At 43.2% G+C, this 144179-nt stretch overlaps 1 protein-coding gene across 1 annotated transcript; it reads left to right on the top strand.

The window, feature by feature from the left end:
* The first annotated feature begins 23299 nt into the window (after positions 1-23299).
* HDAC2 (histone deacetylase 2) lies at positions 23300-80917 on the top strand. Its single transcript, XM_084623420.1, has 14 exons — positions 23300-23439; positions 41191-41303; positions 41933-42050; positions 43776-43850; positions 44272-44410; positions 48701-48842; positions 57528-57620; positions 57710-57818; positions 60602-60742; positions 68974-69082; positions 70498-70628; positions 71857-72012; positions 80299-80356; positions 80623-80917. Exons 1-14 carry the CDS (start codon positions 23388-23390, stop codon positions 80651-80653), a joined length of 1467 nt encoding a protein of 488 aa, XP_084479546.1. The 5' UTR covers positions 23300-23387; the 3' UTR covers positions 80654-80917.
* Positions 80918-144179: the final 63262 nt, after the last annotated feature.

Below are 144179 nucleotides of genomic sequence, written 5' to 3'. Positions count from 1 at the left end.
CTGTGAGGGCTGCTCTCATCTTGGTACTCATGCGCTTCAGGGCAGGGGAAAGCAAGTCACAAAGTTCCATGAAAGTGCCCTTATGCATGCGAAAGTTTCGCAGCCACTGGGAATCGTCCCAGAGCTGCAACACTATGCGGTCCCACCAGTCTGTGCTTGTTTCCCGGACCCAGAATTGGCGTTTCTCTGCATGAACCTGCCTCATTAACACCATGATGCCTGCATTGCCAGGGCCCGTGCTTTGAGAGAAGTCTGTGTCCATGTCTTAATCACTCTCATCACCGCGCTGACGTTGCCTACTTGCCTGGTTTCACTTTGCCAGGTTCTGGTGCTGCATATACTGCTGGATAATGCGTGTGGTGTTTAATGTGCTCCTAATTGCCAAAGTGAGCTGAGCGGGCTCCATGCTTGCTGTGGTATGGTGTCTGCACAGAAAAAAGGCGCAGAACGCTGTCTGCTGTTGCTCTGACGGAGGGAGGGGCGACTGACAACATGGCTTACAGAGAATTAAAATCAACAAAGGGGGTGGCTTTACATCAAGGAGAAACAAAAACAACTGTCACACAGAATGGCCCTCTCAAGGATTGAACTCAAAACCCTGGGTTTAGCAGGCCAATGCTCAACCACCTAAGATATCCCTCCCTCTGGTATTTCAAACAGGACTGAATCCCCATTAAACGTTTTCAAGGTGCCCTTGACAGACCTCACCAAAACGATTGTTGGCCGTTGATTTCACGGAGGGAGGGAGGGAGGGCAGGAGGAAATGAATACAAAGCAAGTCTGGTCTATTTCTTGTTTTGATCCACTCCATCTATATTTTACATCTTTGGCTGGCAGCAGACGGCGCCGTAGGACTGCAAGCCATCCACATCTCCTGGCTGCTCGGCAGAAGATGGTGCAATAAGACCGCTAGCCATCTTCGTCTCCTGCCTGCTCACCATAAGATGGTACAATAGGACAGCCTGCAGGACTAAAGAGAATGACCTGGTCGAGTCACTCCTAATTTAGTTTTTGCACCCATATCTGCCCAGGCGCTCCTGACCTACCTTACTGAGGCGGCCAAGAGCACTTAGGACATGATGACGAAGGTTATCAGGCCTATTGCATCGTCTGCTGCCAAAAGGCAATGGGTTGCTGCTGCAGTGTAGCAATGCAGTACCACGTCTGCCAGCACCCAGGAGACATATGGTGACAGTGAGCTGAGCGGGTTGCATGCTTGCCATGGTATGGCGTCTGCACAGGTAACTCAGGAAAAAAGGCGCAAAACGATTGTCTGCCGTTGCTTTCACGGAGGGAAGGAGGGAGGGCCTGATGACATGTACCCAGAACCACCCGCGACAATGTTTTTTGCCCCATCAGGCATTGGGATCTCAACTCAGAATTCCAATGGGCAGTGGAGACTGCGGGAACTGTGGGATAGCTGCCTACAGTGCAACACTCCGGAAGTCAACGCTAGCCTCAGTACTGTGGAAGCACTCCGCCGAGTTAATGCGCTTAATGCACTTAGAGCATTTTGTGTGGGGACACACACACTCGAATATATAAAAACGATTTCTAAAAAACTGACTTCTATAAAGTCGACCTAATTTCATAGTGTAGACATACCCTTAGAAATTATATACCCACACCCATGCACTCTTTCTAAGATTGCAACATAACACATCTATATTTAAGATCGGGGGGGGGAAGGGCAGGGGAGAGAGAGAGGGAGAAAAACAAACAAACAAACAAACACAAACTCCACCCCCCTTGCTCCAGACTCCGTCTTTTGCAGACTGACTACTGAAGGACCCAGATCACTTCCCTACAGAGCCCCCAAGCAAGACCAGGAAACCTGTTGCCACTTAAAGTGATAGCTTGTAATTTTAACAGTTTTCAGTACACTACATCATTAGGTCTAACAGGGCTTGGCTACATGCAGTACTTCAGTTCAGAAGCTGTGACACTTAAACAGCCTTTCTAAAACAAAGTATTGTTTAAGCATAACAGTAGAAACACAGCATAGCATCAGAGAAAAGGAGTTCTAAAAGCACTAAACAGTCCATATGTGTATCCATCTGACCTGAAGGCTTAGCTATGCCTATCTTACCGCAGGGTCCCAACCGCCAGTCTGGGAGTCAGATTATCCCCAACATTCTCTGCCTCCATCTTCTCCTGGCCTCCTTGAAAGAGTGCCTCTGTCTTCAAACCCTTCTGGGGCTTTGCTCTTCCTCTCCCTTCTCCCTTCACAAGGCTGAGCTGTTCCTGAAGAAACCTATTTAGCAAGTCCAAAAGAAGGTCTAGGCAGCACCTCACAACCCATGGCTCCAGCATTGTGCTTCAAGTGTTGGGGGAGAGGAGCAAATCAGGGTTCACCTCCTCCTCATGGAGTATGTATACTTACAATATTGGTAATAAATCATCACAGTATCTGCAAATGGTACACAATACAATAACCCAATCAAGATACAGTGTTCATAAATTATTACCCGCAGCTGCTCAGCTCAGAAGGCCAAAGAGGTTAACTAGGCATCTCATTTGCATGCTGTACCTCTCCTGGGACACATCCGTTCTCTGCCCACTCTCCTCTTTTACCTTGCTCTAATACAATTAAATTAGAGGGCAGCGGTCTTGCCCTCCCCACTATGCACTGCCTACAGACTCAAGGGATTCACGTATTTTAGTTTACCTTGTAGTGGCAATTTACTGAATCACAGGAAATTTGAACTGATATACTTAAATTGGCTACATGAGTGAGCTGAATCAGTTTAATTTAAACCAGTTTTACAATTGATGCAAATGATTTTGTGGACAGTCTCTTATTTCAGTTTAGCTTAAGTCGCTTGAGAATCTGTTCAAATTAAAGCTAAATATGCCACTCTCTGACATTAAGCCAGAAAGGGTTAAGCAACTAGCAGGTTAAATGACCAAATTCAATCTTTAGAGACATGTTAGGAAATGGTAGTTAGGGCAGTTTCATGTTAGATAGGCTAGAGCTTTGAAATGTAAACTTGTATTGTTAGAGAATTGGAATAAGGCAGTGATTGTATTGGTCTGTGTTTACCTATAGTTTGTTAGAAATTAACAATGTAACCAGATGGTTCCTGTCTATATCTATTGATTCAGAGACCAAATGGAATATTAACATGTAGATGAAACTTAGGTGTAATAGTATCATTGTTTATATTTCTCTTTGAAGATTGTAGTAAACTCTCTATGAACTTCTTATGCTAATGAATGCAACTAGTTACCTGTGTATACATAGGAAATAGGTAATTCTACTTCAAAGCCACTATTCTTCACCCAAGGAATGCCTGCTGTCAAGAGGCTATCAGAGCCTGCCAGTGATCTATAAAAGAAACTCTTGGGCCCTGATCCTGTTACCTTACCTGTTGCTTACGCTTCATCAGGGGAAGTTTGAGCCACAAGTCCAGTTTCATTCTGGATCGCCCTGATATTGGATATTGGACATTGGACTATAACCTAATGGACTAATTCTGAAAGGACTCTGCAACTCTGAAGCTCATCATCACTACTATGAAACTGACCTAAGAACTTTATTCATATCTGTCTGTATAATGATCTTTTAACCAATACTTTTTTATTTTTTAATACATTTTTGTTTGGTTAATAAGAATTGACTGTAAGGGTGTATTTGGGTAAGATCTAAAATATTCATTAACCAGGTGGGTAATGTGTCTGATCCTTTGGGATTGGTAGAACGTTTTATATGATGAACAAGATTTTCAGTAATCCTCATCATATTTGACTTGGCTGTCTGGGTGGGAGCTCAAGGCTGGGTTGCTTTAAGAAAGCTGTGTTTTGTTTTTTCTGAGTAACCAGGAAGGTATTGTAGAAGCTGTTTTGTTGCTGTATTGGTGAATCTAAATATTAGAATAACCACCAGTTTGGGGGATTGTCTGTGCCATTCTTTGCAGTTTGTCCTGATTGAGCAATCTCAATGTGGCCCCCCTGGGATTCTGGTCACACGCTCTTAAATGGAAATAAGTGTCCACACTGGGGTTTGCACCAATTTCATTACATTGATTTAAAAACTGATAAGTTAAACTTGCAACTTCCTTGTGTAGAAAAGGCCTTATTTTAATAATGACGTGCATGAAAGGCCAGCTTTTCAAAAGATATACTTGGTATTTGAGCACACCAATGGCCAATGAGTTTCTGATTTTATTTAATTTTACATTTAACCCATTGTTGATTGCTCAAGGAACCAACAGTTGATCAGGAATGAGGAGGAAAAGTGGCTTTCTTAAGATCATGCAGTCAGTCAACCACAAAGTCAGGCCCATAGTGTTGCCTGTGCTAAGATTTACTCAGTGCAAGAGCAGAGGGCAGGCCATACGGCTATCTGATCCTCTGGGCTCATCTGTTAGTCCCAGCCCTTATAAAGATTAGAGCAGCTGTTACCACTGGCAATGTTCCCCAAAGGACTATCCTCCAGCTGAGAATTGCTGGAGAGTGGTGTTCTGGCTATTCTCCCCTCATATCTCTGGCATGGCCCTTACACAGGAGCCTGGAGTGTGTGGGGCATGGGAACACATACACTAGCTTTATGCCCACTGGTTGCTTTCTGTCACTGGGAAAGTTCCCTGCTACAACAGTGGTTCTCAAAATTGAGTGCCCCCCACCACTGCTTTGTGTCTGTAGTCATCTATCCCCCCTCCACCCAAGTACATGTACCACCACCCAGCTCTGAAGGCAAAGTGGATAGCAGAAGATACTGGCCAGATGCCCAGCTCTGAAGGCAGCACCGTGCCAGCAGCAGCGCGGAAGTCAGGGTGGCAATGTGAAAAGTGATATTTGCCAATATCACTTTTCACAGCAGACTTAGTGCCCCGTTGCCACCCTGACTTCTGTGCTGCTGCTGCCACCCCAAGGCTGACAGCCAGAACCCTGTCGCCTCCAGGTGAAGGACTGGAGGGCGGAAAAGACAGCCCAAGCCTGGGCTGCCTCCTGGAGAGGCATTGGGGCAGGGAGAGGAAAGCATGAGTGGCGGGGCTCTGGTTGTCAGCCCTGGTGAAGCAGGGCTCCAGCTGTCCCCTTTATGCCTGCCTTGCAGGTGTGCATGAGTCCCAGCCACCAGGACTGACAGCACACAGCTCATGCCTCCCCTGGACACATTCCTGCACCTCCCTTGGGAGGCACGCCCCACCGTTTGAGAACCGCTGCGCTGGACAGATACAGCCAGTGTCTAGCAGCTTTGCGTAAAGGGGTCTGATCTGGGGAGAGAATCTGGTCCTCAGTCTCATAGTGGTTTAAAATCGGGTTATTTCTAATTCCTGGGCTTTTACATCTATGGGTATGTCTACACTACAAACTTAAGTAGACTTCAGTTAAGTCAATATTCAACCGCTGAAGTAATTAAGTTGGTAAGTCATGTCCACAGCACGCTCTTCCTGTCGGTGGAGCGTGTCCTCACTAGCAACACTTGCATTGATGAAGACAGTAGTGCACCATGGGTAGATATGCCACAGTGCAACTCACTCCAGGGGGTTTTGGGAAGGGCTTGCAATGCCTCGTGGAACCAAAACATTCTCGCAGGGGGGAATGGGAACATGACTTCAACGTCCCATGATGCAGTTTTCTCCCTCCCTTTCCTGCTTTCAGCTGCTGCAACCCATAATCTTTTGGGCCTTTTTTCAAAAGGCTGGCATAGCTGCACATATGCCATACCCTGAGAAGCATGGACCCTGCTAAACTGTGTATTATTGGTGTGAACATTACAAACACCACACACCTTATCTGGCAGTATTTCCAGAGCCACGAGAGGAGCTGCCATGCGTAACATGTCAGTGTCCTTCAGACAGCACTGCTGGAAGCTATAGAATGAAACAATTTCTGGTTGCTGCTGGCAGTCGTGCAGCAGCTGAACACTGGGGAGCGCCATTTCTGGTCCCAAGAAACAAGCACCAACTGCTGGGATCACATCTTTATTCAGGTATGGGATGACGATCAGCGATTGCAGAACTTCCAGATATGCAAGGCCACTTTCCAGGAACTGTGTGCAGAGCTCTCCCCAGCCCTGCAGCACAGTGACACTAAAATGAGACCTGCTTTGACAGTGGAGAAGCGAGTGGCGATCGCTCTGTGGAAACTTGCAGTGCTAGACTTCTACCAGTCAGTATGGGATCAATTTGGAGTTGGTAAATCCACCATGGGGGCTGCTGTGATCCAAGTATGCAGGGCCATTAATTGCCTTTCACTAAGAAGGGCTGTCACTCTGGGCAAGCTGAGGGACATAGTGGATGGTTTTGCCAAAATGGGATTCCCTAATTGTGGTGGGAAGATAGGGATATACATGCTATCTATCTTGGCACCAGACCACCTTGCCAAAGAGTACAGAAAAGGATGGTTTTCAATGGTGATGCAAGCACTGGTGGATCACTGGGGCTGTTTTACTGACATCAGTGTGGGATGACGCAGGAAGGTGCATGACGCCTGCATCTTTAAGAACACAGGTCTGTGCAGAAAGCTTCAAGTGGGGACTTTCTTTCTAGAATGCAAAATAACTATTGGTGATGTTGAAATGCCACTAGTGATCCCAGGAGACGCAGCCTACCCCTTACTCCCATGGCTCATGAAGCCATACAGCAGCTGCCTGGACAGCAGCAGGGAGCAGTTCAACAATAGGCTCAACAAGTGGAGAAGAGTGGTTAAATGTCCTTTTGGCCATTTGAATGGTCGCTGGCGCAGTTTGCTCACTATGTTAGACCGTAGTGAAAGCAATATCCCCATTGTTATCACTGCCTCTCTGTGCTCCAAAATATCTGTGAGGGAAAAGGAGAGACGTTTCCACTGGGTTGAGGCATGGAGGCGGATAGGCTGTCTGCTAATTTTGAGCAACGAGATACCATGGCTATTATAAGAGCTCAGCATGGAGCAGTGCATCTCAGGGAGGCTTTGAAAACCTGTTTTAGTAATGACCCATAGTAAAGTGTGCTGCTTCTTTGTATTATTCCTTCCCATCCTGTGCACCTTGCTGTGCCCACTGGGTTTTAGTCTCCAGGACATCCCCTTTGTTGCCTCAGTTTCCATGTCCCTCCTCTCCCTCCTCTGCTCTCATTTTAAATTAATAAAGATTTAATTCTCAAGAAAATGGATTTTTATCACACAAACATACTGAAATTTAAAAAGCACACATAAAATTTAACCTTGGACATGGTGGAATAACATTGGGAGGGGAAAAACGCATTCATCTTGTCTTTAAAAGCACAGTGGCCTTGCCTGTCACACATCATCATAGTGTGGCTTTTATTCTTCGGACCCTCCCCTGGTGTTGAGTGAAAGAGACATTGCATTCCCCCTCCCACACCTCACCTCCTGGAACGTTTGGGAGAGGGGGAATACAGCAATGTTGGAATGCTGTTCTGCAGGGGCTGCAGAGGGAGCCAAGCCTAAAGATGTTTCTCCTGAAGGTCAACCATCCACCTCAATATGTCTGTTTTTTCCTTCAGAATGCCCTGCTGCATGCCAGACTCATGCTCCTGGGCTGCTCTCCTGCTCACAATGTCCATAACCAATTTTTCAGCAGAGAAGTCCTCCATGCTGTTTGCTCAATGTCCACTGCCCCAGAGTTGTTCATAATCTCACTAAATTTATCTTGATATGCTCTCTCTCACTTTCTTTTAATCTAGGACAGCCTCTCCACTGGTGTGGAGGAAGAGCTGAAGGCCACACTTTCAGCTGTAAGCCATAGAAATCACAAAGCAGCCATTGTCAGTGCAGACCCAGGGTCTGGTGCAGAGTTGCTATATAAAAATCAGTTCCCTTGTTTCACAGAAGTACAAGGCAGAACATTTTAATTTACACAAGATACTCATTGAACTGGTTTGCTGTACCAGGTCCGGTAAGTATGGCCCTGGAGGATGGGTGCCAGATCATGAGCAACATTGGGTGGGCAACCCACGGCGGGACCAGAGGTGGGCAGAGGGCCCTGCCACCTCCCTTTTGTAACATGGACATTGTCTGGAGGTCAGGGACCAGCGTTGACCCTCCCAAACTGCAAGCCTTGGCAGAGGCTGCACCGGAGAGGTGGGGTTGCTTGCAGCAGCAAGAGGGCACCACAAAATTTCCTTTCCCCCCCCCACAACCCCAGTGCCACTGCTGCTAGCTGTCACCTGAGGCTTGCAGTTACAAAGGTCAATGATGACCCCCTCCCACACAAACTACAGCCATATTTTGGAAACCATGGGTGAAGGGACAGAAAATCACAATGGCACTATTGTTTGAGATCTGAGCAGTTGAAATGAAAACTACCATCGTCTCCCCTAGGTGACCCTAACTGATATCACTCTCCTGAGGGTAACAGAGGGGGAAAGGGAACAGATGCTGCGAGAATCCAGGTACAGACCAAGTTGTTATGCTGTGTACTGCAATGATGCCAGCTGAATTAATATGGGAGTGGCATGGGAAAGTGTCCTACCACAGTGGAAGAAATAAGACAACCCTCCCCAGATACTCTCTGCAATAGATTCCAGAGTACCTCCAGGAACGTTTCCTGAAGATCTCTCTGGACAATTCCTGGGCCATCCCTGTGTACATAAAAACTCTTTTTCGTGGGGCACCCTCTGCCTAGCTGGTGTGGCCACTGCGAAGCAAATAGCCACACCACCTGACCCTGTTAATTTAATTTAAAAATAGAATATAAGAACATGTGACCCCAAAATATTACTTGGAATTGCATACTCATAAGATGTTCCTTCCCCAGAATCATGCTCAGCCGTGTGGCTGTTCTGCAACTGGGTGGACTGCTCCAAGGTTACAAACAGATCCTGGTTCTGTGGAACAATGGATCTCCCACTCACCTGTCTCCCAGTCTCCTTCTCCTCTTCCTTGTCCAAGACCACCTCCTCAGCATTGCTTGCTCTAGTCCAGGGCTCCTAATCCACAGAGATATCTACCCTGCTGTTGGGGATTGTGGTGGGGTCGCCACTGAGAATTGCATGCAACTCCTTGTAGGGCTGTTCGCCTCCCTTGCCTTCTGGTAAGCTGCCAAAGTTCCTTGAATTTTCACGCAGCACTACTGCATGTCCCTGGTGTAGATGTCTGTTTCTACAGCTGGATTGGAGCTGTGCCTGCCCAGCCTCTTCTCCCCACAGACCAATGAGATTCACCACCTCCTGTGTACTCCAGGTTGGAGCACATTTGGAGCATGGAGCCGCCATGATCAACTGGGCAGGCAAGCTCTCCATGATGAAAAATCAGGAAATGGAAATTCAAAAGTTCATGGTCCTTTAACAGGAGAGGGGCTGTTTCTTGTGTATCTGGCTGCTGTGCAGCAGAGTTGAAAACATTTACCCAAACAGTCACAGTGAAGCATTGTGGGACACCTCATGGAGGCCAGTAAAGTTGAAGTAATCAATGTAGTGTCTATGCTGCCTCTATGTTGACTTAACAACATCAAATTAAGCACTATGCCTCTCGTGGGGGTGCAGTAACTCTTTCAACATAGCAGGTGAGTTATGTTGGTGGATGGACATGGTAGTGTAGACACATTCATTATTAGGTCAATGTAAGGCAGTTTATGTCAACCTAACTGTGTAGACCAGGCCTCAGTAATAACACCTAAAATGAGAGGGAAATAACAGGACAGAATTTTAGTCCATGGGCCAGAGCTTGGGTTCAGCAAAGCCATGCATGGCACAGCACCCAAGGTCTTAGGGTCACCTTTATATTCCCCCAATCCTGAAGGTTGGTTCATCTGCTAGTACAAGTTCAGCACTCTAAGGGCTGCTCTAACTTTTACCAGCTGTAATGACCCCTTGGGGCTGCTAATCAACTGGAGATTCCTGAAGCACAACATGCTCCAACCAGTTACAAGCCTCTTTCACTGTGGTGCTGAGAACAGGGGCTGTAGAGCTGACATATCCCCAGCTGCCTTGTTAGGGCAGTATTGTGGCCCCTTTGTATTGCGGTCAGAGCAGACGCCAAGGTTCTGTCTTTGTGTTCATAAATCCGGTGGGATTTAGAAGGCAGGGTGGAAATCAATAAAAGTATTGTCTGCTCACAATGGACTTCTGTCCTTCATGATGGTTATTAGTAAGGAGTTGATCTTGTATGTCTTTTCTTAGGGCCAAATCTGACTCCATTTAGTTAGAAACAGGAACTCCAAATACAAATCCAGACAAACTGGATGGAGATAGTTAATGATTCAAAACATTTCCTCCCATCAAAACTTCCAATATCTAGTCTTACTTGCCTGCCTTTCAACCTCTTTCAGAAAGTTAGTTTACTGAGCAGCCAGCTATCTTCTAACACTAGTGATTGTCAGGTAGTGGGTTTTTAGAAATTTGTTTTTTACATTGAGATGATCAGTCTGGCCATTTTCCCACAAGTTCATGTGCGTCAGTCTATTTTCCCCCAAATATAGCTTGAGAATGGATAAAACAAAGTGAAAACAGAAATAATAGAAAATATAACAAGCTTTACATTATCTCAGGCTCTGGGAAAGAGATGTTATCTGATGGATAGTTACTCTTTGTAGATCTTTCATATCACACCCATCTGCAAGGCTTTCTAATTTAAAAACATGCCTACTTTTTCCCTGAGGCATCGTCAGACATAATATCATCCATTCATCTTGTTGAACACCAGCATAATTTATAGCCATCTTCTTTTGCAATCAAATAAACTATTTTGGAAGATTAAAAATATGGGACACTCAGATAGTTATTTTCAACTCCAAAGGCCAGCAAGACCCATATAAGTCCTTATGAAGGTGAATGTGCCCCATTTCCTAATGGACTGCTGAAGTTTTCTAAGGTCATTTGAGGAGACAAATTACAATACCCTGATCATTATTATATTGTAACTTTACCATCTTGGTTTTTCAAATCCCACCTACCTGTTGGAGCTCTTGTCTATTCCCTTTAATATCAATTTAACAATGGTATTTATTAGTGATCATTATACTTTTAAAAACACTTATGCCAAAAAAGCAAAAAAAGAGATGCATCAGGGCTTTTGCAAATTATTTCACTGCTCTGCATAAACACAATCTCTGAACTGTGCTGTACACTGCACACAGACTTTCCTAGGCCATCAGGCTGTCAGACACACAAATGTACAGGGAACTGGCTTCAGGAAATTACAGGAGCAACTCAAGGGGCAAATATTGTGGCCCCTAGCAAAATATACTGTTGATGTATCATGTTGCCATACATAAGCAAGAACCACCAGGAAATATTAGATATGTAAGGGAATATATTAGCCTACCCTCAAAGAGAAATAATTGAAATCCTCACCATTGACACAAGAATTATGTGTTCTGTTAGCGCCTGCATTTGCACTAAGATATTGTTACAGTATTAAAATAACATAAGACATACTTTCAGATTGTGACTAAAGTTTATGGCCCAACAGACTAGTCCTTTATTAATCCAGTAAAGAATGGTAGAAAGTACTGTATTTACAGAAAAGACAAAATTAACGTGCAGGACTTTATCCTTTATAATTTTTCTAATGACTGTTCCTGTGACTTTTGATATTCAATATGTAAAGACTTCATTGGGGAAATGGCTGTACAATGAAGGCCTCACTTCCTCTTCATGGGACCAGTTTCTGTTATCACTGACCCCTTAGTCCCATTAAGAGAGGGCCATTTTGTTTTCCAGTGCTCTCCTACAGTCCAGTCTACCCATTGTTACTTCCCATTTCCTTTGCTGCAGTCTGTCCCCTGCCCTGGGAGAAGGTTGCCAACACTGTGGTCTCAGGCCCTGTCTACACTACAAACTTTGTTCCATGCAAGCGGCATCTGCATAAAACTGCTGCAGTTAGTATATCACTTGTGCATGAGCATACTTGGCTTCTGGTGTTGGCGGTGCACATACTCACCAGGAGTGCATGTATCAATACACAGTGCAGTTCATGACGGGTAGGTATTCCAGTGTGCAACCTGCCACCATCCAGTGCACTGTCTTTTTGGGAAGCTTTGGTAGTGAATGGTGGGGCCAAAATGAATCAAGCAGGGATGACTGGGAGCAAGGGGTCATCTTCCCAGTGTGCAACAATCTCCATCCCATAACGTCATCTCTAGCACATAATTTTTTGCACCTTTTTTTCAAAATCCCACAAACCCACGTGGCCCTCCTCGCTGCCCTCCTCTGATAGAAGTGTGGCACCTGCAGAACTCTGCACTATTTGTCATAAGTGTTGCAAGCACAGGATGCACGATCCTCTGGTATTTGCAGAGCTTCAAGAAGAACCGAATCAGCAAGGGAACATGATTTCTTGGAAGACGGAATGCTGTGGGACATAGCAAGTACCAATTCAAGGTGGCTTACACAGAACAGCTGCAGATGGTGGAGCACTAATTCTGGTCCCAAGGAAGGAGTACTGACTGGTGGGATTGCATCATAATGCAGGCTTAGGATGATGAGCAGTTGCTGCAGAACATCCAGGTGTGCAAGGCCACATTCCTGGATTTGTGCATTGAGCTCACCCCAGCTCTCCAGTGCAGGGATGTCAAAATCAGAGCTGCACTTACAGTGAAGAAGTGAGTGGTGATCGCACTGTGGAAAGGTGGAACCCCAGATTGCTACCGAGCAGTGGAAAATCATTTTGGAGTTTGAAAATCCACTGTGGGTACTGTTGTCATGCAAGTATGCAGGGCTCTTAATTGTCTTCTGCTACACAGGACTGTGACTTTCAGCAATGTGCAGGACATAATGGATGGACTTTCAGCAGTAGGGTTCCTGAACTGTGGAGAAGCAATAGATGGCACATACATTCCTATTTTGGCATCAGACCACCTTGCCACAGAGTATGTCAACAAAAAGGGCTATTTTTCTGTGGTTAGCAAATATTGGTGGATCACTGGGGATGCTTCACCAATATCAATGTGAGCTGGTCAGGGAAGATGAATGATGCTCACATCATTAAGAATCCAGGACTTTCCAGAAAGCTACATGTAGAGAGTTTCTTTCCTGACTGGTACATTACCATTGGGAATATTGAAATGCCAGTAGTGATCCTGGGGGACCCAGCCTATCCCTTGCTCCCATTGCTCTTGAAGCCAGACACCTCGATGGCACCAAGGAGAGATTCATCTGCCAACTCAGCAGGTGAAGAATGACCATTTAACATGCTTTTTGTGATTTGAAGGGATGCTGAAATTGTTCACTCACAAGACTGGATCTCAGTGAGAAAAATATTCCAACTGTTATAGCTGCCTGCTGTATCCTGCATAATATCTGTGAAACAAAGGGAGAAAAGTTGCTGCCAGGATGGAGGTGGAGAGGTGGTCTGAGTTTGAACAGCCAGATACAAGAGCTCAACATGGAGCAATACAGCTCAGGGAAGCTTTGAAAGAGCACTTTAACAGTCACAGTAATGCATCGTGGTGTACTGTGCTCTGTCTAGCCCTGCTGTTTTGAGGCCTGTTAGGAACTGTGTAATGTTTGGTGTACATGTATGACTATAACACTGTCAATGTGGCTATTAATTTTGTGGAGCTTGCTATACATTTATGATTATTACTCTCACTGATCCAATGAGTTGTCACACTGTACAGTAACAAGTAAAGTGGGCGCTTTCAGAATGGCTAGGCACTCTACAGCATATGTTGTGAACTAATAAAGATGAATTATGTTCCAAATAATAGAATTTTATTCTGTAACAAAATCAGTGAAAAGAAAAATTCATATAATTTTAAAGCTAATAATTTACAAATTCAATAAATTAATAGAACAGAACTTATGAAAGGAAAAGGACATTCATGTCCATTTTAGCTACACATACACTGACATGTGAAAACCATGGTTGATGTCTGTGAAGCTGTGGTTGTCTTTAATGTCCCCTGGGTTGTAAGGGTAGTTCAGTGGCCCCTGATGCCATGTGGAATGTTGAGCAGGAATATAGGGAGGTCCCGCAATGGAGTTCTCCATGGACTGCTGAGGGAGTTGAATCCTGGATTGTTCAACCACTAGGTCCACAAGAGTCTGTAGCATCTCTTGGCTGCTGGAAAAGTCACATTATGTTCTGGTGCATCTCCATCTCACCCAGATCACAGCAAAAGAGCTTTCAAGCAAGTGGAAAGAAGATATAAAAGGGGGAAAATGACATCCTGATGGGACCTTACTCTCCCTACAACAACACACCTAGAAACACCTGAGGAATAAAGACTGAACAGGGGGGAAGTGATAGTCCCAGGCTAAGGGACTGCTAGCCTGTGTATGAAAACCTGGGAAACCCAAGCTGCAAAGCCAAGGCAGCTTGTGTGTTAAGAATCTGCCAGCCTGTTTATCACTCAGTGTGAGAATTTCTAATTCATATCCTACCTATCTAGTGTGTTAAACTCAGTTTGCGGTTTTGTTTATTTACTAAGTAATCTGCTTTGATCTGTTTGCTATCACTTATAATCACTTTATAACCTATCCTTTTGTAGTTAATAAACTTATTTTATGTTTTAATCCCAATCAGTGTGTGTTTGACTAAGGGGTCTAGGGAAAATCTCAGCTTGGTTACCACAAGTGTGCATGGTCCTCTTCACATTGAGGGAGAGGCAGACCAGGGCAGAATGGTATTGCTCTGGGCTCCTAGGCTGGGAGGTTAGTGGTTAGAGACCCTGCATGTGACTGCGGCTGGGTGTGTTCCTACCTGTGTGAATGCTGGTGAAAGTGCAAACTTGGAGGGCTTTGCAACTTGTCACAGCAGCACAGCGTTAGAGGGAGCACAGGCTGGTGGGTCAAAGGGCTCAGTGGTACCCAAGTTCCAGGTGGTACCCCGGGGCGAACCATCACAGTGAGGTCTCCACCAGGTATACATGCAGTTCTTTTAAAAGGGGCACTGGATCAACTGTTGGTCTGCCTGGTCTTCTGGTATGTCTGACATAGTCCTTCAATTTCACTCAGCTCTGCTACTGGTCCCCATTATACCCCTTTTTCTGCATCCCCTGTGGAATCTGTTTGTAGATGTCCACATTTCTATGACTGGTCAGTAGCTGTGCTTGTAAAGCCTCTTCTCCCCACAGGCTCAGGACATCCAATACCTTCTGTCTATTCCAAGCCAGAGTGCATGTGAAGCATGTAGCCAGCATGGTAAACTGGGCAGTTGAACACAATGATGGAGAGCTGCTAGGCTTGCCAAGCTGGGCAATCAGGAAAAGGCATTTCAAAAACTCCTGGGGCCCCTGGAATGTCAAGGTGACAATTATGACCAGCGTGGTCAGTATCAGGTATTAGGGTCAGTATAGGTAACACAGTGTCTGTAGTCCTGCTGTGTGGACATCAGTACATTAAGCATGTCTGAATGGTGCTTGGGAAGGTGGTGTTACTGCATCACTTTAACAGGGTACTTACATTTGTGGGAGACAAATTTAACTGTAGACACATGCAGAACTAAGTTGACACAAGGTGGCTTACATTGACCTACCTGCTGTAGACCAGGCCTAAGGGGGTCATTTCAGTACTCTTTCTTTAACTTCCCTTGTTTTCGGTGTTTACAGTATGTGGGTGTGAGTGAGCCTGTTAGGTAGCACCTAAGAGAGGTGATATCCACCCCCACTACAAAGGGGATCTGTGGGAAAAGCTAGGATTAGTGGAGGAGGTAAGAGGCATTTAGGGACCCTTTAAAACCATTCCCCCTACCACACTCCCCCAAAACAGCCAGCATGTAGCAGATGTAGATAAAATGGTTTCTATATAACAGGGGAAGTTTGGTGGGCAAATCAGGGAAGAGGTTTGGAGTTTGATTATGGATTAGTTCTATTTTAAAAGTAATTCCACTATGGCCTGGGAATAGGTCAACAGGCTCACTCTGGCTCCTGCTGGTTTGTGAATTGTTATCCTTAACAGCTACAGTGGACAGCTCTGTTTACAGGTGCAGGAGGGTGTTATATTGATTTAGCTTAATTTGGTCAGCTACTGAATTCAGCTACATTGATTTAAAGCAGCTTTAAACAGATTTAGGTGTCTATCCAGGGGTTTACATCATTTAAGTAAAGGGTTGGCTAACTAATGGCTGGCTTTCTGGATGTTTTTCCACTACTGTAATAGGTTGAGGGGAAGAAGAAGATCTGCCTATAGCATATACATGAAGTCTGACTTTGTGGCATATATTCTTTGCATTCTTCTCTGATGTAATTGGGCCTAAATCCAACAATTTATCCACAATGTTTTCAATTTTCTACTTCTGGTTATTGTCGGGGCTGACCTCTGATTATTTTTGTTTGAACAAAATCAGAATTTGTTTCTCATCAAGGAAAGAAAAAGCTTGAAAAGCCCAGTGTTTCTGGAAGGTTTTTTTGCCGGTTTACTTGGAGCATTCATGATCAGTGTGCCTTAGGTGAAACATTTCATGTCCCTCCAGCACTCCCCGTTGTGAAACTGACTAGAAGCAGCGTGAAGCTGGAAGCCAGGAATACATTTATTTTTGCCAATAAATATAGGTTTAAAACTAATGTAAAATCTGTTACTATAAACATCCTGGCACAATGAAACACTCTGGAAACATTTATAGTGTTAATACCAAAATATGATGAAATGAGTAAAACGTAAGAGACTTTGTTCATAATAACTGCTAACCAGTTAACAGGTAGTAGACTAGTGTTAGAGCATAAAATTAAAACCTACTGTATGCTATTGTATCCACATATAATCACATACTGACATAACAGAATGGCCACCTTACCCACTTAATTGCACAGAGTACAATTTTCCTGTTAGAATTGCAGAGTGGATCTCAGATACCACAGCTGAAACTGTGACTTGTCTGTGTTTCTAACGGGGGAAAAAAGGGGACCCTTCTCCATCTTTCATGTAATCAGTTTGACTTTATGGCAGCTTCACTACACATAACATAACATGTTGGGACAAAAGCTTCAGGAGAAGAAGGTATGATGTCTCAAAAGTAGGTAAATTTTACCAAATGATTCCCCACATCTTAATATTTCAGACCTGGCTGAAATGAAGATAATATCCAGCACCAAGGCTGTCCTTTCTATAAAGTAGAATAATTGATGAGCAAAAAGTCAACGGGAAGCCCCTACGGAGATACAGATGTATTAAAATTATATTAAAGTAGAAGAGTAACATTTTATACCAACACTCACTCACTTTTCTAAGATGTAAATAACCTACGCAGGTTGCAAAGCAACAAAAAATTGGGCCCAAAGAGGTATTGCCATGAAACAGGGAGACTCATTCTATCTGAGGGCTTGTGTATATGGGAATATAGTGGTGTAAGGTACAGTGTGAATTTAAACTATAACTCTCAATGTGGACACTCTTATGTCACTTTGGAAGGGGGTTACAACTAAATCAAAAGAGGCCACTCTTATTATGGAGGAAGACTGCCCACACAGGGAATTACATTGGTCTGTGTAGCTAAGCCTGTTTTGACTGCATACAGCTTGGGGTGTACCAGAATGCCCCACATAGTGGAGGTAAAAGTACTTCTTACAACAAACCATTGATTCAGCAACAGTCAGCTACTGTGCACTATTGTTACATTCATGATTGCTGATAGAAACACAGTGTGTATATCAGGCAATTATTGAACCAAATAATTGTCTCCAAGACTCATTCATGTATGCTTCTGACATGGGACTTTAAAGGGATCTGTGAACAAATGCATGTTAATAATGTGGTCTGTGCTGTGTTTTTAGGTGACACGAGGCACAGTCCGTCCACATAGGCATCCAGGACTATTCCCTAATGGCTTGTGCTGGTATGAATGGACCGTAAACTGGAATGAGAGAAGCAGAGCAGTGGGAATTACAAATGATCACAGGCTTCAGTTTCTCATTGTCATTTTACAATGTGGCACCACTGCAATACCTGTGAAGTGGCTGAAACAATTATCTTCCATTACAGTGATTCCCAATTTTACTTCCTTCACACCATGCATGAGGAAAATCTTTAAGAGTATTCTCTACCCAGACCACATTTAAATAGATATAGGGCCATGCATTGTTTATATGGCAAATATGTAGCATACAACATTTGACCATGGAATGACACATTGTGTTTCCTTTTTCTACAGCATGAAGTAAAAACATCCAGGCCCCACTCCAGTGTGCCTTAGGTTTATATTTAACATATATCTACAGTGAGGGACTTTTGTTAGAAAATGCTGTTTATATAACATGTCTGGTGGTTCATAATATTTTTATGTTGAATCTGGTTCACATACATGGTGGACAGCTGTCTTTTAGTGAACAAGACCTAACTAGGCCTCTGTATGGATAAATGAGATTTAACTAGGGTAACACTAAGACCTTATTTCTATTTGAAAAGCTATATGTTTTGGTGGGTGATATGTGTCATCTAACTATCCATGCAGGTGCCTTTTAAGGTACTGTTGGCCTCTGAGAATTACACTGTGTTCATTTGGATTACAGAATATTTCTGGTACCTGTTCTGTGTCTAATAAATAAATCAAGAAACCCTGAAAAATAACTTTAAAACTGGATACCTAAATTTAGGATCTTAAATCCTTATTTAGGCTCTATGGCCAAATTTTCAAAAGCACTGAACACTCAGCAGCTCCTATTGACATCAATGGGTGTTCAGCACTACTGAAATTCAGGCTCCTCATTTTGGTGACTAATATGAACTCTTAAGTTTGGATTCTTAAATTTAGTCACCAATGCTCAGATCCACAAAGGGACTCAGTGTCACAACACCTAACTTTTAGGTATCCAGAAGAGGGATTTGGGCTTGGGCCTGAGTCTGGCTTACATTATAGTATAGATAAACCTTTAGGAGCCGATCTCTGAGAGAGGGACAGAGCTTCAGACATGCCTTGTTATTATCTCCTATGGGCTTAGGCAGAAAATGGCTTTTATGGCTCTCATTCTATTAGGCACCTATCTCTCCCCATTCATTGTATAGGAAGCCTGGGTGCCTAATTCAGGCTTTGTGAATCACTGTGATCCACAAAGTGGAGTATCTTAAATCCAGTCCCGCTCCTGGAGATAGGCTCCTAAGGGTATGCCTACATAGAATCATAGAATATCAGGGTTGGAAGGGACCTCAGGAGGTCATCTAGTCCAACCCCCTGCTCAAAAGCAGGACCAATCCCCAATTAAATCATCCCAGCCAGGGCTTTGTCAAGCCTGACCTTAAAAACTTCTAAGGAAGGAGATTCCACCACCTCCCTAGGCAACGCATTCCAGTGTTTCACCACCCTCCTAGTGAAAAAGTTTTTCCTAATATCCAACCTAAACCTCCCCCACTGCAACTTGAGACCATTACTCCTTGTCCTGTCCTCTTCTACCACTGAGAATAGTCTAGAACCATCCTCTCTGGAACCACCTCTCAGGTAGTTGAAAGCAGCTATCAAATCCCCCCTCATTCTTCTCTTCTGCAGACTAAACAATCCCAGTTGCCTCAGCCTCTCCTCATAACTCATGTGTTCCAGACACCTAATCATTTTTGTTGCCCTTCGCTGGACTCTTTCCAATTTATCCACATCCTTCTTGTAGTATGGGGCCCAAAACTGGACACAGTACTCCAGATGAGGCCTCACCAATGTCGAATAGAGGGGGACGATCACGTCCCTCGATCTGCTCGCTATGCCCCTACTTATACATCCCAAAATGCCATTGGCCTTCTTGGCAACAAGGGCACATTGTTGACTCATATCCAGCTTCTCGTCCACTGTCACCCCAGGTCCTTTTCCGCAGAACTGCTGCCTAGCCATTCGGTCCCTAGTCTGTAGCTGTGCATTGGGGTCTTCCGTCCTAAGTGCAGGACCCTGCACTTATCCTTATTGAACCTCATCAGATTTCTTTTGGCCCAATCCTCAATTTGTCCAGGTCCCTCTGTAGCCTATCCCTGCCCTCCAGCGTATCTACCACTCCTCCCAGTTTAGTGTCATCCGCAAATTTGCTGAGAGTGCAATCCACACCATCCTCCAGATCATTTATGAAGATATTGAACAAAACTGATTTAGTTATAACCCCCTTCCAAAGTGACATAAGAGTGTCCACATTGAGTCTGTATTGTCCTGTGTGTTTGTTTGTGGTCCATAGGTAGATATAGTCTGAGCAGGTGGTATCATAAGCCAGTGGTCTCCAGACTGGGGTGTGCACCCCCTAGGGGGTGTGCGAGATGATCCCAGGGGATGTGCAGCACCAGGAGAGCCGACGGACAGCACTCCGCCGTTTTTTTTCTTCGGCGGCAGCTCTGCACGTCCAAAGCTGGTGTTCCCCTCTGGTGGCCTGCCTGCTGTAAGTCTTCCATTCTTCTTCCATTGGTGGCGCACCTGCGGCTGGTCTTCCAGTCTTCTTCTGTCGGCGGCGCGTCTCTGGCAGGTCTTACAGTCTTCACCTTGGGGTGCGCAAGCCAAAAAGTTTGGAGACCATTGTCATAAGCCATACCTGCACCCGGGTAACTGCATGAACGCAGAGAGTCTTCAGCCGCTTACAGGGAGGCAGTAAGCCATGTGGATGCTAGCACAACACCTTGTTAATCCTCCCATGAATTTTGACCCAATGCTGGGTTCTGATAGCTGCAAACCTTTTCCCAGAGTAGGCATTTCAGATGGGTAGTAACATTTTGGGGAAAGGCATATCTTCCAGGCCTCCATCTGTAAGTCGACAGCCCATTACAATTGCAGATGTGTTGTTCAGTTACCATAAGCTTGAAAACATCTTTGGTATACATGGGTGGGTTCCCCATGTCCCTTTGCAGTCAGGAACCTCCAGGATTGTTATGTCCTCCAGAATGTGGAATGCCTGAAAAGATTGAGAAACCATGGATAGTAAACCACAGCAACTGGATCCCCCCAAGCTAAAATGGTCTGCAATTTTTAAATAATATCACTTATAAATTTCATCTTAGCATTATGTGCGAAGGCTGTACACTCTGCTTAACTCTCAGTCCAGGAAATGAGTCCTATATCCATGGCCCTGATACAGGTAAGAAACTCCATTCACTCAAAACCATTAGTTATTTCAGGGACATTGTCTATACTCACCACCTTTGGGTAAATCACATTCCTGAACACCTCAGAAACCTCCACCACCACAGCCCCCACCCTCAACTTGCCAACACCAAGCTGGTTAGCAACAGACCTGTAGCGCTTAGGAGTGGTAAGCTTCTAGATGGCTATAGCAACCCGCTTCTGGACCTCTATGGCCACCCTACTGTGTGTCCTGTCACTGGAGGGTTGGGGCAAGTTGATCACAAAGCTCCAGAAATGGAAAATGTGGCCCTGTTTCGATCTTGGCTGTGCAACATGTTTTACTTTGTAAAATCATGCCTACTGTGCATACAACAAGTAGGCATTGTATTTTTCCTAGGTATAGGAGACATTTATATGCTCTTACATAGGAATAACAGCATTGTCAAAAATTATAATTATCATATCATACAGCCTTTGTGATAGTGTTAAATGCACTATGAATGGAAAAGCATAAAAAACCCCTCTGCCTATGTGCAGTTAGCATACCTGGAAAAATGTTAGCTAATACACTACTCTGAATAAAAGAACGCCTTAATGCTTTCTTATGTAAAATTATCACATGTAATTTCATGTGGCATGGTATAAGTACGGCCTCATGAGTAATTATTCTTGCTGGAAAACATGTAAAATAGTGACATGCATGAAAATGAAAAATATTCACATGTTGAAATTGAACTGTTTTGAACTATACTGACAGGTTTCAGAGTAGCAGCCGTGTTAGTCTGTATTCGCAAAAAGGAGTACTTGTGGCACCTTAGAGACTAACCAATTTATTTGAGAATAAGCTTTTGTGAGCTGTAGCTCACGAAAGCTTATGCTCAGATAAATTGGTTAGTCTCTAAGGTGCCACAAATACTCCTTTTCTTTGAACTATACTGTTATTCTGAATTCATGAAAAGAACCACTCATGCCTTTTGGAAAAGGACACTGCTTGCGACAGTCACTGAAGTAAAACCTATACTGAGTTTTTTATTTTATTTTAGTTAATTTCCTATCCTTTGCCACTTGTGTGTATATATATATATATATATATATATATATATATATATATATGTCTATTGATGGCTGATATTACACACTAAGGCAATGTGAGTAAAGTTGAGCATAGATCATAGGTGCCAACTCTGTGCATGCTCCAGCCCTGTAGCACCCACGGGGAACCCCTGTTATCAACTCGCCTCTTCCCACTGATCAGTGCTTCCCAGTCTCACAGGCCGCAATCAGCTGTTCTGTGGCATGCTGGAGGCTCTGGGGGGAAAAGGGGGAGGAGCGAGGATGTGGTGTGGTTGGGGGTAGAAAGAAGGGGGGGCTGGGGAGAAGAGGTGGGGTGGAGCTGGGGGTGGAAAAGGTGGGGGTCAAGCACCCCCAAACACATTGGAAAGTCGGTGCCTGTGGCACAGCTGTAAACCTTTTGCCAGACTTAATGACCAATCTGTACAACACATCACTCTGAAGTAAATGCAGTGGTGCATGTACAGCTGTTTTGGAGATAGCAAGCGTTGGGTATCCCTAGTGCAGCCGTTCTCAAACCGTGGCTTACGACCCCACAGTGGATCATGACCCCATTTGAATGGGGTCACCAGGCTGGCATTAGACTTGCTGGGGCCTAGGCCTGAAGCCCAAGCCCCACAGCCCAGATCCAAAGCCGATGCCCGAAGACTTCAGCTCTGGGAGGTGGAGCTCAGGCTACAGGCCCCCTGCCCAGGGCTGAAATCTTTGGCGTTTGGCCTTGACACACCCGTCCCGGGACTGTGTTTTGCTGCCAGCCCAGATCTCAAGGGGTGGCCAGCGCGGGCTAGGCAGGGAGCTGGACCCCAGCCCGTGCAGCACATTGTTCCAGCAGCTCTGTCTCGCGGGGCCACCTGCACCCCGGGGGGTGGCTGGGGCCCAGCCCCCAAGGGCCGCTGGCTGCAGAGCTCTGAGCGCGGCGGCAGCTGGCTGGCGTCTTCCCGCGGGGACGGGGAGCCGGCGGCGGATGCGCAGCCCCTGTCCCCCGCCTCCTCCTGGAGCACGCGACGCGATACAGGCCGACGGGCGGGGGGGGGAGGATGCTCCGCGCATGCGCCGGAGCAGAGGCTGTCCTCATTGTGGGGAGGGGGAGAGCGCGCACCACCCCCTACCTCGCGCGGGCGGGCGGGCGGTACCACTGTGTAACGCTGAGGGTTGGGCCCCCCACCCATTTCCTTTGTCACGGGGGCGCCTTCCACCGCTTCCCGCTCGGGCCAGAGTGGGGGGTGGGAGGGTGTCGCTCCGCGTCCAGCGCTGGAGGGCGGCGGGCGAATGGAGCGAGGGACGCGGGGCTGAGGCACGCGTACGTCGCCCCCTCCCCCCGGCTCGGCCGCAGAGTGGGCGCGTCCCCCTTCCCCGCTGTTGATGGTCGGGTCGTTGCGTGGCTGCCGCCGCTGCCCCCGGCGTCGCGAGTTCACGCTCGCTCGGCTCCCGCCCGCCCGCCCCGGCTTCAGCCTCGGCCTCCCGGCGGCCCCATGGCGTACAGTCAGGGCGGCGGCAAGAAGAAAGTCTGTTATTACTATGACGGTGAGCGGCGGGGGCGGGCAGCGGCGGGGCCACGAGCTGAGGGACGCGGAACTCGAGTTCCCCGGTTCCCCGCGCCCGGGCTTCTGCGTCTCGATCGCAGCCCCTGGGAGCTCTCCGGCGCCGCCGCCCCGGCCCCGGCAGCGGGGTGTCTGGTTCCAGGCACGGCTGGGGCTGGGCGGCTGGGGGCGGCCCCGCCTAGGGGCGGCGGCGGGCTGCTGGGGCCGATCGCAGCCCCCGTTATCAAGGCGACGCTCTTAGCGCCTGGCGTAGCAGCTGGGGAGCCTCCGTGTCTCTGGCGGAGAAGCGGGTGGCCGAGGGCGATGAACCGCCGCGGCTGCCCCTTGTGTTTTGGCAGCCTCCCGGCCGGGGCAACGCACACTGGCGTGCACGACAGTTTGCTGGCCGTGTCTGCGCATCTTGGCTCGGGGATGCTCCTCAAATGCGCAAACTACGTCTTGTGACTTATCTGACCAATACCACATAGCTAAGCCATGTTTGAAATTTGGGTTGCTTTGCATTGCGTTTCATGTATTTGCAGCACACCGTAAGGTGGAAACTTCCCTGTCTCCCATCCCGCCCCCCGAAAAACACTCTACACAAAGCAGGAAAGTTCCCTTTGCTCGCTGACTTTCTGCTCGCAGCGTGAGGCTAAAGTTATTGGTCAGATTACTTGTTTGAGGCTAAGTTTCTGCATAAATAAAGATGCATGGGATAAGTCTTACTCTTGACAGTTGAGAATGGGTGGCATGGATGGGGGATTTTGCTATTAGAGGTAGTGAAGAAAGGTGATGAGACTGCTTTGCGTTCCTATTACATGTATTGTCATAATTTGAGATCTGGAGAGCAGAGTCTCCAGCCTAGGATGATGCCAGAGGTGCTGCTGCTGTGGTAGATGGGCTGATCAGAAATCCCAGACCTGAAGAAGGTTTCAGAGTAACAGCCGTTCTCTGTGTGGCTCAAAAGCTCTCTCTCACTAGTAGAAGTTGGTCCAGTAAAAGACATTGCCTCACCTACCTTGTCTATTCAGAAAAATGGCAGATTTGTTGGGGCCTAGTCAGGGTTTCTAACATGCTGCCAAGACAGGCAGAGTTGTGTGGTTACCGCCCCCTTCTCTTTGTCCTTCACTCTGCTTCTTTGTTCAGCATAAGGGGGAAAAGAGGCCCCTGTTAAGGAGAATTTTGCTGAAACTGGCATCTGACTTTTCTCTGGAAGAAGAGTAGGCACTGTTAGTCTTACTGAAGGGAAGATTGCACTGATATTTCTGTTTATATTTGCCTGTCTTGAAACTAAAAATGTAGGTATATGGTTGTGCAGTGTATCAGAAAAAGCAAAATCTGCTTGGTTAGTAGACCATTTCACTAGAGTGCAATACTGTGGCATTTTAATAGTAGCCTAAGAATTGTAAGCTCCATTGCTTGGATTCCTACACAGCTGAAAAACTACATGGGGAAGGAGAATGAAAAAAGCACTGGGTTAAGGAACAGTTCTGTGTTGGCAGGGTGATGAACTAGTGATCAAATTGGTCTCAACCACCTCAGATTTCCTTGAAAATGGATGTTCTTATGGTCAGTTGGAGACTCAGTATTTTCCTCCATGACTGTTCAGACTCCTAATTATTTAACATTTCTCCTGCTGTGTGAGAGCATCTTTCCCATTGTCTGCTGTGCTCATCAATATTCATAGTTTCAGAGTAACAGCCGTGTTAGTCTGTATTCGCAAAAAGAAAAGCAGTACTTGTGGCACCTTAGAGACTTGGTTAGTCTCTAAGGTGCCACAAGTACTCCTTTTCTTTTTGCGAATATTCCTAGTATTCATCTGGGTTAGAATGTTTCAGAAGACTTTTTTTTAAAACCTGAAACCAGCATTGAATGAAGTGCCAAAGTCAATGGTTATTTTACATTCTTTCCAAATGTAATAGATCAAAACTGCGTACTTAGAAATTAGCAAAGCTTATCAGAGAAAATTTCAAAACTAATTTCTGATATAGCTGGGAAAAGTTCCTAACCCACTTACAGTTCATTCAGCATTTCTTCTAATTTCCATGCTGTGTTGTACCCACAGAGGTTTGTAAATGTTCCTCCTACTGTATGTAAAGGGAAAAGGGCTCACGACCTTAAATGATATGAAAGTTGTAATATGGAAATACTACAACAGATATGGAAGTACATCTGTGGGTGGATGCAAACTTACACCTAGCTGATGACATCAAGCTGGAGTTTATTAAAGATTTCTTTGCTGTTTGTTGTGTCAAAGACTTTTGTAGAGAAACATGACTCCTTCATTCAAGTTTTGATTCCAATTTTCACTTTGTTTCTTTGGAAATATGTAGAAGTCAAGAAGTGTACACTAAAAATTGTAAACGTGTAAAAGAGGCACACTAATTCAATGTAGTGTGTTTTAAGATGTAATTTAGTACTTTCCCTACTTTGTAGTAATTTTAGTATGGTTATTGGCAGAGAGAAGTTACTCTATCAAATCAGCATTTCACTTTGCAAATCTGCTTACTGCATGTATTGAGATTAACATCTGCTTGTCTTATTGACTGTTTTGGTACCTTTAAGTCTTGTTAGTACCGCAAAACTCAGCAATGGGAGAACTAGCTTGATTTTACTCATGCTTATGCTTGTAACAGAGTTGTTAATGAAGTCCATGTTGCAGAATTTTTATTGCTGGTGGTGATGTGTTGAGCTAGAAAGAACCCTAGCTTCACTTTCAAATCATAAGCTAACTGCAGTGAAGGGAGCATTATTTTACTTGAACTGAGCAAGTATGATATAGAAATGCTGAGATAAACACATGAACCCATGAGGTTATTTTTAGATTAAATGCATTCTATTGCCAGCCTTCAGAATTGGAATGTGTCGGCTTTAAGGGTATATTCACACTGCATTGTAAACTCAGGACTGTGGGACTTATTTTTGTTCAATGTTCCCAAGCCTGTGTTTAGGTATATCCATTATATTGTAAACCTGGACTGACAGTTGCTGGACCTGGATCTCACGGCCATGCTAACGTGTCTATACTGCCCTATGCAGACCTTCAGACTTGGTTCTGAGGCTTCAGCTACATTCACACTGAAAACACTCTGACACTTGGGCTCTGACTCACTCCAGCATGGTCCTGAGTGCTTGCTGACCTGAGTCAGACTGATTTGTGTGTGGAGGGAAGGGAGGTGTAGGGCTCAAACCTGAGTCAGAGCCTGGGCTTAGTGTGTGATGTAGACATATAGTATATTAAAGTAGTATTTTGGTTTACAAATGTCTCTTAGGTCCTTCCTTGTTCACGTTGACTAGAATAGTGCTTAGATACAATGAGCTATTAAAGTGGTTAAGCACAGTTTTGTAGAACCATACTGTACAGTTTTCGAACAATACTGTAACTAGCCCAGTTGCAGCTGATGAGTAGATTCATAGACTACAAGGTAAGAAGGGACCATGGTGATCATGCTGTCTGACCTGAATAATCCAGGTCCTAGAACTTCCCCAAAATAATTCCTAGAGAATAGTTTAGAAAAACATCCAGTTTTGATCAGCGTGAATTTGATTTAAATCACTAGTCAGGAAGACTCAATTTAATCATGGATTTCTACCTAGAAGTGTATTCTTGTTGGTTTTTATAACCTTAATACATTATATTCTTCATAACTCGGATATAGGTTTCATTTTTAGAAGGTACACGCTATACATTTTTGAAGTGATTTATTTTGAAAACTTTTCAGATTACTTTTACAGCTCTATCAGAAAATGAATGATTGGTAATTTTATTTACTTATTTATTTCAAAGGTAATTGAAGAAGATATTTATGAAGTCATTGGGAGGTGAACTATCTCAAATTCAACAGGTTAATCATTAATATTTGGAGGATTTTCTTGCCATGCTGTATTAGGAGGAGATCATCACCAGACAGACATTTAAATTGTTTTATTTAACTAAACATTATGTATTCTGGATTTCTTTCTTCAACAGTAAACATATAATATTATAACAAAGCATATGAATTTTTGAATTTAGTTAAAGATTCAATGTTTTTAAAATCAAACCTGATTTTTATTTTGTTTTTAACTAAAATATTAGCAAAACAAAAATTAAATCCACTATGTCAGTCAGGTCAACATGAGAAACTTAAAATATTGGCCTCTGCAGCTAACTCAGTCGTCTTCACTTTCATTTTCCTGTTTGTTCATAATCTGGAAAAGAAAAACCAGCTTTCCTGTTTTTTCAGGTCCCAAACGATTTCTCAATTTGGCATGAATTAGTCCAAAGGAAGAAAATATTGTTTCTACCCTGGCAGAAGAAGCTACTGCTGTTAAAAGTGAGATTATCACTTCAACAGTCTCTGAATCCAAGTGCTTAAGTGACTTCCACCAGTTCACTGGTGTGACTTGCTTTAAAACATCATCAGCAGACATATATTTCTTGAATGGTTAATTACCCTTACTGTTAAAAATTCACATCTTACTTTTTTTTTTTTTTTTAATTTATCTAACTTCAACTTCCAGCCATTGGATCTTGTTATATCTTTGCTAGATTGAAGAGCCATTTAGCATATTTGTTCCCCATGTAGGTACCTATAGACTATAATGAAGTCAACCTTTAACCTTCTCTTTGTTAACCTAGATAAATTGAGCTAATTGAGTCTCTTACTGTAGGTATGGTATGTTTTCTAATCCTACAATGATGGCTCTGCTCTGAACCCTCTCCAATTTATTAACATCCTTCCTGAAAAGTAGACATCAGAACTGGATGCAGTACTCCAGCTGTCACACCAGTGCCAAATAGAAGAGTAAAATAAGCTTTCTAATCCTACTTGTGTTAGCCCTTTTGGCCATAGAGTTGCACTAGGAGTGCACATTCAGCTGAGTATTCCCACAAAATGTTCAGAGTCACTGCTTCCCAAAATAGTCGCCCATCTTGTATACGCTCAGGAACAAGGAATATATGCCATACTTAGATTTACATTTATCCATATTAAAACATACATTATTGGCTTGCCTCCCAATCCAATGTCTCTGTCAGTGACCTGTCCTCTTTACTGTTTACCACCCTCCTCAATTCTTGTGTCAGTTTCAAACTTTATCAGAGATGATTTTGTTTTCTTACAGGTCATTGATATATTGTAGGCAAACATATTGCAAGTATTTTTAGATTTTCTTATATGTATCCTGCACAATTTAATATGGATGTTTAAAAGGTCCCTTCTGCACTGATATTGTAGAGATCTAGGCAGGAACATGTTCCATGTCGGCAAGACTAAACCCGTTTGAATTATGGGCAGGGCACTACTGTGCTCAAATGCCGTTTAAATACGGTAACATTTGTAATATAAATCAGCCACAGTTCAGCATGTTATGTGTGTATGTAAAGTATTCTAAAACTGAAAACTATTTCATATGTGTTTCCAAGCCCTGTGCCTAATAGTCTGGAAACCCCATACATCAGCCTCCATGCTGTGTTCCTGTAATGGTGTTAGGCTGGTCTTCGAATGTAGTTGTGACTATGCTGACAAGCTTAAGACAAGCTAAGAAAAATCTTTGGAGACACAACTAATAGAAAAAACTGAAGTGAATGTGCAGGGGGGCAGCGGTAGCTCAGTGGTTTGAGCATTGGCCTGCTAAACCCAGGATTGTGAGTTTAATCCTTGAGGGGGCCATTTAGGGATCGGGGGCAAAAATTGGGGATTGGCCCTGCTTTGAGCAGGGGGTTGGACGAGATGACCTCCTGAGGTCCCTTCCAACTCTGATATTCTATGATTCTGTGATCCTACGATTGGCTGACTACCTTTCCAAACATTCTGCATCATGAATTTGTCCACTGCTTTGTAGATACATTTGTAATGACTTTACTAGAAAGCATAGAATTTTCACATAGAATTGAATGTGTGGGAGTAAATTATCACTTGGAAAAAACAGACTAGAAATAGATACACAGTTACTTCAAGTGTAAAGCTTTTGAAGTATGTTATAGTAATGTGGTGGCCAAGCTGTCATGTGCATACGTAACTTTTTTTATATATAGCTTAATTTACAAAATGTGGTATACTCTTTGGCTCTGATCCTACTAGTGTAAGACTGACTTCTTAATTGTACTTGTTACTGAACTGACTTGAGAAACTTTATGCTACTTTTGTAAAAGCGCTTACTAAAGATGCAGCCTATTGAAGTGCTTCTACAGGCATTTGGCTGCCTTGTAAGCTTGCTTGTAGCTACTGAATACGCAAGCTAAATTTTTTAAAGCTTAATTTTTTTTATAGTTAACAATAGTAGATCCCATTGAATTTAATGGGGAGCTGTGGGTATTTAACCCTTTCTTTCGCTGTAAGTGCTAATCTAAAAAAGCCTCCAAAACCTGTGCACACCTGTTAGTTCTTGCTAACTGTTCTTTTAAATTCAGGACCATCTCTACTGCAAAGAGAACGTTGTAGAAGACGAGTGTAATATGCAGTTTAAAGTAAATACTTCAGAGATCAGAATGTGGCAATATACATATAGTAACTTTGTAAGTTTGAAATATTTTAATTTCAGTTAATGCTGGGAGATAAAGTGGGAGAAGCCAAAAAAACCCCAAACATTGCTAGGACATCTGATCTCCATTTGTATTCCATTTTTATAGCATAACATGAGCACAATGCAGGGGCAGAAAACAAACCTTAATTTTGAATTTCTATTTGGTTTGTCACAGTTTATGCTTAGAAGAACTCTTGTGCACAACAGCATCTCAGCGTTGGTGCAGTTATTAGTGCCTGACAATCACATAATTGATATTGGACAGACTACAGAGCAATTGCTTCCAGTCTTTCTTTGCTGAAACCCTCTTGTGACAAACTGGTAGATTTTCCCCTTGAGCCCCTTATGCTTTGTCCCAGAAATTGCTATCTTATTTTTTGTCTATTCTCTCATTTTACTGTCTCCGTAATTTTTTTTCACTTATCTTTTTTTCTCCTCTTGATTTTCTTACTCTCTTTCCTTCGCCTCTGTAGTTTTCTCCATATTACCGGAGACTCACCTACACTGGCAAAAATCAAATGTTCATAATTCACCGGAGTAGCTGTGATAGAATATGCAGTCTTAGGGTAGTCATCAAGGTATGTGTACATTTACAGCAGCATGTAGCGTACAGACACTTCACGCCCAGCTATCATGGATATAAATAGCAATGAAGATTGTGTGGCCTGCCTTAGGTGAGTAAAGTGCCTGCATGTCTAAAGGCTAAGGTAAATACCTTACACTCTCTCTACGCACCTAAGCAGTGGCTCCCATTTCTACACTGCTATTTTCATCAGCATAGCGTCCTGCTGCCTGCCCCTGCCAGAGCAGTTCGTCGCTGCTCTGGAGCCTTTCCACACTGCCTTCCACATTGCTGCCACATGTAGCCACGCTTGTCACTGAAATGTGTACATGCAGCTGGCTTTTACTGCAGGCATGGAGCTATACATGTAATGCCTGTGTTCTAGATGCCATGGTAAGGCCTCAGGTATTTGTCCTCTTACAGTTTTTAATGCTGTTCTTTTACCTCTAAAAGGAAAATGCCATTCTATTCCTATTAGCCAAACATGCAAACTGCTTCCATTTCACATATAAGTGCTTAAACTGACTTTATAATATTTATTATAAATAGTTCCCTGGAAAGGAAGACTTCCTTACAAATTAAAGTAAAGGTTGATAGATGTGATGAATACATCTATGGAGGATACCAGGACAAGCTTTTAAAATGAAAACTTATATACTTATCTGGACAAAGGGTTTGGCAACACTTGCAGATGTAGAGCGCTGTGAGTTAAACCAGCCCTGGGAAAGCACTACAGTGTGTTCACACTGTCAGCTGCAAGCGCACTGGCGTGGCCACATTTTCGGCACTTGCAGCGGCACTGGGAATGGTGCATTATGGACAGCTATCCCACAGAGCACCTCTTCCCATTCTGGCTCTGTGGCTTGTGGGAAGGGGACAGGGGGTGCGGGGCAGTCTGGGTCCTGTCCCAACGCTCCGCGTTGCATTGCTTTGCATCCAGCAATCCCTGTACTTCCGTCTGGATTTGGCGCCATTTTTCAGCATTTTTTGTACTGCGCGCTCTGTCTTCCCTTTCAGTCTGCGGGAATGGATCCCGAACTTCTGAGGAATATGCTGATGGGTCTCACCAGCATGTCACAAATGGCAGTCGAGTTACTCCTTAAGTTACAAACAGACAGAGAGGAGTCCGACGATGATGTCAACTCGCATAACACATATGACACGAGTTTGCTTGTGGCATTCACGGACATGCTCACCACCGTGGAATGCCACTTTTGGGCTCGGGAAACAAGCACTGAGTGGTGGGATCACATCGTCATGCAAGTCTGGGATGACTAGCAGTGGCGGCAGAACTTTCGGATGAGAAAAGCCACTTTCATGGGACTGTGATGAGCTCGCCCCCACTCTGCAGCGCAAGGACACAAGATTGAGAGCTGCCCTGCCGGTGGAGAAGCAGGTGGCTATTGCAATCTGGAAGCTGGCAACTCCAGACAGCTACCGATTGGTCACTAACCAGTTTGGAGTGGGAAAGTTTACCGTTGGAATCGTGTTGATGCAAGTTTGCAGGGTCATTAATTGCATCCTTCTCAGAAGAACTGTGACTCTGGGTAAGGTGCATGACATTGTCGCTGGCTTTGCACAAATGAGTTTCTCTAACTGTGGAGGGGTGATAGATGGGACGCATATTCCAATTCTGGCACCAGCCCACCAGGCCTCCAAGAACGTTAATCGGAAGGGCTATTTCTCTGTGGTTCTCCAGGCGCTTGTGGATCACCGTGGGCGTTTCACTGATGCAGGCTGGTCCAGAAAGATGCATGACGCACACATTTTTTGGAACACAGACCTGTTCAGGAAGCTGTAAATTGGGTCTTTCTTCCCAGACCAGAAGATCACCATGGGGAAAGTCGAAATGCCCATTGTGATCCTTGGAGACCCTGCTTACCCTTTCATGCCGTGGGTCATGAAACCCTACACGGGGAGCCTTGACCATTGAAAGAGCTCCTTGCGCTATCTGTAGGGGAAGCTGGACCTAGCCAGTGACAACATCCCCACGGTTATATCCGCGTGCTGTACGCTCCGTAACATTTGTGAAGGGAAGGGTGAAAGATTCACTCAGGCGTGGACCTCTGAGGTTGAATACCTGGAGGATGAATTTGAACAGCCAGAGAGCAAGGCTCTTAGGTGGGTCCAGTGCGGTGCTGCAAGGATTAGGGATGCCTTGTGGGAGCAATTTGAGGTTGAAAGCCACCAATAATGCCTGGTGCCCTGCACAGGAGTGAAGTGCAGTGGTTCCAATGTTAGTAGGAATCTGTGTTTGCTACACTGACATGCAGTGTCTGTTTCTTTCCTGGGCTAAGGTATTTTTTACTTAATGCAATAATAAAGAATGTTTTCAAAGCCAAAAAAATCCATTTATTGAAAAGAAACACAACTGCTTTGGAAACAGAAGGGCAAGGGGGTGGGGAGGGGAACAGTACAATCACAGATTTGCATATGTCCTGTTATCATACTCCGCCTTCCTGTTTGGAGTTCTGTGCAATAAGTGCTGCACTTCTGGCTAGCTAAAATGCATGGTGATGGGGATTGAGTGCAGTGGGTAAGGATCGTAGTTTGCAGGGTTGGGTGGTGAAGCCACAGGTGTTGGCAGCTGGTTGTGATAAGAACACGGATGTTGAGGAAAGTGGGTTGGAGATGACATGGAGGCACAAGGGAAAGAGTTTTGGGACAAGGGCTGCGGGGGGGCACGGTAGTGCTCCACCTGCATTGCTACGAGCGCCTGTCTCGAGTCCGTTTGGCGCTCCGTAATGCTTAGCAGCCTCTCTGTGCTTTGGTGCTGGCAATCTGCATTCTGCTGGCGGACTCTCCTTTCACTTTCCTGCCACTCCTGCGCTTTTTGATTTTCATTAAGGGACTGCTGCATGACTTCATGCCGCATGTCCTCTTTGCTTCTATGTGGCTGCTTCTTAATTCTTTGGAGTCTTTCGACCGGTGATAACAAGGATGGCTGAGATCTCAAGTTTGCATCTGTAAAGACAAAATGCAACACTTAACAGAGGCAGCATTGTTCACACTAGACGGAGCAATGATTCCGCCGTACTTAAAGTAGACAAGCACAATCTACACAATAGCAGAATTTGCCCATCCCAGAGCAAGCGCACATAATTCACAGGAGCCCCAAAATGGTGAGTAAGCACAGGAGCAAGGGGGACTGATTGTTTTACGGCCGTACTGTCCTCTAGGGTTCTGTGCCTTGGGGAGAACCAACAGCTGCAGGGGGCCCTTATACTGAACACTGTCCCCACATTTTCCACAGGAGTTTGTTCTGGAAGATATCTCGCTGCTGAGGGTGTCCTGGGAAGGAAGGGAGGGTCTTCTACTACAATGCGGCTTCCGCCCTGGTTCATATGTAGCTTGCCTGTGTGCAGCAGTGGTCCCACTGCCTCATGGCACTGTGACACAGACATGTTAGCCTTTCAAGGACAAGGAGCACAGTAGCTCTGCCAAGAAACCCGCGCAAGCAGATTGCACAGCTTCTGCATGAGACATTTGAAGAGATCACTGAGGCCGATTACCGTCATGGGAGAGAGCACATCAATGCCCTATTCCGTATCTAGGCATGCATGCAGCCCTAACCCTCTTCACCTCAAGAGCCCACACCGAACAACTTCCTTCCCAAAATAAAAGCCACTTACCGGGCACCTCCTCCGGTGTTTATTCTCCCCGAAGCACCGGCTGCTGCAACTAGCTACCTTCCTCCTAGCTTGAGTACAGCTCCTGGCTACATGCATCTAGATATGTCAGGCTGTCGCCCTCCTCCTCAACACCCTCGCTTCTGCTTTCCTCCTTCTCCTGCCTTGTTGAACTGGGCTCTGAAGTGTCCATGGTGGTACTCAGAGTGGAGGTGGGGTCGGCCCCAAGTATTGCGTCCAGCTCTTTGTAGAAATGGCAAGTCGCGGGGGCAGCACTGGAGCGGCAGTTTGCCGTGTGGGTTTTATGGTAGGCATTCCGCAGCTCCTTCACTTTAACCCTGCACTGCTGTGCGTCCCGGTCATGGCTCCTTTCCGTCGTGTCCCTTGATATCTACCCAAAGGTATCGTAATTCCTATGGCTGGAGCACAGCTGGGACTGGACAACTTCCTCCTCACTAACGCTGAGGTCCAGCATCTCGCCATTGCTCCATACTGAGGATCGCCTGGCGCGTGGAGGCATGGTCACCTGGAAAGATTCGCTGAGAGCACTCCATGCCTGGCTGAGAAAACAGGAAGTGGATTTTCAAAATTTCCAGAGAATTTAAAGGGCGGGTCTGACAGTTGATCACCTGACGGCAGGGCAATAGACTTCAAAGTGATGACCAGAGTTGCTAGAACAGGCATTGTGGGACACTTCTGGAGGCTGATCAGAGATCATTAACAGAGCAGGGCATCCACACTGGCGCCGCGGCGCTCCAGCCAGGCCACATCAAGCGTTATGCTTCTCATCAAGGTGGATTACCAGGAGCGCTCCAGCTGCGGAGTCCGGGCTCTCTCTGTGCCTTGCCAGTGTGGATGCGTTATGAGTTAGGGCGCCTGGGACCGCTTTAATGCGCTTTAACTCGCAAGTGTAGCCAAGCCCTAAGTTTCATGAAGGGAGATGTGTGCTCAAAAAGGTATTTCTGCTTGCCGTGGTGTTGTGCATTTCTGAAATATCTCCGCTTTCTTAAACACATCCTTCTCAGAAGGACTTGAACACTGAAAATATATTTAAAAGTTGTTTGTTACAGAGGCTTTTAAAAAAAATTAGGTGGACTGAGTAAAAATACTTAATTTTACTCAATGACATGGAATGCTTTTAATTCTGTTTGTCTCTCTATCCATTAACCTTTTGAGGAGAAAAATCAGTAATTCAGTCTCTATTTTAAACAATACCCTACTCATTTCCGAAATTATGATGTTAAGTTAGAAGATTGGTAGGAAATGTAAACTCTTTTTATTAAGCATAAATAACATTCCAAAATGCATTTCTTTTAACACCTGGAGAAAATATACTATTCAAAGGCTTTATTGTGCAATTATTTGGCTCCTTAAGTACCAGACTGTATTCCTGGCGCAAAGCCTTATGATTTAGTGGTTCAGCAGTAGTTTCATAAAACTAAATGCTTACCAGCGTGGGTCTTCCACCTATACTTTCGGCAGCATATATTGCTCTGGAGCACACTTGCCTAATTACCAAATATGGTAACATTTGGTAAGGTGTGTTAGCCAACTCCGGCAACATATTACTGTCTAAAGTATCTTATAACCCAGTCAAGCTTCAGGCCTGGATATCATTGCAGTGGTTGATCTCTTACCATTGGAATAATTATAGTTACTAACTTTTTATTAAAATCATATTGCATTGTTGTTGGTAGACTTTGACACTAATTATGATATGCTGCTTAGTTGTAGGACCTAGTATAAGTGGAATGGTTTACTTTAAGTTGATTGTGTTCAGTCTTCTCAGACAACCTATAGCAGGGATCGGCACCGTTGGCACGCGGCCCGTCAGGGAAATACACTGGCGGGCCGGGGCGGTTTGTTTACCTGCAGCATCCGCAGGTTCGGCCGATTACAGCTCCTACTGGCCACGGTTCACCGTTCCAGACCAGTGGGGGCTACGGGAAGCGGCAGCCAGCACATCCCTCAGCCCACGCTGCTTCTCACAGCCCCCATTGGCCTGGAACAGTGAACCGCGGCCAGTGGGAGCTGCGATCGGCCGAACCACCGGACACTGCAGGTAAGCAAATCCTCACGGCCTGCCAGAGGATTTCCCTGATGGGCCGTGTGCCAAAGTTTGCCAATCTCCGACCTATAGGGTTGTGATGTGCAACTGTTTGTTTTCCCTGGGGGCTCTTGTTAGCGTAATCCTATGGTACATGCTTGTGTGGTCAATATGGTAGTAACACACTTAGGCAGTTCATCTAGCCATCCCAATATCTGTGTACTTGTCTGTATGTACATCAACACATACAGTGGCATGTAGAGTACAGACAGTGCACGCTCAGTTAGTTCATGTATAAATATCAGTGTAGACAATGAGACATGACTTAATCAAGTAGAGTGCTCTACATGTTTGAACCCTAGGGTATATGTCGTACACGACTCTCTACGTGCAGAAATAGTGTCTACGCTGCTATTTTTAATAGTGTAGTGTTCTGCTGCCTTCCCCTGCCAGAGCCTTTCCTTATTGCAGTGAAAGATTTCATTGAGCTGCCAGTGTCTTTCCCTGCTGCCTCCAAGCTGCTGGAGCCTTTCACTGCCACGTGTAAATATGTGTATCCTACACACCACCGCAAGTGTAGACAAGGTTAGAGTGCCCTCTTCATCAGGCCCAGACAGAATAGATTCTTGTTCACTTAATGTATGCCTACATTGCAATCAAAAACCTGTAGCATGGAGTCTCGGAGCCGGGGTCAGTTGATTCAGGCTCATGGGACTATAAAATTGCTGTGTAGATGGTCATGCTCAGACTAGAGCGTGGGCTGTGGGACCCTTCCCTCTTTCAAGATCTCAGACCCCAGGCTCCAGCCGAAGCCTGAACATCTACACTGCAGTTTTATGGCCCTGTAGTCAAAGCCCATGAGCCCAAGTCAGCTGACCCAGGATAGCCCTGGCCATTCTGCCAGTCTTTTATTGTAGTGTAGAATGTACCCTTATGGGTTGAGCCAACTCCCGCAGAAGTCAGTGAGTCTTTCTATTGATTTCAGAGTGTTGGGTTGGGTCTTTAATATTAGAATATTAGGACTTGAGCAAAAACAACCTGGGTCAAGCTATATCAGAGTAAAACCGAAATGATGCACTTTTTTCAGAGTAGATAAATTTGGCTCATTAAAATGCTTGTCTGTTCAAGTTAGTTTAATCTGAGGTTTTTACTCTATTCATCTTTGCTCATGGACACCAAGAAAGTAATGCCAGTTTGGTACAATTTCCTGAAAACTATTCCTGTCTCCAATACGGACCTAACCACAATAATATCTGAGTTTGTAACCTATCAACTGTGGGGATGTTCTTTACCTGGGGGCTGGCTGGGAGCCACTGGAGCACTGACCTGGCACAGAACGTGCCTTAGTGGGTTAGTCAGAGCTTGTTATTTTGGTACTCCTTAGTTGCAGTGGCTCTTTTCTTTGGTAAAAATTCAAAGTCTTGGCTGTCACCTGGTATGCAATATATGGTTTATAATGCAGTTACGTCCAAGATTAGAATTTTCTCTATGCCCTGCCATGGTCTGTAGTCTGCAAGTGCTCAAACTGCCATTGGAAGCAAGCTATTCTCCACTGTGGATTGTTATTGCTTTTGCAGTTGCTCCTACTGGTTACTTTCTAAGGTTCACAACTGGCAACAGTTTCACAAGAGACAAGCCAACTCTTTTTCAGGTTAAGTGTGAATAGTTTTCCACCCAGTCTTCACCTACTCTTGCCAAAAAAAAAAAAAAAAAAAATGCCTGTGGACCGTCAAATAGGTTTCTTGTCCCTGATAATGAAGTGGCATACCTTTTTTTTGTGCTAAATGACAACATATGAGAACTAAAAATACACGTAATAGAGTGCCTACTAATAACAATTACATTTGAATTTAGTCAGTGGTCTAAAAATGGTTGACGAATCGATGGTCCACAGTACAGAAAGTTTTGAGAGGGGAGACGGGTCCATGGGATTCTTTCTTACAAAGTGGCCTGTGAAATATGAAAGTGGGAAAATTACTAATCTTAACCTCTGTCCAGTGTTAGTCTGATATGCTGTCAGAACGAAGGTGGTGACCTTCATATAACGATCTAGATAGATAATTCTCTTAAGGACTAAAGAGATTATGTAACTTTTCTTTATCCACTAAACTTGAATAAAAACTCTGTTAATTTTATGTAATGCCCTAGTTGCCTGAGTAGAAATAGTATGCTTATATTATCAAAAGCTGATCTGTGTATTGAAATAAAGGAAGGTGGTAACACAAAGGGTAGTCCTATCCAGTCAGTGAGCTGCTAATATTAAGGCAAAAGTTTGTACAGCTGAGAAGTCTAAAGGAAGCTTGATTCTGAAGATGAAATAAGACATTAGAGAGAATAAAAACATTCGTTTTACTTTTTTTTTTAAAGAAATAAGATTCTGAAAAAATGAGCAATGTGCAGGGGAATGTTTCTGAATGAAACGAACCATATGTAAAATATGCATCCTAATGGGCACTTTGTGACCAACTTTTTTTCTCAAATACCTCTATCTCTTGTCTTTTCAGGAATGATTTTTAGGATGCACTCTGAAACTTCTAATTGGCACCCTAAGGCTATTCACTTAAGGTTGTCTTAAATATTTGACAAAGGGACTCCCTAGACATAAGGACTGAATAAATTAGATCAAAACTAGTTTATAACATTTGTAACATTTGCTCTATGTTCTGTTTCAGAGTAACAGCCGTGTTAGTCTGTATTCGCAAAAAGAAAAGGAATACTTGTGGCACCTTAGAGACTAACCAATTTATTTGAGCATGAGCTTTTGTGAGCTACAGCTCACTTCATCGGATGCATACCGTGGAAACTGCAGCAGACTTTATATACACACAGAGATCATGAAACAATACCTCCTCCCACCCCACTGTCCTGCTGGTAATAGCTTATCTAAAGTGATCATCAAGTTGGGCCATTTCCAGCACAAATCCAGGTTTTCTCACCCTCCACCCCCCCACACACAAACTCACTCTCCTGCTGGTAATATGTTCTGTCACTGAGAATCAAAAGCCTCAAAATAAAATGGAATCCAAGGTTATAGGCATTGCATTTATTTTACACAATGGACCGGGCAAAAATATTCTAGAAAACATGAAACAAAAATAGGTTATACAGAAAATTAGTTACTGCAGAACTGTCAGGTTTATTGCCTTCTGCTAGCAAGAAGCTTGGTTGAAAAGAAAACAACTTTAACAAAGCTTAAATTTGGAGTTCTCAGGAACTGCGAGTCATCTGGCAATTAAAAGGGTGCCTTTTAGATCCACCTCCCTTCTTGTTTCAGACAGTAACATAATAGGAAGAAGAAAAGGAGTACTTGTGGCACCTTAGAGACTAACCAATTTATTTGAGCATAAGCTTTCGTGAGCTACAGCTCACTTCATCAGATGATCTGTAGCTCATGAAAGCTTATGCTCAAATAAATTGGTTAGTCTCTAAGGTGCCACAAGTACTCCTTTTCTTTTTGCGAATACAGACTAACACGGCTGTTACTCTGAAACCTGTCATAATAGGAAGACTAAATCACCAGTGGAGTCCACTTCTTAGTCCTCTTCAAGGTTTTCTGTCTCCCGTTATCTTATTCCTCCGTTTAGGCCTGTTAGTGTCTTCCCATTCTGCTTCAGTCCCCAGCTGTAGCCACCTTCTCTTCCGACACACCTCTGTCACTTGAGGGTTTCTGGCTCCAGCTTCCTTTCTCCTTCTGCTTCTGAAGTAGTTTCCTTGGTTCTTTTTGGGGTGGATTGATTTAAATCACCAAGTAGAAATCCTAGGTTTAAGTAATTGATTTTAATCAACTTTTCCATTTGTTTTTCAGTATTGTCTAAAGAAATGTATGTTCTTATTGATTGGTATGACCATTAAAACATGTTCATTTACAGCGAAATAGAGCCTTTACACTAGATTTTGGTACATCTTTTTGCTACCCAAGAGGGTACACTACTGCAATATACATTTATTTAAGCAATTATATATCTTTAATATTTTCAGATTCATATTGTACATTTTAGTATGTTAGAACATGGTGAATGATGTATTGCTTGTTTATGAAATAATTTTTTGCTCATAATTTGTGTCAAGCTGCATTGGATGTTAACTGGAATTCAGTTAAACACACAAAACAACATAGAAATGTTATTAAACATAACAAGCCCTTAATACAGTACATGGCCTATTATGCCATATTTATAAAGCTTGAGCTCAAAAGTTAGTTTCCCCTGATTCCTTCTTTATATAGAAAAGCAACCTTTAACTCAAAAGTTTTTGATAGGCTTGTGGATTCAGTATGTTTAAGAGATTATATGATAAAGCCTTAATATATTTTGTATTAAATTCAGATTTAAATTTAAGCAGGCTTATTTTTTAAAGAAAAACTTAATTTAAACAGAATAAAAAATGTCGGCCCCCCCCCCCCCCCAATCTGATTTTTATCTACCTGGTTGCCTTTGACTGCCTCCAATGGCTGGTTCTCTGAGGGTTCCTCTGGCTGCTGGCCTTGGCAGTATTGGTGGTGGTCTCTTCACTAGCAGTTTCTTTGACAGCACGAGTAGCTACTAGATAGTTGCCACCATAGAAGCCTATTTGGAGAGGTGGTGGGTCTCTCAAGTGGCAGCTGCCTTTGATGGGTTTCCTTGGCAGTTGTTTTGGGAGTAGCTGCTTCTGGGAGGAGGCAGACCCTTTAATGGAACAATGCCCCTGATGAAAGCTCCATATCCATTTTCTGGTGCCCCCCAGTGGACCCAGTAACATCATGTGGCTACCCAGCTGTTCTGCATGTCATGCTGTGAAACCTCTGTGTTAAACAGTAGTTTTGACAATATAATTAAAGATCCTGATCACACCTCATAAACAGTGACTCCTCCCAAACCTGGCTGGAGAAATTTTAAAAATTAACCCTTTTATGTCTATCCCTGTATGCAGGTCTGCAACTAGAAGAAATAATTAACAAATAAATATGGGGGATGGGAATGCTGTGAAAAGTTGTATCTTATAATATTAAATATAATTGTTTATCATTTATAGGTGATATTGGAAACTATTATTATGGGCAGGGCCATCCCATGAAACCCCATAGGATCCGTATGACTCACAACTTGTTGCTAAATTATGGCTTGTACAGAAAAATGGAAATTTATGTGAGTATAAGCAGCAGTCTGGACACTGAAAATGTTTAAATTACTTTTAAAAGATACAGCAATTTTAAACCTTTTTTTTCCCCCCATTACATGTGAGGAATTATTTCTAGAAGCTGATATTTTCCTCTTCTATTTGGGAAACGTTAATTAATCTTCGTTCTTTCCCCCCAGTCTTTGACAACTTAAAATGAAGCAGAACTTTTCAACTTACACAGGAGCCACTGCTTGCTACCCATATGTGGCAGAAAAGCAGGGTTAGGCCCCTGTGGGGAGGGTGGGTTGTTTTTTTTTGTTTTGGGGTTTTTTTTAACATTTTTGTTTCAGGGTAATATATAATATTTCTGCCATCATTAATTATGTCAGCACAATTGGCAAAACATAATGGAGGCTGCACTATAAAAATATTTTGCATGTTAAATTTTATTAATGGAGTTGTAGCTACTTTTACTCTCTATCCAAATATGCTTAGGGTACAGAGTTTTTCCAGTGTCTGTTTATAATACCTTTAAGGTAGTTCAGATTGGTTGCATGAATTTTATCTCTGGTTTAATCTGATTTGTTAAAAACTAACATTTGTTGCAATATTATTTTTTGTTAGAGTAAAATTAATTTTACTTTCTTGTTTACAGCGACCCCATAAAGCTACAGCTGAAGAAATGACCAAGTACCACAGTGACGAATACATCAAATTTCTTCGATCAATAAGGCCAGACAATATGTCTGAATATAGCAAGCAGATGCAGAGATGTAAGTCTCCAAATTGGACTACGTCTACATTATTTATTCATGTACTGGATTGTTAAGTACTTCATATATATAAAGTGTGAACATGCATTGGTTGTCTAAATATTTAACAATGGGTTCATGGCATTGTTTCTCCTTTACGTCAGTCTATAAAGAGCTTCTAGTTTTTGTCTCAAGATTACTCAGAACACCAAATGCTCTTCGAGTATACAGTTATTAGTATGGGGTCAAATTCTCCCCAATACAATACACCCCATTCTGAGAACTTAAGTGGGAGGTAGGTGCTATGTGTAGGTTCATTGTACTTGGTCAAATTTCACTTCTAACAGTTGTCGGTTCTTAGTTGCTTGTAAAAATTAAAACACATTCTAAGATAAGAGCTTTATAAATAGAGCAGAGGTTCTCAAACTATGGTCCACAAGCTCCATTCAGGTGGCCTGCGGATAGTTGCCTCTAAAGTGCACACCTGGGTGGCTGCACACAAGAGAATGAAGCTCCGCCTATCTAATTAGTGGAGCCGCGCAGGTGTGGCTCCACTAATTAGGTGCCTGGACACTGGAGAAGATGCACATGTAAGGTGAGGTGGTGGCCTTGGGGGGATTAGGGGGTAGGTGGAAGGGGGCAGTGGGGTGAGAACGGGGCGGGGGGAGGAATTTGGGACATGCAGGGCTGCGGCGGCCAGAGAAAGAGGCAATTTTCCCCAGCTCCAGGGCTGTGGCTGCCGGGGAGAGACTGACTGCTTTCCCAGCCTCAGCTCTGTGGCTGCTGTGGCAGGGGAGAGAGGGAGAGATCCCCCTCCTTCCCAGCCCCAGCTCAGGGGCTGCCGTGGCCTGGGAGAGAGGGAACATCCATCGCAACAAAGGTAAGACTAGTGATACTAAAATATGAGTTGTGTGCTTTTATTTGTAGAACAAAAAAACCTAGTTTATTATTAAGGGTTTTTTTTAATATATAGCGCTTTTATCCAAAGTGTTTTACAATAGTTAGCTAACAGTACAAACAACATTTGGAAAGATCATTAAGTGGTCCACCAAGACCCTCAGCAATTTTCAAGTGGTCTGTGGGGGGAAAAAAGTTTGAGAACCACTGGAATAGAGAAGTGTTACTTCCCCTGCCTTCGAAGAAGCATCACAGAAATGAGTGGGAAAAGTAAAAAGTACTGGGTGAAAAGAAGAGTGAGCTGAATATTAGAATTGGCCTTTATTAGCTGGAGGGAAGTTAGCTAAGATTAAGAATTAATTTGAGGGAAATAATAGGCACATCACATAAGTGCCTATAAAATTGTTCAAAAAATAAACTACAATATTTGAAGGTGTCATTTATGATTCTGTGCAAAGAGGGTATATTACATTGGATTGCAAAACTGTTGTAATTGTACATATATTTAGTCAAAGCTCTTCCTAGTTGTAAAAAAGATTACTCCGTCTGACTTGTGTGGAAAATTTTAAATACCTTAAGCAACAGTTCAGGTTCATTCATCTACAAGCTCCTATGGTCCCTAAACGTATATCTATATGCTGAAAATGTCAAGTTTCAGTACAATGTAACTTTGAACAGTTGAATCACTAAATTGCCAAAAACATGGAATGCAATGAAAATGTCAGCTGAACTTGAACTATAACCATACTACTGGTTACATTTGAGTGTTTTGAGTAACATATGTTTGTAATACCTGTGCACATATTAGGAATATGCACTTGAAAACTAACAACACTTTTTCTTACACAGTTAATGTTGGAGAAGATTGTCCTGTGTTTGATGGACTGTTTGAGTTCTGCCAGCTGTCAACAGGAGGCTCTGTTGGTAGGTATATGGTGGACTTAATTGTTTTTAAAGATATTAATATGACCGTAGCAATTAAAACCAATCAGTACAATGCTTTACTAGTCATAAGCAGCATTGTTCTAGCCATGTTGGTCCCAGGATAGTGGCAAGACCAGGTGGGTGAAGTAATATATTTTATTGGACCATAGCCTGTTGATGAGAGAGAAAAGCTTTCGAGCGCTTGATCGTAGTTATGTGGCTTTGTGTGGCTGACAGATTTGATGCTTCACACAGATTGTTTAATACCAAATATGGTGGTAATTTAAAATTTTTAAAAACTGCAAGTCCAAGATAGACTTGAAAAAAGTGGCATAAAGAGGTAATCTTGTTACAAGAAATGTTATCAGTTTTTCTTCCAATACTTTCAAAGACACTTAACTTCTTTTCTTAATGATTTTAGCTGGGGCAGTAAAATTAAATAGACAACAGACTGACATGGCTGTTAATTGGGCTGGAGGACTCCATCATGCTAAGAAGTCAGAGGCATCTGGTTTCTGTTACGTCAATGATATTGTGCTTGCTATCCTAGAGCTGCTGAAGTAAGTTTAACCTTGTGATCTAAAGATGTCAGAAAACCTGGGTGTTAAAATGTTTAAAGGTGACTAAGAAATGCACAGTAATCAAGGTGGCTTGAATTTTCATCAGATACATTGAACCACCACAATATGAATAAAAAATCTGTCCCCATTTAGAGTTACAACACGAAATCCATACTAAATCACATACAAGCAAGGAAAATTAAAAGTTTAAGCAGGGCTTAATTTAGAGGTACTAAGCTTACAGGGACACCTACTTTCTCCTGTAAAGTGACTTTCTCAGTTTGAAGTTGACCATATTTTAAAAAATACAATTTTCCTACTCAAACATATTTCCTGAGATTTAAAAAAAAATCTTTAAAAATATGAGGTGGTTCTTCCATGCTCCTTTTTAAAATAAAGGTCTTTTTTGGAGCATGAGGGAAACACCACTACACATAATCAGGCCCCTCCCCCTCCCCGATCCTTGATTTCTCTCTGTCTGCACGGCTGCCTGCTTCCTCTTTGGTTCCAGCTTTGCTGCTGCTGTTATTGGTGGGCACTCTCTTGGAGAAGATCACACAGTTACATTACTCCTGTACTGCTGTAGGGGATTAAGTGACCATTAGCAAAACAGTGAAAGTGACTACGCAGAGTGCTGTTCGACATACAAATAGACTGGAAAAAAAGGAAAATCAGATAAAATTACCTTTTGATTACCAGTAGCATTTGGGGTTATTTGTAACAACACTAAGTGCAGAATTTTCAGATGGAAGTATATAGATATATTTTTAAGTTGACTCTGTCCCTTTAATTAAAATGTAAACAACATCTTTTAGGAAAGTTAACCTCTAGGTATTTGGTTGGGCCCTCTGAGTTGAAGAAAGAGGCAGTCTGCCAGGCACATCAAGTTGAGATGGAAAGGGAAAGCCGTAATCTGTGAGAACACAGTAAAAGAGTGTTTAAAAAAAATTAAGGCGAATGCAAAGAGAAGAGTCTGTCAATATCCAAACCTCCCACTCTACTGAATCCTTCACATGCACCCAGGACATGAGCCCTGCATTCCTGCCTCAGCAATAACCAGGGCTCCAATCGTCAGCTCGTGACTGAGCAAAGTAGTCTTGTTCGTTATACCTATAAGGAAAGGAAACTTTTCATTGTGCTTATTCATAGGAAGCTTCAGTATATAGCTTCTCAGAGCTTGCTATTTTACATTATTCCACAACAATATTATAAAAAATTGTCTCCAAGGGTTGAGAAATATTAGATTATTTGAAACTTCATGAGTAGTTTTGAACAGGTTTCCAGTTGTGTAATATTGTATGTATTAAGTTAAATGCATTTGGAAGCATAAACACTTCATATTTGAGGATGTAGGGAAAGGGAGACAAACTACAAGATTAGGAGTTCACAGGAACTGTATTTTTTGAACTAAAGTAATTCTCTACGTTTACTGGCACAGTGTTCTTGGACAATTCCTTTAGCACATGTACCATGAGAGGGAAGCTTTCTATTGTAAAATCCATGCTTATTGAAGGAAAATGAGACTGAAAGAAAATGTCTGAGGTTGACAGAGTGAACAAAACAGATTATGACCATGAAAAGGAAAGGGAGGGGCTGGAGCAGTTCTCGGTCAGAGGAGAAAAAGAAAAAAGTAAGGGAAAAGGGGAAATGAGTGTATTAATTTAGATGGAATATATGGGCCCAAAGAGTCAAGATGTTAACATGACCCCTATGACCCTGTCACTGTCCAACATTAAAAAGTGTTAAGCAAGGTTCAGAGTTTGGTATACAGAGCTCAGCCTGCTTAGTATCATGGGAAATACACCATTAAACATCATTTTAACCTTCTATTAAAAATACAGAAAAGAAGGAAAAAGTTAAAGCATTTGAAATGTAAAACATTAAGTAAGGCTTTCTGTGACTTTCCCCTCTGGTGTTATCTGGACGGGGATCTGTTAGGTCACTCCAATCCTTGACTCTGGGAGCCAGCCTTACTGGGCTGTTCACGCACAGCCTTTGGCATGTAAGCTGCTCCTTGGATTGAATGACACTAGCCAATATCTCCGGTCCCAGACACAACCCTAGGAACCTTGGTCTTGCAGTGTCCAGTTATGCCCGCTGGACGGTGCAAGCTTATATGAGTTTTTCAATTTAACAAAGAAATTGATATGTACCAGGCTTGTTATCCTCAGGGGAGCCTCTGACACACTGCAAACCAAACACACTGCTTCAGGTTGAATAAACAAAGAAATTTATGAACTGTAAAGATAAATTTTAAGTGATTATAAGTCAAAACATAACCGGTCAGATTTGGTCAAATGAAATACAAGCAAAACTCATTCTGAGCTGATCTTAACACTTCCAGTGCCCTTACAAACTTAGATGTTTCTCACCACAGGCTGGCTGGTTGTTCTTCAGCCAGGCTCTCCCCTTTGATCAGCTCTTAAGTCACTTGGTGGTGGTGGTGGTGTCTGTAGGTGGAAGAGAGAGGAAGAGCATGGCAAATGTGTGTCTCTTTTATCATGTCCTTTCTTCCCTCTTGGCTTTGGGCCGCCCTCCATCCCCCACACACTTCAGAGTCAGGTGAGCATTACCACATCACAGTTCCAAACTGACCAAAGGAAGGGGGTGACTCCCTCAAGAGTCTAACAGATTCTTTTGTTGCTGCCTAGGCCAGCGCCCTTTGTTCCTGTGAGGCTGGACTGGGTTTGTCCCATCCATGGCCTGATGAAGTGTGAACTGCCCCCTCTGCTTCTGGAGAGTTTTTGTCCTTGCTTGCTTTAAGCCATGAGGATACATTTTCAGCTATATACATGAAATTATAACCTATAACATCACTATAACAACAATGCTTAATACATCACGAGCCTTCCAAAGACACCCGACATGACAAACTTTGCATTGGATGCCACACAATCATTTTACAAGGATGAACATGGGGGTGCTAGGTATTTCCCCGAGGTACAGAGCATCATACTTTCATTTTAGCAATATCCCTTGTTCCCTTTCCTTTTAGCAGGAGTTTTTAGAAAGAAAAAAACTTTTGTCTGACAGTCTCTTAAATTAGGTATTAAATATGTTGCTGCTGCTAAAGCCCAGTCCCATTTCCAAAGAAGACAAACCAAGACAAGTGCATATAAAAGGAGGGTGGGGGGGAACAGGAAAGAAGGAAATGCAGTTTTTGTCTCTGTTGTTGACTTTTATGTGCAACCTCACTGCTAGAAAAACACAGGCATGGCACGCTATCTTATCAGCCACTCCAAGCCGTGGCAAATTTGTGCTAGCATCAAGTTTTTTGGGCTTTGCATTTATTTGCCTTTTTCTGGTCACAAGTTTACAGTGGTGTTGCAACATTATAATCTTGCCCAGCTAATCTAGACTTTTATTAGAGGGATAAGAAAGAAAAGAAATAAGGTGGGAAAGGAAAAGGACCTGGAAGGACAGCATGCAGGAGACAGTCTCCCATCCCAGGTGGTGGTCAGGATTCAGCAGGAGGTAGTGATGTCATCTGGGTCCCTGTCTCAATCCCAGTGTTAACACGACATTTCTCAGGATTATGCCAAAGGAGGTCCAGGGTTTCAGGAGATTGTGGGGGAGGCAACCATGACGATGGAACTTGGTCCTTCGCCTCTCGTTTTTCAGTTAGTGTCACAATAGTATGCTTCAAAGCCTGCCCCAGCCAAAGTCTCTTTTTGAGGACTCCAGAAGAGAGTAGTGGGCGTTCTCTCATTATTTTGTTCACCAACTAAGCCTAGTTTCCAAGATACCAATTTTTGTTCACTGATTTCTGATTCCACACTTTTCTTGCCTACCAATACTTGAGTTATATCAATAAGCTTTTTCTTGTTTGTACTTATTCAGTCTTTCTATCTTGCTTTTGCACCTTTTCCCATTAACATTTGTTATCAGTTATTGGGACACTTATTCTCTCTTTACAGTTGAGCTCACAATTTGGGTAAATTTGTAGGCCCAGTTATCACAAAATTGGTGGTGACTGGGTTGGGGGGGAGGGGAGGAACGTGAGAAGAGAATTGGCTTGCAAAATGTAGATTCTTACTGGGTGACAGAATGAGGTTAAATGTAGAATGCTTTTGGTGTTGAAGAAATGAATCGATCTTTGTTTTTATGTTTATTTTCTTTGAACGGTATGATAGCTTCAGTTGTTATCATGTTTTTGGTTAGATAGCACAGGAAATAAAATCTTAACTATATTTACATACTGACTCCTGAATGTCATAGCACTGACAACTCAAATCACGCCACTTTCTCTTGCATCCTTTTTTCACATGTGTATATATATGGTTTTTCCAGATATCACCAAAGAGTGTTATACATTGACATTGATATCCATCATGGTGATGGTGTTGAAGAAGCATTTTATACAACGGACCGTGTCATGACAGTATCATTCCATAAATATGGTGAATATTTTCCTGGCACAGGGGACTTAAGGGTAAGGTCAAACATGAACTAAACTAGCTTTTACTTCTTCTTTTCTTGCAAATGTTCGTTTTAGTGTTTGGTGATCATTCCTTCTCACAATAATTAAATTTTGGGGGGGAAATGCCATATTCTGTGGAGTACTCAGCTCCCTGACAAATTTTCAGAATTCGCCTGGGAAATCTTTTTTAGCAAATTAACTCAGCCCACACGGAAATGGACAAGCTGCTTACTAAATAGTTGAGATGATTTAAGTCAATTATATTTGAAACTAGACTTTGGCACTTCTTTAGGAAAAAGATGTGTATTTGATGATGGCCTCTGCATTTTCAACCATGTACATACAGTAGGAAAAATAGGTGCTCTGTGCAGATAATGTTCTTTTATGTGGAAAAGGTTCATCTGTCACAAACAATCAAAATTTGGATATTTACAATACAATACTGTGTGCATCTGAAAAATGCCAACTGTGTTGGAAAATATTTCTCATGTTGCTTAGTGTTAATGCTTTGCATTTTTATAGTGCTCTTCATCTAAGGATACCAAAACTCTTCATATATATTAACATATTAAGCCTTGCAACTCCTGTGAGGTTGGTAAATACAGATAGAGAACACAGGCACAGAGATTGTGTATTGCCCAAGAGGTCATAGAGTCTATTGCACATTTGGAATTAGGAACCTGATTTCCTGGCTCTGCATGTTCACTTACTTAGAATAGATTAATTTTTTCCCCTAAACTTGTTCTAATCTAGAAAATTAGGTCTGTTTAACTGTCAGGGGTGTGAAAAATCCACACCCTTGAGTAGTGTAGTTAAGTCGACCAATGTCCCCATGTAGACAGTGCTAGGTCAATAGAAGAATTTCTGTCTTGTTTCTAATGTAAAGTATACACTGTAAAAATGCAAGCATTAACTCTTCTGTTGACCTAGCTACAACCTCTCGGGGAGGTAGGATTACCTATGCTAATGGGAGAATCCCTCCCATTTGCAGAGGTGGTTTCTACAATTGTATGTGATCTGAAAAGGTGTCCCATTTTAACTCTAGAAATGTATGCTGAATACCTCCAGTAGTAAGACTATAGTATATTATTGGCTGTAAACTTTTTAATATGCAGGTTCATTATGGATCAGATTCTTGCTCACACCCCAGTGTGTGCTGTGTCACTGACATCAGCTGTGTTTGAGGAGTTAATTGTAACTTTCAAAAGGGCATAAAATAGTTCTTAAAAGTTTTCAGAACTACACAAAATGTTGTTGTGAAAAGTAGGTAGGCACCATTATTTTCTTGCCACCTTTACGATGCCTCCAGGAGATCTTGTTATGTGATGCAACATCACCAGTATTCCCAGGGTGGAGCTGGGAGTAAGAGTTGGTGATTCACAGTGGATATTGTGGAGACTGATAGTTAAATGTTAAGTCACTAATGCGCTGAATGTCCATCTCAGTCTGGCTGTTGGTGGCAATTACGCAGTTCTAGAGTTGCTTAGTTTTGTTAAATTCCTTCTATATCACTTGTTATAGAAATCAGAGGTGCATATTTTTGTGACTTAACTTGACTGGCCACAAGGTGGTACTGTTGATTTAAACAAAAAGCAGCCAAAATAGGATTATTGTAATGGCAAAGTGCTATCATTATTTAACGAAGCCAGGTTGCTTCTGAAAGCTTGGGTAGTTTGCAGTTGTCGGTGAGAAGTCACTTCTCATGAAGTTTCCTGGATTCTTTAGCTAGCCACCTTGAAGACAAGAGGATTTAAATGCTTAGATGGCTGAAATAAAATAAAACAGAGAAGTATCTTCTCTGTTCTTAGTATTTTTATGGACCTTCAGAATGACAAATGATACCTCAACTGTGATAGACCTCCATCCCACACCGTCATAATCACTGCTTGTAAATAGTTTTTTGGAATGAACTGTAATGTATATGGATGCAGATGTTTTCTTAAGAGTTCTCCTCTAGCTATCAGATCCCAATTAGAAAAGAATGTCCGGATTTCACTTTTTTTCTTAAAAGAGCCTGTAAGTATAAGTATAAAAGAGAAGGAAGGCTTAAGGAAGCCCTTTAAAGTAAGAATTAACAAACATTTACCCTTGTCAAAGTTCCTTCCCCACTCTGAACTCTAGGGTACAGATGTGGGGACCTGCATGAAAGACCCCGTAAGCTTATTCTTACCAGCTTAGGTTAAAAACTTCCTCAAGGTACAAAACTTTGCCTTGTCCTTGAACCCTATGCTGCCACCACCAAGCATGTTAAACAAAGACCAGGGAACGAGCCCACTTGGAGAAGTCTTCCCCCCCAAAATATCCCGCCAAGCCCTACACCCCCATTCCTGAGGAAGGCTTGACAAAAATCCTCACCAATTTGCATAGGTGAACGCAGACCCAAACCCTTGGATCTTATAGAACAATGAAAAAGCACTCAGGATCTTAAAAGAAGAATTTTAATTAAAGAGAAAGTAGAAGAATCACCTCTGTAAAAATCAGGGTGGTAAATACCTTACAGGGTAATCAGATTCAAAACATAGAGCATCCCTCTAGTCAAACCCTTAAGTTACAAAAAACCACACAAACAGGAATATACATTCCATTCAGCACAACTTATTTACCAGCCATTAAACAAAAGGAAATCTAATGCATTTCTAGCTAGATTACTTACTAACAATTTCTAATACTCCATTCCTGTTCTGTTCCCGGCAAAAGCATCACACAGACAGACACCCTTTGTTCCCCCAGCTCCAGCTTTGAAAGTATCTTGTCTCCTCATTGGTCATTTTGGTCAGGTGCCAGCGAGGTTATCTTAGCTTCTTAACTCTTTACAGGTGAAAGGGTTTTGCCTCTGGCCAGGAGGGATTTTATAGTTCTGTATACAGAAAGGTGGTTACCCTTCCCTTTATATTTATGATACCCCTTGAGTCAGGATTCTGTGCTGGAATTGGCTGCCTAGTATATTTCTCTTAGCCCCCACAGACTGCATCAAAACAGTCAGCTTCTGTTTGTCAATGTCAGTGGGCTCTAGTCAGGCTTTAATTTCCTCTGACATATCCTCTCTAGTTAATTTCCAAAATTGAGATAGTGTCTCCATGAAACATAGAACAAGTCTTGTGTCCACCAGAAAGAACATCTTTCTACTTTAGATGCCCTCTCTATAGAGCTGTGCAAATAATTGATTTTTTTGTTTTTGTCTGATAGCTGAACAAAAAAATTGAAGAGAAATTTGGTTCATCCAAAACAAAAATGCCAGCAATCAAAATGAAATATTTTGTGTTGAACAAAGTATTTGTCAAACTGAAATATTTTTTTCTAGTTTTTTGTTCAGTTGAGTAAACTGAAAATTTTAACTGCTTTTTTTATTAAAAGCAAAGGAAACTTGAAAATGCCATCCACAAAACCACTGAAGGAGGTGTTGCCCCCTTAATATTCAGTAGTTAGGGCACTTAACCAGGATGTGAGAGGCACAGGTTCCAATCCCTGCTCTCCCTGATGTGTGACAGAGACGCGAACCCAGGTCTCCAACCTCCCAAGTGAGTGCTCTAACCACTAGTTGAACAGCTTTAAGGGGAGAGTGAGAGAGACTCATCCCAGAATATCCTATAACTAAGCCCCTTTGTTTTCAGTTTAAAGTGATTTTTACTGAAAAATTCCCGGGTTTTACAAAAAGTATTTTTTTCCTCCAGTTTTCACCCTACTTTTGTATCATTCAAATATATAAAAAATAACTTGTTTTATTAGGAAAATACAATACATTGCATGAGTTAAATCTGTATCTATCTGTATAGAGAGAGCTATTACGATAATACATTAGTCTGTATGCATAGCTGTCTGTTGAAGTGAGGCTATGTATTAGTCCAGAACAGAGGTGGGCAAACTGCAGCCCGCGGGCCACATCCGGCCCGTGTGACCATCCTGCCCGGCCCCTGAGCTTCTGGCCCAGGAGTCTCCCCCCCAGCCCCTGTCCCGCTGGCGCAACGCTCTGGGCGGCTGGGAAGCACAGTTGCAGAGCCGCAGCCTGACCCAGTGCTCTGGATGGCACGGCTGTAGCACCGCCAGCCACCGGTGCTCCAGACAGCATGGTAAGGGGGCAGGGGAATTGGGGGTGGTGGATAGGGGTCGGGGCGGTCAGAGAGCGGGGAACAGGTGGGTTGGATGGGGCAGGGGTCCCGGGGGGAGCAGTCAGGAAGGAGAGGGGGGGTTGGATGGAGCGGCAGGGGGCAAGCAGGGGTGGGGGTCTGCGGGTGGTCAGGGAGCAGGGGGTGGTGGATGGGGTAGGAGTCCCGGGGGAGCTTTCAGGGGGCAAGAAGTGGGGGGGGGGGTCGGATAGGAGGCGGGGGCTGGGCCACGCCTGGCTGCTTGGGGAGACACAGCCTCCCCTAATCGGCGCTCCATACAATTTTGGAAACCCGAATGTGGCCCTCAGGCCAAAAAGTTTGCCCACCCCCGGTCTATAAGATACAATAAACAAAAAGAACAGGAGTACTTGTGGCACCTTAGAGACTAACAAATTTATTAGAGCATAAGCTTTCGTGAGATACAGCTCACTTCATCGGATGCATGGAATGGACATATAATAAGATATACACATACATACAGATAAGTTGGAAGTTACCATACAAACTGAGAGGCTAATTAGTTAAGATGAGCTATTATCAGCAGGAGGAAAAAAAAACTTTTGTAGTGATAATCAAGATGGCCCATTTAGACACCCACGCAAGCTCTGAAATGCATGCGCATCTGAACGTACTGATGAATCTGATGCCCATCACATACACCTTTCAAGCTGTTAGCAGATAACGGTTTAAAGATTTGATACAAATTTTCATTTTTTTCCCATTTTAGTGTATCAGCATATGTTTCAGAACATGAAATATTTGAAAGTTTAAAAAAAAAACAGGAGAAAAGGATAAAGTTAAGTGTATGCGTTGAAAAGGATGTGGCCTATTATTAAATTTAAATATTTATAAGCTAATAGTTCTGAGTCTACAACAGCAAACCGTTTATTCAAATGAAAAGTTTTATTTGGGGATTGGAAATGTATTGTTTCTTAAACTCAAAGGTGGCATTGGGTTTTGAGTTCTGTTTTCGTTCTGCAGCAAACCACATTGAATGAAATACAAAGCATTAATCTACTGAACGCTTTTTTCCCCTGTCTTTCCATCCATCAAAATAAACTGATATTTACCCAGAAAAGTTAAGGTTTTTTTGCACTGATTTTCACCCGTTTTTGTTATTGTGGTAATAAACACTGTTAATCATAGAATCCTAGAATATCAGGGTTGGAAGGGACCCCAGAAGGTCATCTAGTCCAACCCCCTGCTCGAAGCAGGACCAATTCCCAGTTAAATCATCCCAGCCAGGGCTTTGTCAAGCCTGACCTTAAAAACCTCTAAGGAAGGAGATTCTACCACCTCCCTAGGTAACGCATTCCAGTGTTTCACCACCCTCATAGTGAAAAAGTTTTTCCTAATATCCAATCTAAACCTCCCCCACTGCAACTTGAGACCATTACTCCTCGTTCTGTCATCTGCTACCATTGAGAACAGTCTAGAGCCATCCTCTTTGGAACCCCCTTTCAGGTAGTTGAAAGCAGCTATCAAATCCCCCCTCATTCTTCTCTTCTGCAGACTAAACAATCCCAGCTCCCTCAGCCTCTCCTCATAAGTCATGTGTTCTAGACCCCTAATCATTTTTGTTGCCCTTTGCTGGACTCTCTCCAATTTATCCACATCCTTCTTGTAGTGTGGGGCCCAAAACTGGACACAGTACTCCAGATGAGGCCTCACCAATGTCGAATAGAGGGGGACGATCACGTCCCTCGATCAGCTCGCTATGCCCCTACTTATACATCCCAAAATGCCATTGGCCTTCTTGGCAACAAGGGCACACTGCTGACTCATATCCAGCTTCTCATCCAGTGTCACCCCTAGGTCCTTTTCCACAGAACTGCTGCCTAGCCATTCGGCCCCTAGTCTGTAGCGGTGCATTGGATTCTTCCGTCCTAAGTGCAGGACCCTGCACTTATCCTTATTGAACCTCATCAGATTTCTTTTGGCCCAATCCTCCAATTTGTCTAGGTCCCTCTGTATCCTATCCCTGCCCTCCAGCATATCTACCACTCCTCCCAGTTTAGTATCATCAGCAAATTTGCTGAGAGTGCAATCCACACCATCCTCCAGATCATTTATGAAGATATTGAACAAAACCGGCCCCAGGACCGACCCCTGGGGCACTCCACTTGACACCGGCTGCCAACTAGACATGGAGCCATTGATCACTACCCGTTGAGCCCGACAATCTAGCCAGCTTTCTACCCACCTTATAGTGCATTCATCCAGCCCATACTTCCTTAACTTGCTGACAAGAATACTGTGGGAGACCGTGTCAAAAACTTTGCTAAAGTCAAGAAACAATACATCCACTGCTTTCCCTTCATCCACAGAACCAGTAATCTCATCATAAAAGGCGATTAGATTAGTCAGGCATGACCTTCCCTTGGTGAATCCATGCTGGCTGTTCCTGATCACTTTCCTCTCATGTAAGTGCTTCAGGATTGATTCTTTGAGGACCTGCTCCATGATTTTTCCAGGGACTGAGGTGAGGCTGACTGGCCTGTAGTTCCCAGGATCCTCCTTCTTCCCTTTTTTAAAGATTGGCACTATATTAGCCTTTTTCCAGTCATCCGGGACTTCCCCCGTTCGCCACAAGTTTTCAAAGATAATGGCCAATGGCTCTACAATCACAGCCGCCAATTCCTTCAGCACTCTTGGATGCAACTCGTCCGGCCCCATGGACTTGTGCACGTCCAGCTTTTCTAAATAATCCCTAACCACCTCTATCTCCACAGAGGGCTGGCCATCTCTTCCCCATTTTGTGATGCCCAGCACAGCAGTCTGGGAGCTGACCTTGTTAGTGAAGACAGAGGCAAAAAAAGCATTGAGTACATTAGCTTTTTCCACATCCTCTGTCACTAGGTTGCCTCCCTCATTCAGTAAGGGGCCCACACTTTCCTGATAAATTCCTGGGAAAAACTAAATAATATGAAAACTGAAAACGAAGGGCCCTAGCTATAGCTCAGTGGTTGGGGAATTTACCTGCAGTGTGGAAAGACTCAAGTTCCACATCAGGCAAAGTGGGGGTTTGAACTGGTCTCCCAATAGCTTGGGTGAATTCTCTAACCACTTGGCTGTTGGGTAAAAGGGGGGACGAGGGAGGAATAGCACTACCTCCTGTTCGGATTGACCCCAAATGTTTTGATGAATAAACTTTGTGTGCAGAAAACTGCTCCCTGCTCTGTTCTCCAGCTTTTTGAATTCCGGAGGCTTCTATTTCAGCCACATCAGTTCCCTTGGGGTTAAGCTTTGACAACTACTTGAGGTTCTTTTCAATTTGGAGGATGCCTGCATAGACACTCTTGTTTCACAGTGTGCCTTGATAAATCAGTTGAGAATCTATCTAGTGCTGCATATACAGATGCACATATTTGTGACCTAGGCTGATGCAGCTGAAAAAAAATGGTAGCTTTTAGTATTTTCAATGGAAACCAGCATATGCCTATGAAAATATTAGTCTGACAATCACCAAAATGAAAATGTGTGTCTTGGGTGCCATGGACAATATTGTCTAGGTGCCTGTATCCTCATAACTATTTATAGAAGTAATTGAACTATTGATTATTTTTTCAGACTTTTTTAACCTGCTTTTTTAGATGATTTGTTCTTGTGACTTAAGTAAGCATCTGACGTGCATGATTATCACTTCAAGCTTAATATTGTAATTTAGGCTTGGGGAAATCGAAAGGGAAATCCATGCTGCTGGTGAAAGAGTGGGGGAGGGGTTGAGAATCATTTACCACTTAGAATTCTGAGTTCACCTCGTAGTTTGTGGCTTTCTAAAAAATAGGCAGTTTCCACAGGTGACAGAATGCTATTGTACTACCAATAAAACTGCTCAATTCCAAAAAACTGGAAAATACTCAAATTGGCTCACTGTAAAATTTGCCATGTGTGCAGCAACAGTGTTTTCCAATTAACCCAGTAAAATTTGGACCTGGGTCAACATACTTAAAAAACAATTGATTGCTGTATTCTGCTCTCCAATAATTGACCAATGTTAAGCCAGTTACAAATATCCTCTGGCTTATTATGATTTTCAGACCTATTTGTAAACTCCCTTTTATTTTGGAAGCTTTTTACCTCCTTAAATAATTGGAAGCATTTGTTTAGGGGAAAGGAAACATCTATTTCTTGTTGCTCATATCAGTCACTTAATAGACTGTTATGGCACATTTCACATCTCTGTGAATGTATGGCTTATTTTTAAAGGTCTCATTGTTATTCCATGCATCAGCCAACCAGAGGGGTGGGGGATTATTGGTCATGTGGCTGGTTACTCCCTTCCAATGTGCAAGTACAGTTTCTCTTCTATTTTAAAAGCTTCCATTTTTATGGAGGAACATATAAAGGTACTTTTGCTCTCTTAATCATTACATTTTTAAAAAATCAATATATTGGGGATGGTACACTTTCTCCATTTTAATTTTGGCATATACATTTTATGCTTCAGAATGATTTTCTAGAAGAATAGGGAATTAAGCAAGCTGATTTTTTTGTTCTGAATAATAGCACATATTTTAAGACACGTGATTTACTGTGATATGGTAAGCATTGTCTTCTTTAGTAATAGTATATTTGTCAACTTCCTTTGTAGGACATTGGAGCTGGGAAAGGCAAATACTATGCAGTTAATTTTCCAATGAGAGATGGTATAGATGATGAATCATATGGGCAGATATTCAAGCCAGTGAGTATTGTGTAAACCCTATTTGAAAAGCTGACTGGTTGTTGTGAGGTTGAATTTAAGATTTGCTATTTTATATTGTTTATATATAGATCATATCCAAAGTGATGGAGATGTACCAGCCCAGTGCCGTGGTATTGCAGTGTGGAGCAGATTCATTATCTGGTGACAGGTTGGGGTGTTTTAATCTTACTGTCAAAGGTAAACAATAGAGAAAATGCTCACAGATTCACAATAATGCCTGTTAGGTAGAATGCATGGGTTTGATTAATTTTTATTTAGATGAAGGGAGTTTTCATTCTCCAGATCAACCTCTCTCCCTCAAACATATTATTTGATAGTGAAATTGGCAAGTTAAGTCGGTGGATATTAGTTCTCTTCTGGCCACCAGTCCAATTCACTGCCTGTCGTCATGAATGAGACTGGTAGCCAGAGAGAGAAAGACGATTGTTTTTCTCTCCCACCCACTTCCATTTACTAAAATTAAGCAACTTGCATTTCCACCTTTTCATAACCATTTCTTCTTTAGATTTTGTGCATTATCTTATTCTTCCTAGTCTCATTTCTTCCTCCCTTTTTTGTTTTGCTATTGTCTCTTTAGTTCCTTTTGGTTTGGAACTCCTTGGGCTTCCCTCACTTTTCCATAGCTGTGCAGCTCAGTTTTAGATTGTGGGGTAATACACCAAATGTATGATTTCTGCAATCTTATGCTGAATTTAAATTTCTGTAATGTACATAGTCTACAACTGTGGGGTCACTTTGTGATGTGACTAGCTATATTTAACTGTGAATACTTTATCAGGTATGCCAAATTAGTTATCTTCTTGAATTGAGAATATTCGTTGCAGCGCTGAATTTTGGTAGTAAACTAAGATGTGCTGTGCCTTACTTGAACATTTGTCCACATTATTAAATTTACCAGAACTCCGTTGATTTTAATAATTAAAAAAAAAGCTTCCTCAATCTCTACAACTAAAATTATATGTTAGTATTAGCAAAATGGGGAGAAGTAATGTTCTTTTGATACTTACTGAATTCTGTCAGTATGCTTTTCTAACGAGAGAAAAAAAGTTATATTGACAACTGTTTCATTATGTTAGTGACTACTGTTACATACTTCAAACTTATTTGAATCATCTCAATTTTCTTTAAGGTGACAATTCTTAAAGGTTTAGCTAGATACATATTTAGGAACACAAGCTCCCTTGAAAGATGTAAGTCTCTTAGATTTGGGGTTCTCAACCTTTTCTTTCTGAGGCCCCCCAACATGCTATAAAAACTCCAAGGCCCAGCGGAGGATGGGGGAAACTCGGGGGGGGGGAGAGGGCATAGGCATAGTTTGACTTCTTTTGGTGGGGTGGGGCAGATCCCGGGTAGGGAATAGCACCTCCAACCCCTGACTCACCTCAGCAGGCCACCCCGCCTATTGGGGCTTTTTGGAGTGGGGGGAGAGCAACCAAAAGTTATAACTCAAACTGGGGGAGCGCAGCTCAAAAAGTTTGAAAACTGCTCAGGGTGCTGGCAGGAGGTAGCTAGGGGCTGTGTACAGGGGGTAGCTCAGGGTGCTGGCAGGAGGTAGCTTGGGATGCAGGGAGAGGGGTAGCTGGGAGTGTGTGCAGGCAGGGGGGTTGCTAGGGGCTGTGTGCTGGCAGGGTCCCCCCACTTGTAGTCGCTGCTCCATGAGGACTCTGTCAGCCTTGGAGCTGAGTCCCCCTGCCTGGGTGGCTATTATTGGCTGCACGAGCAGTCAAAGGGAGCTGAGGAGCAGCTACAGCCCCAGGAGACAGGGGACTGCCATGGCTGCCCACTCCAGGCACCCGCCAGAGCAGCAGATGTCCTGCACTGCCCAGCTCCAGTTTCCAACCTCCGACCTGGCCAGGGGTTTGGTGGACAGAAGGTGGGTGGGGGTGGAGCTGCCCCTGGAACTGGCTCTCTCTGGGTAAGGTACTGTAGTTTGCGGGGAGGGGCATTGCCCTCCCAACTCCATCCATTGGGTTTGGGACTTCTGCCCAACGGGAGCACTGGGGCTTCAGTCCTGCAGCTCCTGGCTTTAGCCCCGTGGGGAGCACCGAGGTTCGAGCTCCACGGTGGCACTGGATCTCTGGGCTCCAAGATTCAGCTCCTAGCTTCAGCCTTATGAGGGTTCCAGGGCTCAGGGCTTTAGCCCTATGGAGGGCACTGGACTCCTTCCTCCCCCAAAAAAGCTCTGCATCAGACCCCTGATTGAGAACCATTGTCTTAGATGCTTTTGAAAATCCCACACCAACTGACTTATCTAAGTTCACACACAAAGTTTTTAGGAGAGCTGGAAATTGAGCCCACATCTCCCAATTCCCAGTCCAATACCCTAACCACAAGACTATCCTCAAAGTAATCACTGAGTGAAGGCCAGATCCTGAACTGTGGTGTGCTCCATTCTGTGACATACTAGCAGCACTAAAGATCTAGAAAGTAGCTGTTTCTCCCTAGATGGAGATTTTGTCCCCATAACTGATGTTCTCTCACTGCCATATAGCTCGTTGGGAATCTAATCAGCTAGTATACTCCAGAGCCACTCAACGACTGCTCTGAAGTGTGCTGGGGTCAATATGGAACCAGGGAGGATCACGTAAGTGCAGCCTGCTCCTTTCTGGCTCCTGCTCTGCGCTGATCCAAGAATCTGGCCCTAGATTTGTCCTTGCGTGCCTATATGAGTTATAAAAAAGACAACTTTTTCGAAAAGAGAGAATTGCAAAGGTGTTAATGCGAAGTAGGAGAAAATGTTAAGATGGAAATATTGTGCCACAGGTTCTGTCCATTTCTCATTTACCAATCCTGACACTGTTTTTGTTCAAATGAGATTAATTCAGCTGAGAGCTAAAAGTGCTGTACTGAAGTTTTAATTCTAGCACTCTTTCATTTTAATTAGGTTCATCTGATTTTTTGACTAGAAATTAATAGTTATTTATTTATTTTTTTAATTTGCTCTTTAATCTTTTTGGTAGGTCATGCTAAATGTGTGGAGGTTGTAAAAACTTTTAACTTGCCGCTGCTGATGCTAGGAGGAGGAGGATATACTATTCGTAATGTTGCTCGATGTTGGACATATGAGACTGCTGTTGCCTTAGACTGTGAAATTCCTAATGGTAAATATTAATTCTGAAATATATTCTTCTGTCTAAACTCTCATAAGAATTGTGAAGTTGCTTTCTATCACATATTATTGGAACCAAACTTACTCTTAAACTTATTAGTCCAGTTCATTATGGATGGGTAGCAAATAAATTTTTCATCACCTAAAATCCAGCATCCCTTAGGAACTTAATGTAGTTCTGGTATGTGCAACTTTGTTTTAATCTCTTAGACCTTGAACAATCTGATACTTTGTCAACAGGGGGTATGCATACCCCTGGGGGTATGCAGAGGTCTTCCAGGGAGTACGTCAACTCATCTAGATATCTGCCTAGTTTTACAACAGGTTACATGAAAATCCCAAGTGAAGTCAGTACAAACTAAAATTTCATACAGACTATGAGTTGTTTATACTGCTCTATATACTGTACACTGAAATGTAAGTACTATATTTATATTCAATTGATTAATGATATGGTAAAAATAATAGAATCATAGACTTTAAGGTCAGAAGGACTATTGTGATCGTCTAGTCTGACCTCCTGCACAACACAGGCCACAGAATCTCACCCACTCACTCCTGTAACAAACCTCTAACCTCTGTCTGAATTATTGAAGTCCTCCAATCATGGCTTAAAGACTCTGAGGTGCAGAGAATCCTCCAGCAAGTGACCCGTGCCCCATGCTGCAGAGGAAGGCAAAACCCCCCCAGGACCTCTGCCAATGTGCCCTGGAGGAAAATTCCTTCACGACCCCAAATATGGCGATCAGCTAAACCCTGGGCGTGTGGGCAAGACTCACCAGCCAGACACCAGAGTTACACTCTGTAGTAACTCGGATCCCACCCGATCTGAAATCCAGTCACAGGCCATTGGGCATATCTACTGCTAATAGTTGAACGGCAATTAATTGCCAAATTTGGGCTATCCCATCGTATCATCCCTTCCATAAACTTATCAAGCTTAGTCTTGAAGCCAGATATGTCTCTTGCCCCCACTGCTTCCCTTGGAAGGCTGTTCCAGAACTTCACTCTTCTGATGGTTAAAAACCTTTGTCTAATTTCAAGTCTAAACTTCCTGATGGCCAGTTTATATCCATTTGTTCATGTGTCCACATTGGTACTGAGCTTAAATAATTCTTCTCCCTCTGTTGTATTTATCCCTCTGATATATTTATAGAGAGCAATCATATCTTTCCTCAGCCTTCTTTTGGTTAGGCTAAACAAGCCAAGCTCTTTGAGTCTCCTTTCATAAGACAGGTTTTCCATTTCTTAGATCATCCTAAGCCCTTCTCTGTACCTGTTCTGGTTTGAATTCATCTTTCTTAAACATGGGAAACCAGAATTGCACATAATATTCCAGATGGGGTCTCACCAGTGCCTTGTGTAACGGTACTAACACCTCCTTATCTCTACTGAAAATACCTCGCCTGATGCATCCCAAGATCCCATTAGCTTTTTTCACGGCCATATCATTGGCGGCTCATAGTCATCCTGTGATCAACCAATACTCCGAGGTCCTTCTCCTCCTCTGTTACTTCCAAGTGATGCGTTCCCAGTTTATAAAATGAGAAAGTAAGCAATTTTTCAATAATAGCGTGCTGTGACACTTGTATTTTTATGTCTGATTTTGTAAGCAAGTGGTTTTTAAGTGAAACTTGGGGGTGCCCAAGACAAATCAGACTCCTAAAAGGGGTACAGTAATCTGGAAAGGTTGAGAGCCACTGGTGTAAACAAATATGCTGTTTTTCACTTTTGTTAAATGAAGCCACCTTTGACCTTAAACTATAAATGTCTTGATTGCAACTCTTCCATTGTACCCATATTAGGGACTTTACCGTTGGTATTGATTTTTCATGGAAGGCACTCAGATACTATGGTGATGGGCAGCTGTATAAAACCCTGAGATAGACACCCCAGAAGTTTCAACTGTCTTTACTTGGGCCAGTGTATCTTTCAGACCACATTTGGAATGGCTAATAGTAAAATTTCAAAATTATTTGTTGTCTTGGTCGTTTGCCTTTTTCCTCTGTTTTTGGAAAGTTTTGCTAATTCCAACATTTTTCTTACTAGACATTTTATGCTAGATTCTCTCATCTCTGTTCACTGTCTTCAGTAGAATTACTCTTGACTTAGTTATTCCTGAAAGAAGATTCTGTCCTGTATCTTCTGAAGCCTCCAGGAAACACACTTTACATCCTACTCTTCCTCTGCGTCATCCTCTGTAACTCAAAAACAATTGAAGGAACAGAGTGATTACTGTTTTCTACCTTTTGAGATTTTTTTTGTTGTATTGTCTTGGCATGTGAAGTGATCCCATTCAGCCAGTATAGGCAGTGCATTCTTCCTTCACATTGCTCTTAGCTTTTTTTGTTGGTATTTGTAGTCCTCAGGTTCTTTTCACCTCAGATTTTTCTATGCAGGATAATGCTTTTCTAAACGCTGTAATAGTGAATCTTTTTCCTTTCGGTAGAAAAGGTAGTACCACTACAGAAGATATATGCAACCTTACCCACACTATCGGAAGAGTTAAAGGAATGATCCATGTACAGTCAGCTCTGAGGTCCCTTTCACAGATTCTAAGAGGCTAACAAGTCTAAAATGCATCCTATCCACGATCTCCTTCAATCTTGTCCTTAAAAAGACTTGCTTTCTCCCCTCAAGCTTCCCAAACATGCCCCTCTGTCCCCTTTCTACGCAAACAGAAACAATTGATTTCAATGCTTTTCATTCTTAAGTGTTCTGTGTTTCATTCTCTGCTGATTCTCGTTGCCCAGACAACAGTGATTCTTAGGCTGTGGGATTGTAGTTTCATTGTCTGGCCATGCTGGAAGAAAAACAGAAGGCAAGGGATGTGCTTTAATTAGGCTGCAACTTTATTCATTTAAAATATCTGGGAGTACCGAAAAATAAGCTGTACAGTGCAGGTCATAATAATTTTCTTAATCATTTCTGCATAAGCCTCAGCCTGGTCCGAGCTGCCCTCCCTTGTCAGAGGATTAAAGGGGCAAGAGCAGGAGGGGGGATTTGGTCCCTGCTGTAACATGTAGGAACTCCAGCCCTGACCTTAGCTCCCTTAAGGGTTGCTTTCCTTTACATCCTTTTCCACTCCCTTTTATACAAAGATTGTACCCCTGCCATAACAAGTACCTGCACTGGACATGTGCAAGTTATGCTTGGCTACCTCCCCCAACCTCTGGCAGGTTCCTAGATATTCACTGATTCCTTCCTTAATATTGGACAAAAATAAATCTGCCTCCCAATTGGATAGGTGTACCCCATCCTCCCTGAATAATATGGGTGACCAGTAAGATATTTCCAAATGTGGAATAACCAAGGGGGCGTGTTTATGTATGAATTTAGCCACCTTCCTATTTACACTCCTCCTGGTCTTATTCACCCTTGGAGACTTCACTGCTTCCTATTATGCCCTGCACCCAATACGTCAGACCAAATAATCATCACCCCTGGGGGAAATATCCTTTGTCTGCCCGAAGCTCCTCTTTGTTCTGTTTATCAAGTCAACCCCCTTATACCATCCTGAATCGTTTTCACAGAGGTGAACAAAAATTACATCTGGTTCCTGCTCCTGGGCTGCCAAAGAGTGTGCAAGGGCCATTGGCTGGTCCCAAGCATGCCCCTCCTTCCATGCCAGCTCAGGATTGACTCGCTACCTAGACCCAGCTGTGATCCTCCAGATGACTCAGAAGCCCTGACTATGCTCCTAGTGTACAATACTGTGCCTGCAGATCTCACTTGATCTGTTTGCATGATTCTGAAATTGGAAACACAGGAAAACTGGCTCCAATTCTCTGCTTTGGGTCTCACATATGTCCTGTACGCATATGAATGCCATTGTCCAGTTGCCTGAATCACTCTAACCCTAACTGAGCCACAGCTGTCACAGCCCCCATCCAGAATGGGTGGGAATTCAACTTTGTAAGCCCCTTTCTTAAAACTATAACAAATTGGTATGTTATGATGGGCCCATGAATAAAGAGGAGCCTGTCTCCAGCTGGTCTCAATGCTATATAATTCCTTCAGTGCTTCTACTAAGCAAATCCTTGCCTCACTACCCTCCTGTAGCATCATGGACTCTCCTTGCCTGCCTAGATCTGTTTTTGAGATCCTCAAGGTTTGGATGGCCTTTCATACCTCCCACTGTAAATCCTTCCATTCAAAGCCCTTCCTGGAGTATCTCTCACTGACTCAGGCACTAATTTTCTGACTCTAAAAGCTCAGAAAACTACAACCCACCACTAGGAATGCAGCCTTGAACAAGGCCACCTCCTGTCCACTTTTGCATATTTTGTTGAGAACTTGCCCCTTAAGTGTCTGAAAAGTGACGTCTTGAAATAAGAATCAATCACAAAGATTTGGGTATTCCCTAATCCTACTGGCAAATATAAGGCCTGAGGGGTGACTGGAAATGGTAGATGATGCCAGACCACAGGTTGCCAATGACCCCATGTACCTGAAGTATCTGGTCCTCTGGAATGTGCCATATCATAGACAGGCCCTCCCTCCTCTGAAATTGCACAAAACTGCTAAAATACCTGTCATGAAGCCCTAAATGTTTGTGGTACTACCAATCTTCGTACAGCCCCAAGAGCTATCATACACCACAATACCAGAGTGCTATGAGCATCTGTGTGGTTTCCTTGTGGGCTCCCAGTGGCAGGTCCGAAAGTGAGGACAGTGTATCTGCAACACCATTTTCAATCTCAGGTACATGTTTTTCAGCATGTTAAAGTTTAAACACTAGTATAAACCTTTAGCCTCATAACCCTGGGCAATGTAGGGGACTGGTGATTGATATGTACCTCTGCCATGTTGCCATTCCACTTTTGGAGAAACAGTTTGTAAAATCCATTCTCCAAAGAGCACTGCCACTGAAATAGGAAAGAATTCAAGGAATGTTATATCCTTTACTATTCCAGTTTGTGTCCAATTGGGGGGCTGTTTATGGGCACAGCACCTGCCTTGGTAAAATATCCTGAAATCTCTTCCTCCCAATCCATCTGAGTGAACCTTTAAATCTGCCCCTATTTGTTCCTCCCTCCAAAGAGATACTCTGTTAAAATTACTCAATCTGTTCCCACACTCCTAAATACTCAGTCATTTTATTAACTCTTATTAAACAGTTGGCTTTTGATATTATTATGGTGGCCGCTAACAGATGCAAAATGCCTGCCCTGGGGCCACTGCTCAGCATGCAAAGTTAAGATGCCCATTAATAGATTGCAGCTCCCACAGTGTAACCTTCCTAGCTACTCTTGCCTTGACAATCAATCCCAGAAGTTCCCCCACTTATCTTAGGCGAGTCTGCATATACCATAGTCCACACATCTAACTCAGGCCTAAGGTGGGTCAACTTAGTAGAGGGATCCCTCTTTTTTCAGCTCCAGAGGTGCCCCTGGTTTATCAGCCAGGGTCTAGAATGTGGCCAGCAGGCTAGCACACTCCTCAGAATTTGACCTGCCTGCAAACAAAAAGTTATCAAGTAGTGTATCACATGCTGTAAATCAGGCTCCTGTCCAATCACCGATTCCAACGTTGTGCTGAAATTTTTCAAATGCCAAGCATGGAACATCCCATGGGGAGCTACTTACCAAAATAAAATTTACTCTCAGAACAAAACACAAAAGGTGCATCTTTCCCTTTGGAACTAGTAGCAATAGAAAAGATGACTTCATGTCAGTTTGCTGACAGCAACACCTGGGCCACAAGTCCTAACCATGTGCACAGCCTCATCATAGGGAAATAGTGTACTAAACATAATCTGTCACTTCATTAACTGAATTGCCCTGTGGATGTGACAGGTGATGAAACAAGTGATATTCTCTGGGTACCTTCTTGGGAACCAAGCCCAGGGGAAGACCTTAAGGGTTTCTCAGATGAATGAATGAATGAATGGCCCTGCAACTCTTAAACTTATTTCCTTTGTGGACTTTTTCTTTACCATGTGACCCAACTTATTTGTTTGACTTCAAATTTTTGGACGTTACATGACTTCTTAGCCCATATATGGAATGTTAAACAGAAAATACTCTTCCATCTGTCCTGTTTGGGTAGTCCCGAAGGAGAGTACCCTTAATGCTTTAAGCTTAACTGGAAACAAAGCCTTTTCCATCACCCCACTGTCAGCTGCTCTGCTCTTTTTTCCTGGTCCACCACCTCTGCCCTCTGTTCCTGGACCCGGAGGTATGTAAGGTGAGCCGGATTTACCACCAGTCTTTTGCCATACAGGGGATTTCCCTGTAACTTGTACCAGTTGCAGGCCTTGGGGGCTCTGAAGCACATCTTGCAAGCACATCTACATTTGCAGATGTTCCAAAAACAACTGTTTTCATTAAGTGCCTAGCAAATGTTATTACGAGGCTGGGGTCTCTGTTGGGCTTTCAGAGGACTAAATAGGCCATTGTCAGTTTGAACACCTGTCCTCTGTGGTGTCATCCCCTCTAACCACAGTGTATGATGTGGTATGTCCAACCAGATTCCTGTCTGCATTGAAGCTCCTCATCCCAGTTAAAACAAGCTATACCTCCAAATGTATTAAATGCCTTTCAGATTAAGTTCATATATTTGAACAACACTGAGGTTTTTCCAGATATGTCTCCAAAATAACAGCTGCATAGATTAAAAAAGCGACTTCCCAATTTTCCCAGGTACTAGCTTGTCCCTTGGTCATTCAGATTTCTCATTGCCATGCTTGTCCTGTTCCAGCTTACTTTCTGTCAGAGCTTCTCTGTTCAGCAGTAATGATGTCAGTATATTCATCCCTCAGTATCTTTTCTTTAGTAATACAGAGATTAACTTCCATGAGGTCCAACACTCCTGCATAATCATACTCTAGGCTAACTACTGTGGAATCCTCAATGTCCTGAGGCCACCTGGATACCTCTGGATGCTGTTCCTAGCCGATGAATTTGCATTCCCTGTCGGGGGGTTGGGAGGAGGTTGTATTTTGCATGCCCCCACTCCCCCACATTAATGACTCCTACCGCATTGTATGGGGTGTGCACTGTCTGATTATCTTCTGTATCTCAAACCTGAACCTATGCTGTGTGACTGAGACGACCTCTACCAGAAGCCCCCAACTTCTGTAACAATGAAGTTAACCTGCAACAGTTGTGTAAAGCAGTTGACCTCTGCTGTAGACATGTTTACACTGGACCCAGCCCCCCAAAGCAGATATCTTCCCTCCTCTGCTCCCCTTCTGAGCCTTGTGGCTAAATCTGCTGTTCCACTTATTTCAGTAGCTCCTGCTGCCAGCCTGATATCTGGAATCCATCTGAGGGGTTCTTTACCCAAAGCTTTCTTCCAAGAGTCTGTCTCTAGGATTTGATTCTCATGAACCAATCAAGAGCATTGGGAGATGGCACACTGCTTCATCCCTAAAGAGGTCTCTTATGTACTTACCATAGTTTATATAAGAAAATGTGACCATTGTATATAGCAAATAGAATGCATCATACTTCCTTGGTATTCAAGACTTCACCTGCTTCTACAGAGGTGCATGGGCAATATATTCTGAAGAATATGAATTAAATTACCCATCAGGAGACATTTTAGTTTTCATAGTAAACCATTCCCTGTTATTGATGCTGTGGGTTGATATCCAGGTTAATCAAGTTGTGATCTTATGAGCAGAAAAATCTCTGGTATGTGCTTGGTTGAGAGTACTCTCTGATATAAGCCTTTCAGGTTTGACTTCAACTATAGTGAAGATGGCAAATGGCAAGTTGTCCTCAGTTAATCATCTTTTTCCTCCCAACAATGGGAATCTTAGGCATTTTGTCTGTGAAATATTACCTCATGTTGCAGTGTTCCAGTATTTGTTTCCTATTTTATGGCTAAAGAAATCAAATCTCATTTTGTCCATTGAGATTTCCTATATTGCATTCACTGGGATTGAAATCATTCTCTGCTGAGTCTCATTTCCCAGATATCAATGTTTCTTATGCCTGGGATGCAGATTGAATCTCAGGGATTCTCCACCGGCAAACTTTAGTTCATCCTTCATCTTTGTTGAGCAACTTGAAGGGAAAACACCATATAGTGGTTTTCTACTATACTTAAAAGCATTATAAGTTGTAGTTGTATATTCATCCAATATCTGAAGTTTGCCAGTATGTTATTTAAAGTCCTGTTATGCAGCCTATGAGTTGTATAAAAAGCTGCCTAAAAAACGAGCTTTTTAGGTGGCTGAAATCTTTCTTTTTTTTTTTTTTTTTTTTTTTTAAGAGTTGCCATACAATGACTACTTTGAGTATTTTGGACCAGACTTCAAACTGCATATTAGTCCATCAAATATGACAAACCAGAACACACCAGAGTATATGGAAAAGATCAAGTAAGTAGATGTTCCCTTCTTTGAGAATGGAAAGTCTGAAAATCATAGTCTTTTGTTGGTGGAAATACTTCATAAATTTCCTACCTAATCAAACCTCATCTTTATCAACTTTTATTTATATAGTGTATTGCTTTAGGATCGCAGTGATGGTGGTTTTAATGACTTAGGGGGAAATAGATTTGATTTGCCTTCTTTTTGAAGCATAGATTCAGTTTAAAGTCAAAGTAGTGTGAGTAGTCTTTACCAATAAGATAGTGATTTTTTTAAAAGTAAGCACCATTAGTCTTGATTGTTTTTGACAAGACTTGTGCCAGCACAAAAACAGGTTGCAGACACTCCTGAGAACTACCTTCAGATGCTATTGCCCTCTACTTCTGGTGCAGAGCTGTCTTATTTCCATTAACATGAGACCTTTCATGCTTGAACATAGAGGGAAGACTTGCTATGAAAGGTTTAAAAATGTAGGAAAAGCTTATCCGCCATGACCTGAATTCAGGGTTCTCTTTCTGTGACGTCAAACACCTGTAAGCAGAGTAAAGTAGAACTGCTTTAGGAATTTGTAATGTCCATTCTAGCAGAGGAAACCCAGAAAACTGAATTAGTCACAGAATAGGAAGAGAAATATTTTCAAATATTATCCTAAAATGTATTTGTAATTTTAAGTCTCGCCACGTTCTGCAAATCAATTGGGATGTTAAAAGTAGTTGTAAAGCACCGTAGGTCGCTGCTAGAGGCTTATGTTTGTATTCATAGGAAACATCCAGCATTTTATTCTGAGTAACAAACCTGCAGAAGTGTCTTTTTGTGTCATTCAAATAGTTCATGTTATGTGTAAGGACTTATGAGTATCACTAATGTTTTGTTCTTAATTCAGCAATTGTGGCAAAACAATTTAAATATCTGTAAGAATGAAAAAGTCACTTCCATTCTGTATAAGAAATCAGTAAGTGTTGATTTCCTTCTTGAAATATAGTTGAGCTAAACTTTTTGTGTACATTGTTGGGACCAACTAACAAATGTGGGCATGAGAACATGTTTCTTATGACCACTCCACGGAGCAGGTGGTTATAATGTTTAGTTGTGATGTAGCAGAATGTTAACATCTGAAATCTGTCTGGTCATGACTGTAGTTTTAAGCATTAAACTTTTGTGTAAAATAACATCCTTTGTTGCCATTAGTAAACAGCATGGTATGAATTTACCACTTTTCTGGCCAGCCTGTAATAAGTGGAGCCTTGCTCCCCTCTTAAAAGAGAAATCTCACTCTTTAGAATAGAACTGGTTTAACCAGAAGAACTATAGAAAAATGTCAACTTTAAAATTGTTACATTTATGATTAAATATCCAGAAACTGCAGGAAAGGCTACATCTCTCCCTATATTTAACAACTTTTCGATCGGCTACTTCACTTGCAGACAGCGTTTATTTGAGAACTTGCGTATGTTGCCTCATGCACCTGGAGTACAGATGCAAGCCATTCCCGAGGATGCTGTTCATGAAGACAGTGGAGATGAGGATGGAGAAGATCCAGACAAACGCATTTCTAGTAGGAAATGTTATCTTTGGGTGTCCTGTTAGAATATGCCCCCGGAGTAAGGCCACTTTAAACATAATGGGCCAGATCCTCACCTCTGGTTATCTGTTTTCTGCCACTCCAGTTGAAAGATCCTGCCCATAGAGACTTCCTTCCAGTAGCTGAATGGAGAGGACATGGCCAGGACAGCGTGTTTCTATTGTCTGGCACTCCCCAGATGATGATATATGACCCTTTGGGCCTGTAGGTACCTGGTTACAAGTTGAGCTCAATAGACTGTTCTGATATATGCCAGAGTCTAGTCTAACCTGGCTTCTAGCTGGATCAACAATCTGGAGCATCAAGGAGGCTCCCTTTCATTCTAAATTTGTCACAAGAGCAGTTTGGCCAGGCTGGGAAATCTGGCCCAGAACAACAGCAAACCCAAAGGGAACATGGGTTACAGCCTCTTAAAATTTTGAATGTCATGTACCTTCAGAAACAGTATTAAGTAAAAAGAAAAGGAGTACTTGTGGCACCTTAGAGACAGTCTCTAAGGTACCACAAGTACTCCTTTTCTTTTTGCGACTACAGACTAGCACGGCTGCTACTCTGAAACCTGTATTATTAAGTGAATCAATATAGCTCCTGTAATGAAATGAGAGAATTTTTCAAAAATCTGAAAAGAATTCTTGGATACTTGGTAGATATGAGATGGGTGGTCAGAGCACTTTCTGAATTAATCACAGCAGGTTTAACTTGTTTTTTATTATAAGGTTTAAGTTGTATGGATCATATGATTGTAAGGATTGATATTTATTATTTCTAAACCATACCTAAGAGACAACTGCTTCATTTAACCTTCCATGATATCAGTAGTGGTAGTTTCACAGCTGCTTCTTGTCATCTTAATCTGTTGCCTAACTGTTGTAATCAGAACACTTTTCCCTGCTGCAGTTAATCATCTTGCTTCTGAATTTGTTCAGTACTTACTAAGCAATACCAAATAAATGGATTTTCACTTGTTTTTGTAACATTTCTTTATAATTATGTTTTAAGAGGTAACCCCAGGGTATCTGCAAATGTTTTGGCCATAGTTCTCTTTTCCTTTGATTAGAGGGCAAATTGCTGCTGGTCTCCTAACCAGTTGCTGAAAGCCAGTTTCACACGAATTCCTTTTTGAAAGATCTTTTGTCGTAAAACTTTCTCCTTCTGCTTGCCCTGAGTTCCTTTAATCTTTCTTTTTAATTTTAAATACTAGTTCGAGCGTCTGATAAGCGGATAGCCTGTGATGAAGAATTCTCTGATTCTGAGGATGAAGGGGAGGGTGGACGACGAAATGTTGCAGATCATAAGAAAGGAGCAAAGAAAGCCAGAATAGAAGAAGACAAGAAAGAGACTGAGGACAAAAAAACTGGTAAGAGCATAATGCTGTTTATTATTGTTCTCCCTTCCAACCCATTATAGCAGTGTTTCCCAAACTTAGAACACGGCTTGTTCAGGGAAAGCCCTTGGCGGGCCGGGCCGGTTTGTTTACCTGTTGCGTCTGCAGGTTCGGCTGATTGCGGCTTCCACTGGCTGCGGTTCGCTGCTCCAGGCCAGTGGGGGCCGTGGGAAGCGGCGGCCGGTACATCTCTTGGCCCACGCCGCATCCTGCAGTGGCGGACCGCAGCCAGGAGCTTTCCCCGAACAAGCAGCGTCCCAAGTTTCGGAAACACTGCATTATAGGATTGCACCTTTCTTAAAAGTGAATTTTGTTAACAGTAAGATACCCTACAACCATTAGCACAAAGAGTTAAACGTTCATTCTCCTTCGACTGTTTCCACATGTCGATTCCATTCTAGGTGTGGGCATGGCTGTCAGAGATTTTTGCCTTAGCGGTACCCGTAGGGCCGGCTGCGGCGCCTTCTAAATCATGCTCCGCCCCTATGCCCCCTCAGTTCCATCTTACTGCCTGTGGTGGTCAGAGTACCTTTATTGCTTGGCAAGAGCTAGCAGTTTCTCTTCCTTGGACTTAGGGCCTTTGTACATAGTTTGCATATAGTAGTGTTAAGTAGTCGTTAAGTGTTTAGGGTCCCAGCGGGGACTTTGCCCCAGTCTCACGGGGTTAAGTCCTGCTCGGATTGCAACAGGCCTATATCTGTGAGTGACCCTTAAGTGCTTGGGGGAGTCACATGTTAAGGAGCAGTGCTGGATCTGAAAAAACTTTTGGCCCTGCAACCAAAAAGAGAGGGATGTCTGCCTCAGGGCTCTCCAGATGGAATCTTCCCTCTGCCCAGCTTCCGAGCCTTCTAGGCAGGTCACACCGAGGGCCGCGGTCTCTGTGCGCAGCGCACCACCAGCACCTGGCTCCTTCCAGCACCGTTTGCTGGTTCCGAAGAAGAAGGCAAAGAAGCACTCCCTGGCACCAAGCAAGAAGGCCCAGGAATCATCTATCAAAGGACCCGGGCCTGCCCGCCAGGCTACTCTGGAGCAATGCGAATGTGCCTGCCTGGTTGGGGCTCCCAGCCCCCTTAAAGGTCCACCACCGACTCCGAGAAGTGTATGGGATCCACACCCATGCCTGCATTGTCGTAATCCCAGGCTCCCCAGGCGCAGAGAGAGCACAGGTCTCCACCTGCTCCAGTGACAACCTTGGTGCCACAGGACCTAGCTAAGACTCCCCAGAAGTGCAAGCCCACCATTAAGACCTGTCAGTGGACAGGGGAATACTGCCAGTTGCCAGACAGAAAACAGTGATCTTTGTCGTCGTGTCGAGAATCCAAGGGCAGGTCCCAGTCACATCGTCTGTCGCCCAGGCTGGCATCCAGATCCCCTCGATGCTACTCACCACACGGGGTTGTCGCTCCCCATATTATTCCTGGGCACTGCTCACTCTCTTGCCGGTCTCCCTGGCACCAGTATCGCTCTCCCTGGTGTGGTTACCAGTCAGTTACGCCTAGTCAACGATCACCAGTAGCCACGACCTGTAAGCAAATATAGCTGTCGATGGCACCTCCCTGGTCTCTGGAAGGTGGTACGTCCGGTACAGAGGGCCAGTTCAGCCCATCACCCAGGTCCCATTGGCGTCATTGGGCACAAGCCCGCTCCCTCATCTGCGGCTCCGCAGTTGCAGCATGGCCAGTGGCCAACACAGTGGCAGTATTGGAGAACGTGGGGCATTCTGGTTGTGATGATGCCCCCTTCACAGCACTTCTTGGTGGCCACATCGGAGCACCAGTCAGCAGCCGCATCGGGCCCGGTACTGGACGCACATTCCGAGATCGGGACGGAGGAACCTGTGCCCAATCCTAAGCCTCCTTCTCCGACGATGGTCAAGACCCCAGCATCTCCACCAGCAGTGCAGTCTTCCTTGTCATCCCTGGACAATGCGGTCGCAGGACCTTCCAGAGCTAGCCTGCTGGATGACTTTCAGGAGCATCAAGCCTTTCTTCTTCGAGTGCTGTCCCTGTGGGTGCGCGTTTGTGTATTTGTGCTCATAGTTGGAGACTTTTGGTAGCAGTTCCCAGTTGGGTCGCACATGTGTTGTCCCTGCCTCTCACTGCTGCAGGCAGTTAACCGATGCTGTGCGACCAACCTCCTCTGTTCTTTCTCTACTGCCCTTGGCTTTGAGTAGGAGCAATCAGCAGCGCCTCGCTACTTTGCAGTTACTTAGTTTCATTGTTAACATAGACAGGACTAAACCATCCCATAAATCACCCGTACTGTTTCTATCCATCACCGAATGCTCCAAAAGGAGCACCATCTCTAAACAAAGACTTCTCAAGTAGATCCATAATCGCACAAAACTCTGTCATCGGTGCGCCTGCCAGTCCCTCATGGGGATTCACTCACATCCCACTAGAGCCTTATCAGACTCCCACGGCTTCCCTGCACAATGTACCTATCACGAACATTTGTAGAGTTGCTACATGGGCCTCTGTTGTACCAATAAATTAAAAACCAGCAGGCTCTTATTAAGGGGAAAATGGCAAAATACCACATTTATTGTGAATACAGAAAGAATCATAGTAAGCAGTTAGTTATAGTTATAACGTTCCATTCAATCTCATATTTATTCACACACACACACACACACCACACACACACACACACACGTTCTGCAAGGTTGTTATCATAGTTACCAGCCTTAGAGTTGCTCACGCCAAGCCACAGGCCAGGTGGCCTGGACATGAGGAGGGAGCAGGGCCTTGTCAGATGCTCATCTGATGCTCCTGGAAGTTGGTTTGCAGAATCAGACCCCAAAGTTCTCACTTTCTAGAGTCCATTTTTATAGGAATTTCTTCCTATGCCAGTCTATGGGAATTGCTTCATCATGCTGTTACTGAATCAGTCAGCAGATGGCACGTTCCTGACGGCTCCATGCTGCTAGATGTTATCTTGTTCTTTGGTTCTCCCATTCTTGAGGCTGTTGGGTGGATTCCAGTCTGCCCTCCGGGGGTCCTCTGGTTATTTCCACTTGACGCCTTCTTCAGCCGATGGACACTGCATTCTTAAGCTGGCACCTCCCTGATCGTTCAGTTATTATCCACACCAAGCATACATCCACATACATCCTCTATCTCTATTTTCATCACAATTGTTAACAAAGCAAGATGAATACAACAAAAGGGCGGGGAGTCTCTGGGTGCTTTTCTGTTGTTACAAAGTATTGCTTTGAGTCTCTCTCTGTGTGAGTAGTTGTTGTTACAAAGAATTGCTTTGAGAACAGACTCTGTCTTAGAATGTACTAACACAATTAGCAGCTTGCAAGTTTCACACAGAGAGGGAGAGAAACAGTACCAAAAACCAAGAGACCTCTTAATTAGTAATACCCTGGAATTTAAACTATGGGGAATCAAACTCATTTGTGATTTTAATACAGAACTTCTTTAATATGATCCAACACCTCAGCCCATACATTTAGACAGCACTATGTCTTAGAACAACAGGCAACATCTGATACCTCCTTCTCATGCTCTGTACTATCGAAGGTTATGACTTCAACGCCGAAGCCCCTCCTTCCATCGGAGGACACTGCTCTGAAGTCACCTAAAGTGGAGCACCCAGAGGGACAGCACTCGAAGAAGAAGAGACGGTTACTCACCTTGTGCAGTAACTGAGGTTCTTCGAGTTGTGTCCCTATGGGTGCTCCATTACCCTCCCTCCTCCCCTCTACTTCAGAGTTTCCTTATTAGTCTCTACAGTAGAGAAGGAACTGAGTGGGGGTTGGTATCATAGCGTCGGTTAACTGCCAGCAGCAGCGCGAGGCAGGGACCATGCATGTGTGACCCAACCAGGCACTGCTACCAAAAGTCTCCGACTACGAGCACAAGGGCGCACAAACACCTACAATGGAGCACCCACATGGACACACATCTCGAAAAACCTCAGTTACTGTACAAGGTGAGTAACCTTCTCTTCTCTGGTGCATGGCTGAGAGCTTGGGGCTCAAGGTGCAGGAGATGGCAGAGCAGGAGGACACCCTCTTCAATGTCCTCTCAGCCTCTACGCCAACCCCGGTCGCCTTGCTCGTACACGATGCAGTCCTCAAAATAGCCAAGACCCTGTGACAGACCCACTCCTCCATCCCTCCCACCTCGAAAAGGGCAAAGAAAAAGTATCTTGTGCCGGCCAAAGATTTTGAATACCTTTATATCCACCCACCCACCTCCAGGCTCGCTGGTTGTGTCTGCGGCCAAAGAGAAGGACAAGCAGGTTCCCCCAAGAGTTTGGCATCCTAGTGGAGGAAGGTACTGTGGTGGCCAGATGTTCCCTGCAGATGGCATGGGACTCGGCGGCAAGGGTGGTCGCATTGGCGGTGGTCGTGTGACGAAGCTCCTGGCTCCAAATGGCAGGAATCTCCCAGGAGATGCAGGCCTCGACCCAGGACCTCCCTTTTGATGGAGTTAGTCCGTTCTCCAGTCAAACAGGCCCCAGACTGCACAGGTTGAAAGACACTAGGGCTACCCTTCGCACATTGGACATGCACATGCCGCAATCAGCCAGGAAGCCCTTCCGGCCACCACCAGTTCCAAGACCCTGGCAAACCTACCAGGGATCTACAGGGAGAAGGGCTGTAAGTTTTAGCTGTCGTCACCCTTCTTCCTCCTGCTCACCAGCCCAGCCTGGCCCCACCAAACACCCAGGGGGCCAGAAGCGATACTTTGGAGGGTGCGCACAAGAGCGACACCCTAGTCAGTCAACCAGATCCTACCCACCTTTTCCTCAACCACCTCTCTCCCTACAGCTTGGCCTGGTCGCGGTTTACCTCGGACCACTGGATGTAGTAGCTCGGGGCTAGACCTTATGATTCTTGGCCGCCCCTCTTTCCCGTCCCCCCACTTTCCTGTCCCTCTCTGGGGACACTTCTCACAAGCAACTCCTCGTTCAGGAGGTTGAGAAGCTCCTGGGCTTGGGGGCTGTAGAGGAAGTTCCTCGGGACATGGAAGAAAGAAGATTCTACTTCCATTACTTCCTAATCCCGAAAGCCAAAAGGGGCCTCAGACCCATCCTGGACCTGAATCGCCTCAACAAGTCTCTCAAGAAGTTGAAGTTCTGCATGGTCTCCCTGGCCTCCATCATTCCTTCCCTGGATCCAGGGGACTGGTACACCACTCTCAACTTAAAGGACACTTACTTTCATGTCTCCGTGTTCACAGGGCACAGGCGTTTCCTGTGTTTCGTAGTAGCCAGGCACCACTTCCAGTTCACGGTGATACCCTTTGGCCTGTCCTCAGCCCCCAGGACATTCACGAAATGTGTGGCACCATTGCAGCTTACCTGAGACGTCGAGGGGTCCAGATCTTCTTGTATTTTAACGATTGGCTCATCAGGGGCAAGTCTCCAGAGCAGGTGCAATGGAGCCTCGATCTGATGCAGTCCATCTGCAACTATCTGGGCCTGTTAATAAACAGAGAGAAGTGCACGTTAATGCCAGTTCAGTGCATAGAGTTTATTGGAGCAGTTCTCGACTCCACGAAGGCCAGGGCCTTCCTTCCAGAAGTGTGTTTTTAGGCATGTCGGACTTGATCGCCTACATAAAGAGCCATCCGCTCACCACGGCTCACACATGCCTGCGATTGAGGGCCACATGGCTACGTGCACATACCTGGTCAGTCATGCCCGACTTCATCTGCGGCCTCTGCAGGCGCGGCTGACCTCAGTCTATAACCCCAGCAGGCATGCCCTGGACTGAGTGGTCATGGTACCAAGCCACGTCCTCTCATCCTTGGACTGGTGGCTGGACCCTGAGTCGGTGCTGGAGGGGGTTCCCTTTGTGACCCCGTTTCCCACCTTGGTCTCGGACGCGTCAGACCTGGCCTGGGGAGCCCACTTGGGCAAGCTCAACACCCAGGGCCGCTAGCTACCAAACGATCTAGCCCTTCTTATCAACGTCCAGGAGCTCAGAGCAGTTCGCCTGGCGTGGCCAGTCTTCTTTCCCCACCTGAAATGTGGTGTAGGTTTTGACTGACAATACAGCCACGATGTATTACATCAACAGACAGGGTGGCGTCAGATCTTCGGCCCTTTGTCAGGAGGCACTCAGCCTTTGGGACTTTTGTGTGTGGTATGCCATTCATCTGGTAGCCGCCCACCTGCCTGGAACCAGGATTGTCCTGGCAGATCACCTCAGCAGGGCCTCCTCGTCTCACCACGGATGGTCGCTTCATCCGGAGGTGGTCAGCCTAATCTCCCACAGATGGGGGACTCCCCAGGTGGACCTGTTTGCGTCTAGGCAGAACAGAAAGTGCCACATGTTCTGTTCTCTTCAGGGCAGGGACAAGGGCTCCCTGTCAGATGCTTTCCTGATTCCGTGGTCAGGAGCGCTGACGTATGCCTTCCCGCCGGTGCCATTGATCCACAAGATACTTCTAAAGGTGAAGCAAGACAGAGCATCGGTTATCCTCATAGCCCAAGTGTGGCCTCATCAACACTGATTCGGTATGCTCCTTAGTCTTTTGGCAGCTACCCCATTGCAGCTGCCTCTTAGGACGGATCTGCAGTTCCAGAACCATGGCAACCTGCTGCACCCGAAGCTGGCGTCTTTGCACTTGACAGCTTGGCTGCTGCATGGCTGAGTATGGACGAACAGGAGTGCTCCACTAGTGTCCAGCAAGAAGCCTTCCACCAGGGCTACCTTTTTGGCAAAGTGGAAGCGGTTCACGTGTTGGTCCTTGGACCGACACATTCGTGCAGAAGAGGCCCCGCTGCAGGACATCCTGGACTATTTACTGCACCTTAAGCACCAAGACCTGTTGCTATCTTCAGTCAAGGTACGCCTGCGGCTGTTTCGGCATTCCACCCTCTGTTTCAAGGCCAGTTGGTCTTCGCCGATCCCATGATGGCATGGTTCCTGAAAGGCCTGGAATGCCTTTACCTGCATGTCCAGGATCCGGTTCCCCCTTGGGACCTGAAACTTGTGCTGTCAAGGCTCATGGGTCCCCACTTCGAATTCTTGGCTTCCTGCTCCCTCCTGCTGCTCTCCTGGAAGGTTTCCTTCTTGGTCGCTGTAACTTCGGCTCGTAGGGTGTCTGAGATCAGGGCACTCACGTCATAGCCTCCCTATATGGTCCTGTATGCAGGCTGCATACCATGGATGTCAGACAGGCTCTGGCCTTCTACATTGATAGAACAAAGCCATTCCATAAGTCAACGCAGTTGTTTGTTGCTGTTGCAGACAGGATGAAAGGTTGCCCAGTGTCAGCCCAGAGAATCTCGTTTTGGATTACAGGCTGCATTCACTACTGCTATGAGCTTGCAAAGGTTCCCTTGCTGACAATCGTGACGGGTCATTCGACTAGGGCACAGGTGTCATCAGCAGCCTTCCTGGCGCAGGTGCCGATCCAAGAGATCTATCAGGCTTCCACCTGGTCGTCCGTCCACACATTCGCATCTCACTACGTGCTGATCTAGCAGGCTCAAGACGATGCTGGCTTTGTCAGAGCAGTGCTGCAAGCTGCAAGACTGTGAACTCCACGCCCACCTCCGTTGATTCTGCTGGTGAGTCACCTAGAATGAAATTGACATGAGCAAGTACTCGAAGAAAAACTGTTACCTACCTTTCATAACTGTTGTTCTTCAAGATGTGTTGCTCATGTCCATTCCATTACCCACCCTCCTGCCTCTCTGTCGAAGTTGTCGGCAAGAAGGAACTGAGAGGGCGTAGGGCTGGCAGCGCCTGATATGCTGCAGCCTGAAAGGGACGCTCCAGAGGGCGCCACAGCTGGCCCTATGAATACCGCTAAGGCAAAAATCTCCAGCCATGCACGTGGGCATGTGTACGCCTAGAATGGAATGGACACGAGCAACACATCTCGAAGAACAACAGTTACGAAAGGTAGGCAACCATTTTTTCTTTCCAGTCATACTGAAGAAAAAAATCTAATAAAATCTAAAATGCATGCTTGTATAGGTACCGAAACAGTACTTACAGTCCAGGAGTGGTGTTCTAAATGCAAATCTTTGCCACTGTGGTTTCAAATCCTGAAGCCAGTAATTTGTATAGCTCTAATGAAGTGGTGAATGAAAAAAGGTTCTGTGTAGCTGATGGCCTAAGCTATGATATGTTGTTTATTTAATAAGATGTAATTTGCAAATAAACAGCCTAGGTTCCTGAAGGTTTTTTCCCTCAGTCTTAAGAAAATTATTTTAGATTGTGTTTCTGGAGTCCTTTCAAGTATTTCAAGTGTGACACTGTTTTTCTTTCTCAATTGTTTTTAGATGTTAAGGAGGAAGATAAATCCAAGGACAGTAGCGGTGAAAAGACAGACACCAAAGGGTAAATCCCTCAGTATTAAACTGTAAAATATTTGTGCTGTAGAGAACATTCATTAACTTTCAGTGATTTTCCACAGTTAACATATCTTCGTACAGATGGCTATATATCAATGTGAGGTTATAAATCAGTGTCAGGAGTTACTAAAATACTTTAAAATGTGTGATGGGGAGCTCTAATTGCATCTTTATCAACAGCTAGTCTAAAAGACACTCTCAAAATGAAATTATGCCCTGTTTAATAGTTCTATATCTTTTGCCTTTGAACAGAGCGAAATCAGAACTGCTCAGCAATCCTTGAATTAAAGATAGCCTCACACCAATTACAGAACACAATACTAGAGTGGGAAAATACTAAAAGAAGAAGAGTTTTTCATGTTGAGAGAGACTGCTGATTTCATTTTGTACTATTTGGCATGGACTGTATTTATTTTCATTCGGCTTTGTTTTGGTTTTTGGCAAGTTGTATTGTGAGTTTTCTAATTATGAAGCAGAAATTCCTTTCCTCACCATGCTTTATGTAATAGTATTTAAAATGGATGTGAGTTATTATGTTAAATGTCTAAACTGATCTATTAAAGTAATTTGCCTTTCCTGAGCTGATTTTACCTTTTTGTAATTATATCTTTATTAAAAAAAATTGTACTTGTTTCTCTTTTGTCCATCATTGCATTATATAGAAAGCATTTCCATATATAGTAAAGATAAACAGTCAGTTGCTGGGAGATTTAAGAGGACAGTCTGTATGTACGTACGCTGATCTGTGCACGTTGTAATGACTCATAGTACATGGACTGTGAAACAGTGACTGATGTACCTGTTATACTTACAGTAAATAATGGAAAAGTAGGTATGGGGACATTGTGCCTGGATGTATGAGCATAACATTTGGAAGCAGAAGGTTAAAACTCTGCACCTCCTGGTTGGATTGTATAACAGGACAAATGCCTTATACTCTAGCAGCAGTATACTCTGCTGTTTGTCTTGTTATGGATTAATTTGATAACCAGCAATTAAGTCCTGGATTGGGTGTACTGCAGAATCCCTTCTGACCCTTAGAACTTCAAGCTGCAAAGAACCATATCCCTTTTTTAAACAAAACTTTGTTTGTTCGTTTCCCCTTTTTTTCCTTTTGAACAATTAGTCAGTCAATCCTGGCACCTGAATTTGTGATCCTGTTATATAGGTTCCTCATTCTAGATTAATAATCTCCATACCAGCCAGCTTGCTTCACACTAGAGAGAAATGTGGGGAAACTGTATGGACACTTTATTCACTAAGGGTAGTGTTATCCTTTCTTGCAAGGAAATATTCATTATTAGTGTTCTTTTCTTTCCCTTTCCTTTTTCCCATTTCTTCCTTCCCCTGTACCCAAAAAAAGTGCAGTTAAGTGTAGTCTCTTTCCTGTTGCTTCATAGTTCAAGGATTTCCACTAATAAGAATTATGCATTCATGGCATCTTTAGAAGGTTTATAGTAAAGATAACATGACCAAGTAATTTACATCCTTTCCTTGTCACTAAGGAGAAAGCTGATCATTTTTGAAGGTTTGAGGAGAAAAGGATTGAAGCGGTCTGTCTCCAAGACTGGAGTACTATAATAAAAGGACTCATTAATCCATATTTTCCTAACAAACTCTTCAGCTTTCTACTGTATTTAGTAATTCCACTTTGAGCATTTGGACATGGTGGGCCAAAATTTAACCTAATGACATGGAGCTTAAATGTACATTGCTGCAGACTGCAGAAAAAATGTTCTAATTTTTTTTTTCAACTATACAATGTGTAAGTACAGTTCTTCTTCAAGTGATTGTTCATGTCCATTTGAAGCAGGTGTGTGGGTGCTGCGTGCACGCCAGTGGGAAATTTTTTTCCCCCTAGCAGCGTCCATAGGGTCGGCCTGGGTGCCCCCTGGGGTGGTGCCTTCATGGTGCCCAATATCTGGCCCCACCAACCCCCTACCCCCTCAGTTCCTTCTTACCGCCTGTGACGGCTATCTGGAACTTTGCTCGCTCTTGCAGCAAGTGCCTTAGCAGTGTCTTTGTTCTTAGTGTAAATAGTTTTTCTATATAGTTGTACTTCTCACATAGTAGTGTTTGGTAGATAGTTAGTTTCCCCTCCGGGGGTATGTCTGGGTCTCCTGGGTTAAACTCTGTGAGTCCTGTGGCAAGTTTATGCCCAAGAGTGATCCTCACTCGTCCTGCCTGCTGTGCCTTGGTGAGACTCACCAAAAGGACAAGTGCCGCATTTGCAAGGGTTTCCGCCCAAGAACCCTTAAGGACAGAGAGCAGAAACTGAAACTCCTGCTCATGGAGGCGGCTCTGAGACCGCAATCCAACCCAGGACCCAACGACCCGGCACCGAGCAGGTCCTCTTCGGTGCGCAGCACTCCGGCACCAACGGCGCATGAAACTGGCCAGACTAAGGACTCTAAAGCCCACTGGCACCGCCACTATTCGGGACATAGGGCGTCGGCATCAGTTCTCCATCTCCGGTGCCGGTAAAGAAGAAGAGGCCCGCGAGGGATCGATCACCATACACCCTCCCCCCCCCCCCCCCCCCCGAAGCCTAAGGGGCCGATGTCGTCCGCGAGTGGCTCAGCACAGACCACGTCCACCTTGCTTCCACCCAGGGTCTCGTCGACTCCTGTCTCGGCTGGGATCCAGTCAAGTCCGAACCCTCCTCAGTCCCCGGACCATCTGGTGAACATACAACCACCATTGATACCGGAGGCGTTCGAGGCGGCAACGGACCTGATGCGCCTCCCGGTGCCGTCCTTCCCCCAAAGGAGGGACAAGTCTCTGGCGACCGCATGGCCCCTGTTTCACTCCAGGGGCAAGCCAACCATGATGGCTCGTCAGTCTCCATCTCCGGCACCGCCCGCACAGACACAGGAAGCACGCCGCTCCCCGGAGTCAAGTCGACGTTTGTTGGTGACCCAGGGGATTGCTCCTCCATGGTCGTCTTATTCGGAGACCTCAGAGTAGGAGGTAGACTCAGCTCCTTCGAGCAGATCGCACAGCAGAAGATCCCAGTCCCGGCGCAGTCACCAACCGTACCCGGCACCATGGCAACAACAGTGCCAACCACCTGCTCAATGGCCCTTCTGGACACCCTGGGCGTACCATCAGTCAGGGTCAAGTCCATCGTCCGTGCTCCAGAACAGTGTCTGTGTCCTCGACGTCGTTTGTGCCACAGTCAGTGCTGGCACTGCCGATGACTGCGCTGCCCTCGACTGGAGTGGCCCCGCCTACTCACATGGTTTCGGCACCAATGCCTCAGCCAGCCCTGGCACCGGCTCCCCAACTGACAGCACCGGTGGAAGCCTCAGCTCCGCCCCTACCAATCTCGACAGTCTCGGTCCCACCGATTTTACCTGCCCCGTCACCGGCTCCAATGCAGAGTTCTTCATTGGCGCCGGTTCCACAGACCGAGTACCGCATGCCAAAGGACCCCAGGGGGGCTGAAGGCAGTGAACTGGGTCCACCTCTGGTTCTCTTTTTTCCTCATCTTCACCTGACGAAGCGGTCGTGGGGACTTCGACGGCCCCAGCCTTGTAGGACAATCAGGTTCTTCAACAGTTTTTGAGGGGGGCCACCCAAAGCCTGGGGATTCAGGCAGAGGAGGTAGAAGAAGACTTAGACCCGGTCATAGACATCCTGGCTCCCTCCGGCCCATCCAGGGTTGCGTTGCCATTTATCAAGTCAATAACTCAAAGGTCTAAGAACTTGTGGCAAACCCCTGCTTCTCTGGCACCTACAGCCAAGAAATCTGAGCGCCGCTACTTTGTTCCCTCTAAAGGGAATGAACACCTTTATACCCACCCTCCTCTGGGTTCCTTGGTGGTCGATGCGGCCAATCAGAGAGAACCTCAGGGGTTTCAAGGCTCCTCCCGTAAAAAGAGGGATGCCAAGAAACTGGACCTGTTTGGCCGGAAGGTCTAATCCACAGCAGGTCTACAGCTTCATATAGCCAACCAACAGGCCACAGTAAGCTGCTACGGACATAACACCTTCTCATCCATGGCAAAATTTACAGAGCTTCTGCCCCAGGAAGCTCGGGAGGAGTTCTCTGCACTCGTGGAGGAGAAGAAGTTGGTCTCCCGAGCGTCTTTACAAGCGGCCCTGGACACGGCGGATGCAGCCTCTCGCACTTTGGGCAGAGGGGTGGTTATGAGGAGAGGCTCCTGGCTACAGGTCTCTGGTCTTCCCCACGAGGTCCAACAGACCATTCAAGATCTTCCTTTCAGAGGTGTTGCTCTCTTCTCCAAGAAGACAGCTAAGAGACTTCACAGCTTGAAGGACTCGAGGACTACCCTTCATTCGCTGGGGCTTCACACGCCTGCTACTCAGTGCAGACAGTTTAAGCCTTAACTTGCTCCTCATACTTATCAACCCCAGAACCGCCAGGACGCTCCACGTAGGCAGAACAGGAGCACTCGGAGGATGCAACATCCTCCCTCTGAGCAAAACTCGGGCCAGCCTAGGACCCCACAGGGCTCTAGACCACCCTTTTGAGGGTACGGTCGAGGATAGCTTGCCAATTTGACCTTTAGATCCTTCCAGTCTTACTTTCTCGTCCCGTCTATCCGCTTTCTACTGTGCCTGGTCTCAAATTACTTCGGACCGCTGGGTGCTCCGCACGGTAGAAAGGAGATATTCCATCCAATTCTGTACCCTCCCGCCCCTCCAACCCCCTTCCCCATCCCTCTTCAGGGACCCCTCTCACAAGCAAATTCTGTGTCAAGAGGTGCAGTACCTCCTCTCGGTAGGGGCAGTGGAGGAGGTTCCTCAGGAGCTAAGGTGCAAGGGTTTTTACTCCCGGTACTTCCTAATACCGAAGTCCATGGGGGGCCTCAGACCCATACTGGACCTGCGACAACTCAACAAGTACATAAAGAAACTCAAGTTTTGCATGGTTTCACTAACCTCCATTATCCCCTCACTGGATCCAGGAGACTAGTACACCACCCTCGACTTGAAGGACGCGTATTTTCATATCGCAATAGTCCCACAGATGCTACCTCAGATTCGTGGTGAACACAGGCCACTACCAGTTCGCCGTCCTCCAGTTCAGATTGTCGACTGCCCCGTGAGTATTCACAAAATATATGGCAGTCATTGTGGCGTTCCTGTGCAAGCGCCAAATACAGGTTTTCCCATACCTCGACAACTGGCTGATCAAGGGTTGCTCGAGGGCCCAGGTGGCGGCTCAGGTCGAGTTTATAAGGAGGACCTTCCTCGACTTAGGTCTCCTCCTAAATGAGGAGAAATCCACTCTGTCCCCAGTGCAGAGGATAGAGTTCATAGGCGCAGTCCTGGACTCTACTCAAGCCAGAGCGTACTTCTCGGAGGCCAGGTTCTCGCTCACGTCAGGACATCATATAAGGCCTCAGACAGTTCCCCACGACGTCGGCAAGAAACTATCTAAAGCTGCTGGGACATATGGCCTCATGCACTTATGTGGTGCAGCATGCCAGGCTCAGGCTGCACCCACTCCAGTTTTGGCTGGCGTCAGTGTACCGACCAGCCCGAGATGCATTGGACAGGGTCGTAACCCTGCCCCGCCTGGTACTGGACTCCCTCCTGTGGTGGCTCAATACTTGAATGGTTTGCACAGGCGTACCTTTGTCAGCCCTTGCTCACCTTGGTGTCAGACACCTCGGATCTGGGTTGGGGGGCTCACCTAGGGGACCTCAAGACCCAAGGCCTCTGGACTCCGGTGGGCCTCGCTCTTCACATCAATGTCAAAGAGCTGAGGGCAGTGCGTCTGACCTGCTACACTTTCAAAACGCACATTAAGGGGCAGATGTGTTTCAATCCTCATGGACAACACCTCAGCGATGTTTTATATCAACGAACAGGGAGGTGCATGCTCCTCTCCCCTGTGTCGAAGCCCTTGCGCTGTGGGATTTCTGCATAGAGCACTCGATCCACCTGCAGGCCTCATACCTCCCAGGGGTGTGAAACACACTGGCGGACAGCCTCAGCTGGACCTTCAACGGCCACAAGTGGTCCCACCGGCCAGACATGGTGAGCTCAATCTTCCAGTTTTGGGGCTCTCCCCAGACAGACCTGTTTGCCACTCCGGACAACAAGAAATGTCAGGTTTCAGAGTAGCAGCCGTGTTAGTCTGTATTCGCAAAAAGAAAAGGAGTACTTGTGGCACCTTAGACTAACCAATTTATTTGAGCATAAGCTTTCATGAGCTACAGCTCACTTCATCGGATGTATTCAGTTTTTCCACTGAATGCATCCGATGAAGTGATCTGTAGCTCACGAAAGCTTATGCTCAAATAAATTGGTTAGTCTCTAAGGTGCCACAAGTACTCCTTTTTCTTTTTTCAAGAAATGTCACATTGTTCTCTCAGGAGGGTCCATCGGGGATGCCTTCCTTCTCTCGTGGGGGGGCTGCCTGCTGTATGCTTTCCCACCCATCCCCCTAGTCCACAGGGTGCTTTTCAAGATCCGCAGGGACTGGGCTCGAGTCATACTAATAGCGCCGGTGTAGCCCCATCAACACTGGTTCACCTTGCTCCTGAAAATGTCCGTAGTGGCTCCTTTCACCTTCCCGCTGGTTCCCGACCTGATCACACAGGACCAGGGCCGACTCCAGCACCTGAATCTGGAGTCGCTCCACCTTACGGCCTGAATGCTCCATGGCTAAGTGCCACAGAGCTCTCTTGTTCGGACCAGGTCAGACAAGTCCTCCTGGGTAGTAGAAAGCCCTCCACCAGGGCTACTTACCTGGCTAAGTGGAAAAGGTTCTCCATCTGGGTGGAGCAACGTAATCAGCCGCCACTCCTCAGCCCCGTACCATTTATACTGGACTACCTCCTTCACCTAAAGCACCAGAACTTGTCCTGGTCATCAATAAGGACCCTTCCACCTGGGGTTCAGATGGTCTCTCGGTCTTCACAAACCATATGGTCAGTCGTTTTCTCAAGGGTTTGGACAGGCTCTTCCCACACACGCGTCAACCTGTCCCTGCCTGGGACCTCAAATTAGTCCTCTCCAGGCTTACAGACCCGCCATTTGAACCTTTGGCCACCTGCTCCCTGCTATATCTCTCATTCAAGGTTGCGTTCCTCGTGGCAATTACCTCGGCCTGACGGGTCTCGGAGCTCAGGGCCCTCACGTCTGAGCCTCCTTACACAGTTTTTCATAGGATAAGGTTCAACTTAGGCCTCATCCAGCTTTTCTCCCAAAGGTCTCCCATTTTCACATGACCCCGGATATCTTCCTCCCAGTGTTTTATCCCAAGCCACACTCCTCCAATAGGGAGCACAGGCTGCACTCACTGGACGTGCGTAGGGCCTTAGCCTTCTACATAGAGAGAACTAAGTTGTTCCGGAAGTCCGTCCAACTCTTCGTAGCCGTGGCAGACAGAATGAAGGGCCTTCCGGTATCATCTCAACGCATATCGTCATGGATAACGTCCTGCATTAGGGAGTGCTATCCCTTGGCAAAGGAGTCTGCTCTGCAGATAACAGCTCACTCTACCAAGGCCCAGGCCTCCTCTGCGGCGTTCCTGGCACAAGTCCCTATTCAGGAAATCTGCAGGGCAGCCATGTGGTCCTCAATACATACATTTACGTCGCAGTATGCAATTACACATCAGTCCAGGGATGATGCGGCTTTTGGGAGAGCCGTGCTCTTTTCTGTGGATAACTCCAACCCAACCTCCTGAGTTCTAGCTTGTGAATCACCTGCTTGCAATGGACATGAACAATCACTCGAAGAAAAAACGGTTACTCACTTTCTCGTAACTATTCTTCGAGATGTGCTGTTCATGTCCATTCTAATACCCACCCTCCTCCCCCTCTGTTGGAATGGTCGGCAAGAAAGAACTGAGGGGGTGGGGAGTCGGCAGGACCCGATATTGGGTGCCATGAAGGTGCCACCCCAGGGCGTGCCCAGGCCAACCCTGCGGACGCTGCTAGGGGGAAGAATCTTCTGGCTGTCGTGCACAGGACGTGTGCACACCTGCTTGAAATGGACAAGAACAACACATCTCAAAGAACAACAGTTAAGAGAAAGTGAGTAACTTTTTCTTTGCAAATAGGATGAGCCTTTAGATGAGAGAACTCAGAAACTGGTTTGTCTGTTTTACTGATATTTTTAAATGCTTTCTTGCATTTAGCTACAAGATGGTGAATTTGTAGATATTTGTCAAGTATTTTCTACTAACTTCTGGACCTATTGTGATTAAAAAAATATAACAATGTTACCAAGATGCTTGTATTAAGTGGACAAATTAATCTCTAAATGATAACTTGATACTTTGTTCCTATAATCTGTTTTACTTCGAACTTGGGATAAATATAACGGGTTTGGTCTCATTTTTGCTTTCAAAGGGACCCTACTGTCCAAGTTCTATGCACCAGTTGTCCCCTTTGTGGTCCATCAAGGGCAGCCATTCTAGGGTCCCAGCTCCTCAACTGTCACCTCTCTTGGGTGGATACACGCATCTCTCTGTCCTGCAGGGGAGGTTTCCAGGTTGCATAGCTCCCTATCTATATTATGATCTCCCTAGGAAAGGCACGCTGCCTAAGATGGTCTGCTTAACTTTTCTCCTCAGAGATTGTACACAGTGTAACTGCCACAGTTAAATTACCAAACAGTGCTTTTTAAGGGGTAGGACAGTCCTGCAGGCTGTAGTTTGTCCACCTCTGTTATATCTACAACATGTTTCTTTCTTTAGTTTAGGAGCTGAGAGTAGTGGGGAGGACTGTACCTGTACTGGCCATTCTTGATCCATAGTTAGGACCCTACCAAATTCACGGTCATTTTCAGAGTCAGGATTTTAAAAATCATCAATTTCAGATACTTACATCTGAAATTTCAGGCTATTATAACCATGGGGGACCTGACCCAAAGGGAGTCAAGGCTATTGTAGGGGGTCATAGTATTGCCACCCTTACTTCTGCGCTGCTGCTGAGGGAGGCACTGCTTTCGGAGCTGGGCAGCCGGAGAGCAGTGGGAAGCGCAGATGTCAAAGGTCAGATGGTATGGGGGGTGTCATCACTTTTGGGGAGGCAGGGCTGGCCATACAGGTTGGTGACAGCCCAGGGCCTCAGGGTGAGGGGAGTGCTGTAGTTTCTTCTCCCCCCCCCCCCCCCCCCCGTACAGCCAGCCCACCCAAGGCCCCTTTAATCCCTGAGCGCTCGGATGAGAGCTGGGGAGGAGCAGGGCTGGGAGCAAGCACGCCGGAACCTTTGTTGAAGTGGAGGAGCCACTGCTGCTGGATCTGGGGGCAGTGGCCATGTTCCCCTCCCCACTTTTTAACATAGGTGTAGTTTGGGGGCCATTATTGCCGCCCCCCCAAACTGCACGCCTTGGGCAGGCACAGAGCTGATCACCATTTTCAGCTCCCCTACCATGAAGCACAGCCCCTCTCGGCGGCACCACTCTGTGCCTGACCAAAACTTGCAGTTTGGGGGAACTATGCCACCCTCTGCTCCCCCTCAAACTAAGCCCATGCGGGGCAGGAAGTGGGACGGGTGCAGAATGGCCCCTGCAGAAGAAGAGGATGTCGCATCCCTCCCCAGCCCTGCCAGAACTAGCAGCTGGAGCTTGGCGCATGGTAGAAGTCCTGAATGGGCAGCCTTGTCCATCCCCAGCAGATTTCACACGGAGGACCAAATTTTACAGTCTGTGGCACGTTTTTCCCAGCCATGAATTTGGTAGGGCCCTATGTATAGCTGAGCATGGAATTATTTTGATGTGTGTAGTACCTGGGATTATCTTTCATTGCTTCCGTTTATAAAACTACTGCTTGTGGGTGTGTTGTTGGATACTTAATCAGCAGTTCATCCACCAGGTGAACCCTCATCATAATTAATGGTAATAACTACTGCTGAGGGAGGTTTATAATCAACGGGAGCACCCAGATGGTTTAGTGGGGCGTTCTCCTCTGATCTCTGTCTCCAGTTTCTTTACTCTGCTCCCCAACAGGTTTCTCCTTCCATAGCTGTGACACAAACATAAATTGCTTCACTGCTGCCTTTCAAGTTGGTGTGAAAGAAGAACACACATGCTGAGCCACTGTGCTAGGTGACTTCCAGATGCTGCCCCTCTGTTGTCAGTGTACTTGCAGGGGGCTTAATGTCTATGCTAGTGCAATATTTTCTCTTGACTCCAATACAGTAACATGCTGAGCTTTGTATTTCTATTCAAAATTTCTTCTGTTTTTGGGGCATTCTTAGTGGGGATGAAAGGCTGTCCCTCCCGCTTAGGATGATCCTACTCTATCCTCAACACAAGTTATTCTTTAGATCATTTTTGTGATTATCATGCCAAAAAGTAGATCTCAAACTGTTAGCAGTTTGCCTGAAATTACTGCACTGCATAAATAAAACCAAACCTACCTCAGAAATGTAAAAGCAACAGAGACACTAAGGACTTGTAGATGAAGGGCTCTCAGATACTACGGAGATTAGTGGCAGTATGAAACCTAGAGACAGAGGAACAAATACTGTTATAGACTCCTTTTTTTGCCAGTATTTCTTCCCTTGCTGGTACTGTATTTGAAAGAGACCTGGGGCCAGAACCTCAGTTAACGGAACTTGTCATAGCCCAAGTCATTGACTTAAATGGAGCTAAGACAAGTTACCAGCTGAGGATCTGGCCCCTGAGGTTTATCGTCAGGTAAACTTAGTAAAACTGAGGAAGTTCAATGTAACTGTATTTGCTAAAATATACAGGCAGCAAAGCCATTAAAATGGAACCAAAATTACTGTAAAATTTCAATCTGACATTTAACTACAACAGTAAAACATCAATCAGTGGAAGAAACAGTGAACTTCGGTAATATTGTGAAAAAAGTCAGGGACGGTGATTAAAAATCTAAGATTCTACCTCCTAGGCCAGCATTACTTCTACTTTTGTGTCAAATCCAACTTTGTATATCACCAGTGATAGGAGCTATGCTGGCCAAGAGGAAGTCACTTGTGCTGACAATAGTCTGACACAAAACTGCTCCAAGAGTGAGATGATAAACTTTGCACCCTGCAACGCATAAAGAATATTTGTTCCTTGTGTGTCCAGTCTTTTATACCCATGAGTATAACAGAAGTTGATGGAAGTAATGACAGCAATAGGTTGATCAACTCGCTAATTGTCAGCAAATGCTATTCATTTTTTCCTTAGGATGAGAGTAAAGGAGATTCTATTTTTAATAAACTGCAGATGGAAGTAATCTGATACGGGAAGCAGTTCACCAGAGCTATAAATGTAAATAGCTCTTCTGAGAGCATAGGCTGTCTTGTGCTGGACATCAGTTTTTGCTCACCTGTATAATATATATCTGTCTTGTATCTGCTGGAGAACCTGTTGAGTAAATGAGCAATTAGAGCTCCCTCATATGAAAATGCAGCTATTTGGCACTGAAAGATACTATTAGGATCACTCAACCCTCAACATGCCATGAGCGAGTTTGCTATCTAAACAGTATATTCTTGTATATATGCAGATACTATACTCAGTCTTCCTACTGTAGACATACTGGTCACATAAACCCCAGAAGTAAAAATGTGCTGAATTTGTGAAATGGTTGCAATATATGAACAGATACAATTAGAATACACAGTAGATGGAAGAATTTGAATGATTTGCATATATTGCTGGGTTCTAAATTAACTGTCCCCACTTGGAGAAAAAAACATTTTATCATTGTAGACAGCACAGTTAGGAAATGGCAGTAGCAGTCAAAGAAGCAAACACAACACTAGGCTCAGGACTTCCAAGCTTCCTGTGGAGCCAGGAGAGTGGAAACTCTGGGGACTGCTAAGGCTTCCATCAATCTGGCAGGGAGCCTAGAAGCTCAGGGAACCACAGATGAGCTTGGATCTCAGGTTCAATTTCATTTTTGAAATGAAATATTTTGAAACTTTTTTTCAAATTTCCCTTCCTGGGGAAATTTCAAAAATTATATTGTTGTTCCAAAAAAGAACTAATTAATTTTTTTGGAATTTCCTGCAGAATGGAAATTTTGACTTTCGACCAGCTCTATAGCAGACGTACAAACTTCTGCCTTCTAGCCTGTAAAAGGTCCACTCATAGACAGCATGGGTTTCACAAACACAGTCACAGAAAAAAATCAAACTTTTTGGCTTGGGCCCATCTCTAGTCTTCAGAGGCATGGTCTGGTGATCCTCGCACATGAGTGAAAGCCAGACATTCTGAATTCTAATCATGGCTCTGACTGACTTCTTTTGTGGCCTAGAGCAAATTGCTTCATCTTTCTGCCTCAGTGTCCCCATCTGTTAGTCATACTCATCTAGTGCGGATTAATGTCTGAAAAGTTGTTCAAAGATTAAATATAAGGAATAAATGGTGTCCTGTGTTTGTCTTCTGTAATGCTTCTGAATTTGTTTGAAATTTTACTCTAGTTCTGCAAGCATTGTGAACTTGAAGAATTTTCTTTTAAAAGCTGTTGCCTCTTGCTCAGATTTCTGTAGCTTGCCCAACTATACATTTTAGTGCTTTACTAGCTTCTCCTGTCTCATCTATATAGTCATTGCCCAAAGGTTTAACCTCATTCTTAATGTTTATGCCTAAGTGAAGAAGGAAACTTCCGCACCCCTTTAGCTTTCAGAGATTGACTAATTTATGATTTGCTCAATTTGGCTTTTAGTTCTATCTGTCTGAGAAATAATTACTGTTTTTTCTTACACAAAATACCAGTTATCACCCCAAAAGCGTCATTTCTTAAAAAAAAATAAAATAAAATAAAAACAACAAAACCATACAACTAATCTGTCTGATGTTATACTTTCACTAACTCCAGCCAGTGCTTATGGTGATTTCTCTCTTAGCTTCTCTGCTACAACTCAGAAGGCACATTTTAAACCCTACTTTGTTAGTAAAGATTTGAGAGTCTGATTGTGAGGATTGTCCTCAGTTCTAATAGGAGCTGAGGATGATTAATGTTTTGCAAAAAGCACTACACGATTTTTTGTGGCATTAGTGTGGACAGAGTAAATTATGCATGTAAAATATAAAATATTTCTATGATGTAAACAGCAGATCCTACAACTGAACACCCTCTGAAGTTCAGTTTTCTGCTACAGCTCTATTTAGTGGTGAAATTCTAGCATGTATTCTTTTTTATATATAGATAGATAGATCCTGCTGATGACACAGCAACTGAATCCAGTGTTCTTGCTAATACTTTGCATTTACATTGCTTTACATTTGTTTTGTATGACCAGATAAATTAAATAGTTCCCCATTAGCTGCCATATGTCACCCTAACTTAAGCCCAAGAAAGAACAGCACACATTTAGGAACAAAAGTCCGACTTCACTAGTAGGAAAAACAATTATTTAAAATGGTACATGGGAAATAATGCCCATCAAGTTCAGTATTCTGCTTCTGGTGATAGCTAATACCTGATTTTTTAGTAGAAGACCAAAACCAAAAACATCTTAATTGTACAATGGAGGTCGGGTTGTGGTCAGGGGGTTATTTTTTATGTTTAACTTTACTTAACTTGCAGGTACTCTACAAGGAGGAACACATAACGGGAGGAAAACCAGCACATTGCCAACCCCACTGCTAGCTCCCTGCATCTTTAGTGCCACACATCAGACAGGCACCCTGACCCTGGAAGCTTCCACTCAGACACTGGTCTTGACTTGCTGGAAATGCGGCCTGCATGTCCCCACCGATGACAGCCAAACAGGGGGAACCACCCAGTATGAAAGGTGTCTGCTAGTGGAGTATCTTAGAAACCAGGTAAGAGCTGCAAGTGGAGGTAGCTCATCTGTGTAGCATGCGGATGTCATCAACAGGACACACACGGCAACATCTGGGAGGAGGACGCTAGATTACAGATGACGGTGCCAGTTCCAGAGGAGGGAGGAGAACTGGCTGCTTTTCAGGGAGAAGATTGGTTGCTAACCACTTCGGGCAGTAGACAGTGGTACACCCCACCCAGGTGACCCGTTCATGCGATGAAGAACAAGCATGCTGTGTATTGGCTGCAGGAAGTGAGAGGGAGGAGCCACCTGCTCCTAAAGCTAGGAGGCTCCCAGTCACCGCATCCAAGAGGAGGCGGCAAAGGGTGGTGGCGGTCGAGGACTCCCTTCTGAGGGGGATGAAGGCATCCGTCTACTGACCTGACATGATGTTCCAGGTGGTATGCTGCCTTCCTGGAGCCTGCATCTGAGATGTTAAAGAAAAGTTGCCAAGGCTCATCGGTCCCTTTGATGACTACTCCATGATGTTCATCCACTTGAGCACTAACGATACTGCCTGAGCAGATCACCAGTGACTCTGGGAGTGAGGGTGAAAGGCAGGTTGTGTTCTCATCTATCCTTCCAGTTGAGCTTAAGGGCCCAGCTAGGAACACATGCATCCTGGAAATTAATCCATGGCTGCACAGATGGTGTTTAGGGGAGGGCTTTGGCTTTCCTGACAATGGCATGCTGTTCCAGGAACAAGGTCTGCTTGGAAGAGATGGGCTCCATCTGACCAAGAAGGGGGAAGGCATCTTCATGCACTGACTCACCAACTTAGTGAAGAGGGTTTTAAACTAGGTTCAAAGGGGGCAGGTGACCAAAGCTCAGAGGTAAGCATTAAAAAAGAGGATCTTAATAGAGGGCTAGAGCTTGGGGAGAGGAAGGGGCAGGAGGGAGGGAAGACCTGGAAATTGCAATAGGGTCATAGAAGCAACAAGAGGAAAATCTGTGTGGGAATCTGCACAGCATCTTAAATGCCTCTACATAAAGACAAGGGGTATGGGGACTATAAACAGGAAGAACTGGAAGTATTTGTACATAAGCTACATTATTACTTAATTGGCATCACAGAGACTTGGTGTGATAAATCTCATGACTGAAATATTGGTATAGAGGGGTATAGCTTGTTCAGGAAGGACAGGCAGAAAAAAAGGGAGGAGGTGCTGCACTATACATCAAAAATATATGTAGACTTGTTCTGAGGTCCAGAAGGAGGGGAGGCTGAAAGGCTTTGGATAAAGATAAAAGGGGGGGAAATCGGGGTGATGTCTTGTTAGGTGTCTACTATAGACCACCAAATCAGGAAGAGCAGGTGGATGAAGCATTTCTAGAACAAATAATAGTACTATCCAAAACACAAGACCTGGCAATAACTGGGGACTTTAACTACCCAGACATCTGTTGGAAATGTAATATGGCAAAACACAAAAGCTATTGGAGTGTATTGAGGACAACTTTTTGTTTCTGAAAGTGGAGGAAGTAACCCAGGGGACAGCCTTTTTAGATTTGATTCTGACTAAGAGGCAGGAATTGGTAATGAAAGTGGCAGGCAATTTGGGTGAAAGTGATTGTGACATGATACATTTCATGATTATAAGCAGAATAAGGAAAATGGATTTCAAAAAAGCAGACTAACAGTCTCGGAGAACTGATAAGTAAGGTCCCAAGGAAAGAAAATTTAAAGTGTAGTTCAGGAGAACCAGCAGTTTCCCAAAGAGACAATATGAAAGGCACAACTGCAAACTACCCAATACAAAGGAAAGATAGGAAAAATAAGAAGAGGCCAGTATAGCTCCATGAGGAGTGCTTCAATGACCTGAAAATCTGAAAGGTATCCTCCAAAAAGTTGAAACATGGAGAAATTGTTGAGGAGTACAAAAGAATAGCACAAGCAGATAGGGACAAAATCAGAACAGTTAAGGCATAAAATGAGTTACACCTAGAAAGGGACATAAAGAACCTCTCTTTATTGCCTTTTAAGTACGTAAAGAGCAAGAAAAAGATGAAGGAAAGTGTAGGACTTCTACTTAGTAGGGAAGGAGAGCTAATAACTGATGACGTCAAAAAGCCTAAGGTGTTTAATGCCTATTTGCTTCAGTTTTCACTAACAAGGTTAATGGTAATCAGATACTCAACACAATTAATATTAACAACAAGGGGGAAGGAATGCAAACCAAAATAGGGAAAGAACAGGTTACAGAAATATTTAGATAATTTAGATATATTCAGATTGGCGGGGCCTGATGAAATTCATCCTAGGGTATTTAAGGAACTAACTGAAGCAATCTCACAACAGTTAGCAATTATCTTTGGGAACTCTTGGAGGATGGGGAAGTCCAGAGGATTAGTGAAGGGCAAACACAGTACCTAGTTTTTAAAAGGGGAAACAGAGCACCTGGGCAATTATAGGTCTGTCAGCCAACTTTGATGCCTAGAAAGATACTGGAACAAAGTATTAAACAATCAGTTTGTAAGCACATAGAGGATAATAGGATTACAAGGAATAGTCAACATGGATTTGTCAAGAACAAATCAACCTAATTTCCTCCATTGACAGGGTTACTGGCTTCATGGATAGGGGGCAAGCAGTAGATGTGATATATCTTGATTTTAGTAAGATGCTTGATGCAGTCCCACAGGACATTCTCATAAGCAAACTAGGGAAATGTGGTCTAAATGATATTGCTGTAAGGTGGGCACACAACTGGTTGAAAGACACTCAGAGTAGTTATTAATGGTTCATTGTCAAATTGGAGGATGTGTCTAGTGGCGTCCTGCAGGGATCAGCTGTGGGTCCAGTACTAGTAAATATTTTCATGAATGTCTAGGGCAGCATTTCCCAAACTGTGTTCCATGGAACACTGGTGTTCCGCACGATGTGAATAGGTGTTCCGTGAAAGAATCGTAATTAAAAAAATAGGGTCTTGCACTTGATTTTTGTACTATTTTATATGCGCTTTCCAGTTAGAAATTGTTAGTTTGAGTTATTTTAATTTTTTTTTTTGCTTTGTTTTATAAAATAAAATATATTTGCACATAGATAACACAATTTTTTATTTGAAAACCAAACAACTACAAAATAATATTATAAGTGTGTTCTGTAAATATATACCAGGTGTTCCGTGGCCAGAAAAGTTTGGGAAATGCTGGTCTAGGGAATAGAGTGGAGAGCATACTTATAAAATTTGTACATGACACCAAGCTGGGAGCAGTTGCTAGCACTCTGGAGGTCAGCATAAGAATTCAAAATGACCTAGAAAAATTGGAGAATTGGCCTGAAAGAAACAAGATGAAATTCAGTAAAGACAAGGACAAAGTGCTTCACTTAGGAAGGAAAAATCAAATGTACAACTACAAAATGGGGAATAATTGGCTAGATGGTAGTACTACTGAAAAGGATCTGGGGGTTACAAAAAGAAAAGGAGTACTTGTGGCACCTTAGAGACTAACAAATTTATTTGAGCATAAGCTTTTGTGAGCTACAGCTCACTTCATCGGATGCAGTGGATCACAAATTGAATACAAGTCAACAGTTTGATGCAGTGGTGAGAAAGGCTAATATCATTCTGGGATGTATTAACATGAGTGTTGTATATAAGATATGGGAAGTAATTGTCCCACTCTATTTGGCACTGGTGAGGCCTCAGCTGGAATATTATGGCTTTAGGAAAGAAATAGACAAACTAGAGCATCCAGAAGAGAGCAATAAAATGATAAAAGGTTTAGAAAATCTGACCTGTGAGGAATGTTTAGTCTTGAGAAAAGGGGACTGAGGTGGCAATGGGTAATAGTCTTCAAATATATTATGGCCTGTTATAAAGAGATGGGAATCAATTGTTCTCCATGTCCACTGAAGGTAAGACAAGAAGTAATGGTGTTAATCTGCAGCAAAGGAGATTTAGGTTAGATATTAGGAAAATCTTTCTTACTATAAAGATATTTAAGCTCTGGAATAGGCTTCCAAGGTAGGTTGTGGAAGCCCCATCATTGGAGATATTTGAACAGGTTGGGCAAACACCTGTCAGGAATGGTTTAGGTTTACTCGGTGCTGCCTCAGTGCAGGGGGCTGCTTGTCCTTTCCAGCCCTCCATTTTTATGATTCTTTGTTACAGGGAGAAAAACTCCTTCCTCACCTTTCCAGGTGAACAGTTTAAGTGTCCAAAAGCAGGAAGTTTTATTCCTTTCATTATTGTTTACGATTGATGAAACTGTCAGTGTTGTCAATGTGCATACAGAACCCGTCTTATTGTTAATCCTGCTAAACTAAGGGCCAGATTTTCAACCTGGCTTCCATTTGCGTGTATGCAAGCACCACTGCACATACATTTTAGACACTAATACCTTCATAGCTAGTTGATAGATAGTGTTCTGCATTTTCAGTTTTAATTTGTAAAAAAAAAAAAAAGAAAGAATTCTGGGAATTTTTCAGTGTTTGGAAAATAAACATTAAAAACAGGATGAAAGCTGGTTAAAAAAATAGAAAAATTGGGAAAAAAGAAAAACAATTAAACTTTCATAATATACACATTTTACTACAGGATAACTGAAACTTTTTTTTATGTACAAAGTTTTTTTTATGTTTTTTTGTCTCTCTTAGAGCTAGTAGTTTTTCCAGAAATACTGGTTTGTGTATACTCGAATAATTTTTTCAAAGTATCCTCAGTCATGTTGAGCCTCTTGCTGTCTTGGAGGTAGTCCAACTTGGAAAATAAGTGCTCTTCATCAATAGATCTAGGGGATACACTCGAAGGTCATTGTGCCACTTTGCTAAAGTTGGTAAGTGTGTCTTGATGACTGTTCCAAAAAGCAAGCATATCCAGTTTCACATTGTCAGCATTAGTCATATTCATATAAGTAGTAAATTCCCCTTTTAGATTTGAAATTTCATCGTTAGTGGCAAATGCTTGAAACACTCTGGCATAATGATTGTAGTCTGCTGCAAAAATTCACCTTGAGGAATGGGTGCAACACCTGGATGATATTCCAAAAAGAATCTTTGGCACCAAACGCTTCAGGGTTCAGATTACAGACCATGGTCATCTTCCATTTCTCACTGAGCATTGTGCTGAAGGTTTTGAATGCTTTTTTGGTTCTCTCAATTTCTGGGGTTTGAAGAATTTCCAAAAACATCTGGGTTTTCTTGCCAGATGTTTCTCCTGCAGCTTTTGTGCTCAATTCAGTTGAGATTTTGGCTCTTAGGAAACATCTGTATTAGGAAATGTGTTGGCAGTAGTCGGAGAAAACTCCAGTGTTTTCTGTGTGTCATACAATGATTCCAAGTTTCCAACAATGAACATTACTTTGGTCTGCAGAATCTGGTGGTCATTTTGGTTATTTGTCATTCTCTTCAGAGTTTCTGGTTTAGAACCAACAAGCTCCAGTTGATCTAAAAGACACATTAGCACATGTGAAGTACTAGCTCATCCACCGATGTGGCACAACAGGAGAAGATAATCAGCAGTCAGCTCTGCACTCATCATGCACTGTGTAAAACAAAACCTTCAACTTGTTTGCATGCTTGAAAATGGCCCCAAATCCAATTATGCAAGATTTCACATTTTCCATTTCTTCTGATGACAACACAATGTTAGTCAGATGAGCAGGACAGGTAATACATAGCAGCTCTGGTTTCTGACTGGGTTTAATCTCCTGTGCACACTTAGCTATGTAGGAAACAGAATCTCTGTTAGCTGTGGCCACATTTTCCCAAATTAGTTGGTAGACCTCAAACATATCAGTCATTGCTGTGTTGACAAAACGGGTGTCAGCAGAGGGGATGAATGTCTCATCAGCACAAAACAATGTGGGTTTATTCACTTTGAAATTAAAAAAATGAAAACAAAAGGCCAAGAATTGGATGGTCCAAAGCATCAGGAGACTTGTCAGACTAGACACCACATTTCCTTCAATTCATTCCATCAGTTTAGATACTGCAGCATTGTCATTTTCCTCCAGACGCTTAGGAGTGAGGTTGTCTGCATTTTAGGAAGGGTTTTTACTGCTGGATAGTATTGTCGCAGAAAGTCACCAATACACCCCTCTGCAATGAACAGCGGTTGTCTGGCAAAACAAAGAGCACCCACAAATTCATTGGCACAATCGTGTTGTGTTCTCTCTTTCATTAAAGCCCTGGTGCAAGCTCCTGACTGTTTATCCCACAGCTCACTTTGCTCTTTAAGCTTTTTGTGTTGCTTGCTTTCAACATGCTCTTTGATTCTGTCAGCATGAGCCCTGACCTCAATGCTGCAGTGCTTGCAGCACAATGCATCCTCTTCATTCCCGTCTTTATTTTCCTTGAAAATTTCTAAGCACTGATTTTCTTGTTGGCATTCAGGCATAGATTTCTCTTTACCTTTTTCCCTTATCTTTATCTGTGGAGCCTTGATTGTTTAAATTCAGTGCCGCACTAAATGGACTCAAAGAAATAGGCAGCCAGCATCTCCTTGTGAGCCAATCATAGCGCGATATTAATGTTGTTTCATTTTCCGATCTCCACCATGTGTGTGTTCTTTGTTTTACACTGTGAAACTGCTTCAGTCTCAGAGCTGCCGGACACAACAATCACATAAAGCATTAATGTTTAACAAAAATAAGTACCTGAAAAAAATATTGAGTGGCTTGATAAACGAGTGTCAATCCTCGTTTATCAAACTCCTTTAATTAAAAAATCCTGGTAATTTATCAGTGAAAAATCTGTAAAAACTGGAATGCTATAGATACTATAATACTTTAATGACCACATAGTAGAATTAGTAAACACCAAAACTAATTTAGACCAGGTAGAATTTACATGCACAAACCCCAGTGCTTTTTTGAACAGATATTAAAATCTGGGTTCATAATTGTTAGTGCTTGAAAAGAGTGATAGGTTATTTGAATCTGCACCAATGGGCCATATCCAGTCTAGTGTTTTGGAGTCACACTTTATACTAACTTTACATTTATAAATGGTTTCTAAAGGGTTCATAAATGGGTAAGAGCTGTTATAAGCACATTACAAAGATGAGTAATATGTGTTACAGATGGCTATAAGCACATCAATAAAAGGTGTTATTGATGGTTATAAGCCACAGTTATAAGTAACCTGTTGAACTGTATAACAATTTATTACAACTGATTAACCATTTCATTTTTTTTTTAAATCAGCCATTTATTAATCCTGTATAAACAGAACCTTAATATATATTGTGACTATGTTTGGTCATATCATAATTCGAGTGTTTGCCTTGACTTGAATTAATTAACACAATTGTAAATGCAAATGTACACACTCCACTAACATTTCTTTCAAGACACACACACATTTGTTACTGGTCCTGGCTGAAACAAACATCTGTAGACTGCCTACATTTACATTTACAAGTGTGTTAGTTCGAGTTAACTGGCAATCATATTGAGTTACAATGCAGCCAAAAACTCTAGTCTAGTTAGGGCTAGGGATGCCACTACTGATGACCTCTGTGACGTTCTGGGATGCAATCCAGACTTGTGAGTGGCTGTGTCCCCACCTGCCTTTCAACTTGGAGTGTCTCACAATGCTTTGCTACTGTAGGTGCCAACCTGGGCCCTTCACAAACATCACGGCAGTCACACCACTTTTATAGTTCAGCTGCAGCCTGCCAGCACACTCTGATCACATTCTAATTTCCACCAGCCTTGGTTACCACTTACAGGGTGACCCCAGCACACTCCCTGTCCCAAATGTTCTGCAAAAACATATGTTCCACACTTATCTACCACTCTCCTGGACAGTTCTGAGATTTTAGGTCCATTGCCCCTCTAAGGGGATCAATATGCAACAGTTTGCTACTTTAAGTGCAGTTACTCATATTGGGGCACACTGCTAAGCCTTTCCCTGTCAAGGCAATAGTGTCCCTTTGTGAGTTCCTCCTGCTACCGGCCTGGTCTGATATCCAAATTCTAGAGTCCTCAGTGAGTATTTTAAATAATAAAATTTATTAAAGAAATGAAAGTAAAACCATAAGCTTGGGAGCTCCGTTGGTCAGGCAGAGTTACAGCAAGACAAACACCCACACACAGCCTGATCTAGATTGCCTGCCTGCTTGCCATAGAATTGGTAACAATGTACAATATATTCCTATTATCAATTGACCAAGCAATACAGAGAAACAGGTTATCAAATCAGAAACTGCTACTGGGTAAGGTAAGAAACTGGTGCTAGGCAGAGTAGGACAAGTAACCTTTCCGTGAGTCAAACTCACAACAGGACCTGAAGATCTGGGCTCCTCCAGGAGTCCCTTCTACATATGTGCAGATTGGCAAAGATAACCCAGTGGACACCTTGACTGACAAACCCTAGGCTGCACTCACTCTACTGGCCCTATGCTATTAGCACAGCCTACAGCCCACACAATTCAGTTTAAACACAACTCTGGATTAGTTTTGATTAGAGAATAAAACAAGCATATTTAACCTCAGAGAGAGAGGTTTTAAGTTAGTACCAATATAAGGTGTTAAAGTCAGAAATCATTACAAGAGAAATAAAGATAAAATATGTCCTTGTACTAAAACTTAACAAACTAGATTTGGTTCAAGGTGAAATCCCTTGTCACGTGTTCCGAGTAGTATTACTGACCAAATTCTCATGCCAGGGTCTGCTCCCAAAGTCCATAGGCTCTTTCTTTTGTTTTCTGAATTGAACAAGGGAGAGGGGTGGATAGGGAGACATAAGTTGGGATGTGTTTGCCCCTCACTTTTTTAGTTCAGTCACCCTTTGAAATGCATTATCCTGAGGACTACCCCAAGGTAAGGTTCATTCCTGCTATGAGGACAGAAACAAAATGTTTTGTGGTGAAAGAGGTTCCATGCTGTTTGCTAAGATGCAGATCTGTTTGTTCCTGCCCCCCTTCCTTGCCAAAGAATGGCCACTTGACAAGTGATTAGCCAGGTGTCATCAAAGCTGATGGGCAAAGATGTCAGCTTGTCCTTTGTCTTTGACAAACAGGTTTACCCACTTCCCAGACTTATCTGATAAACACGCCTCAGTCATGATTTCTGCTCCTGTTCATAACTTTATGTCTAGTGTTGCTATACACATTTCACCATATTATTGACCAATGAGTTATTAGTTTTCAAATTATATTTCACAAAGCATATTTTATACTAAAATTACTACAATCGAATGTAGGGTGTAAATACAGGGCTGCATTCAGTTACAACCTCCTATGACAATTTCAGTATTTTACTGGAAAGCATTTCTAATAATAATATAATAATAAAGGGGTTTTTTACTTAATTTTCACTCCTGCTTAATTACATTGGCTTAATAGTATGTGCAGATGAGAAGACAAGTGCAGATGGCACCATTAAAAACTGGATATTTACCACCTGGACTTAAATTTACTGCAGTACTTGACATATTTTTTAGTTTAACTCTAGGGAATGCTATATATTTTTAAATGTTATTCATTGTACATTGATGTGCTGGCAGAACTAGATAGCTGAGCTGGCCAACAGTGGGCAGCAATAAAAATGTAACTTCCCAATTTGGAAATATGAATTAATAATAGTCTAGGCCTAACAGTCCATGATTGCACTGCCAAAAAAAAAAAAATGTGAGTGAGCTATGGGCAAGCTTCTAGTAATTCCATGTCATAGTCACCAAACCATCTCTACATGGATAATTCATATGCTGCATTGCTCCCTGATTTTAAATCTACGTTGAAGGCTTTTTTTTTTTCTTATGTGATGCTGGTTTTGTCAATGTTTGATTCTATAAAATGTCCCCCAGGACTTACTTGGTGGACAAAAAGATTCTCTATCACTATGGATTGTATTGTACTCTGCTTTGTTATGCCTACTACAAAACAGAGCCAATATTTTAAGCTCTTTTTTTCATGTTGGCAACCAACTGAAGGCAGACAAATCACCACTCTGGGGGTGAAGGAACAGCTCAGAGAAAGTGAGATGATGAGCCAGGCGAATACTCTGCTGTGGTGTGATAGATTGAGAAATTATGGAAATTTCACAGATTTTGATTATTAACCAGCACCGTAGCAGCGTTATTTTAAAATGTTATAAATCAGCCATTTTTATTCCTTTTTCATTAGCATGGCGATTAAAATTGTGACTCAGAAGTCTGACAACAGCTCAAATACAAGCACAAAAGACTCCGGCGTCTTGGATTTTAAAATGCCAGCCTTCTTTTATTATTATTATATTCAGGCACTGATATGCTTTTTAACCTTTCAGGATATGAGTGGAAAGACTGTTAAGCTGAAGTGGACATGACTGTGTAGGTATGTTCCATTTCTGGCAGTTCTGTTCCATGGTCAGGGAATGGTAACAGGCTTAAAGAATCCTTGAAAGGACAGTGCTGCTGGGATTGTGCAGATATTGAATTGCAGATAGACCCGTTATCAACATAGCAGAATGCGATATAGACATAAATGTCTAAAACACTGGCCATTGTTTAAAAAAGAAAAACAGCACCGAGAGAAGAGCTTGCGGAAGTTGTTTGCATTTCACACATTTCTTGTATCGAAATTGAGAAAGGTTTCAGAAAAAATTATGAATGTGCCACAGGATGGATTCTAGCGACCAGCAACAATAAAAATAGTAGATGCATTTTGCATCTGTGCCCTGCCTCTTATGTGGACTGCTCAAGGGCTAACTACACCAGCAGCAAACACCGTAGGTCTCGAGTATAAATAAATAAATAAATCCATTTGGGGGCAAACCTTTAAAACATCAGCTTTCTATTCTGCGTTGCCTTGCTTTGCTGGATGATTTTCATTCCCAAGTCAACAGCAAAGCCTAGTGTAGCCTACTTCTTCAAAAGGGACCAATGACCTTGTATACTCAGCCTGAAACTGTTTTAACTTCCACCAGACATTTATGTCTCTAGCTGACCATTGTATATGGTGTGTCTTACATTGAAAGTCTATTAGCATACTGAGTCAAATGCTAATGAAGAGATTGCAGGAAGAGGTGAACAATGGCCAGGTGGAGGGGAGGAAAACCCTGTTTACAAATGAAGAACAAGGAACTGGTGTAATGTATCACAGAAAGATGCCATGGCATCATTCATCGGGGGGAGAGAAGCTGCCAGTGGGATTGGTCTCATGAAAGGAGGCTTAGGCTTGGCCTTGGCCATCCAGGTTGAAAATGCTGTGAGAAGGACTTTGGATGAGCAATGCCTTCTTAGCAAGAGGTCATCTTGTTAGTTGAGTCTAGGCTCTAGAATGCATGTAATGATTTTATTTTATATGTAACCCTTTGTTTCCAATATTTCTGCTTCCTATCATTTGAATCTCTGTTTTTCATTAAGTAAACTTATACTTGTTTTCTCCATAAACAAATCTAAGCTCTGCATGTTAAGCAGTGCTGGGGTCTAAAGGTTAACTAGTAAACTGTGGTGTACTGTTGCTTTGGGAACAGCGACTCCGGTGATTCTGTGAGTGTCTAGTGGATAAAGGGCAGGACACTGCAAGATGCTCAGAGCCTATGTACATAGAGAGAGGAGTACTCGAGCTTGTGGGGTATCAGGGAGCTGACCAGGGCCTGCACACACAAGGCTTCTTCACAGTAAGGACAGGTGTAGTGAGGTGCCTCACAACCCTGGGTACACCTGGAAAGCATCACAATGAAGTTACAGGTATCTAAAATTGGAGAACCCAAAAATCAGTTAAAGAGAAAGAGAGAGAGAATGAAAATCTTCCCCTGTATTTTTAAAAGAAACCCTTCTCCTTCCCCCATGACACCAACACAGCTGTTTGGATGATGCAGGAATCCGAGAAGGCCACTATGCCAAGGCGACCCAAGAGCTGTCTAGCAGAACAAATCAGATAATACAGGAGGGGGGAAAGGGATAGTTTAAAGATAGCTGCTAGTGTAACCCACGTGACTAATGGGGAGATCTCTCTTTAAGAGATCTATTGAGAAGTGAGGAGGGGGTAGGAATGAGTTGTGTCTGGGTCATTGTTGCTACACAGGTGCACAATTAGTGCTCCACATCCAGAAGTTTCTGTAATTGGGTGTGGTAGTTTTGGGCAAATAGGTTTCCTGTAACTGGACTCAGACTTTACTGAGGGTAAGTAGTCAGAGCAGCTACTTTACAAAAGGACACGTGGGTTGGGAGATGCTGAGGCACAGAAAGAGAAATCAGGTGGTTTTCTCCTAACTCTGAAGCATTTTGCAGCAGGTTAGTGATATTGTTAGCCTTCCAACAGGGATGCCCTAGTGGAGTTAATTATAGAAAGGGGAAATTGGGAGGGAAAACTGTTTTATTTCATTATAATACTTTGAATATTATTTGATTTTAGCCAAACTGTTTTAGTTAAATTGTCTCAACCAGTATGGTTCATCAACTCTTTTCTTATTTAAATGGGTTGATGGGGGGGGAAGTCATTTATATTTTGCTGCTAGGGAAATACTACCTAGATGGAGCTACTATAAGGTGGGTGCATAACTGGTTGGAAAACTGTTTCCAGAGCATAATCAGTGGTTCACAGTCAAGCTGGAAGGGCACATCGAGTAGGGTCCCGCAGGGATCAGTTCTGGGTCCAGTTCTGTTCAAACTATTCATGAATGATTTAGATAATGGCATAGAGAGTACTGTGACCAGATTGGGGCAGATGGCTACTGGAGAGTGGCAGAAGACAGATATATTAGCCCCAGTTAAGCAGGTCCCTTCTCTCAGGGTACGGTAAGAGGGGCAGTTCCAGAACAATCAGGAACTTGCTGGAACCAATTAAGGCAGACAGGCTAATAAGGACACCCAGAGCCAATTAAGAAGCTGCTAGAATCAATTAAGACAGGCAGGCTAATCAAGGCACCTGGTTTAAAAAGAACCTCACTTCAGTCACTGAGGGGCACGCAAGGAGCTAAGAGTGAGAGGGCGTGCTGCTAGAGGACTGAGGAGTACAAACGCTATCTGGCATCAGGAGGAAGATCCTGGGGTGAGGATACAGAAGGTGTTGGAGGAGGCCATGGGGGAAGTAGCCCAGGGAGTTGTAGCTGTCACACAGGTGTTACACAAAACACTGTAGACAGCTGTGATCCACAGGGCCCTGGGCTGGAACCCAGAGTAGAGGGAGGGCCCGGATTCCCCCCCATCCTCCCAACTCCCTATTGGATACAGGAGGTGTTGACCTGGACTGTGGGTCCCACCCAAGGGGAAGGTCCCTGGCCTGTCCCCTGACCCACTAGGTGGACCAGCAGAGACTGTGGGGATTGTTCTCCCCCCTTTTCCCCATGCTGGCCAGTGATGAGGTTAACTGAGTGAACGGTAGGCTTGAGCCAGTAGCAAAAGTGGCCAAACTGAGGGCTGCCGTGAATCTCTGAGGCGAGCAAATCCGCCAATAAGCACGGGACCCACCAAGGCAGAACTTTGTTATAGTACACATAAAGTTTGCGGATGATATCAAGCTGGGAGGGATTGCAAGTGCTTTGGAAGATAGGATTAAAATTCAAAATGGTCTGAAGTAAATAGGATGAAATTCAATAAGGACAAATGCAAAGTACTCCACTTGGAAGGAACAGTCTGTTGCACGTATACAAAATGGGAAATGACTGCCTAGGAAGGAATACTGTGGAAAGGGATCTGGGGGTCATAGTGGAGCACAAGCTATGTGGGATCTGGGGGTCATAGTGGAACTTGAGTCAACAGTGTAATGCCTTTTGTTTTGGAGTTGATTGTGGGGAGGCTCACCCTGTGCAATCCTTGCTGAAAATGCTCAGTGACTGAATGCTGGGGCTCTATGGGAGTAGTTTTTAGGCACTAGCAGAAGGGCAATGAAGTAAACTCTAGCCCAGTCAAAGGTTACACAACTGTTCAAGTTAATATGTTGCTTAACAACACTTTTGATTTCCTATTGTGACATTCACCTTGTCTGTGATACTATTGTCAAGATAATTTCTACCACTAATTGTGTTGTAGAGACTGAAATAGTTAGGGAAAATGAGGGCCCATGTAGTTTCAAATTCAATTACTGCATAAAATAGTGTATAAAGTATGTTCAGCTCTTAAGAATAGTGACATACAGTTGGGGATGGAGGGAATCTAAAATAACTAGGCTTGGCAGTATTAGATTTTTTATTGGTAAATGTTGGTAAATATCAATTTCACTGTATACAAACAAACCCACACAAAAAATATTTTCACCAATAATAATTAGGCATGAAAAAATTAGATATTTATTGGTAAATGTTGACCTCACTGTTGGCACACAAACCAACTATAAATGTTTCCATAAATAATGATTGAAATTTACAGCTAGGTGAAGCAAGAAAAATGCTGTTTGAAAGCTTGTTAGAATTTGATTTAAGCATATTTACTTTATATATTTTGACATGCAATCTTGACAGTTTGTTTAATTGTTTAACAATTATAAAGCTTTAATTTTTTCAATCTCAGTGTCTATTATCATTAAATAATTATTGACTGGTCCCCTCCCATGATTTCCCACAACTGTGAAAATTTAAACCAATCATTAAAAAATGTTTTAACCCCTTCATTTTGAGCAACTGTGAAAGTGAAAATTGATAAAAATTGGAAAAATGTTTGAAATAAACATTGGTATTTCCAGTGATACTATAAAAATAAAAATTGAATTCTACCAAGCCTAAAAATAACCCCAGTTACTGGTGCAGAGTGAGAGTGGGGGCCAGACTTCAAACATAGAGTATTGTAAGAGAGTTACTGTGCTGGCTTTGTCTGTATGTGAGACATCCAGAAACAGCCCCTAAACTTTAGGTGTGGCTCCCTAGATGGGAAAGTTCCCCCTCTCAGGAAGTAACCCTGGAAAGAGCTTCAGGTTGAGGACATGCTTCCTGCCCGGCAGAGAAGGTGGAAGCAGCTTTGACTCCGCAGCAGCAGTGTGGAGCAGCCTCTGTACCCACTTTTAATATATGCTCTGTCACTTACTACTTTCATGCCATTGTGGTCATTTCAAGGATTCTGCCTGCTGTGTTAGTCCACCAATATAGAGACGAAAGGTCATACAACAGTATTTTGTGGCAATGAAAGACTATAGTCCAGGCCTGTCAGCAATGACAGTTTATATTAATAAACAATAGCTAATACAAAAGATTTATAAGACGGCTCTAAAATTAGTCAGCAAATAACACCATGCAACTAATACCAAACAGACCTTTAAACAGTATTAGAACAGGAAAATCCTAATTTGGGAACTAACATGAGCACATAGCTAATAAACCCAGCCTAGTGTTTACTCAACCAGCTATCACTTGTTTCTGACTGCCTTGTCTAAACTAGGATTTTAATTGAATCACAGCCCAGCCCCCAGAAGGACGACTGGGAGGTCCTCAAACCAAGGAGAAGAAGTGTGTGAGTCCAAGGAGGGCTCCATGAAGCTGGATGCTGGTGGCATGCCAAAACCTGTCTGAATCACAGCACAGCTCCATGAAGAAGTGCTGTGGAATCCCTTAACCAAAAGGAAGGAGTTGTGAATCCAGGGACCACTGCAGGAGGAGACCTGTGGGAAAGACTCTCCAGAGAGGTCAGGGGCTGCAGTGGGACTGGCAGAGCTCCCTGGCACAGAGGGAATTGGGATCCTGAAGCTGCCTGATGTCCAGGTAAAGCCCCCCACTTCCACCCAAGACTCCTGCACCTGCCCTCTGAATCCCTCTACTCTTCGACACACCACCACAGGCCCCTGCACTCCAGCCAGAACCACTTCCCTCAGGCCTTGTCTTCAGTACCATGCTAATTCGGTGCTGCTGCACTGAGGCAGTGGCGCCAATGTAGCACACCTGGTGAAAAAGTACTACATCAACAGGAGAGCGCTCTCCCATCAGCGTGATTGCTCCAACTCAACAAGAGGCAGAAGCTATGTCAGCGGGAGAGTGCAGACACCGCTTTAAGTCAATGTAAGTGACGTCGCTTGGGGAATGGTTTTTTTCACATCCCTGAGCAACTTAACTTACATCGACTTAAGCAGTAGTGTAGATAAGTTCCTAGTCTAACCTCACTCGAGCTGGGTGGGAGGGGACCGTTTTTCTACCTTGTGAAACTTTGTGATTTTTTTTTTTGAAAATTTTTCCATTTTGCACTAGGATGAAACTGAGACCTTCTGAAGTTTTTCACAAAAAAATCAGAAAGAGACCCACTCGCCCCACAGTAGCCAATAGCCTGGTAGTTCGGGCACTCACCTGGCGTATGGAAGACCCAGCTTCAAGTACGTGCTTGGAATTGGGCACACCTGTGACACATTCCAGGTGAGCATCTTGACTACCAGGTAGTTTTGGGGTTTGTGTCTCTATGATTTAAACCAGAAGTTCCATCTTAGACCTGAGAAACTTCTCCTGACAACGTTTACTCAAAACCATATGTTGCCACAAAAAGTTGTGGTTTTTAACAATTGGCATTTGCTGATGAAACATTTTGTTGAAAAATTCCTGACCAGCTCTAAACCTCATATCCTCTAACTTTCCTACTCAGACTGCCCCAGTCAAACTCTCTTCTCTCCTAATTCCCCCCCCCCGGCAGATCTCCAGCAGCCAGAGTCAAAACTTATTTTACTGTGAAATTCATAAACACCGAATCCTATTACATTGTAAAATAAATGTGTGCAAAAAGGAGAAAAATGGGAATGTGGTACATCAAATATTGTGTTTTCTTAAAAATAAGAAAAGTGGTATGCAAACCAATAAAGTTTGGAAATCTGCCCTATTTAATACAATCCCCAGTTTTGTGGTGCCTTCGGTATTGTAGCCTTTCTGCTTAGAGCTTTGTCTGCAGATTTGATACCAGATGGTGGGGCTGTTGATATGCTATTGTAGATTCCTTACAGCATAACTAGGGTATTAGTTTCAGGTTGCTTTTGTTGCAGGCAGAGAAACATTAGTTGCTGTTAGCTGTTGTTGTGATCTAGTTACTATGCGTGGTTCTGTTCATCACCTCACTTCTACCTGTCCGTTTTTTGTGGGAAGAGGGTTGGGTTCAGATTTTGTTGTTTCTATGTAATTTTCCATCATCGTATATTCTTTGATTTTCTCATGTCAGTGAGGTCTATAGTTGGTTTCCTTCAGTGTTTTTCTTTGCCAGAAACTGAGATGTTTTTCAAAAGTCCTATTGTCTCAGACTTTGCAGTGATGATTCTGTGGCCTATTTGCTTATTTATGAATTTTCCATCCTCTCTTTTTTCTTTCCCATCATGTAATGTTCTTTCCTGAATCTTTATGTATTCCCCAATATAACAGAGAAGAAGTGTGCAGTATCCCCTATTTCCTCTTCTCTGTACACACCTTATCTTTAGTTGCACTGCTGATTTACTAGATCTAGTGATAAGACCTAGTACTTGAATCTTCAAACCTCTTTGCAAACAATGAATTTCCACAAAATCCCTGACAGTTAGGTAAGTTTCCCAATGGGCAAAGTGACGCATAAAGTTTAAAAGCTTGATCCAATACTCATTAAAGCAAATCTCTTGATTTTTCTATCAAATTCTGTATTTTAACAGTGGTACTCTTTTTCTAACTTGTTCTTCACGGCACCACTGTGACTCTCTTTCAGGGTTAAAAACAGTCCATGAAGAAAGATCCTAAAGAAAAAAGGTTTTGGCCATGATATTAAATTTGAGATACTGAAAGACCATGCACAATGTAGGACAAAATATTAACAATTGATACATTTACACTGAGGTTCTTTCTTTACATTTTTGAAAATTATTTTCAACGCCTCAAATGAGGATCAATAATTTCTGCCAGCTTCACTTCCTGAAAGCAAATAAATCCATTACAGCATAGCATGATCTTGAAATGGAAGTAAGACATTTCAATGACACAGACCACTAAAGAGAGAGTTTGAAGACCTAAAAATCGCTTGGTTTGAACAGCTTAGGAAACAGATCATGATAGGCACTAACCTTTATGGAAAAGGCTTCTGCAACTTAATAGGGATGAAAACAATACAGTTTGATAGAAATTACCCTAACAACCCATAGACTGTAATAGAGAATATAATTCTCTGTTTTTGAACCATGTTATAGAATTCTATAGTAGAGATGTAATTCTCTATTCAAATCAAAGGGATGGTTTAAAATCCTATAGAAAGGATATAATTCTCTACTCAATTCTATAAGACTTTTCCATACATGAAATTCTCCCTCCCTACACGCAGCTAATAAATGGGGTTTGGTTGAGTGTTATTTGGAGAGGGAGGGACTAAATCATCTTCCCCAGGAGGTGGAATGAGAGCAGAGTGGTGAGTGGCTGCTGCTGCACTCCATATATGGAAATAGCCTCTGTGGCCACTGGGCGCTCCTTCAGTCGCATGTGGGTTTTGTCTGGTGGAGCTGCATAATCACAGGTCCACACAGATGAAGCCCTCAAAGAACACAGCTGTGCACAGTGTGCAGGGCTATTTATCCCTCCCCCCAACACACACACACACACACAAACACCCCACTCTGCATGGACTTTCCTTTTTGTGTGGTGGCAGAGGAGCCACGGATCAGACTGGTCCTACTGAATTTCAGATTATGAGTCCACACATAGGTGATCACCTGTCCCTTATTTAAAGGGATGTCCCCTAACCATTTTAAATATTAAATTAAAACTTATGATGATTGCACTGTATACTTGAGAGAAAAAATACATGATATGCTAAGGGAAATGGTGTTCTCCTAAAATATCCCTTCAAATAAAGCCTTGTCCTATATTTTTCATGTGGATTTCCCTTATTTCCATCCAACGACAGTGGCCACTCTATCCACAGAGAAGTTGGGAAGGGACAGGATTTGGGTATGTGTGTGGATTCTTGAAGGATCCAGAAATCAAGTGTGATGGGGCAGCTGCCCCTCATTGGCAGAAAAGGGGTTAAAAGCAGCCCTAGGGAGGCTGCGCAGGAGGCAGCCAATCAGGGCCAAGCACGCCCATATAAAAAGGAGTTGCAGGGCAGAGGAAGTCAGATCACTGCTGGGAGCCCAGGGAGAAGGACTGTGTCTCTGGAGGGCTGAGTGAACTGCCAGCACCCTGGACAGAGCAGTGCTGCCTGCTGGAACCTGGGGAGTGGGAGACAGCTCCTGTCTGGCTGCTGGAGTTCACAGGCTGAGGCAAGGGCAAAGAGGATGCTGGGGCCACGAGGAAGTGGCCAGACAATTCACTGCAGTAGCCATTAAAGGAAGTGGCTGAACAGCAGACTGCAGCTCTCCAGGAAGGGAGGAGCACAGTATGCGGTACAGCCGGAGGGCTGTGTCACTGAAGAGGATGCCGCGGTCCTTGGAGAGACATGGGTCCTAGAGCAGGAGTGACAGTGGCGAGGCACCACGTGAAGAGGGCACACTAACACACAGAGCTAATTCCCAAGACAGCCAACAAGAGGTGCCAGAGTGGTGAGTGAATCCCGTCACATCAGGATATAAGTCATCTATTAAGACACGTCTAGACCAGGAAAAAAGGGAATGTTTAAAAATGTGTTAGCTAACACAGTTCAACTAACATGCATCTGACCACTAATGTTGATAGATTTTAAAGATGTTAAATCCTGTTAGTTGGTTGAGGTCAACCCTAGGCTCATTCTAGGGTTAACCATGAGTGGCTAACATATTTTTAAAGGTGTATAAAACCTGTCTGCATTGATGTTTTAACTTTATTTATTTTCCTAGTCTAGACAGCGACAGCAAGTAGATAATTAAATTAACCATAGTTACGCTACATTTAGAAATTAAATCCACCCATACAGGCTGTATACTATTTTCAATATGCCTAACTTAACTGATCACTTTTGAAATAGTTTGACTCTGTCTTTTTCTGGACCATTCACTGTGAACAATCTGTTCAAAATAAAACAGAAGAGCAATAAAGAAACTACAACAAAACCAATCTCACTTTGAAGATCTGAACCCTTATTAATGTGAGGAAGTGCCTCAGTTCAGGCAGTTAGGTGAAATGCACACTGGAAAGAAGTCTGTGAAGAAGATTGTCCATTTGTGTAAATCAGCAGAGCTCCATTGAAGTAAGTGGATCTGCAACAATTTACACCAGCTCAGATTTGACCCAATATCTGCTGCAGACTTTTGTACTGGAGATGAGGGATAGAGAGAGATGATGCGGAGGAGAAATGTTTGCACAGAAATTTCCAACACGATCTTTATATTTACATGTTGAAGACAAATATCTTAGAGAAAAATAAGAACTTTCACTGGTGAAGTGTGCATATAATTTGATATTGTCTCTACTGGAGAACACTGCACTCTTAGTAAAAAAAAGGTGTGTATTTTTGAGACACAATACCTGCTCAGACATTTTACATTTATCTTCATGGTGATTCATTAGAATGATATGGGATTTCCAAGGGAAGTGAGATTTGCAGTTGAAATAACATTTTCCTACTGGCTTGTCCACCTCTCCAACGGAAGTGAGAGGAAGAGCTTCTGTATTTATGTTTAGCCTATCTTTCTGTTGCATGTTGAACAAGTGTCTGGAAAATAGTTGCACACCAAGCTTAACACAGGAGAAGCACTACTTTTCATGCCATTGTACCCTTCAAATGACAAAGCCGCTGCTGGATGTACAATGGAGATGCTGGAGGAGTTCAGCAGAGCAAAGCATGCCTAACTAACATAAGGCAGTGGTGATGGAAGTATCAAAAATGGCTTGGGACCTATGGCTGCAACCGGAACTCCAGTCCTCTCTATAAAACTAATCGATTACCAAAGCTATGTTCTAACGAGGACTGAAATGACTTTCTGCTCATGTCATGTTACCAGGAGAGCGCAGGCAGAAGGGCGATATACAATCATTAGAAAAGTAACGATTGATTAATCAATCGATCCTCATGACCTGCTTGCACACATAACCAAGAATGGGAAAGGGCAATGGAGATGGTGAAGATGAATGATTGTCATTGTGGCCTGGATCACAGTTGACTCTTTGTGAAAGTTACCTAGTGCCACAGTGAACAAGGGAGAGCATCTCAGGGCAGCATGAACATGCTGGATGAGGCAACCAAAAGACAGCCATATGGGAAAGTGGGGCCATGTATTAATATTTGTCATGGTAGGATTCTTTGTAAAGGCCATAGGCCACATCCTCACCTGCTGCAAATTGGTGTGAACATTGTTTTGTTCCTTGTAGCCATATTACAACTATTATAAAACCGCCATAACAATGATGGTCATCAACTGTTCTTTACCTGCAGTGTTGAGAGGGTCTCTAAGAGCCATAACTTGGCAAGAGGTAGTGGTGATCCTGATTCAACAGCATCCCAGTGCTGTACATTTCCGATTATGAATATAGGAACCTAATCTAAGTAGTATTAGTAACAAAGAGAGGCCTTCTGGTCCAAAATGTCCGCCTAATAGTCTATACATATTTTTAGTCTATTCACTGCTTAAATGAGCATTGTTAATGTTGAGCATCACCACACTAATGTTTAGCTGCCTCGGAAATCACTGGGATTCACAAAGCCTGAATTAAGTGCCTAGGCTTCCTATACAATGAATGGGGAGAGATACACAAAAGCCAACATGCAAGGTGGCTCCCTGCCTAAACTAGGCAATGGGATTTGCCCAGGTGAGGGGTGTGTGTCTTAAGACCTGATTTTCTCAGGGAGTTCAGTGCCTAAGACCCGGCTGTAGGGAGGCACCTTCTCCGCTATCGATTCACAACTGCAATTCCTTTCTTGGCATTAGGCGCCTATGCCATTTTAGCAAGGAGGTAGGTTAGGGGTGGGAGGAGGACGACAATGACCTCACTTACAACTTTTAGCCCAGTATTAGGGTACTCACCTAGGATGTGAGACCCCCCCCCAGTTCAAGGCCCCCCTTCACCTAAGGGGGAAATGGGATTTGAACAGGAAGCTGTGACCTCTCAAGAATATGCCCTAGCTACTGAGCTATGGACTGTTGTGCGGTTGGGCTCACTGTGTCTGCTATTGAAGCTGTTCCATTCTGAAAGAATCATTTGGGAGAGAGAGCAAGAGCATGAGCACAAGTATGGCACTGCAGCCTGGTGGTTGGAGCATTTACCCAGTATATGGAAGACCCAGGATCTGCTCCCCTCGCTCCAATGAGCGGGACTTGAACCAGGGATCTCCTATGTGCCAGGTGAATACCATAACCATTTGATTAAAAGTTATGAGAGAGCACCTGCTTGCTTGCTTATAAAGGCCCAATCCAGTAGGCAAACTTTAAGCATGCTTTTCAGATTAGGCTTCCTCCCCAGGTGAGTTAAGTGGAGAAATACCTATCTTTCCCTGGTTTGTGCATTACTTTTGGGGCTTAGGTGTCCATATGCCTAAGTGAGACTGCAGTGTGCAGAGGAAGAAACATAGGCACCTAGGGAATTTTTACTGCAAAAATATAGATGCTGAGTGAGTTTAGGCACCTACGGGTTCAGCGGTAGCTGAGCAGGGCTCTTGTGAATCCCAGTGGGCCCTGATGCTGGGATTGAGGTGACTAATATGGCAGTTAAGTGCCTGAGTCCTTTTGTGACTCTAGCCCTATGTTTAGTTTTCCCTTCTCTGAAATAGGGATTATAATACTTACACAAGTGCATTGTGAAGATTTAATTACGTAACAATATATAAGGAGTTATTAATATTGTCTGTAAACTACTAATGTTTATTAAGGGTCCAGTGACCAAATTGCTCTTTGAGGTCTTCAAGCTGTTTAAGTAGGGAATATATATGGTACAAAATGAGAGGGAGTTATAGATTATCCTGTAATAAGGACTAGCCACTTCCTGCTCTCATATTAGTGTAAAACCAGAGTAACTCCACTAAAAACTATGGACCAAATTCTCATATGATATAAATAGGCAAACTCTAATAACTTCCGTTGAACTGCACCCATTTAGATCAGCTGGAGATCTGGTTCAAAGGAGTTCCTGGATCTGACTCATTACTCTTTTGTCAAAGGTACAATATATTAGATAAATCGTTATACTTCTTTCCCTCAGAGAATGAAATGCCATCCTTCATGAGCTTCCATAAGCACAGAGATTTAAAAAATGAAACCTATACTTAAGGCCTCAATAACTCCTTAAGATAGTGTACAGCACTTAAAATTCTAACAGCTAGTCTCAAGAATCCTCCTTATATTAGTGAGCAATAATTAAGCATTTAAACTACACATACAGACCATCCATTGTGAGAATAGTACACCAGAGGTTTTTGTGGAAAGATTTTCAGATATAGGTGGCTGGAATCATCCCCCATCTCTGCAAAAACAGCAGAGTAAGACTTTAGAGATTTCAGTAACTATTAAGTTTCCTTCAGTGGTGGTCTTCAGAATGTCAGAACTCCCTGACCTGAGTTGAAAGCTGAGATGGTTGAGGCTGGACACACAAAGGGATGGTTCTTCCATGCAGTAGACAAAAGACTGGTGTCCTCCCTCTGGCTTTTTCACTCAGAAACTGAAGCAGTTCATATTTCAAGAAGTATGTCCTACTGGATTAAAACCATTCCACTTTGGAGCCACATGAGCAACAGACTGAGGTTTACATGCCCAAAGAGTTCTGAGCGGGTTTCCCCCTCCCCCTCTTTAATTCCAGCCGTGCACATATAGAGGTCAGTGGGGCCACCACTACTTGAAGAAATGGCTTAGTTCCAAAGTGTGCATAGTTCAAGAAGCTACATTTTTGCAAGAGGCCCATAAGAAGCCTGCTTGCTGTCAGAAACTGCCACTGCATACATTTCAGCCTGTTTTTATATCTTTGTCTGTAATTCCCAGAAAGGAATGGTAATTAGCCATAACAATAACACCCAGCAAATGATGTCTCCCACAGAGGAAAACAATCTGGACAAAGTCCTGATAACATCCATGTCAGGTCATTCTCAAGGCCTCTAGCTCGACTCCAGTACAGCACAGAATTTCCCTAGCATGGATCTTTTATTTAGGCATCTATTTTGTGAAGCAATATTGATTTTTATTTTTTTTTTTTTGAGGTTTCTCTCTAACACAGAGTTCCAGGCTTAAAAGAAAAATCCTCATGGAAGCAAACCAAAATACAGTGGGTTTTTTTAAAAATGTTATTGTTGAAACATAAAATATAAGAATGCCCTGGAAGGGAAGTTGTCATTTTAAATCACATTTTCTAAAATCACATTTATGCAGGGCTTTCAGCATATTCAGCCATGCTTCAGAATGGCTAAAACTTGGATATGGCTGAACCAGTTTCTAACTCCGTTTAGCTGGGCAGTACAGAGAGAGACAACATATATAACTAGGTTAAAAAAAACATGTCTTTAATTTGCGTATTCTGCTACAGAATAAAAGTGACAAGGTGGGGAGGTAATAGCTTTTACTGAACCATCTTCTGCTGGTAAGGGAGACAAGCTTTTACACATTTCTTCTTCAGCTCTATGTAAACTCGAAAGCTTGTCTCTTGCACCAGCAGAAGTTGGTCCAGTAAAAGGTATTACCTCCCCCACTTTGTCTCTCTAATATCCTGGGGCCAACACAGCTACAACAACACTGCATAGTGAACAGAAGTGACTCTTGGAATTGCAAGCAGCCTTGCAAGCATCTACCATGCTTGTACCATACCTCCACATGCAGTAGTTCCTGCAGTAGTGCACAAGCATTGCCAAGTCTGTTGTGGTAACACTTGCTCAGAGCAAGGCTTACCTCCATTGGATCATCAGATCATTCTGTGCCCGTGCACAGACAGTGAGGTAATTGAAGCAGCCCTGTTGAAAGGGATCCTCCCAGCACACCCCACAAATGGTCCTGCAACCCTTCAACAATTATTCTGTGCAATTTGCAACATTCCTTTACCTATTATTTTCTGTCTTTGAGTAACTCCAGCCTGTAATTTCACAGGATAGGTATCCACAATGCAGAGAGAGTGCTGTATGTGGACGTGCCAAAAAGATTTAAACTAGCCGCCAGGTCTAGTATGGATGCACTTCCCACTACAGGTCACAGTGGTTCAAATAATGATGAAATTCTCTGCTGTAGAAAACGCACTGAAGTGACTTATTTGTATTGTGCAGTGGGAGAGTCAAGTCCTTGGGATAACATACATTATTAAGGTTTCAGAGTAGCAGCCGTGTTAGTCTGTAACCGCAAAAAGAACAGGAGTACTTGTGGCACCTTAGAGACTAACCAATTTATTTGAGCATGAGCTTTCTGATGAAGTGAACTCTAGCTCACGAAAGCTTATGCTCAAATAAGTTGGTTAGTCTCTAAGGTGCCACAAGTCCTCCTATACATAATTAACCCTGTAACAACAGTTTGGTTTCATCCGTGCTGGTCTGCCAAACTTTGTTAGAACCCTGTTGGGACACAACCATGTTTGAAGCATGCTTAAGTATTATTGTTAAATGTAGCTGCCAGCACCGTGTAGACAGGCCTAAGTTGCAAATGCCAAACTTCAATAGTTAGTGAACATTATGGAGCTTTTTTTAATGTGCATTAATTATCACTGGCAAAAATAGTTGCCACGGTGGATCGTCTGTTAATGGATGTGTGCTGACAAGTCTGGCCGACTGACAGTTGATAAACAGGAGCTTGGAGGTCAAGGTAAAATGGTGAGTCAACACCAGAGCTGGAAAAATTATAGAGTTCAGCGGTTGTGCAGAAAAAATGAAATTAGTCAAAACCTAACTGTATGTGATGACAGAGTGCTTTTCTCACTACTCTCTGGTGACATGACACCTCGTTCTAGGGGAAACCAGAATACTTAATCGTCATAGGCATACTAACCCTAAAATATATTGAACTTTTAATTATGCCTGTGGTGAAGGATGAGTAATAGGTATTTTTGCGGACACAATGCTCCCGCTTGGTATTTACTATTGAAGACAAACTGCATTTAGGAATTTTCAGAAGTGAGGTGAGGATTCTGAATGAAAACACCGTATTGCAACCTCTATCATATTGACTGATGTGCATTAAAGCTTTAGCTTCTTGTCATTTCCATCACTATCCATATAAGAAACTCTGTATTATGGATGAGGTTTTAGGGATCTGCATTTACAAATTAATACTATCCAAACACAGTAAATTGTAAACTTCAAAACATTATATTTTTATGAGAAAATCGTTTAGGTGAGCAAGCTCATGTTTTGGGAATAGAAAGCGTGGGGGGAAAGCTGAAATAGAATATTACATTATCAGACTGTCAATCTGGAACTTTTCACAAGCACTAAATTAACATGAAAATCACTTGCTGATTTGATATTTCTAACTGGTGTACCTCATAAATTGAATCTTCTCCTACAGGGTGAGTTTGGGTACTCTGTCCACTGTCTAGCAGTGATAGAAATGCTAAAGCTGGAACTCTGAGAATATAGTACTTTTATTTCCTAGTTTGAGAATAGTTATAGAGCTGGATCATAGGACTGTACCATTAAGGGTGATACTTCTTATGAGCTTATAGAATCATAGGACTGGAAGGGACCTCGAGAGGTCATCTAGTCCAGTCTCCTGTATTCCAGGCAGGACTAAGTATTATCTAGACCATCCCTGACAGGTGTTTGTCTAACCTGCTCTTAAAAATTTCCAGTGATGGAGATTTCATAACCTCCCTGGACAATTTATTCCAGTGCTTAACCACCCTGACAGTTAGGAAGTCTTTCCTAATGTCCAACCTAAACCTCCCTAGCTGCATTTTAAGCCTATTGCTTTTTGTCCTATCCAAGTTGAGAACAATTTTTCTCCCTCCTCCTCAGTCTTCTCTTTTTCACACTAAACAAACCCAATTTTTTCAAACTTCCCTCAGAGGTCATGTTTTCTAGACCTTTAATCATTTTTGTTACTCTTCTCTGGACTTTCTCCAATTTGTCCACATCTTTCCTGAAATGTGGCACCCAGAACTGGACACAATACTCCAGTTGAGGCCATATCAGCACAGAGTACAGCGGAAGAATTATTTCTTATGTCTTGCTTACAACACTCCTGCTAGTACGTCACAGAATGATGTTTTTTTTTGTTTTTTTTTTTGTAACAGCATTACACTGTTGACTCATAATTAGCTTGTGATCCACTATGACCTCCAGATCCCTTTCTGCAGTACTCCTTCCTATACAGTCATTTCCTATTTTTGTATGTGTGCAACTGATTGTTCCTTCCTGAGAGGAGTACTTTGCATTTGTCTTTATTGACTTTCATCCTACTTACTTCAGACCATTTCTCCAGTTTGTCAGGATCATTTTGAATTTTAATCGTATCCTCCAAAGCACTTGCAACCCCTCCCAGTCTAGTATCATTCACAGACTTTATAAGTGTACTCTCTATGCCATTATCTAAATCATTGATGAAGATATTGAACAGAACTGGACCCAGAACTGATGCCTGTGGGACCCCACTCGATATGTCCTTCCAGCTTGACTGTGAACCACTGATAACTGCTCTCTGGGAACAGTTTGCAACAGTTATGCACCCGCATATGGGTCAGATATCTCCTCAATCAGCTCCTTGATATGCCTATGAAAATAGGTATGTGAATTTTGTGCCTGTGAAAGGAAGCTGCTAGTCTGTCTATCTACAGAAGATATGTAAAAGAGAGAGGACAGCATGGCGCAATTGCCACGGAACTCTGATTTGAAGAGACTGGGCCCAATTCTTGGGACCACTTAGGTGCTTTTTGCTGCTCCAGCAGTGGAAAAAAATGGGGCCACCAGCTTCTAAAGGATTTCCCCATGTAGTTGTGAAAGGGGACCCCCTAGCAATATAGATCCCACATAGCATCACTACACCTCTCCTCTGCCCCCAGAGAAGGGAGCATTCTTAGGAGAAAGGGATAATGGCTTGAGTGTCCATACCCCAGTGCCTTGCAAGTTTGTCTTCTGGGGAAAAGTACAAAAGATAAAAAGCCCCCCAAAAATGGGGGGCAGGGAGAGAAATAACAAGCTCCCCATCTCTCCCCAAGAAGCCAGTATAGAGAAATGATCACAGTTATGTTTAACCACTTACACTGACATAACAATTTTTGTTTTAAATCAGAAATATTTATTATAACTGAAAGTTTATTTACCTCAGAAATTACTCACCATAAAACTAAACATTTTTGATGTACAGCAGTTCTCAGCTTAAGGAAGGCTAGAGGAGACCCTTAGCCTAAATACATGGTCAGTAATTAGAAACTTCATTACATAGCCAGTTTTGTAAAAATTTCCCCACAGGTGCCACAACTGGTTCATATTCACTGGTGCCAGCAAGAGTCTGTGTTCGTGTACACAGGACTCCAGGCAGCCACCAGCATTTTTATTATGCACCTGATCAAAAATCTATTGAAGACAATGGAAAGACTCCCATTGACTTCATAGGGCTCTGGATCAGGCCCTAAATTGGCTATTTCTGCTCAGGAGGCTTTTTGTACCATGCTGCTTAAAGCCCTGGTAGAACCAGAGCGCTGCCTACACTAGTGGGTCCGCTCTTGTAAGTGGAGTGGAGCTAGATGTAGCAATGCTGGGAAATTTCAGCCTAGTGTAAACAAGGTCCAAGAATGAAACCAGAGATGATCAAGGAGGGCTTCTTAGAAATACATTTTGGGGCACTATTCAGTATTGAATCTCTATCATCAAATGATTAAGTATCTATTCAGAATCAGGGGGCAGATTCTCACCTAGTGTAAAATAGTGTAATTTTATTAATTCCAAGCTGCACTGTCACCTGGTCATTACCCTCACATGCGCCCAGTCCAGCCCCTGGAGCAATGCTACCAGTGATTCCCCCTGGCTTTACCTTCCTCTGCAAGTCAGTAGTGTGGGGGAACAGGGGTGGTGGAAAAAGTGCAGTGCCAGTCTGGGTTTTTTTCCCCCCTTGGGGCTCCTCATGTGACTAGAAGGGACAATGGGCAAACCACTCTTGTGAGTTAACTCAGTTTCTGCCACTCCTCCAGCATGGAACGCTGGGCGTGAGGACAGACAGTATGCAGTCCTCCACTCCTTGAGTGTGGTCTTGAGCATTTGGGCAATACAATCTAGTGCATTGCAAAGTAAACTGCACACAACACCCAGTTGCTTTTGAAAGTCTGTTGTCCTATTAACCTTTTTCTGATATAGGTTTTCCCTGTATCTGCCATAAAACTGCACTTCAAGATTCCCCCTGCTTTAAATGTTAACTGTGATTGAACATCCAAGCCAAAAATCCCTGTAGAGAAGTAAGACAGCATAGCTTGATCAATATCAGTCAGAATATTCTGCATATCTGACAGGTTTCAGAGTAACAGCCGTGTTAGTCTGTATTCGCAAAAAGAAAAGGAGTACTTGTGGCACCTTAGAGACTAACCAGTTTATTTGAGCATAAGCTTTCGTGAGCTACAGCTCACTTCATTGGATGTATCTGGTTAGTGAATCCTGTGAGGAAGCAGAATGGTGCATTAAACTTCCTTGGACTAAGCCAGTGTTTGCTGACGAAGGGTACGTCATTCATTCCCTCTGTAAATAAACTGACATTTTACCATCGGGGAAAAACATGAAGAGAGGCATTTGGGCAGAATGTTCCTCTCCATATATATGTTGGTTAAGTTTAGTCTATGACTTGCTTGGAAAAAAAAATCTCCTTTGAGAAATCTCCTGTGAAAAACAAACTTACGTGAGCAGTGTTTTAATTCTGAAATATGTATAAATACTCAGCCTGCAGAACACCAATTACAAATAACTCAATCAAAAAAAGGGTAATCTGTTAAAAACCAAAATACAGATTAGCTATTTACGCATTTAAAACATGTAATCATATTTATGTGGGACATTCTTGCAAATGAGAAGAATATCAAGCTATGACATACGTACCCAACTGCATAAGATTAAATACTTTATCTGAGTTTTCTCTTACCAAAATTAGTAGTGAAATGGTTAACAGTTTTAGCATTTACTTTGTCACAACCAGACTTCATTGCTAGCATCCCGCAGAGATGAATGAAGACAGCTTACTTCTAGTGTTATTGTTTCCATGTGTTTGGCTCCAGACTTAACCCAGCATTCCATTATTTACATTCTAAAGGTTATCTTCACAACCAGAAGGGACAGAAACTTTATGTAAATACATCTATAGCTAAAGAGAGGGAGAAAGAAAGAGGGGCAGGTTAACCCCAAATATATAATCCCTGATTGCCTGAATTAATGTATGAACAACTGTATTAAAAGGTTTCAGAGTAACAGCTGTGTTAGTCTGTATTCACAAAAAGAAAAGGAGCACTTGTGGCACCTTAGAGACTAACCAATTTATTTGAGCATAAGCTGAAGTCCGATGAAGTGAGCTGTAGCTCATGAAAGCTCATGCTCAAATAAATTGGTTAGTCTCTAAGGTGCCACAAGTACTCCTTTTCTTTTTGTATTAAAAGGAATTTTGTTTATACAAAACTCTGAATATCCCAAATGCCCCTCACAACATCTGACTATTCAGATTTAACTTGTACTAGATATGTAGGAAACAATGTAATCAATAGTTGTGGAATGCTCTGTTTTATTAATTTCCAGCATCATAGAACAATAACTGAAGCATCCTGTAACAATAAGTAACAGACTGTACACCAAGGAAAAAAGGAAGAGAAGGAATAACATTTATCCATTGTTTGCAGGGGAGATGTGAACAATTATAATGAATGTAAAAGACAAAGCTGTTAACAGTTAAAGAGAGCACATACAGAGTATAAAAGCACATTGGTCAGTTTCATCTTCACCACATGGGTCTGGCCAGAATCTGTGTTTAGTTTCCTTTTTTCAATAGTAATGGACTACTGAAGTTTCTGGTCAGAGTGCATATAACAAACTAGAAAAGCCTTGTTATTGTACATTACTCAGAGCTTCCTTGGAAACAGGCTGGATGTGGAAACACTTTCTACAATCATTTTTATTAAACTCACTGAAAATTATCCTTCTTTTCTAAATTGCAAGGCTCAAAACAGGAATAAAATATTTTGCTTTACCCTAAGGATTAGTAAGAGTGGCAAACAAAGCATCTCTAGCAACAGATTTACTTCTTTTTTTAAAGCTTTTTGCAGAATCCAATAGCATCTTCCAACACATGCAGTATCATCCTTGATATCCAGACACAACATAGCATGGACTTTTCTACAGTATCCCGCAACAACTCAGTATCTTTCCTCTCTGGATTGTGAGATTTATGGTTTTGAAATTGTTTTATGCAGTTACCATACTACAGTCTCTCTTTTACCAACATCCTTCAAATTGCCTAGGTCTTTGTCTCCATCTTGTCACTTCCCCCCATCTCAAGTACTGTTGATGGACATTGTTTATGGGGCCCAGAAATTCTACAAGGTTTACCTTGAAAAATATCCTTGAAATTCTCCTCTTGGGTAGGAGTGTTAATGGGAAGTAGGGGAGTAGAGGGATGCTGCCTACCAAATACCTGGGAATCTCCAGGGTATGGAACCTCCACTTCGTTGGATGGACTGCCACTCAATCCTGGTAACATGAGCCAATACTGTCAGTGGATAGGCTACCCGCTCCCATGAAAACCCCTCTCAATGAAATACAAGGCTGATTTAGACAGTGAAGCCAAATCTTACAGACACAGCTAGGACCTATTCTGGTTAAAACATTCCTGCACTGTTTTCTGGTTGTGCTCCAGTGCCTTGAGTTATACTGGAGCATGTCGCAGGTTCCTCCTCCTATAAAGAAGAAAACCTCCATAAACTCTTCTCCTAATTCTCTCCACAAATGCATACCCCAGTTCTGGAGAAAAAGTTGTTTTTAACTTAAAAAATTGAATTTTTCATTTAAAAAAATGTCAGTGTTACACCTTTTTTCAAAAAACATGTCAAAAAAATTGTCAAAACTAACCCTGTCCTGCAAAAAGTCCCTGTTTTGACAAATGGGCATTTTCCAGAGAAAAAAAGTTTTGTCAAAAAATCCTGACCAACTCTGGTGGACTGTAGAGCTGGCCAGGCATGGTGGGGAGCAGAGCATCATCAGTCATTCTCCCACAAACGGAATTATATGAGGGATAATATTTCCCAATGCATAAACCCTCCTGAAGCTTCCACCTGGCTACTCCCAACAGGAAAAAGTGACAAAAACTGGCCAGGGGAATGAGGAGATGTTTCAGGCATATGACCTGCATTATTAAAGCTTCAAACCATGGGAACTTTAAGTACAGACATTTGGCTAGGAAGAGGAGAATCATGCAGAGAGAGGCTCCATCCTTCCCACCCTTTGTTCCATCTCCAAAATCCTGCAGAAAGCCTAGGAGTGTCTTCCATGGAATCTAGAAAGCAGGGAAGGGTCACAAATGATTTGGAGTATATGTGTTTATCATATAGCATGATCTTAATAAGCTGGAGAAATAAGCTGAAATCAGTCAAATGTAAAACCATTATAGGCAAATCTAGAGGTATTCACAAAGGAAGGAATAGTCAAATGCACAAGGGTCAAAAGAAGGTGAGTACTGTATCATATGGAAGGATCTGGCATTATAGTGGATAACTGATTAAATGATCCTCAGTGGAGTTGTACTGGAAAGAAAAGTTTCATCTGGTACCTTAACTGTAAGTCAGTAGTGTAACCCGGTTGCATATGAGGCAAACTCTACATTACATTTTGGCTGTGTTAATAGGAACATCTATTATTCACTTATGTGGCACTGGTCAGACCTGAAGTAGTGTGCTACATTCAGCTTTGTACACAAACTTTTAAAAATGATATTAACTATTTAGACACAAATTCAGAAGAAAGAGGGGAGGGGAAGAAAAATAAATAAATTGGGAACTTTTAAAAGTTTACCAGTGAAGAAACTTTAAGCGAACTGGATGGGTTCAGTCTAAAGAAAGGAAGACTGGAGGGAAATATAACTTATGTAAACATATAAGAGGCTGTTACGGAGATAGTGACTCAATTGTTAAAGTTATATTGTGATTTCCACTTTAAAAAGGCCCTTCTTTTCACAATTTGCTGACTGAATTTAGTCCCCAGACTTACCCTCATAACTCTTGAAGGGTCAATTGAATTCCCTGTGTTTACTAACTTTTTGCAGAAGAAACATTTTTCAATTATTTCATTTTGAAAATTTTCTCTTTTTTTTTGCATAACTTTGGGTTGCTCTAGCTCAGCAGTTCTCAAACTTTTGTACTGGTGACCCCTTTCACATAGTAAGCCTCTGAATGTGACCCCTCCTTATAAATATATAAAAAAGTGTTTTTAATTTAACACCATTATAAATGTTGGAGGCAAAGTGGGGTTTGGGGTGGAGGTTGACAGCTCATGACCCCCCATGTAATAACCTCATGACCCCCTGGGAGGTCCCGACCCCCAGTTTGAGAACCCCTGCTCTAACTACACAATAAAAGCTCCACAAATTCCAACCTTCACATACACAGACATTCTGATAACATCACGCATAAAGGTCACTCTTTTGAAATTTCAAAATTAAATACATACGGCCAAATCCCCATGTAGTGTAAACTGGTATTGACACAACCCTGATTTACACTAGAATACATTCTTTTATTCCTTTATTTGGAGTAGTTTAATTGAATTTTTCTGAGGGAAAAAAACCTGTTCAGAGCCATCAGTGACTTCCATTTTCCAATGCCATCTGCTAGCACAAAGGGCTTAAACAACAATCATCAGGTAAAACTGTACCTCATGCACGAATCATGTACTTCAACACAATACTAATTCAACAGGCCAGACAAATAAAAACATCCACTCCACATTGTTAAAATTATAAGGGTTAGGGTTTTTTTTGGTGGAGATGGAAAGAGGAAGTTTGTGAGCTATCGGTTGTAGAAGAGGATGAGGTAATGTGTAGAAGACAAAATCATGGTTGCAGGTTACAAGGAGTGCTTGAAGACTTAACTACAGATTTTCTTGCTTTTTATGATGGTTTTGGTGGAATATTTGTTTGAGCAACCTTAACTGGTTTTTCATGAATGTTCTTTTTTTTTTTTTTGAACTAGAGAGAGAACAGTCCAAGAGCAAATTGTTCTCATTCATCAATGACAACAAAACAAGAAATAATGAGCTTAAACTGTAGCAGAGAAAAGTAAGTTAAATGTTAAGGGGAAACTTTATAAGAACAGTTACACAATAAGAGAAAGAAAAGGAGTACTTGTGGCACCTTAGAAACTCACGAAAGCTTATGGTCTAATAAATTTGTTAGTCTCTAAGGTGCCACAAGTACTCCTTTTCTTTTTATGGATACAGACTAACACGGCTGCTACTCTGAAACCTGACAATAAGAGAAATTTCCATTGGAAATTGTGGAATCACCTTCATTAGAACAGTAAGGCTTAGACAAGACACCCGTCTATTGAAGATGGTTTAGAAATAATGAAATCATGACCAATGCAATACAGGATGCACTAACTGACCCATCAGGTATCCCTACCAATCCATGTTTTTCTATGTATTTCAACTTGACTGTCCTTGATTGAATGGCCTCCCACAAGGATCAGTATTATCTCAAACATTATTCAATTTATATTCAAATGACCTACCATATACCAGGTCTCGCAAGTTTATTTATGCAGATGATATGCCTCAGGACTCAGTCACACTCCTTTGACATACTTGAGAATGCTCTGAATGCAAATATTGCGGCTATGGTCGATTATTGTCATCCTTGGTGCCTGATACCAAATGGAAGTAAGACTGTATCGGGTGTTTTCCACTTACATCATGCACAAACAGGCAGAGAGCTGAACATAATTCTCAATGGTCAGCGAAAAAGCATGATTCACACCCTGTCTATCTGGCATTACATTGATTAGAATTCTCACATATTGTGACCATCTTACAAGGTCAAAATGTGCAGCCACCTGCTTGGAAAACTGGCTGGAATGACGTGGGATACCAACGCCCAAAAGTTATGCACTTCAGCCTTGGCACTCTGTTATTCAGCTGTGGAATATTCTATATATCTCTACCATATCCTCCCTCAGTTGCCTCTTTTCTAAAATGAATAATCCCAATCTTTTAATCTCTCCTCATATGGAAGCTGTTCCATACTCCCTATCATTTTTGTTTTCCTTCTCTGTACTTTTTCCCGTTCTATATATACATATTTTTTTAAATGGGCAATAAGAATGGCACATAATATTCAAGTTGTGGGTGCACCATGGATTTTATATAATGGCATTATGATATTTTCTGTCTTATTACCAGTCCCTTTCCTAATGGTTCTTAACATTGTGTTAGCTTTTTTGGCTGCCACTGCACATTGAGCAAATGTTTCCAGAGAGCTATCCATGATGACTCTGAGATCTCTTTCTTGAATAGCAACAGCTAATTGAAATCCCATCATTTTGTATGTGTAGTTGGAATTATATTTTCAAATGTGCATTACTTTGCATTTATAAACATTGAATTTCATCTGCCATTTTGTTGCCCAGTCACCCAGTTTAATGAGATCCTTTTGTAACTCTTTGCAGTCAGCTTTAACTTAACTATCTTGAGTAATTTTGTATCATCTGAAAACTTTGCCACCTCACTGTCCATTTTCCCAGAGCATTTATGAATATGTCAAACAACACTGGCTTCAGTACAGATCTTTGGGGGATGGTGCTATTTAACTCTCTCTAATGTGAAAACTGACCATTTATTCCTACGCTTTATTTCCTATCTTTCAACCAGTTTTCATGAGAGGACCTTCCTTCTTATCCCATAACTGCTTACTTTGCTTGAGAGCCTTTGGTGTGGGATCTTGTCAAAGGATTTTGCAAAGTCCACGACTACTAAATCCACTGGATCACCCTTTTCCACATCTTTGTTGGCCCCCTGTGATTGGGTGTTCACCCCCACAGGAGGCAGAGAAGCGTAAATTAGATTGATTAACCTGATAGCCTGCACCTGGGAGAGAGCCAGGGATTGAAAGGTTGATTGATGAAGTAGCCCAACTGATAAGAAACAGGTAGGTCATGAAGTTGGCAGCAGACAAGGATTGCAGTGAGGAATCCTGTAACTACTCTCTGGCCATTAGAGAGGGAAGGAGAGAAACCTATGGGAGAGGGTGTTGGAAAAGGCTCAGGGAAACAGTAGCAAGGTTTAAAATGGTGTAAGGCCTTGGCTGCTGATTAGAGGATCCCTGAACTGGAACGTGGAATAGAGGGTAGGCCAGGATTCCCATAATAGCTACTGGATGAGTGGCACAGTCAAGGCAGTGAAGGGAAGACTGCCCTTTTGTATGGAGAGACTTTGATCTGCTGGATGGGAAGGACTACAGTGACCGAGCCGGAAGGCCAAGCCATGAAGAGAGAGCACCTTGACTCACAGAGAGAGAGAGGTGGTAGGGTGCACAAGCAAGTGACAGAATAGGGCATTGGACTGGAAGGAGCTAATCCTAAGAACAGCCAGGAGGAGGCACTCTAGCAGTGAGTTGACCCCCTTAAACTCTCTCAGAGAATTATAATAGATTGGTGAGGCATGGTTTCCCTCTAGCAATGCTGTATTGACTCATCCCCAACATAGTGTGTTCATCTTTGTCTGATAGGTTTATTCTTTCCTATAGTTTCAACCAATTTGCCTGGTACTGAAGTTAGGCTTACTAACTTGTAATTGCCAGGATCACCTCTGAAGCCTTTTTTTAAAAATCAGGGTCTGACAGGCAACCGCATGGCTCCTGATTGGCTCCTCGCCCCATATAAATCCAAGTGGTGTTCCAGGAAGTATCCAGGTAATAGTGTGGCTCCTCTGTAACTGCCATGACCATTCCTGCTTTATGCTCTTGAGCTCCTGGTTTCAATCTTGCCTTGATTTATACCTTGTCTTCTGAGCTGGACCCTGAAACCTAGCTTTGACTCTGATCTTTTGTATCAACATGTCTTAGAACCAGACTGTGAACTCCTCTGCTGCTCTCAATCTCTGGTTTGACCCTGCTCTGACCATTGGTAATGACTACCCTTTTCAGGATCCTGACAAGTTATGAGTGTAATAGTAATAAAGTAATACTTCTGAAGTTATGTATGAGGGAAATCTTGTTGTATCTCTCATGCCCTTAGGCCCTCCTTTAGACATACATACCAAACAAAAGTATATTCCCAGTGAGATTATGAGCACAATAATCTTGTTTGAGACATTACCTTGCAATTCTGTTGGCTCCCAAGCTTGGAATTAGGTGGCTTGGCAGCGCAGAATCAGCAGAGAAAAAATTGCAGGCTAGATCCTCCTAATGAGCTCAATAGGATATCAGTGAATTTGGACCTTCAGCTCACAAGCTGAGAAGGTCTTTTGCCAAAAAGTATAGGCAAAAAAAGGTTGTATGTGTAGTTATTGGGAGGAAAAATGAGGTGGGGCTGAAATGTGTGTTCATGTACGTGCCTGTGTGTACGTGAACCTTATTAGTAGGGCCTGATTGTGTCTTGGTCTTATATTGGTGTGGGGTAGGGGGTGGCACAAGGAAACTTCCCCCCTGTACAACCCTCGTAAGGGGCAAGCATAATTGCAGCCTCTGAACTGCAAGGGCTTCTCTGTCACTACACCCCTAGGGACCTATGACCTGATGCCCCAAAGAAGACCATGAAGGACAAAGAGGAGGTAGAGCCATAGTCCCTACCCTCTCCATACTGGCCCTTAGAGTAGGAAGGCTGCACAAATGGGCACAGGGAGCACTCCGTAATGGCAGTAGTAGAAGATATGCTGGGGAGCTTGGAGAAGGACTTTGCCTGTCTGAGGGTACATCCATGTTAGGAAAAAAGGTACGTTCTTGCTTTGTATTACTTAACAAGGTAGCTAATGAAGTAAAATCCGAGTGAAGACAAGGCAGTTTGTAATCACCCATGTAAACAGGTTGAGGTAAACATTAGAGGAAGCCTAAGGTTTACCTTCGCCAGCCAGTAACATGTATTAATACTACAATCGTCTTGTCTTCACTTGGATTTTATCTCATATTAGCTAACCTGAGGTAAGAGCATTCCTTTTTACCTAATGAAGACCAGGCCTGAGACTGAATGCCTCTGGTTCTTCTCTGAGATGCTACAGCTTGCCACTACCTCTGGCCTTGTGCTTAATAGGAATGATCTGGCCTAGTATAATTTTCCATCACTTTTTGTTTTGGTAAACAGCTGTCATCCTTTCAACACATATTTTGCAGGTGCTTCTTTTCCATCAGAGTGGCTAACAGAATTCAAAACTCTGGTGAATAGTATGTTGCCACTCTTATGTGTCCTGACATTTATGGGGAAAAACAGTATATTTTAAATTGGAATTCATGTGGCTGCTGATGGTGTGGGGACCTTTCAGTTTAGAGGGAAAGGAACTGCCATGGAAGGGTCAATACTGGGAGCCTTTGCAAACCCCTTCTTCCCCTGTCAGGCCTAGGAAGAAGTCCTCAGGCCTGGGGGAGCAGACAGGAATCTGGTCACACAACCTGTCCCTTGGCCAGGACTTTCAGGGATGGAGTGAGTGTTATGCCTGGTCCATTTATGAAGGGAGGAAAAAACCCTCAACATATGCAGCAGGTCTGATTGGCTGCTTTTTCCCAGGAGTCAGGTAAAGGGAGAAGGCAGCTAATCAAAGGGTATTTCTTCATAAACTGAAGAGTTTTCCTCACTGACTATACAAAGTCTGAAAACCCGCTTTTTACAGGGCCAGTCTCTAGTGCTGACAGCCTTATATGTCCTTGATCCATTTCCCATGGAAATCAATAGTCTTTCCACTGGCTTTAATGAGAGTGGGTTGGGCCCATATTCAGTAGGGAGACCTCTCCTTTGGGTGATGGACACACAGAGCAGGAAGGGTACAAAGGTGCTGTCATGGGGTGTATAAACCCCACACTAATTAACCATGCGTTAACAGGAGCCTGAGCCCAATTAGACTACTTGGTGACACCTGGAGGGGGTGTTAGGCATAATTGGTGATCAAACCCAGTTGGATAGGAACTGGGTCTTCATGAGGGAAGGAGCACAGATAATGGAAAAAAGGCCATGGATGAGACCCAGTAGAGAGATAACTAGCTGTTTCCTCTCTTGGGCTAAAGGGAGTAAAAGCCTGGAGCCAGAACCAGGAGGTCCTGAGCTAGCAGGAAGTCTGAGAGGTGGGGGTAGTGAAGCCTAGGGTCAGAGGCAGGTTGTCCTGAACCAGAGGTAATAAGGCCTAAAAGGCAGTGATGGTAAAGCCTAAGCTGTGTTTAGAATGAAGTCTGAGGGGCTGCAGGGAGACGGGAGAACTCTGCAGTCACTATCTTGGTAGCAGAAACTGGAGAGACTTGTGGGAAAACTGCAAAAAGGGTCCTGCCAGGCAAAGAGGAAACCAACAGAGAGTGGGGTTGTGTGGGGAGGGGTGGTGGAATACCTGAAAGACCCAGGATTGGAGAAAGTTCCTGTGGCTGACCCTGATCCAAGGCAGGAACCAGACCTCTAGGGAGAAGCCCTGGGAGGAGATGATTGTTACAAAGGGTCTGGAGAAAAGGTGTGAAGAATGCCTAACCAGCCACTGGGAAGGTGGCATGAAGCCCCCCTGATGTAGTTGGATAAGGATGATTTAAAACCTGGAGGGAAGGGTGGGAGGATCATGGGGCCAGGAGTTGGAGCTGAAGACCAAATATAAGGATTGGAACTATTTGTTGGACTTCCTGTTACCCTGGAAGGGGTAGAACTAAAACAAGCCCTGACCAGAGGACTGAGTCGCAAAAAGGCCACCACAGAACTAGAGCTACGGTCAATAGGGAGTGCTAGAGAGGAAATACCTGCTATGCCACTCCCAGTCACCGTGGGGCACACCACTCTTCTACAGGTGCCCTTTTCACTCCCCTCATCTTGGGCCAGCCAGCCGTTAGGCCAGATTCTAACAGATTGTGACACTGGCTAACTGTCTCAAGGTGCCATTACAGTAGCAGGGTTTCACCAGGGTTGATCCAGCTGGTCTAAGTCATCTGCCATCGTGACATAAAAGCCACATATGAGGCTCCCCCTAAATGGCGCCATTGGCTGGCTAGACTAGGTGTAATTGCAAATGGGTAATGGGTAATAGAGCACCCCAGCATCTGACCCACTGTGTTTTTTCCGGCTTAGATAACACCTTTTATCTGTAAATTTTTTTAAAGAAAACACCCTCCATTTATAATTTATGCTCTAGTTATTTTTTATGTGAGAAGAACACCGTTATAGCTCCCTTTAGATTTTGTTGCTTATAAATTATAAGTATGCTCTTCACAATAATGGAGTGAAGCCCCTATTACTTTGTGAGCTGTCCATCTTGTATGGAGGGAGACCGTTTGACTGCTTTGGATTGTTAAGCTTTACATAATTACAAATCAGAAAGGTTTGCCCTTCCCCTTCTAGAATGTCCAATGTGGGGAGACTGATAGAGTTAGAACCCAGTGAGCATTTGTGTCAGTAAAGCTGTTAATTTGTTGATTGCTTGTCTCTTATGTACACAGTTTTCAAAGCATCACATAAAATTCCTTTTGCTGTGTTGTGCCCTTCATATCTAAAATGTTAATAAAATTCAATACCTCTCTGGGGAAGGGTAATTACTTCGGTAGATTTTCTGTGTCACAAGACCTAATAACTCATAAGCACATTACTTACTCATCTTAGCATAATGAAAGAATGACAGTATCTACACTTCAAAGGTCAGAGAGAGTTGTATTTTATATATTTACTCGAATCCGTTAGACACTACATTTTACTATTGTACAATAAAAATGTCAATAGTTATATCATCTTTAGCAACAGATCCCATTTTGTTGTTTTTGTTTTCCCTTGTCCTAAGACCGTGATTCACCCTTGCATTCCTGATTTACAAGGATGTAAACTCCATGCAGGGGACATGCCAGACCTCTGGCTTACATTTTCAAAAGTAACTAGTGATTTTCAGTGCCTCCATTTCTGGGGTGCTCAACTTGAGATATGTTAAAGGGGTTTGATTTTCAGAGAATGGTGCTCAGCACTTCTTGAAATTAAGCCCCATAAAATGTCTTAGTTTAGTCTTGTCTTTTCATGCTGTACTCAATTCTGGGGTGGAGGGGCGGAGGGGGAATCTGCTGTTCCATGTGTATAAACCCATTTGCTGAGTGGACATAACTGATAGCAGAAAATAGTTCAGTGTTTTTAAGTGGGGGGGTGGAAAGTGTGGGTTGGGAAAAAACCCATGTATTTAAAAAAGGAACTAAAATCAGTTTCTGCTGATGCTTCCTAATCTGTAGAGACAGAATTATGTGAATTTTCCATACTACAGTTTCACTTCCGCATAGATAGTGTTGTGTGATCAGCACAACAAAAGTTAAAAGCCTTAGTAAAGATTTCTGGATGCTTTATAGACAAGACATTCCCTCTAAGCCTTCATTTAGACAACACTAAAAACAAAAAGGACCCAAAGAATTAAACAGCAATAGAGAGGTCTTATGGCTGTTGTAGTTATCACTGAAAAATATTCCTAATTTATTTTTTTCATAAATGACTCATCATAGAATCATAGACGATTAGGGTTGGAAGAGACCTCAGGAGGCCTCATACATTTTAGGGGTGTTTTTTTAAAAGGTTTTGGTTTATTTGAAAGAAATATGAAGCAATTTTTTTGTCAATTTTGCTGATAAATCAGTATTCTAGACATCCATTGAATCCTTTTGCAATTTGAATGGTGTTTGGTTTATATCATTAGCTTGTTAAGCTATACAGTGTCCAGTCCAATTGTTTTGTTTATAGCAGAACGATAGTGCCACTATAGTCAAGACATCTGTTTAAAGATTAACCGTTCTAAATCCTCTAAAATTGACGTGGAGTTGGATTTCTTTTAAATTTGGAGTGTCACAGGAGGGTGGATGTAAGGTTTAGTGAGCCAAATTTTAAGTCACATGAACTAAGGAGTCCAGAGGAAATAAGCCTGGAAAAATAGCCATTTTAAAAAGTTTCTGGTGGAGATTTTTTTTTTTCTTCTTGGAGCTAAAAAACAAGCTATTGATGTGATGTGGCTCAAAATGGTCTCAACTGGTCAGCACCACTAAATCTTTGAGGGACCCTAATTGAGAACTGCATTTAAGGAAATGTACATTTCCTACAGAGCACATGTGCCAATACAGGAAAAAGGCTAGAGGGTTTCCATTCCTGTCATTTTATATGCTTTAAATTTGACTCTAAAATTCTAATGGTTAATCAGATTGCTTTGAAATTTGGTGTGCCTCATGGGGGCACTCTCCCATCAACTTACCTTACTCTTCTCACCAGGGGTAGAGTACAGGGATCGACTGGAGAGCGATCTGCTGTCGATTTGGTAGGTCTTCACTAGACCCACTAAATTGACTGCCAGTGGATCGATCTCAGAGCGTCGATCCCAGCGGTAGTGTAGACCTGCCCTCACTGTAAGCAATGCGATGTCTACACTGACACTGTCTCAACCTAACTACGTTAACTTAAGTGCCATGCCTCTCATGGAGGTGGAGTTATAAAGTTGGTTTAATGAGAGACTTACATTGGTGGGAGCTACATTTTAGTGTAGACGCTTACAGAGTTAGGTCAACATAAGCTGCCTTACTCTGTAGTGTAGACCAGGCCTGAATCAGAGGCTTGCAGCCCCTCCCCACATATATACACAAACACAAACTGTTTTCTTCCACTGTCTTGTACAGTTAAGTTGTGAGGTACTAATGATTGGATGGATCTCAGGTTTCTGGATGGCCTTGAACTTTAACATAACTAAAGATAAATTAATCACTGACCTCTGCCCACTATGACCACATAAGACAAAAGGAGTTTTGGACTCAGGACATGGAGGTTGGTATAATTTATGAGTAATGAGTGACAATTTTATTTTGGGGGGAATGTAATCGAAGTCCTTGGGAGGGAAATTAGACATGTGAATGCCTTCTTGGAGGAGAGAGGTGTGTGAGGAATAGGAGGAGAGGGGTTTAGGGCTGGAGTGAGGGGAGGAGATTATGGGGAGGGAGATACATAGGTTGGGGGCTCAGGTGAAGGAGCCCTGGCAGCCCCAGCTCTGACAATGCATCCTAACCCCACTGGACTCCACAGCTCTGCTTCTTGAGAAGGGATTTCCTTGATTTTACAAAAGCATTTGATAGTATCCACAGAGAAGCCCTCTAGAAGATTCCAGCAAAGATTGTGAATTGGATAAAAAGCTTTGTGTGAAGAGTTTGTGTGCTGCATCAGGACAGAAAGTGGAGACATGGAGTGGCATTCTATTCCAGCTTCTCTTCTTTGATAGCTGCTTTCAACTACCTGAAAGGGGGTTCCAAAGAGGATGAATCTAGACTGTTCTCAGTGGTAACTGATGACAGAACAAGGAGAAATGGTCTCAAGTTGCAGTGGGGGAGGTTTAGGTTGGATATAAGGAAAAACTTTTTCACTAGGAGGGTGGTGAAACACTGGAATGCGTTACCTAGGGAGGTGGTGGAATCTCCTTCCTTAGAAGTTTTTAAGGTCAGGCTTGACAAAGCCCTGGCTGGGATGATTTAGTTGGGGATTGGTCCTTTTTTGAACAGGGGGTTGGACTAGATGACCTCCTGAGGTCCCTTCCAACCCTGATATTCTGTGATTCTTCATTGTCATAGACTTTGTGATAAGGAAAGGGATGACTGCTACCAAGGACACTGGTATTGTTTGTTTGGGGAAAGAGAGAGGCTGCGAGACTTAGGCCTGATGTACACTTAAAAATTAAATTGACTTACCTGCACTGAGTGAAGTAGCTTTTTTTTTTTTAATCATGCCCTGAATGCTGTAGTGCATTGCATGAGGTGTGTATGATGGATTCCCCCCACACAAGGTGCCACCTGGAACTGGGGTACTACTGAGCCCTCTGACCCAACAGCCTGGGCTCCCTCTCACACTGTGCTGCTGTGACAACCTGCAGACATACTCCTGGTCTTACACTTCTATCAGCATACACACAGGTAGAGACACGCCCAGTTGCAGTTACATGCAGGCTCTCTGACTAACCACTGCACAAACTAACAGTAGAAAGGCAAAAGCCAAGGTAACTCTCAGCTCCCCAGGCATACACCCCTTCTGGAGCATAAACCCAAAATTGTACCATCTGTGTTGCACAGGGAACTGTATAATGTAAGCTCATAGAGTTCATGCCCTCCCCTCAGTGGGGAGAGGAATATGGAACAGCCCATCTGAGCTAAGATTCCCACACACTTCACTCTAAACTCACTGGTTTAGATAAAGCAAAAATAAGTTTATTAACTGCAAAAGATAGATTTTAAGTGATAACAAACAGCTCAAAGTAGATTACCTAGTAAAACAAAAACACAATCTGAGTTTAAGATACTAGAAAGATAGGATATGAATTAGCAAATTCTCACCCTGGCTGATGATACAAGCAGGCTGCAGATTCTTAAGGGACATGCTGCACTTGCTTTAGCTTGGAATCCCCAGGTCTTTCATACACAGGCTAGAAATCCCTTTAATCTGGGTCCAGCTCTTCCCCCAGTTCAGTCTTTGTTCCTCAGGTGTTTCCAGGAGTCTTCTTATGTGGGGAGTGAAGAACAACCCATGATGTCACTCCCTGCCTTATATAGCTCTAGCATAGGGCGGGAACTCTTTGTTTCAAAGTTGGTTCCCAGACTGGTTTCTGGAAAAATACTGACATCCCAAGATGGAATCCAGAATCATGTGGCCTGGTCATATGTCTTTGTAGAGTCATAGTAGCCATTACTTACAAGTTGTCTGGAGTGTTCTCAGGAAGATTCAGCAGGTGGGAAATAAGCTTCTCCTAAGGCATATTGTTTTCCCTAATGGCTCATTACCCTGGATAGGTCCTTCCCAACCAACTATCTACACTGAAAGCATCTTGTCTAATGGGCATTATCCAGGTGTAACTATATTTGAAGTACAGATACATAGTTCATATTTATAACTTTGATACAAAAAAAGATACATTCATACAAATAGGATAATCCTATTCAGAAAATCATAATTTTTCCAATGACCTCTTACATGACTCAACTTGCACAAAAAATGTCATAATTATGCTATAATCATACCCTCATCATCTCACTATGAAGAATATGGGGTGCAGTGTCACAGGGTGTGAGTAGCTAGAACCACCACTGCTCGTAAGGAAATAAGTAGTCCTGGGATAGGAGGGAAGGTCCTCTTGTGGATCAGTAACTGTTTAAAAGACAGGAAAGAAAAGGTAGGAATAAATACACAGTTTTCAGAATGGAGAGAGAGAAATAGTGTTGTCCCCCAGGGATCTGTACTGGGATCAGTGCTGATCAACATTTCCATTAATGATGTGGAAAAGAGGTTCATGGTGAGGTGGCAAAGTTTGCAGATGATAGAAAATTATAAGAGACACAAGATGGGTGAAGTAATATTGTTTATTGGACCAAATTCTGCTGGAGGAAAGTAATAACTGTTGAACTACACAGAACTCTTCTTCTGGTCTAGGGAAGGAAGCGGGGAAGTAACCCTGAAGAACTTTGTGTAGCTCGAAACCTTGTACATTCCACCAGCTGAAGTTGGTCCAATAAATGTTACCTCACCTACCTTGTCTCTCTCATATCCTGGGACCAATATGGCTACACTAACTGCAAAAAAATGTTATTTAAGATATTTAAATTGAAATCTGACTGTGAAGAGTTACAGGGAGATCTTACAAAACTGGATGACTGGGCAACAAAATGGCAGATGAAATTCAACATTGATCAGTGCAAAGTAATGTACAATGGAAAAATTAATCCCAACTACCCATTCATAATCATAGAATTGTAGGACAGGAAGGGATCTTGAGAGGTCATCTAATCCAGTCCCCTGCACTTAAGGCAGGACTAAGTATTATCTAGACCAGAGTTTCCCAAACTTGGGACACCACTTGTTCAGGGAAAGCCACTGGTGGGCCCGGCTGGTTTGTTTACCTGCTGCACCCACAGGTTCGGCCGATCGTGGTTCGCTGTGCCTGGCCAATGGGGGCTGCGGGAAGTGGCGGCCAGTATGTCCCTCGGCCCGCGCCACTTCTAGTAGCCCCCATTGGCCGGGCACAGCGAACCGTGGCCAGTGGGAGCCGCGATCAGCTGAACCTGCAGATGCAGCAGGTAAACAAACTGGCCGGGCCCACCAGGGGCTTTCCCTGCACAAGCGGCGTCCCAAGTTTGGGAAACACTGATCTAGACCATCCCTGAACAGGTGTTTGTCTAACCGCTCTTAAAAATCTCCAGTGATGGAGATTCCACAGCCACCCTGGACAATTCCACCCTGACAGGAAGTTTTTCCTAATGTCCAAACTAAACTGTCCTTGCTGTAATTTAAGTCCATTGTTCTTGTCCTATACTCAGAGGTTAGGGAGAATAATTTTTCTCCCTCCTCCTTGTAACAACCTTTATGGAATACTTGAAAACTCTTATAATGTCCCCTCTCAGTCTTCTCTTCTCCAGACTAAACAAACCCAATTTTTTCAATCTTCCCTCATAGGTCATGTTTTCTAAACCTTTAATCATTTTTGTTGCTATTCTCTGGACTTTCTCCAATTTGAAATGTGGTGTCCAGAATGGGACACAATACTCCAGTTGAGGCCATATCAGCACAGAGTAGAGCAAAAGAATTTCTTCTTATATCTTGCTTACAACGCTCCTGCTAATACATCCCAGAATTATGTTTGTTTTTTTTGCTACCGTATTACACTGTTGACTGATATTTAGCTTGTGATCCATTATGACCTCCAGATCCCTTTCTGTGGTACTCCTTCCTTGGCAGTCATTTCCCAAATTGTATGTGTGTAACTGATTGTTTGTTCTTTCCTAAGAGGAATACTTTGCATTTGTCTTTATTGAATTTCATCCTACTTACTTCAGACCATTTCTCCAGTTTGTCCAGATCATTTTGAATTTTAATCCTATCTTCCAAAGCACTTGCAACCCCTTCCAGTTTGGTATCATCCACAAACTTTGTAAGTATATTCTCCATGCCATTATCTAAACCACTGATGAAGATTTTGAACAGAACTGATCCCTGTGGGACCCGACTCGTTATGTCCTTCCAGTATGACTGTGAACCACTGATAACTACTGGGGATGGCTTTCCAACCAGTTATGCACCCACCTTATAGTAGCTCCATCTAGGTTGTATTTCCCTAGTTTGTTTATGAAAAGGTCATGCGAGATAGTATCAAAAGCCTTACTAAAGTCCAGATAAACCACATCTATCAATTCCCCTTCTATCCACAAGTCTTGTTACCCTATCAAAGATGGCTATTAGGTTGGTTTGACGTGATTTGTTCTTGACAAATGATGAATTATGAATTAACTGTTACTGTTACCACTCAGGAAAGAAATCTTGGAGTCATCATGGATATTTCTCTGAAAACTTCAGCTCAATGCTCAGCAGGAGTCCAGAAAAAGCTACCAAAGGTTAGGAACCACTAGGAATGGGACAGAAAATATTAATATGCCACTATATAAATGCATAGTGTGCCCACTCTTTGGATCCTGTGTGCAGTTCTGGTCATCCTGTCTCTAAAAGGATATAGGGGAACTGGAAAAGGTTCAGAGAAGGGCAACAAAGATGATCCAGGGTGTGGAACAGCTTCCGCACAAGGAGAAACTAAAAAGATTAGGGCTGTTCATCTTAGAAAAGAGATGGCTGGGGTGGGGGAAGGGATGTGACATAGGGCTGTAAAATCATGACTGGTGTGGGAAAAGTAGAGAAGGGTTTACCTTTTCCCACAATAGGAAAATGAGGGGTCACCTGACAAAATTAAAGGCAGCATGTTTAATAAAAACAAGAGGAAGTATTTTTTCTCACACAAAGCACAGTTATCCTTTGGAATTCACTGCCATGGGATGCTGTGATGGCCAAAAGTATGAATGGGATCCAAAAAAAAAAAAAGATAAATTCACAGAAGAGAGAATTCACCGGTTACTAGCCAAAATGGTCAGGGATGCATCTCCATATTTGGGGCAACCCTTCTTCTGAATGTGAGAAGCCAGGAGGGAAATACAGGGTGGATCACTCTAACTAACTGCACTGTTCTGTATAATCCCCAAGAAGCTCCGGTACTGGCCACTGTCAGAGACCGTACTGGGTTAGATGGACCATTGGTCTGACCCAGTATGTCCATTCTTATGTTCTCTCTCATTACTTTAAGTGGAAGCTGGTGTTGGTGAATAAATTAAGAATTCTGATCCACTGAAGAAAGACAGAATTATTGTTATGTGTTCACCCGAACCAGCTAGCTATTCATTTGACCCCCCTGAAAATATAAGCAAATCTATTTCTGTGGCTCAAAGGTGTTTCCTGCTGAATAGCTCAGTGTGGGCAAAATAACCATATGCAAATTTTCATGAGTAATTTTTGCTGACTAAAGTAAATAATTCAAGCATGAAACTAATTATATGAAAATATAAGTGGATGGTTTCCCCTCCCCCCATACTTCAGGAATGGATATTAAGAGGTTTGGAATTGAACAGAGCTGATCCAGTAATGGGAAAACGTGTTTGTTAGCCTCTTTGCTGTATCTAACTTCATCTAAGTTGTGACTGGATTTGGCAGTATTTGTGCTCCTTTGGTTGTTTTGTGTTCATTCAGATGGCCAGGGTCTGTTCATATGAATGTTTGGGCACACTACTTATTCAGCTATGGGGTTTTGTGTGGAAACAATCATGTTTACACAGAGACATAGCTAGCTGTTCAATCCAAAAGTGTAGGCCTGCCCACTGATAAGGATGACAAAACAGAGACCAGTGGATTTTTAATCCATGCACTGAACAGATATAAGTAGTGTGCTATTTTTTTTTTTCGTAGAATGGGTGAATTCACAGCAGCTCCCTCAAACCCAAGGCAAGAGTTCTGACACTCCTGCAATTAATCAAATGTGATGTACAAAGATAATTCTTTGCATCCTTCCCAAATAGGATAGATTATGCATAGGTGACTACTGAATTATTAATTAGGGGAGAACACCAAACTGAGTAGTATACACCCTCCTAGACCTATGGTTATATATGCTGCAGAACACCTAATACAACAGTAAGACAGGTTTCAGCGTAGCAGCCGTGTTAGGTTGTATTTGCAAAAAGAACAGGAGGACTTGTGGGACTAACAAATTTATTTGAGCATAAGCTTTTGTGAGCTACAGCTCACTTCTTCGGATGCATTCAGTGGAAAATACAGTGGGGAGATTGACTTTCTGGCAGACATTTTTGTTTGGATGAAAGACATTTGGTTTGATCTCAACCTGTAAATGACTGAGGTGATATTCATAGCATAAAGAAAAGGAGTACTTGTGGCACCTTAGAGACTAACAAATTTATTTGAGCATAAGCTTTCGTGAGCTACAGCTCACAAAAGCTTATGCTCAAATAAATTTGTTAGTCTCTAAGGTGCCACAAGTACTCCTGGTTTTTTTGCAAATACAGACTAACACGGCTGCTACTCTGAAACCATTCATAGCATAGCGTCAATTCCATCTCTAAAATGAGGATAATAACACTTGCATTCTCCAATACTTTTTTCCATCTTGTCTGTTTAGATTCAGGCTCTGTAGAGCAGGGATTGGCTCTTGCTATGTGCATATTCAATTCCCAGCACAATGGAGCACCAGTCTTGGTCAGGGATTCTACCTGTGACCATATTAAAATAATAAATTATATTAACATTTCATAATAATACTAAAATCAAATTTCTTATCACCAAATTCCGTCTTTTGATGTATGTTTCGGGTTCCTCGTTGTTCCAAGTTAGCTACATGAATGAGCACACCCAAGAACTAAATCTGGCACTATTAGTGGTATGTGTATATGGAACAAGTGGTAAGGTAAATTATGTACAATTACTATTATATCCCCTTTCCTGCACCTCAGTTTAACTTTTGCTGCAGAATTTCTATCCTAACGGGACTTCTTGGAAAGCATAACAGAGTCAGAACTCTGAATGTAGGTGTCAGAGAGTACCACACAATCGCTTAGGATACAAGCATTGACATTTGATGCACACAAATACATTGTAAATAGTATTTGAAATATTTCTAATGTAACTTTTAAAACCACAACCATTAGATAGTAAATCTACTAAGGTTTCTTCCTATACAGAATTCCACAACTTTGTTGCAATTGTTGTACACATTCATGGTTGGCTTTTTAACATCTGCATTACAACATAGTGTTTTAGCATACGGACTAACACAGCTGCTACTTTGAAAACTAACACTTCTGTATTTTATCGAACACATTTAAAGACATTCTTTCGCCTCTCATCTTCTTTCAGAGATGATTTCTTGGTCTGTAATGTGACCTAAAATATAGTATGTCACCTGAATTTCTTCAGGGCTTGAAAGGAAATGACAGCATCTCAGTCAGAAAT

Source organism: Lepidochelys olivacea, assembly GCF_965140295.1.
Source record: "Lepidochelys olivacea isolate rLepOli2 genome assembly, chromosome: 3".
NCBI classification, from domain to species: Eukaryota; Metazoa; Chordata; order Testudines; family Cheloniidae; genus Lepidochelys; species Lepidochelys olivacea.
Note: the sequence above shows the minus strand (reverse complement) of the source record. Positions and strands in the feature narration are given on the sequence as shown.

What these genes read in the sequence shown, in the direction of transcription:
- HDAC2 (XM_084623420.1), top strand. Translation starts at nt 23,388, where the DNA reads ATGGCGTACAGTCAGGGCGGCGGCAAGAAGAAAGTCTGTTATTACTAT. An exon ending in AGACTGTGAAATTCCTAATG is followed by an intron (nt 60,743 to 68,973) that starts GTAAATATTAAT and finishes TTTTTTTTTAAG; the next exon opens with AGTTGCCATACAATGACTAC. An exon ending in TCCAGACAAACGCATTTCTA is followed by an intron (nt 70,629 to 71,856) that starts GTAGGAAATGTT and finishes TTTAAATACTAG; the next exon opens with TTCGAGCGTCTGATAAGCGG.